Source organism: Thalassophryne amazonica, chromosome 8, assembly GCF_902500255.1.
Source record: "Thalassophryne amazonica chromosome 8, fThaAma1.1, whole genome shotgun sequence".
Lineage (NCBI taxonomy): Eukaryota > Metazoa > Chordata > Actinopteri > Batrachoidiformes > Batrachoididae > Thalassophryne > Thalassophryne amazonica.
Window position 1 is genome coordinate 59,630,751 of NC_047110.1, and position 144,179 is coordinate 59,774,929.

The 144,179-nt window shown below is 42.8% G+C and overlaps 1 protein-coding gene across 2 annotated transcripts; it reads right to left on the reverse strand.

The window, feature by feature from the left end:
* Window positions 1–46,928: 46,928 nt before the first annotated feature.
* On the reverse strand, window positions 46,929–101,685 carry smad6b (SMAD family member 6b). 2 transcript variants are annotated; one of them, XM_034176408.1, is made up of 5 exons: window positions 100,217–101,685; window positions 86,372–86,428; window positions 85,591–85,668; window positions 54,523–54,630; window positions 46,929–47,852 (listed from the first exon to the last, which is right to left on the reverse strand). In XM_034176408.1, the coding sequence occupies exons 1-5, from the start codon at window positions 101,016–101,018 to the stop codon at window positions 47,311–47,313; spliced, it is 1,587 nt and encodes a 528-aa protein (XP_034032299.1). In that variant the 5' UTR covers window positions 101,019–101,685; the 3' UTR covers window positions 46,929–47,310. The 2 variants fall into 2 exon arrangements, with proteins under 2 accessions (XP_034032299.1, XP_034032300.1); XM_034176409.1 differs by lacking the exon at window positions 54,523–54,630.
* Between the last annotated feature and the right edge of the window lie 42,494 nt (window positions 101,686–144,179).

A 144,179-nucleotide genomic window follows, 5' to 3' on the forward strand; every position in this document is an offset into this window, starting at 1 on the left:
TAAGTAGGTTTAACCTCATTACATCATACAACAGGAAAGATACTTTTTGTTGGATCATGTCATACAGCAGGAAGTTTGTTTTTCTCCATCATCTCTCAGGTAAAAAGATTAGGTTGTTCTTTACAGTGCCATAAGGCAAGGTAATTTGGTGTTTGTTTGAGAGCGTTTGCATTTCTTTATAAAACGGCTCAGTTGGTAGTGTGAGCCATCTTTTGACAGATGGGATGGCGGTTTGAATCCAGCTCCCATCAGTCATTCAAAATCTGCATATTGTCCTTGGGCAAACACTTAACTCACCTTGCCTGTGTATGAATGAGGTGGTGGTTCTGAGGGGCCGTAGGCACAGAATGGCAGCCACGCTTCCATCAGTTTTCCCCAGGTCAGCTGTGGCTACACTAGTAGGTTACCACCACCAATGTGAGTGAATGAATAATGGTAAAGGAACTGCATTTATATAGCACTTTCCATCTGCATCAGACACTCAGAGCACTTTACAATTATGCCTCACATTCACCCATTCACACACCGATGTCAGGCTGCTGCCATGCAAGGTTCACTCACTACACACCAGGGGCAATTGGGGATTAAGGACCTTGCCCAAGAGCCCTTCATGATTTTCCTGTCAGGCTAGGATTTGAACCGAGGATCCTCCGGTCTCAAGCTCAACACTTAAATACTAGACCATCACCTCCCCAATGCAAACCTAATAGAACTTGTAAAGCGCTTTGGGTGTCTTGAAAAGTGCTCTAGTTATTAAGTTGTTGTTATTATTAAAGAAAGAAAAAGATAAGGTCTGCTTTATGTCTCGATCCTGATCAGAAATTAATAGTTTCATTTTAAATAAATAAATAATTATTATAATTATAATAATAATCCTGGTAGCACAGTGGATTAGTGTTTATCACTGTTGTCTTACAGCGAGAAGATCTCAGGTTAACTTCTGACCTGGTCTTTTATTTTCTGTGTTTGTATGCAGTGGTGGGCACTGTTCAGATAATCCGATAACCAATAATTATCTAAGATAATGTTTTTGCTAGCGGATTAGCTTTTCAGATAACTTTTAAAACCACCATCGCACCAATTATCTTCTCATAAATTTTTCCGATAACTTTCAGTCCAATAACATTTCTTTTCTAGTAAGTGAGCAAAGTTTAATGGTCAAAAACGTTTGTAAACCATAAAATCAAACATTTTAATCCCTGTTGTGTAGATCAGTGGTTTTTGGCAGACTGGCCGTCACTTGCTGATGACATCATCATTAAGCGCAAAACGTGATTGGCCGGTCAATGCAGAGCATTGTGGGTAGTAGTTCCACTTCACTTTGGACGTTACAATGTTATCGCCTGCTCGACACAAAAACAAAACAGAGTAATATTAACATTATTTTATTTTATTTCTTTGTGGCACAGGATAATTTAATTACCAAGATTTGGTGGGAGAGAGGAGCTCTCACAGCACAGCTGTGTACAGGAACTTTTCTTCACTGTTTAGACACCGTTTGGATAAGCAGGATGCTTTAGATAGAATATTTATTCAGATGAATCCCACTAACAGGTAAGAATTTATATTTACTACATGTGTTTTTTACTCTGCCAATCAATGCATTAATGGACATATTTAGCGTGTGAAAAAAGCGGCAGCTTTTAGCTCGTAGATGACATTGTAATAATACCAAGATAAACTGTTACTTCTAATACTGTGTTTTACTGCTTTTGAAAGATGATGACAGTGTTTGGGGTTTTACTTTTATATTTATTCATTTTTCGTGCGTTCTTTGTGTTTGTGATCCTTGAATTTACCCAGCAGCCCCTGCAGCGCTTAAAATCAAACTGGTGTATCAGAAGCCAACAGTGTAATCTGATGTGGCCACATCTGAATCAGTACTAATAGTTATCGGTTATCTGTAATAAAGATAATGTTTTTTTTTTTGTTTTTTTTTTTTTTTACAGTTTATCGGTTTAGCGTCATAAAAGATAACTTTTCAGTTATCTGATTAATGGTTAGCAAAGCCAACTTTTTGGTTAGCTGTGCCCACCACTGTTTGTATGTTCTATTTTTGTTTGAGTGGGTTCACTCTGGGTGCTCCAGCTTCCTCCCACTTCCAAATAACTAGGTTAGGTGAGTTGTTGATGCCCTGTGATAGGCTGTCAGCCTGTCCAGGATCTATCCCGCCTTTCACCCAAAGACCACTGGGATAGAGTGTAGCCCCCCAGTAACCCTTTAACTGGAATAAGTAGTTTTAGAAAATGGAATAATAACTGTTTATCCAGATCTGCAATCTGCACTGGAATGTAAAGGGTTCCCCGAAAAGGTTTTCCTTTGTGACCTTTTTGATATGATTTGGAAAAAAATGTCTTGAATACGTGTACAGATCTGTAACGAAATTTAATGGGCTTATTTCATAAAGGCTCATAAATGTGTTTTGTGTGTTGTGTTTTCTTGTGTACTTGACATCATAAGGAAACAATTATTGGAAATTGCATGTGAATAAAATTTCCCGTATCTGCACTTGGATCCTGATCTGAATTTAATAGGTTCTTTTTTGGCCCATACCTAACCTCTCCATCCAGTTTTACTGATTGGCCCATTTGTTTTTGTGGTATCTTGCTAGCAAAGATACAGATAATCAAACAAGCAATAATCAAATCCATGAAACTTTAACAAGAAAGTAAGAAAGGAGAAATAGTGATGTAATTCGTCACACAAAAAAACAGTGAATGAGGGAGTATTGAGACCACAGAGATTAAATAGGAGTCATCAAAGATTTGAATGTGCAGCCTGCAGGAGTTGAGGCCCATGCACAGGCATAGAAACATAACATAACCAAAGCAAAGACGTGGACAACTCGGCTCTGGAGGAGTGGATGAAGAAATCCTGCATGGCTGAGTCAAACCGCCCCAGCAGCTCCAGCCGCCCAATCATCCCCAGTCCTCGGAACCACCAGCACTGCAGGCCAAACCTCAGACTGGAAGCTTGGAAGGCATAGCAGTGTGACTGCATTTCCTGAGTCCACCCCATTTAAACTCACAATATGGAACATATTAGGAGCACTGCAGAAAATAAAGGGGGGGGGGGGGGGCACGTTCCTAGGTCGTCTCTTTTACAGCCCCAACAGGAAGAAGAAAGAAGAAGAAGAAGAAAAAAACAGTCAAAGTAAAAGGGGTTCTGTGGAAAAACATTGTTGAGTTTTTGGCGAGATCAGTGAGCGTGACATACTTTAATATATAGGATTACCTTTCAAAACATCTGAGCCTCAGTGTTAAGTGAATATATTTTGTATTACTTAGCACAAAGTATAAAAATGATTCATGACTGGTTCTCTCAAAGAGTCAAATTTCCTGAAACCCACGGCCAGCGCCAAAGCCAGAATGTAGGTTTAAAAATATGCACACTGCATTCATGCACTCACGGTTTAGATGGAGGGATCCAGTGGGATTTTACGAAAGCCCATACAGCAATTCTAGGGTTTTTTTTTCTAGGGATTTTTTTTTCAGATATCCCAAACTGATCACGAGAAGACAAAATGGATTAAAAATGCCCCCCCCCCCCCACAAAAAAAAAAGAAACTTCACATTTCTGTGGTGAAGTTATTTTTTCCCTTCACTGCTTTAAAAGAACACAAATGTTTAGGAAGCTTGACAAAATGGAATGTTGAGCATGCTGATTCTTTTCGAAAAAGATTTTTTCATAATTACCAAAACACCGTGTGAATGCCACACTAAAGACCACTGTTGAGCCCATGAGGGGAGGTGGGGATAGGGCGGTTGATAAATGCTGTCAAAGTTAAGCCCAAGGGTGTGTGCATGTGCATGTGCATGTGCTCACATTGTGGCATTCTTTTAACCTCTGTGGAAACTCACTAAAATAAATCCTTTTTGTACGTCAGACGCCCCTGTGCACCCTGTAATTAGTGAGAGGAGGGTGGGATCTGCAGAAGAGCACCAGCACTGGGCTGCTTACAGCTTCTGAAAAACCACCTAAATGCAAAACTCAAGGGTCTGTTTCAAAGTCAGAGAGGCTGCAGGACAGCAACAGAATCATGGATGGCGTCACAGAGATACAAAAGAAAAATGTTAAAGATTTAGATGCACAGACACACAAATGTGAATGAAGTAGAACTGCAAACCAGATTCATTCTGCAGCCACACATACATATAGTTAGTACCAGTCAAAAGATTGGACACACTTTCCCATTGTGTATTTTAACCTATTTTTACTCACTTACTCCAATCAAGGGTCATGGGAGGCTGGAACTTATCCTAGCACTCACACGGGCGAGAGGCAGTGTACTACGTGGACAGTGGACAGGATGTCAATCGATTGAAGGGCCACATGTAGACAAACAAAAGAGAGGAGAACCTTCCAGAAGGACAACTGTCTCTTCAGCAATCCACCAATCAGGCCTGTATGGTAGAGTGGCCATGAGTCTCAAACCACGAGAAACAAAATTCTCTGCTCGAATGAGACAACGTTTGAACTCTTTGGTGTGAATGCCAGGCAGTCCCTACAGTGAAGCATGGTGGTGGCAGCATCATGCTGTGGGGATGTTTTTTAGCAGCAGGAACTGGGAGACTAGTCAGGATTGAGGGAAAGATGAATGCAGCAATGTACAGCAACATCCTGGATGAAAATCTGCTCTAGTGCACTCTTGACCTCCGACTGGGGATAATGACCCTAAGCACACAGCCAAGATATCAAAGGAGTGGCTTCAGCACAACTCTGTGAATGTCCTTGAGTGGTCCAGCCCAATCCAATTGAACATCTCTGGAGAGATCTGAAAATGGCTGTGCATCGACGCTCCCCATCCAACCTGATGGAGCTTGAGAGGTGGTGGAAAGAGGAAACTGCCCACAGATAGGTGCACCAAGCTTGTGGCATCATATTCAACAAAACTTGAGGCTATAATTGCTGCCAAAGGTGCATCAACAAAGTACTGCGCAAAGGGTGTGAATACTCATGTACATGTGATTTCTTTTTTTTTTTTTATCTTTAATAAATTTGCAAAAATTTAAAAAATAAATAAAAAAACTTTTTTCATGTTGTCATTATGGGGTGTTGTGAATAGAATTTTGAGGGGAAAATGAATTTGCTTCATTTTGGAATAAGGTTCTTGTTGGGAAGGTGTCGTAGCACGGACCCACAACAGGGGGCGCAAATGAACGGACAATGAGTAAGCCAAAAGGTAACAATTTAATGTTGTGATATTACACAACGAAACGTGTCTTAATTTCACAGTCAATAAACACCAGTGAAGTGTGGGCAGGCTCGAAGATAGAAGACGCCGACGAGAGAGAAGCCGCGTCCCACACGGCTTCCGCCACCAACGGCCTGAAGAACACCGGAGCCGCCAAGTCCCGAGTCCCCAGGTGGCCTCTGTCTTCGACTGTCGACCCTGGTACTGCTGGCAGAAAGCAGAAATATGATGTGTGAGTGTGAGTCCGCACACTCAGTAATCTATAGTCCAGATACCGTTAGGAGGGAGCACCTCCACCTCCAAATCACACACATCGTGCAGCTCCTGTTTGTCCCTCTTCTGGGTCTTCACAGGAATGCGACTGCACACAGAACAAAGTTAGACAGCGTATTAGTCAGCAGAGAAATTACCTTGGTTCTGGTAGTCGATTTCTCGGCGGGGAGGTGGAGTTGCAGTCCGGCTTTTATGGTAGTGATGATAACGAGTGACAGCTGGTGCAGAGGATGAGTGACAGCTGTCACTTCTTCTGGGTCTGGCGCCCTCTCGTGCTTGGAGCCCGCACTCCAAGCAGGGCGCCCTCTGGTGGTGGTGGGCCAGCAGTACCTCCTCTTCAGCGGCCCACACAACAGGACCCCCCCCTCAACGGGCGCCTCCTGGCGTCCGACCAGGCTTGTCCGGATGTCTTGTGTAGAATTCGGCCAGGAGGGCCGGGTCCAGGATGAAGCTCCTCTTCACCCAGGAGCGTTCTTCAGGTCCATACCCCTCCCAGTCCACCAGATATTGGAAACCCCGGCCCTTACGACGGACGTCCAGGAGCCTGCGGACTGTCCAGGCAGGCTCCCCGTCAATGAGCCGGGCAGGAGGCGGCGTAGGTCCCGGAGTACAGAGGGGCGAGGTGTGGTGTGGTTTGAGACGGGAAACATGAAAGACAGGGTGAATCCGCAGTGAAGCCGGGAGTTGAAGCTTCACTGCGGCCGGGTTGATGATCTTGAGGATACGAAAGGGTCCGATGAATCTGTCCTTTAGTTTTGGGGAGTCGACACACAAAGGGATGTCCTTGGTCGAGAGCCACACCTCCTGCCCGGGCTGGTATGTTGGGGCCGGGGAACGTCGGCGGTCCGCATGGGTCTTGGCCCTCGTCTGGGCTTTTAACAGGGCAGAGCGGGCGGTCCGCCACACCCGGCGGCACCTCCTGAGGTGGGCCTGGACCGAGGGCACACCGACCTCTCCCTCCACCACGAACAATGGGGCTGGAACCCCAAACATGCCTCAAAAGGGAGAGGCCGGTAGCAGACGAGACTCGGCTGTTATGGGCATACTTGATCCAGGCCAGATGGTGACTCCAGGCCGCCGGTGCGCGGAGGTGATGCAGCGAAGGGCCTGTTCCAACTCCTGGTTAGCCCGCTCTGCCTGGCCGTTGGTCTGGGGGTGGTACCCGGACGAGAGACTCACGGTGGCCCCCAGCTCCTTACAGAAACTCTTCCACACCTGCGAAGAGAACTGGGGACCACGATCTGATACATGTCCGATGGTATCCCATGCAGCCGCATGACGTGGTGGACCAGGAGGTCTGCCGTCTCCTGGGCTGTCGGGCGCTTCGGGAGGGCCACGAAGTGGGCCGCCTTGGAGAACCGGTCCCCTATCGTGAGAATAACGTGTTGCCCTGGGACGGCGGGAGGCCCGTGATGAAGTCCAGGCCGATGTGAGACCAGGGGCGATGAGGCACCGGCAGGGGCTGGAGGAGTCCCGTCGTCCTCCGATGGTCTGCCTTGCCCCTGGCGCAGATGGTACAGGCCTGGACGTAGTCCCGGACGTCGGTTTCCAGGGACGCCCCAGAAGCGCTGCTGGACTACTGCCACGGTCCTACACACTCCGGGATGACAGGAGAGCTTGGATCCGTGACAGAAGTCCAATACGGCAGCTCTTGCCTCTGGTGGGACATACAGTCTGTTCTTGGGGCCAGTCCCCGGGTCCGGGCTCCTTGTCAGGGCCTCCCGGACGGTCTTCTCCACGTCCCAGGTGAGGTGGCCACGACAGTGGACTCGGGGATGATGGTCTCGGTGGGGTTCGACAGCCCCGCTTTGGCTTCTTCTCGTGTACCCGGGACAATGCATCTGGTTTTTGGTTCTTGGTCCCGGGGCGATACGTGATCTGGAAGTCAAAGCGCCCGAAGAACAGAGACCAGCGGGCTTGCCTGGGGTTCAGCCGCTTGGCGGTCCGGATGTACTCCAGGTTCCGATGGTCAGTGAAAACCGTGAAGGGCAACGATGCCCCCTCCAGCAGGTGTCTCCACTCTTCAAGAGCCTCCTTCACCGCAAGAAGTTCCCGATTGCCGACGTCATAGTTCCGTTCAGCTGGGTCAACCTGCGGGAATAAAAGGCACAAGGATGGAGGACTTTATCAGCCTCCACACTCTGGGACAGCACGGCTCCTATCCCTGAGTCAGAGGCGTCCACCTCTACTATGTACTGGCGATCAGGATCAGGCTGCACCAGAACTGGTGCAGTCGAGAACCGGCGTTTCAACTCCTGGAACGCGGCTTCGCACCGATCCGACCATGCGAAGGGGACCTTGGTGGAGGTCAGGGCAGTCAGGGGGCTAACTACCTGACTGTAACCTTTAATGAACCTCCTGTAGAAATTTGCAAAGCCTAGGAACTGCTGTAGTTTCCTGCGGCTTGTTGGTTGGGGCCAATCTCTCACCGCCGCAACCTTAGCCGGATCAGGGGCGACGGAGTTGGAGGAGATGATGAACCCCAGGAAGGACAAAGAAGTGCGGTGGAACTCGCACTTCTGTGCATTCAAGGTTTAAATGCAGCAATCTCTGATTAAGACAAAATCACCACAGCTGTGAGTCCTGATGACCTGCACGTGATAACAAGCCTCAGGTGTTCAGGGTGAGGTCCTGATGCTCAGCCACCCAGTCCTGAATGCATACCACCTGGTGGGAGAAACAGAAAACAAAAACCAAACCAGCCAAACACCCCAGCCCACAACAGTTCGGTTCATGTTTGTGTTTAGATGTCACGGTTTGGTACGCGTCCAGTTTTTACAGGCAGTAGGTTTCACTGCCTGCTGTCAAGTGTGAGATAAAGTGTAAATTTTCTTTTCATTAATCATTTATGAATTGATTACATCTCTTGTCAGCATTTGGATAAATTTACTGTGCAGCTTGTTAAGTGCTTTGTTTTTTGCTATGTATCGAGCCAGACCACCTTCAATATTGTGTCCATTTTAAGTTTTTTTTATTTTTGCGCAAAGGGCGGCCTCTCATAAAACCTCACTCTGTACAGCTTAGAAATCATTGTAAGCAGTGTCACCATTTAGTGAAATTTGACACTGATTCATATAAAAAGTCAATGTTTTCATACATTGGTGGTGTTTTCTGTGTAAACTTGAATGCGGACTGACCTCATATGGGGATAGTAAATTAACACAAATACGGATACACTTTCGCTTTTAGGTTGGTATTTCAGAAGAAAAAGGTAAATGAACCAATTCCATTTATGCTTCCAAAATGTCTGATTGGAATAATCCGATTGCTCATTTTAACTGGCTGGTTTGTCGTTTCTCTCTGTCACCTCACCCACAGACAGCAGACCAGGCCTCCTACTGCACAGATAATGAAACTAGAGGGACAGTCTGTGGACATGAGATAAAATGTCACTGACTTGCAGAAACACATGCGCACGTGTGTATAGTCATACGGTGCAGAGTCATATATCTGCGTACAGTTCTGTGTGTTGAACCGTTGCATGTGTACCATACAGTTCAATACAAATACATATATTGTGACACCCCCAGTAAAGCGCCGGTCACAACCCATCGTGCATTTTTTTTTCGCCGTACGTTTTCTGCAGATGCCACGGCCACTATGTTTTTGTGAAAACGTACGGAGGCAGTAGCAATTGGAGGGAGGGAGTACGTTCAACGCACGTCTCTAGGAGTGTAACGATAAAGAGAGTTGACAATAAAGCAGTGTGTGTGTGTGTGTGTGTGTGGGTGGGTGGGGGGTCGGCTTTTCTTTTGATGTGTGTGTTATGAGCAGGACCGGAGCGGCAGGTGTTTTTCGGCGTCGGCGAAGGATGAGCATGTCCAGCCTATTAGTGAAAAGTCACACAAGGTGTGAAACACTGATAGAGGAATATATTCACTACACACTTGATTACCAGCTTTTTAAATTTCAACTTAATTCTAATTTATATATGTGTATCACAATCTTCAAGATCTGATACCTACCATTTAATTCCATAGTATGTGGTGAGTAGCCTACTGCCTCCGTACGGATTTGGTTAATTCATACTGCATTGAATCCGTACTGAGGCAGTACTCACAACATGCATCATCTGTACCGCTGGTGAATCCGCAGCATGACCGCAGCGAAAGTTCTGCATGCACTAAAACCTCTACGGCGTGTCTGTGTGCTCCTAAATTTGTACTGAGGCAGTACTTACGAAGTACGGATCTCCAAATTTAGCCCACGTTTTTGCAAGTAGACTGCACGCACTTGCAAGTACGGCGGGTTGTGACCACGGCTTAAGTGTTTTTCATTAAAAAAAATTATAACCCCCCCACCCCACCTCCAATAAACAAAAAATTAAGCACACTTTTGGAATCAGCGTATCAACACGGTGATTTAAGGCATAAATAACAGCCAGGACACAGACAGGCCAGTTCCTTTTCCACTCAGCTACCTGCACTACAGTTTCTCAATAGTGGTATGATATTTATTGTACATTTTGATTATTTCATTTTTCATTTTATTGTTTCACATTCTGTATTGTACACAGTAGGTGTTGGTATGTAGTTACACCTCTACAACTGATCTACAAACTGCTGATAACACAAGGAAGAAGCAGATTTTATGTGTTATTTTATGTTTTTATGTTTTTTTGCACTGTAGCTGATGATGTGACCAAGGTGAGTGCCTTAAAGCAGAGATTCCTGATAGATTTAATCATTCATGTGTCTTGAAAATGTCATCTTTTAGAAGTCGCTAGCAACACATAGCGTAATGCTAATGGCTAACCTTAGCATGGCCGAGTAGCTCTTTTGTGAGCATGTTATTACAAATATCTGTAATAATAGGCTTACTGTGCAGTTAATTGGCCTAACAGATCATCTAAAAAGCATGCGCTGCGGTTATTCCATCGAGTGAACTGGCAATTTATGTACACATAAGCCACTACGCTGAGCAGGGTTGCCAACTCTCTGAAAAATAATAAGGGACACCTCACCGCCAGGGCCGACCGACCATTGCCTTCACCCTTCCCAGCGTCTGTGTGAAATGATTTTTAACCATTTGACTGTTGACTTGACCCTGAATTTAAGTAGATGCATACATGCATTTGTTCTGATATGAACACGTGGAAAACAAATTATTATTTAGCAATTTATTTTTAGTGCAAAATAAATTTTCACTCACAATTTCAATATGAGCATTCTGTCCTGCTTCCAAGCATAAAATAAAAAATATTTAAAAATAAATCTCTCTGTAGTGCTAGTGCTTAACTTAAAATTGTATAAATTAACAAAAAACAATTGAAAATTTGCATCATCCAAATAACAGTGCAAACAATGTAACAGTGCAAAACAATGTAACAGTGCACATTTACACATTTAGTGTAATAAAAAGTGCAAAAAATAAAGTCTGAAAAAAACAATACTTACAATACTTAGCTGTTGTCGCGCACCTTTTCCACCCAGCCATTTTCCTTTTCTCATTCGCCCCTGTATTTTTGCATTCTTTTTTGTTTGTTTGTTTTTTTAGGAGGAGTACCGACGTTACAGACATTGCTGTCCGTAGGCATATCTGCAGAGCCAGTGTCGGTGTCTGCATCGATATCAGCCATGCTGCTTTGTTATTGTCGTCCAGCGACCGTCGTCGGCTCATGATGTCGGTATCGTCTTGCAAGCAGATGTCCCTCGACCAATGAGATAAGAGTGATTCTGTATTGTCAACTCGTGTCTGTCAGCTCATTGGTGAAAAGCAGGAGAGAGGCTGGGATCAAATTTACCGTAAGCTTCCATATAAAGCGCCAGTCAATTCCATTGACATTTTACAGACTTTTTGATTCTCACAGAAATATGGGACAAACTGCGTCCCGTTTCAGGTCAATACGGAACGCACACTTTTATTTCCAAATAAGGGACGATTCCGTTTTTCAAGGGACGGTTGGCAACCCTAACGCTGAGGGTGCTGAGGGCGCTGCCTTCACTGCGGACACACATACAGAGGCACAGAGCCACACATGTAAGGCGCTTTAAAATAGGAATACGTATATACGTATATCTTTTTTTTTTTAAAGTCTGAATATTGTTCCATTGTTCAACCAAACTCAGGTGTCCTTATAATGCAGGAGGAATGTATGGCAGCAGGAGAGACTAAGTCTGTACATTTTCCAAGCAGGAGTGACAAGCTGTAGCATGTCCACCATGCAGGAAGAATGTAGCAGCAAGTGTAATGAGGATTTTCTTTTTTCTTTGCTTGCAACACACATGCTATTATCCTGATTTTGAGTGGCCCTGAGGGCAGCTATTATCGCATTTATATTAATTCCCTTAGATTGCTTCATTTTGTTCATACAAGCCAGAAAAAGAGGGAGAAAATCAATTGCAATTAGAGGAATGCTAGAAGAGAAATGAAAAAAAAACAACCTCAAACTCGGTGATGATGCACAGATAAAGGTTCATATTGTGTATTGTCAGAGTGTAACGGCAAAAGCACAACCCAGGACTCCTTCACAGGGAAAAACACAGCCACGTGAAAATACTCTTCTTTAATTGAGAACCGCTCCAGTACAGTGGGTAATGCACACAGTATAACCCACGGCAAACAGACCTGTTGGAGATTAGGCACATGGGACAGTCCAGAAAACAGCTGGTATCCATAAACGCAGTGGAACAGTGACATACCAGTACAGGAGACCGACAATGAATACCGTACCCCACCCAAATGACCTTATCTATCCATTTGGTGGAGCACTGAGAGACTAAACACCATAATGAAGACTCCAGCTGCTGGTTGTACCACTCCGTCATAATGGTGGTGGTATTCTGAGGAGTGAGATGCCTGAGTGTCTTTTGCACTTAGCAGTTCTGTCGATCAACACTGCAAAACCGAGACAGTGACATGGATTATTTATTTCAACGAAGGCTCCAGGTGGGGGCTCTGTCGTGACCTGAATCAAATATTTGAGAAAGCACCACTTAAATAATGCAAGGATTTATTAACCGAAGCAGAAACACAAAATCAGCCGGGAAATGACGATTTACCCAGACTGACTTCAAATATGAGTGAATTAAGTATTTTTATTCATTTTTTGTGGTTTCATGTTGAGTTTTGCGTCCCTCATGGTATTGTGGCATTAGGCAGTATCTACTCGGCGCTAGGTTGCATCAACTTGGTGTCGGCATGACGCCGCATGAAGCAACTTGAAGCAGGCCCGTGTGAAAGGGGCTTTATAACATGAATGAGACACTGGAAAACAGCGAGTGCATTGGTTAGACCAAAAGGCATTACTAGATATTCGTAGTATCCCCTGGGAGTGTTGAAAGCGGTCTTGCACCTATACACCTCCTTTATCTTCACCAGGGTCTTATGTAGAACGACTTGTGTGGATTTCCTACTGAAACATGGCGTACAAACCCAGAAACTGCCATAAACACAAAAAATTGCTGATGTATCAAAGTGTGCATACGCATGGATCCAAGCACATTCCTTTTGTACATCCCACTGAACGTGGAATTGAGTGTACATGCAGAAATACCAAACTCCTCCCTGTCAAAGACCTTATTTAAATATGCAAATGCATTTAAATAGGCCGTGGGACCTGGAGATTCCCCTCTCTGTCCGGAACAATCACAGAAAGGAAAGGAATTTAACCAAGTGTGAGCTACAGATAAAGTGGAGTAAATGAAGTAAATGACGTAACTGAAGTGGAGATATGCAAGGATATTTTATTTGGTACCTTGTCAACTGGAATAAACGTGAAATGGAAGCAGCGCACACACATACTGAAGTTAAAAAGAATGATGCCATGGCTGACAGTGTGTGACATCACAACTGTACACATGCATTTATTGACAAATACTGAACACAGGAAGACAATCTGAGGCTTGTTAAGAAGCTCTAGTTTCATCATCAAGAAACAAAATAATAATAATAATAACAAAAAACATATTTGAATGTGCACATGCCCAAATGTGCCTACGCTGGTTTCATTGGGAACAATTATGTGAATAAACTATTTGCTCATTGCGCACTGTGCCAGACGGGAGCATGAAATGTGGTGTGACACAGAGGAGTCTGGGTGGGGGATATAGGGTTAGAAATAGTAAAATAAAAAAACAGCATCACAGAAATGTCACTCATTTCGTGATGGCAGCATTAAACAAAAGCGTGAGACTGGGCTGTCCAAACCATGCTGTTAGTCAGGATGAATGAGTCATGCGTTGAACCAGGCCAGCTAGCCACAATGTTAGTTAGATACAGTCAATAGCGCCGATTACATAAGGGAAACCGGCTCTTGCTGCAAATTGTGCTGTAATGTTGGAATGTGATGTACCTGGATGACATTCAGATGATTGCGTCCCACACAGCTGCCATGGCTCGGCTCAAGGTTGACTGGCACACTCCTGACTGATCAGCCAGATCCCACTGGAATGTCGTTGTTGCCTGGAAGCATGGCGTGGTCAGCACCTGTGTGGGCACATACAACCCCTGGCTCCTCGCCGTATCATGCTCTAGGCTGGTCACAGTTCTGCATGCAACGCCAGTAACAGTGGCCTTGGTAATCGAAATCATATTATGAGCTAACTGATTACAAATAATCTTTGCCTTCCCTGAATACACGCTCATGGCAGATTACACCATTTGCAAGGTTCTCTAACATGCTAACACAGCCATTGTTAAAACCATTTTACGCTTTTATGCAGACACATGCAATACAATTTTAATACCATTTATGCTTTTATGCAGACACATGCGGGTGAGTTAACTGCTCATCAGTGTGTCACTTATGTTCATATCACTCTGATAACTTCTTGTTTTCACACTATTAACAATGTCCTAACATCACCTTTACTTGTCGCCAGAAGAACAATAGATGTAGAAATGTACGTATGCCAGCCAGGATTTCCGTATGATGTCACCGCACATTTCCACAGTCATTTCACTTTGATACGTCTTAACGTTAGTGTGAAGATGGACCGTATGCCACATTTTGTGTGTACACAGGTGGTAGGTGTTGTGCTGTCCACTAGTGATGAAAAGGGTTGCGCCTTGTAGCTGTTCAAAAGCCAAGGACTGGAGGGGAAGAACATACTTGTTGTTATAGTCATAATGAGTGCAATAACCGATACAAGGTGTAACGATTTTGTCTTGTCCACAAAGAAGACTCTTGCTCGTGCAGGGGAAGAAGAAATGCGGAATGATCCCTGCTGTCAACCCCTCCTCAATATACTCATCCATAGCCTTGTGTTCTGGCCGTTCAACATGTCTGTTACATCCGAAGTTTGTCAAGAAGAATGGAACAGCTGCTTTGGAAAATGATTTACTGTTTAGAAATGCTTGTTAATTGTTAAGGAAGATTAATCACTGCTTTAAAATGCATATAGGTTTGAATCCATATAAGTTTGAATCCAACCTGATCCTTCCTGCGTGGAGTTTGAATGTTCCACCTGTGTTTGCATCTTTGGTTGGGTCACCTCTGGGCATCTGGCTTCCTCCCACCAGCAAAGACATACAGATTAGGTGAATTATAAGCACCAGATTTGAATGGGTTTGTTCATGTGTATATGCCAGGGTGCACCATCATTGCCCAGCGACTGACATAGGTTCCAGCCTCCTACAACCCCTGGCAAAAATTATGGAATCACCAGCCTCGGAGGATGTTCATTCAGTTGTTTAATTTTGTAGAAAATTTTTCTACAAAATTAAACAACTGAATGAACATCCTCCGAGGCTGGTGATTCCATAATTTTTGCCAGGGGTTGTACAACCATTATCTGGACTAAGCAAGTTTAGAAAATGAATGACTGAAAACACTTGAAACATTAAATAAGAAACTTCAGAAAATGATTGATTGTATTGAAATTCTTAATGAGCCAGTTGTTTCAGAAAAAGAAAATCATTGTTTCACAATTCTCAGATCACTATGATGTTGGCATTCTGTGAACAGTGGAGATTCCTTAGTTTAGAAAATGATTGTGATTTCTAATCGAGAAACATAAGAAATTATGTTATTTAGACACATTCTGATCATGTGCAACTGATGTACATATTTAAGTCATACTTCCTTTTTTCAGTGAAGGACCTTGTTTCAGAACATGAATCAATATATTGGACTGTACAGTGCATCCAGAGAGTATTCACAGCTCTTCACTTTTTCCACATTTTGTTATGTACATCCTTATTCCAAAATGGATGAAATTCATTTTTCCCCAACAATCTGCACACAATGCCTCATAATAACAATGTGAAAAAAAGTTTTGTTTTGTTTTTTTGGTTGAGATTTTTGCATATTTATTAAAAATAATAATAAAAAACACTAAGAAATTGCATGTACATAAGTATTCACAGCCTTTGCCATGAAGCTTAATTGATACATGAAATCAAAGATATCAAAGGAGTGGCTTCAGGACAACTCTGTGAATGTCCTTGAGTGGCCCAGCCAGAGCCCAGACCTGATCAGGTCTGTATGGTGAGTGGCCAGACGGAAGCCACTCCTTAGTAAAAGGCATATGGCAGCCCACCTGGAGTTTGTCAAAAGGCACCTGAAGGACTCTCAGACCATGAGAAACAAAACTCTCTGGTCTGATGAGACAGTGATTTTGTGTGAATGCCAGGCATTCTGTTTGGTGGAAACCAGGCACCATCCTTACTGGGAGACTAGTCAGGATTGAGGGAAAGATGAATGCAGTAATGTAGAAAGCCATCCTAGATGAAAACCTGCTCCAGAGCACTTTTGACTTCAGACTGGGGTAACGGTTCATCATTCAGCAGGACAATGACTTTAAACACACAGCCAAGATATCAAAGGAGTGGCTTCAGGACAACTCTGTGAATGTCCTTGAGTGGCCCAGCCAGAGCCCAGACCTGAATCTGATTAAAAATCTCCAGAGGGATCTGAAAATGGCTGTGGACTGATGTTCCTCATCCAACCTGATGGAGCTTGAGAGGTCCTGCAAAGAGGAAAAGGCAAAACTGCCCAAAGTTTGTTGCACCAAGCTTGTGGCATCATATTCAAGAACTCTTGAGGCTGTAATTGCTGCCAAAGGTGCATCAACAAAGTTGTGAGTAGAATTTTGAGGAGAAAAATGAATTTACTCCATTTTAGAAAAAAGCTGTAACATAACTAAATGTGGAAAAAAGTGAAGCGCTGTGAATACTTTCTGGGTGGACTGCACAAGACAGGATTAACCTATTGCTTCAGAAAAAGACTCCCTTTTTTGAAATGGTTGAAACACATAATGGAGACAAGGTTGACTAGCAGAGCAGGCTGGTCACAAATGCAAGACGCAGGTTCACAGCTCAGTAGAGTAAATGCGTTTACTGGGTTCTTATCTTGGAGTCGGTACACAGAAAGACCCTGAGACGAGTCTAGACTTGGTTTATTACCAAGTGAGTTATTTTATGAAAAATATGAAAACTGATTTGTTCATAATGATTATCAGGGATGGTCATATGAACAGATTGCATGCAAAGCACAATTTGGCCCAATTCGCGGCCATCCACCGCATGAACCACCAGGGGGCACGAAAGCCAGTACAATTTAAGGTGGAGGGACCAGGCGAGAGAGGAAAGCATAAGGTTAGAATCACCTCCAGAATCAATAAACACAGGACAGGTCAATAGTACGATCAGACGTAAGCTCAGCTGTGAGCAAATTTTGTGAGGAGGGAGCAATTGTGCTCTGACTCACCCGCACTACCAATTTTGGCACCCCTTACAGGACAGAGTGTGATAACATAACCAGATTGTTCAGAGTAAAAACAAAGTCCTTCAACACTGCACACTCTCTCGCCTCATTGGAGAGGTGTGTCCGTCCCACTTGCATGGGCTCCTCGGCAGCACTGGGGGGACGCATGGACCCCCACATGACTGGAGGTGGAAGATCGGTCGGTCGAGGAGATGACTCATAGAGATCGATGGTGGCTGTCCCGATGTGGATGGTTGGACAGGCAGCATTTGGTTCAGATTGCTAGTGCAATGAGGTCATCAAGGTCTTCAGGCAGATCTACAGCGATGAGCTGACTCTGGATGCTGTCATTCAGGTCCTGGAAAAACATCCCGGAGTGCTGCGGGGTTCCATTCACTCTTCGTGGGCAAAATACTAAAATCTATGGTGTAGTCGGCCACCCTGCGATTACCCTGCCTCAGCCTCATCAGCGAGCATGCTGCCTGGCGCCCAGGAAAGGTGTGCTAGAATACCTGCTGTAGGGGGTTGTTGAAGGCTGCAAGGGAGGAGCAAGATGGCGAATTGCGGCTCCACTCAGCTGTTGCCCATGCTACTGCCCGGCCGGTTAGATAAGTAATGATGAATGCTATCTTTGCCCTTTCGGACGGAAACATTGATGACATCAACTCTAAATGTAATTCACATTGCGTGATAAATGGTTTGACGTCCCCGGACTCTCCAGAAAAATGCTCAGGCAGAGACAGTTGGTTACAGCTGGGCTGGCTGATGACGGTTCCGGAAGTAGTGTGGCGGTGGGAACCGTGCTGGTCGTAGCCTAACGTTTCATGGTATTCAGAAGTTGCTCCATCTGAGAGCTCACGGAGGCCATGAAGGTGTCTTGCCATTTTGCTAGCTCACTGATTCCAGAGTTCAGGGCGGCAAGCTGGTCCTCCTGTTAAGCTAACTGCTAGCTGTAAGGCGCCTGCGTCTGCTGCATCCATCGTTGGCCAGATTAATCTATCAAGGTTGACTGGCAGAGCAGGCTGGACACAAATGCAAGATGCAGTTCTGTAGAGTTAAAGCGTTTACTAGGTTCGTATGCTGGAGTCGGTACACAGAAAGACAGTTGAAAAAAAGCAACAGTAACCAAAACATCAGGCTTAGTAGGCGTGGTCGAGGTACACAGGCAGGAAGTCAAAAAACACGATGAGGCTGCCAGAGCAATGCAAAAAAAATAAAAAATGAGGAACTGAGCTGGAAAGAGGCACAAGGCACATTGATCTGGCGAGGGACAAGAACAAACTGTGAGGCTTAAATAGCACCCAGGTGATTAGCTGCAAATCAAGAACAGGTGTGAGGTGAAACTTCCAGAACCAGGGTGTGGCCAGACAGAAAGAAACGCCCACCACCAAGAACCAAGAGAGAGACAAGAAAGAGCAGGACAGAGAAAACCCAAGCAGAAAAACAGAGAAAGAGACAAGACAGATCACAAAAGTAAACAAAAAAAAAACATAACCCAAAAAGTCCAAATCCTGACACAAATGGACATGGGAGATTCCTTAGTTCAAAAGATAGTTCAACTCATGAAGTACAAAAATAAATAAATCAATAAATTACATTAAATAAATGAGTTGCTTCAGAAAATGATTCCGTTTCAAAACACTTGAAAACCCAACACACCTCAACACAGCCCTTAGGGCCCCTTCACACATAACACGATTGAAGCCGACTAGCGCCCGAAGGAGGAATTGCATGTCATTCGTGAAAAATTTGAGCTGCCTCCAACGCCTCGTACACCTGTCGCTACAACTATTCGTGCACACCAGCGGTCGACACACACGAACATCCAACACCGCACACTGGACACGTGTGGCGATCCACACTGTCAGCACAAAAATAGTGAGCAGGCAATCGCTTTCGAGCTGGATGTGAAATTTGTCGAAGTGCAACACAAGTGTGGGTTACCAAGCAACACACATGTGGCATGCCAGAGTGTAGGCTCCCCCCCTCAACACAAGTGCTGTGCGTGTATTGCCCCCCCCCCCGCTCTCCCCTCCACAACACAGCACAGTGAGCTGCCTCCCAGCTGGCCTCTGACCAGAGACTCACTGGCAGCTGCAAATGACAGCTCAGTGCACATGACTTGTCACATTAAAAACACAGAGACCACAGCCAGGACAGGTATATCAATAAGTACTACATGACCTACATACACAATTACATAACAAAATGACAAAAAAAACTGATCACATAATTTTTCAGTTTCAATTTCTTTTCATTTATATAGCACCAAATCACAACAAAGTTGCCTCAAGGCACTTCACACAAGTAAGGTCTAACCTTACCAACCCCTAGAGCAAGCACACAGGCCACAGTGGTAAGGAAAAACTCCCTCTGATGATTTGAAGAAGAAACCTCAAGCAGACCAGACTCAAAGGGGTGACCCTCTGCTTGGGCCGTGCTAGCAACACAATTGACAAAACAGTTTACAAAATGAATATACAGGAAATTTTGCCAGTGTACAGGATGGGAGGGTTGCAGAAGTAGACACCACCAGAAGTAGACACCACACCCATCTCTGGATGGAACCGCACCTCAAAACACAGAAACACATAGCACGCAGAGAGTGACACGTTGGTGTGTGCGCTGAATGGACAGGGGGCGTGGCTGGCGACAGCAGCAGCTGTTGAGATCTCTGGTTCTGGACGTCATGGCTGGAGAACATGTACCGTGTTTTGATGGACATGGCCTTACACCTGTCCACTGTGACACACGTGTGTCTTCTTGCTGTCCTCACGTGGACATACATAAAAAAATATATATCGCTGTTGCGACAGGCTGCAGCGAGTGAGCGCACAGCACGTACATTGACAGGCTGTCCCAGGTGATACGTACCATCAGGTCATAACACGCAGCGGGCGTTCTGAATGTCATGTCACCCACATGCAACAATTGTATGTGTGTACAGTGGACAGTGTTTCAGAATAGGGCCACAATCTTTCTACGTAATTAATGTCTTTTTTCACACTGTGTCTTCTGCGACTGTATTGTGGACGTGAGTTAGTGCATAGTCACTTTTTGCATGTGCACATGCATGCACACTGCACAGCCATCACCCAGCAGTAGCACAAATATCTAAAAATCCTTCTTAACTCACCATCAAATGAAACTATAACCCAGATCAGTCTCAGCTGCATGTGAGCTTAGTTGCAGCATGTGAAATGTAACACGGCAACAGTCATGTGACTCTTTCCATGTGTTTGACTGCATTGCTATAGCAACTGATGTGGATGAGTAATAATGAGGATTCTACACAGAGCTGATCATTTGCTTTATAATGTGGACAGCCAATTAAATATACAATGTGCACTTTGAACAGGCCATCTGAACAAAGTCAACAACTCTCCCTGGACGGGACACCAGCCCAACACAGATTACTTCCCCAGATAAGGCCATTGCCCATTTAAAGCTGGGCGGACTGAGACCATGTAGATTAAGTATCCGATGACACAGCGAAGTCACATGAGCAGGGTTTGAACCAAGGCCTACATATTGGCAGGCCAGCACTTTATTCACTGAGCTACCTGCTCTGCACTTGATTCAGACAATGATTGACTGTGTTGAAACTCTTGAAACAGTCACTCTCTGAGCATACTGCTTCAGTGCTCGGGATCCCCCCCCTTCCCAAAGAAAAAGGATTGTGGCTCCCCCTCTTCATCTGGTACACAAGGCCTTTGTGACACTCTGCCCTGCTTTGTGTAGCTGGCGGCTCATTCCTAATAGGAATTGTTTGGGGTGTTAATGGCTGTAAGAACATTATGAGGCCCGTCAACGCTGTCAGGCTGCCGCCATTTATACCTGTTGCTGCCACAGGCAAGGGGATGGGTGTTCACATAAATCTGCTTTGGAATCTGTGAGAACCACACCATCATGCACGGCAACAAACTGACAAGAACACCAAAGATAACAGGGCGAGCACGCCTGGCTCCTTCTCCACACATCGCCTAAAGCCGGAAAGATGGTGGTGTAGAAAGGATGAATGGATGTCATACCCTTGGGTATTTGATGTATATGATAGATTACGCCAAAAGGAACATAAATATCCACGGTGTGGAGGAGGGGTGCGACCCAAACTCTGCACTGACTGATGAACTAGCATTAGCTTTCATTTCTAGGCTTAAAATTTTTACCTTAGACCTATGCTGCTTTTTTCGTACGAATGCGGCCACCCTCTTTCTGCTTTTTAAAAAACCTTTCATACCCTGCCTTTCTCATGTATGCTCCTCTCCACCGCTCCCCTGCTCTCTTACCGTGAGGTGCTGACAGAAGTTAGCATTCACAATCTTTCTGTTAAGGCTTTAACAGGAGCCAGATGAAATACGGCAGCAGATTAAGATGTTAAACAGCCTCATATGGGATGGCACGGGACAAGTGAGGTGGTTGGGGTTGGAGTGGAAATGGAGACAAGGCTCAGGAATGCCAGATGGAGATCAAGTTGCGTGGCGCTCACGGAGAAAGATGTGTTACTAATGCTGGCTGCTGTCATTAGATGGAGAAGCCCTCAGGGGGACGCTTGAGTTCTCAAGGGACACTGTGTCCCAATAAAAAGTTCTGAGGCAGGATCAGCACGCCCATCCTCAAACAGCCACTTCATGCTGTTATTCTAGTTTTAGGTGAGCTTGAACCTCAACATATGATAATTTAAGACTGTATTACAAAAATTTTAATGATTAAAAAAGAAGCAAATTATACAGTGGAATAGCACTCAATGGAGGTATTTTGCTATGTAAAAAGAAAAATGAAAGATTGAGGATAAAATGAAAGGATGTCTATTCCAGGACTGGTTTGACCTCTTCACCAAAACTCCCTTTTGCTTTAGTGTCCCATGTTTTTCTTTATTTAATTACTTAATTAATTATATTTATCTGTGATAGACTGGCGACTGGTGGCCTGTCCATAGTGTATTCCACTTGTCATCTAAAGACTGCTGTTATAGGCTCCAGCCCGCCATGACCATTAATTATAATTAAGTGGGTATAGAACATGATTGAATGAATGGATTTTATTAAAATTATTATGATTATTATTATTATTGCCCTCACTCATTAAAAAAATCCAACCCACCATGCAGTGTTATCTGTTCCAGGCCAGATAAAAACTATGGTACTTCACCAATTCATCTAAATTTGAGTTAGTAAAAATAAATAAATGGGGTGATCAGTAACCTCTCCACCATGGCCAAGTAGTGTGATGTTTATTTGTCCTTTACTATGTTAAAGGGTAGGTTGTGGGTGTTGTACAAATAATGTGGAAACCAATGGACAGTCTCTATCCTGCACTCTGCATGGTTTATCCAGTCACAGCCACAGGATTGTGGCTCCATCGGTGTTGTATGGGTTGTTTTGATGGCTTCACTTGTTGGTCTCCTTCTTGCACTGAGTTTTTGAGAACTCCCTGTAGAACCATACCGTTTGTATTTCTTGTGTGTGAGATCCAGGGCATGTTTGGTGATTTTGAAATGTTCTTGTGCTTATCACCTGATTTGTCTGTGGAGGTGTGACTGTGGAAGTGAGGATTTGTACTGAAGATACCACTTGTGGGGTCTGCAGGTGGAGGAACCATGTCTGCAGACGGCCATGATTCCTAAACGGTTGTTACAGTGAAGAGCCAGTCCTAACCTTTCTGGGACCAAAGCAAAATTCTGCTAAGGGACCCTCCTACCTGACTCATGAGCTACGTAATCTATTTGTCATTGGTGCACAAGCAGCAAATACCCCAGTGCTCCCACTGCAATGATACCGTGCATCCGGAAAGTATTCACAGCACTTCACTTTTTCCACATCTTGTTATGTTACAGCCTCATTCCAAAATGGAGTCAATTATTTTTTCCCTCAAAATTCTACTCTTAACACCCCATAATGACAACATAAAAAAGTTTTATTGACATTTTTATTATTTTATTATTTTTATTGACAAATGATTAAAAACTAGCGTGTTGCCCATGGGAATTCCATGGGCTCTATTTTGGGTAGTGTATGTAAAATAGGCAGCTGACGTTTTTCAACAGTGGTAATAAATTAAGCAATTGAGCTTGTATAATATGTTGAAATGACATGTGAGTCCAGAATGTTTTAAGGACCTTAGACCTCAACAGTTTTTAGAAGAAGAACTTAACCCTTTTATTTCCTGTTAATTACATAATTTTTAATGCTAATTTACTGTCTTAATGTATTTATAAATTGTTTAGGTTCTTGTTATCATATACACATAATTATTATTATTATTATTATTATTACGTCTATTTTGTCATTTTAAATGGACCACAATGGAAATAAGTGTTTTCACTTTCTTATGACATCCATGTATTTTTAAAGTATTTACAATTACGTTATGTACATACATTGAACTTACTAAATAAAATCATGCACTCACGCACGCATTCACACTTTTAATATAAAGATGATTTGAATGGCATGTTAGTCCAGAATGTCTGTAGTTTCTTCAAAAATATTAGCCCTCTCAATGTTCTGTTTTGGCACCGTTCATCCTTGACCCAAAATATATAAGCATACTAAACAGCAAATTTCAGCTGTCCCTAGTCGCACGCATGCAGAGCTTTTTTGTTTTTTCTGCATTTTGCTGCAAGCAGGTGCTTTTAATTTTTACACATGCACAAACAGAGACAGTGACGGAAGACAACAAAAGCAATACTCTTTTCACTCATGGTAACGACAACAGGCCACTTAACTAAACTGACTAAAGCAATTGAACTACAAAAACACAATAAATCAATAACACTAACAACACTGTTAAACAAACATGAACCACAATAACAGCATTTAATACCCACAAAACCCAAACTCCCATGCTGCATTGCAGCACAATGTCCACTGTTTACTGGTTAGTTAAAATTGCTAATTTTTCCAAACATATTAGTCCTATCAGCTTCACATTTTGGCGCTATTCATCCTTGACCCAAAAATATATAAGCACAGCAAACAGCAAATGTCAGGTCTTCCCGGTCTCTGCGTGATCAAAGCCATACTCACGCATGCACGCACATACGCAAGTACACAGAACCCACTTGGCTATTATAATGTAGATGAAAAACTATGAAATCACATGTACATAAGCATTCACACCCTTTGCTCAATACTTTTTTGTTGCACCTTTGGCAGCAATTACAGCCTCAAGTCTTCTTGAATATGATGCCACAAGCTTGGTGCACCTATCTTTGTCCAGTTTTGCCCATTCCTCTTTGCAGCACCTCTCAAGCTCCATCAGGTTGGATGGGGAGCGTCGGTGCACAGCCATTTTCAAATCTCTTCAGAGATGTTCAATGGGATTCAGGTCTGGGCTCTGGCTGGCCACTCAAGGACATTCACAGAGTTGTCCTGAAGCCACTCCTTTGATATCTTGGCTGTGTTCTTTGGTTCATTGTCCTGCTGAAAGATGAAACATCACCCCAGTCAGGTCAAGAGCACCCTGGAACAGTTTTTCATCCAGAATATCTCTGTATGTTGCTGCATTTGTCTTTCCCTCAATCCTGACTAGTCTCCCAGTTCCTGCTGCTTTAAAACACCCCCACAGCAAGATGCTGGCACCACCATGCTTCACTGTAGAGATGATGCCTGGTTTCCTCCAAACACGATGCCTGGCATTCGTGCCAAAGAGTTCAATCTTTGTCCCAGCAGACCAGAGAATTTTGTTTCTCGTGGTCTGAGAGTCCTTCAGGTGCTTATTTTGGCAAACTCCAGGTGGGCTGCCATGTGTCTTTTATGAAGGAGTGGCTTCCATTTGGCCACTTTACTATACAGGCCTGATTGGTGGATTGCTGCAGAAATTGTTGTCCTTCTGGAAGGTTCTCCTCTCTCCACAGAGGAATGATGGAGCTCTGACAGAGTGACCATCGGGTTCTTGGTCATCTCCATGATTAAGGCCCTTCTCCCCCAATCGCTCAGTTTCAATGGGCGGCCAGCTCTAGGAAGAGTTCTGGTGGATCTGAACTTCGTCCATTTATGGATGATGGAGCCCACTGTGCTCACTGGGACCCTCAAAGCAGCATAAATGTTTCTGTGCCCTTCCCCATATTTGTGCCACGAGATAGTCTTATCTCAGAGGTCTGCAGACAGTTCCTTTGACTTCATACTTAGTTTGTGTGCTGGCATGCACTGTCAGCGTGGGACCTTATATGTAGACAGGTGTGTGCCTTTCTAAATCATGTCCAGTCAACTTAATTTACCCCAGGTTGACTCCAATTAAGCTGTAGAAACATCTCAAGGATGATCAGTGGAAACAGGATGCACCTGAGCTCAATTTTGAGCTTCATGGCAAAGGCTGTGAATACTTATGTACATGTGATGTCTTTGTTTGTTTATTCATTTTTAATAAATTTGCAAAAATCTCAAAAACCTTTTTTCACAATGTCATTATGGGGTATGTAGAATTTTGAGGAAAAACTAATTTAATCCATTTTGGAATAAGGCTGTAACATAAAATGTGGAAAAAGTGAAGCAATGTGAATGCTTTCCAGATGCACTATAACTTTAAAACCTAACCCAATTGCAATAATTTCACAGTAAATATATTTTATGATAAACATTGTGTTGAAAAGTAAAAACCACATATGAGCAGTGAGTTAACCACTTACACTTTAACATTTGAGGGATAAATAATATTTCTGATATTGCGTGGCCCGCAGAAAACAATCAAAACTATCAACAATAAAAATGAAAAACAATCAAATTATACTGTTGTTACCAGTATATGTGGCCTCTGTGTGCATGCACGCACGCATACATGCACACAGAGGCCACTTGGACATTACAATATAAATGGAAAGTAATTTTAATAAAGAATTTGTTTACACTGGCTTAAATGGACTGAATTTTGTATACCACTTTTCCATCTGAATCAGAAGCTGTCATGCAAGCTGCTCAACTGCACACCGGGACCATCTTGGGCATTAAGGACCTTGACCAACTGCTTTTCGTGATTTTCCCAGTCTGGCGGGGGTTTGAACGGAGGATCCTCTTTTCATAAGCCCACCACTTAACCACTAGTCCATCACCTTCTTGTTGACCTCCTGCTCCTTGAGGTGAATGGTTGTTGCCCTGACACGATGTCAGTTTCACTTATTGGGTTCTTCTCTAACCTCCAATAGGAACAAACATATCATTTTAGGGATTACAAATGTTTTTTGTTGTTAAACTTTATTTGAAAAAATGCTAGCTAACTTAAAGTTACCTGAACTAAATTTAGAGGAAGGCAGTTGGTCCAATAATGGTTTTTAGAGTTAGCTGAAAAGCTAATCCATGAATGAAAATGTTAGCCTCCCTATTTAGCTGTTAGCTGATTAGCTGAACTATGCCCCTTAAAGCTAGAGTGCCAGGAAGCATATTGAGATGATTGTTAGAATTTTGATGGGGACCAAAGTAATTTTGTTCGTTAGTGTCAATATAAAGGATTCCCAAAATATTAGTCTGAACATGATTAAAATTAATCCGTATTGTAACAAATTCTGAATTATTGGCACGTGCCAAAAATTCGAAAGCCAGGACACCATCAGGGTGACGTCACAGGTCACCTGGGGGGTTTCACCGCTAGCAGCTACCTAGAAGACTGGCGATCGAACTCACGAGGATTCTACAGCGCTGCTTTTGGACAGGTGAGTTGCCTGGTGACTGGTGTCTGATGGTGTACAGTTATGGTTATTATCTGAGTCTGTTATTATCTGATTATCTGAGTTATTAAGTGCATCTGCGCACGCGCAGACGCACTTCCGGCTTGAATTCATCTGCAGGTTTTGACATTCGCTGGGGCGAAATACGCTATGGATTTCCCTCAAATTATGTATGTTCCCACAAATTAAAAATTCCCCCCAAATTTTAATGGGTTCTAAATATGATGTAGTTTATATATATTTAACTTCAGACTATATTTCATCTACTGAAGATTGCTGGTACTCTAGCTTTAATAAAGGCTAATTGTGAAATTATGAAAACCAATGTGTCTGGCTGTAAAACACAACAGAACACGTGAACAACTGCAACGACAACTCAGTTTGTTTGGGTTTTTTTTTTTTTTTTTTGAATCAGGTTTTAACATTAAAATATCAATGCTGCAGGTGAAAAAGGCACCGAAAATAGTTAAAAGCTTTCTCTGGATTCCTCAGTGATTCGTGGGCACCAGCTCTGCTCAGATGCGACTCCCGCCCACCCTCTGAGCTCTGAATGGCGTGCATGGAGTAATGAATACGTAATTTAGTTATCCAGCTCCTCTCAACATCAGTGTGGGTTTTTCCCTACATCCCATAGTACACTCCTTTGTTTTATGTTTACGTATGATGATGTGTAATAACAGAAGACGGTCATATTGATGCATTATGCTTCATGCTTTGAGGGCTTCGTCTTAAAGAGAAACACACTCCGCTGCCATAGTGCACCACGTGTGTGCATAGATACATAGAGATCCATGAGCTTGCACAATGCTTGGCCTCTGCTGGCACGCACACACACACACACACACACACACACACACACACACACACACACACACACACACACACACACACACACACACACACACACACACACACACACACACACACACACACACACACAGCAGGTATGTCAGTGCGGGGTTGGGGCTCAGTGTGTGTCCCTGGAATGTGAAACCTGACCTCTGGTCCAGAATTCGAGCCTCCTTACTCATATACTGAGATATGCTGCAGGAGCCCAGTCCAGAACAGCTAAATAGTCAGCATTCACAACTGATGGCTTGATTCATCTCAACCATCAGCTAAGTAAAGATCTGAACAACACAACACAGTAGAAGTTAGCTAGAAGAGCACTCAGAGAGCACATTCATCTGCCAACCAATCAAGAAGGATGGCCACACTTCTGATTCTTTCCCTTATCTAATGCAATTGCACAACATTACAGTGGGAATTAAAGGCTTTTGTGATGTAATAAGTAGGTTTAACCTCATTACATCATACAACAGGAAAGATACTTTTTGTTGGATCATGTCATACAGCAGGAAGTTTGTTTTTCTCCATCATCTCATCAGGTAAAAAGATTAGGTTGTTCTTTACAGTGCCATAAGGCAAGGTAATTTGGTGTTTGTTTGAGAGCGTTTGCATTTCTTTATAAAACGGCTCAGTTGGTAGTGTGAGCCATCTTTTGACAGATGGGATGGCGGTTTGAATCCAGCTCCCATCAGTCATTCAAAAATCTGCATATTGTCCTTGGGCAAAACACTTAACTCACCTTGCCTGTGTATGAATGAGGTGGTGGTTCTGAGGGGCCGTAGGCACAGAATGGCAGCCACGCTTCCATCAGTTTTCCCCAGGTCAGCTGTGGCTACACTAGTAGGTTACCACCACCAATGTGAGTGAATGAATAATGGTAAAGGAACTGCATTTATATAGCACTTTCCATCTGCATCAGACACTCAGAGCACTTTACAATTATGCCTCACATTCACCCATTCACACACCGATGTCAGGCTGCTGCCATGCAAGGTTCACTCACTACACACCAGGGGCAATTGGGGATTAAGGACCTTGCCCAAGAGCCCTTCATGATTTTCCTGTCAGGCTAGGATTTGAACCGAGGATCCTCCGGTCTCAAGCTCAACACTTAAATACTAGACCATCACCTCCCCAATGCAAACCTAATAGAACTTGTAAAGCGCTTTGGGTGTCTTGAAAAGTGCTCTAGTTATTAAGTTGTTGTTATTATTAAAGAAAAGAAAAAGATAAGGTCTGCTTTATGTCTCGATCCTGATCAGAAATTAATAGTTTCATTTTAAATAAATAAATAATTATTATAATTATAATAATAATCCTGGTAGCACAGTGGATTAGTGTTTATCACTGTTGTCTTACAGCGAGAAGATCTCAGGTTAACTTCTGACCTGGTCTTTTATTTTCTGTGTTTGTATGCAGTGGTGGGCACTGTTCAGATAATCCGATAACCAATAATTATCTAAGATAATGTTTTTGCTAGCGGATTAGCTTTTCAGATAACTTTTAAAACCACCATCGCACCAATTATCTTCTCATAAATTTAGTTCCGATAACTTTCAGTCCAATAACATTTCTTTTCTAGTAAAGTGAGCAAAGTTTAATGGTCAAAAACGTTTGTAAACCATAAAATCAAACATTTTAATCCCTGTTGTGTAGATCAGTGGTTTTTGGCAGACTGGCCGTCACTTGCTGATGACATCATCATTAAGCGCAAAACGTGATTGGCCGGTCAATGCAGAGCATTGTGGGTAGTGTAGTTCCACTTCACTTTGGACGTTACAATGTTATCGCCTGCTCGACACAAAAACAAAACAGAGTAATATTAACATTATTTTATTTTATTTCTTTGTGGCACAGGATAATTTAATTACCAAGATTTGGTGGGAGAGAGGAGCTCTCACAGCACAGCTGTGTACAGGAACTTTTCTTCACTGTTTAGACACCGTTTGGATAAGCAGGATGCTTTAGATAGAATATTTATTCAGATGAATCCCACTAACAGGTAAGAATTTATATTTACTACATGTGTTTTTTACTCTGCCAATCAATGCATTAATGGACATATTTAGCGTGTGAAAAAAGCGGCAGCTTTTAGCTCGTAGATGACATTGTAATAATACCAAGATAAACTGTTACTTCTAATACTGTGTTTTACTGCTTTTGAAAGATGATGACAGTGTTTGGGGTTTTACTTTTATATTTATTCATTTTTCGTGCGTTCTTTGTGTTTGTGATCCTTGAATTTACCCAGCAGCCCCTGCAGCGCTTAAAATCAAACTGGTGTATCAGAAGCCAACAGTGTAATCTGATGTGGCCACATCTGAATCAGTACTAATAGTTATCGGTTATCTGTAATAAAGATAATGTTTTTTTTTTTGTTTTTTTTTTTTTTTTACAGTTTATCGGTTTAGCGTCATAAAAGATAACTTTTCAGTTATCTGATTAATGGTTAGCAAAGCCAACTTTTTGGTTAGCTGTGCCCACCACTGTTTGTATGTTCTATTTTTGTTTGAGTGGGTTCACTCTGGGTGCTCCAGCTTCCTCCCACTTCCAAAAATAACTAGGTTAGGTGAGTTGTTGATGCCCTGTGATAGGCTGTCAGCCTGTCCAGGATCTATCCCGCCTTTCACCCAAAGACCACTGGGATAGAGTGTAGCCCCCCAGTAACCCTTTAACTGGAATAAGTAGTTTTAGAAAATGGAATAATAACTGTTTATCCAGATCTGCAATCTGCACTGGAATGTAAAGGGTTCCCCGAAAAGGTTTTCCTTTGTGACCTTTTTGATATGATTTGGAAAAAAATGTCTTGAATACGTGTACAGATCTGTAACGAAATTTAATGGGCTTATTTCATAAAGGCTCATAAATGTGTTTCTGTTGTGTTGTGTTTTCTTGTGTACTTGACATCATAAGGAAACAATTATTGGAAATTGCATGTGAATAAAATTTCCCGTATCTGCACTTGGATCCTGATCTGAATTTAATAGGTTCTTTTTTGGCCCATACCTAACCTCTCCATCCAGTTTTACTGATTGGCCCATTTGTTTTTGTGGTATCTTGCTAGCAAAGATACAGATAATCAAACAAGCAAATAATCAAATATCCATGAAACTTTAACAAGAAAGTAAGAAAGGAGAAATAGTGATGTAATTCGTCACACAAAAAAACAGTGAATGAGGGAGTATTGAGACCACAGAGATTAAATAGGAGTCATCAAAGATTTGAATGTGCAGCCTGCAGGAGTTGAGGCCCATGCACAGGCATAGAAACATAACATAACCAAAGCAAAGACGTGGACAACTCGGCTCTGGAGGAGTGGATGAAGAAATCCTGCATGGCTGAGTCAAACCGCCCCAGCAGCTCCAGCCGCCCAATCATCCCCAGTCCTCGGAACCACCAGCACTGCAGGCCAAACCTCAGACTGGAAGCTTGGAAGGCATAGCAGTGTGACTGCATTTCCTGAGTCCACCCCATTTAAACTCACAATATGGAACATATTAGGAGCACTGCAGAAAATAAAGGGGGGGGGGGGGGCACGTTCCTAGGTCGTCTCTTTTACAGCCCCAACAGGAAGAAGAAGAAGAAGAAGAAGAAGAAGAAAAAAACAGTCAAAGTAAAAGGGGTTCTGTGGAAAAACATTGTTGAGTTTTTGGCGAGATCAGTGAGCGTGACATACTTTAATATATAGGATTACCTTTCAAAACATCTGAGCCTCAGTGTTAAGTGAATATATTTTGTATTACTTAGCACAAAGTATAAAAATGATTCATGACTGGTTCTCTCAAAGAGTCAAATTTCCTGAAACCCACGGCCAGCGCCAAAGCCAGAATGTAGGTTTAAAAATATGCACACTGCATTCATGCACTCACGGTTTAGATGGAGGGATCCAGTGGGATTTTACGAAAGCCCATACAGCAATTCTAGGGTTTTTTTTTCTAGGGATTTTTTTTTCAGATATCCCAAACTGATCACGAGAAGACAAAATGGATTAAAAATGGACCCCCCCCCCCCCCCACAAAAAAAAAAGAAACTTCACATTTCTGTGGTGAAGTTATTTTTTCCCTTCACTGCTTTAAAAGAACACAAATGTTTAGGAAGCTTGACAAAATGGAATGTTGAGCATGCTGATTCTTTTCGAAAAAGATTTTTTCATAATTACCAAAACACCGTGTGAATGCCACACTAAAGACCACTGTTGAGCCCATGAGGGGAGGTGGGGATAGGGCGGTTGATAAATGCTGTCAAAGTTAAGCCCAAGGGTGTGTGCATGTGCATGTGCATGTGCTCACATTGTGGCATTCTTTTAACCTCTGTGGAAACTCACTAAAATAAATCCTTTTTGTACGTCAGACGCCCCTGTGCACCCTGTAATTAGTGAGAGGAGGGTGGGATCTGCAGAAGAGCACCAGCACTGGGCTGCTTACAGCTTCTGAAAAACCACCTAAATGCAAAACTCAAGGGTCTGTTTCAAAGTCAGAGAGGCTGCAGGACAGCAACAGAATCATGGATGGCGTCACAGAGATACAAAAGAAAAATGTTAAAGATTTAGATGCACAGACACACAAATGTGAATGAAGTAGAACTGCAAACCAGATTCATTCTGCAGCCACACATACATATAGTTAGTACCAGTCAAAAGATTGGACACACTTTCCCATTGTGTATTTTAACCTATTTTTACTCACTTACTCCAATCAAGGGTCATGGGAGGCTGGAACTTATCCTAGCACTCACACGGGCGAGAGGCAGTGTACTACGTGGACAGTGGACAGGATGTCAATCGATTGAAGGGCCACATGTAGACAAACAAAGAGAGAGGAGAACCTTCCAGAAGGACAACTGTCTCTTCAGCAATCCACCAATCAGGCCTGTATGGTAGAGTGGCCATGAGTCTCAAACCACGAGAAACAAAATTCTCTGCTCGAATGAGACAACGTTTGAACTCTTTGGTGTGAATGCCAGGCAGTCCCTACAGTGAAGCATGGTGGTGGCAGCATCATGCTGTGGGGATGTTTTTTAGCAGCAGGAACTGGGAGACTAGTCAGGATTGAGGGAAAGATGAATGCAGCAATGTACAGCAACATCCTGGATGAAAATCTGCTCTAGTGCACTCTTGACCTCCGACTGGGGATAATGACCCTAAGCACACAGCCAAGATATCAAAGGAGTGGCTTCAGCACAACTCTGTGAATGTCCTTGAGTGGTCCAGCCCAATCCAATTGAACATCTCTGGAGAGATCTGAAAATGGCTGTGCATCGACGCTCCCCATCCAACCTGATGGAGCTTGAGAGGTGGTGGAAAGAGGAAACTGCCCACAGATAGGTGCACCAAGCTTGTGGCATCATATTCAACAAAACTTGAGGCTATAATTGCTGCCAAAGGTGCATCAACAAAGTACTGCGCAAAGGGTGTGAATACTCATGTACATGTGATTTCTTTTTTTTTTTTTATCTTTAATAAATTTGCAAAAATTTAAAAAATAAATAAAAAAAACTTTTTTCATGTTGTCATTATGGGGTGTTGTGAATAGAATTTTGAGGGGAAAATGAATTTGCTTCATTTTGGAATAAGGTTCTTGTTGGGAAGGTGTCGTAGCACGGACCCACAACAGGGGGCGCAAATGAACGGACAATGAGTAAGCCAAAAGGTAACAATTTAATGTTGTGATATTACACAACGAAACGTGTCTTAATTTCACAGTCAATAAACACCAGGTGAAGTGTGGGCAGGCTCGAAGATAGAAGACGCCCGACGAGAGAGAAGCCGCGTCCCACACGGCTTCCGCCACCAACGGCCTGAAGAACACCGGAGCCGCCAAGTCCCGAGTCCCCAGGTGGCCTCTGTCTTCGACTGTCGACCCTGGTACTGCTGGCAGAAAGCAGAAATATGATGTGTGAGTGTGAGTCCGCACACTCAGTAATCTATAGTCCAGATACCGTTAGGAGGGAGCACCTCCACCTCCAAATCACACACACTCGTGCAGCTCCTGTTTGTCCCTCTTCTGGGTCTTCACAGGAATGCGACTGCACACAGAACAAAGTTAGACAGCGTATTAGTCAGCAGAGAAATTACCTTGGTTCTGGTAGTCGATTTCTCGGCGGGGAGGTGGAGTTGCAGTCCGGCTTTTATGGTAGTGATGATAACGAGTGACAGCTGGTGCAGAGGATGAGTGACAGCTGTCACTTCTTCTGGGTCTGGCGCCCTCTCGTGCTTGGAGCCCGCACTCCAAGCAGGGCGCCCTCTGGTGGTGGTGGGCCAGCAGTACCTCCTCTTCAGCGGCCCACACAACAGGACCCCCCCCTCAACGGGCGCCTCCTGGCGTCCGACCAGGCTTGTCCGGATGTCTTGTGTAGAACTCGGCCAGGAGGGCCGGGTCCAGGATGAAGCTCCTCTTCACCCAGGAGCGTTCTTCAGGTCCATACCCCTCCCAGTCCACCAGATATTGGAAACCCCGGCCCTTACGACGGACGTCCAGGAGCCTGCGGACTGTCCAGGCAGGCTCCCCGTCAATGAGCCGGGCAGGAGGCGGCGTAGGTCCCGGAGTACAGAGGGGCGAGGTGTGGTGTGGTTTGAGACGGGAAACATGAAAGACAGGGTGAATCCGCAGTGAAGCCGGGAGTTGAAGCTTCACTGCGGCCGGGTTGATGATCTTGAGGATACGAAAGGGTCCGATGAATCTGTCCTTTAGTTTTGGGGAGTCGACACACAAAGGGATGTCCTTGGTCGAGAGCCACACCTCCTGCCCGGGCTGGTATGTTGGGGCCGGGGAACGTCGGCGGTCCGCATGGGTCTTGGCCCTCGTCTGGGCTTTTAACAGGGCAGAGCGGGCGGTCCGCCACACCCGGCGGCACCTCCTGAGGTGGGCCTGGACCGAGGGCACACCGACCTCTCCCTCCACCAGCGGGAACAATGGGGGCTGGAACCCCAAACATGCCTCAAAAGGGGAGAGGCCGGTAGCAGACGAGACTCGGCTGTTATGGGCATACTTGATCCAGGCCAGATGGTGACTCCAGGCCGCCGGGTGCGCGGAGGTGATGCAGCGAAGGGCCTGTTCCAACTCCTGGTTAGCCCGCTCTGCCTGGCCGTTGGTCTGGGGGTGGTACCCGGACGAGAGACTCACGGTGGCCCCCAGCTCCTTACAGAAACTCTTCCACACCTGCGAAGAGAACTGGGGACCACGATCTGATACAATGTCCGATGGTATCCCATGCAGCCGCATGACGTGGTGGACCAGAAGGTCTGCCGTCTCCTGGGCTGTCGGGAGCTTCGGGAGGGCCACGAAGTGGGCCGCCTTGGAGAACCGGTCCACTATCGTGAGAATAACGGTGTTGCCCTGGGACGGCGGGAGGCCCGTGATGAAGTCCAGGCCGATGTGAGACCAGGGGCGATGAGGCACCGGCAGGGGCTGGAGGAGTCCCGTCGTCCTCCGATGGTCTGCCTTGCCCCTGGCGCAGATGGTACAGGCCTGGACGTAGTCCCGGACGTCGGTTTCCAGGGACGCCCACCAGAAGCGCTGCTGGACTACTGCCACGGTCCTACACACTCCGGGATGACAGGAGAGCTTGGATCCGTGACAGAAGTCCAATACGGCAGCTCTTGCCTCTGGTGGGACATACAGTCTGTTCTTGGGGCCAGTCCCCGGGTCCGGGCTCCTTGTCAGGGCCTCCCGGACGGTCTTCTCCACGTCCCAGGTGAGGGTGGCCACGACAGTGGACTCGGGGATGATGGTCTCGGTGGGGTTCGACAGCCCCGCTTTGGCTTCTTCTTCGTGTACCCGGGACAATGCATCTGGTTTTTGGTTCTAGGTCCCGGGGCGATACGTGATCTGGAAGTCAAAGCGCCCGAAGAACAGAGACCAGCGGGCTTGCCTGGGGTTCAGCCGCTTGGCGGTCCGGATGTACTCCAGGTTCCGATGGTCAGTGAAAACCGTGAAGGGCAACGATGCCCCCTCCAGCAGGTGTCTCCACTCTTCAAGAGCCTCCTTCACCGCAAGAAGTTCCCGATTGCCGACGTCATAGTTCCGTTCAGCTGGGGTCAACCTGCGGGAATAAAAGGCACAAGGATGGAGGACTTTATCAGCCTCCACGCTCTGGGACAGCACGGCTCCTATCCCTGAGTCAGAGGCGTCCACCTCTACTATGTACTGGCGATCAGGATCAGGCTGCACCAGAACTGGTGCAGTCGAGAACCGGCGTTTCAACTCCTGGAACGCGGCTTCGCACCGATCCGACCATGCGAAGGGGACCTTGGTGGAGGTCAGGGCAGTCAGGGGGCTAACTACCTGACTGTAACCTTTAATGAACCTCCTGTAGAAATTTGCAAAGCCTAGGAACTGCTGTAGTTTCCTGCGGCTTGTTGGTTGGGGCCAATCTCTCACCGCCGCAACCTTAGCCGGATCAGGGGCGACGGAGTTGGAGGAGATGATGAACCCCAGGAAGGACAAAGAAGTGCGGTGGAACTCGCACTTCTCGCCCTTCACAAACAGCCGGTTCTCCAACAACCGCTGTAGGACCTGACGTACATGCTGGACATGGGTCTCAGGGTCCGGGGAAAAGATGAGTATATCGTCCAGATATACGAAGACGAACCGATGCAGGAAGTCCCGCAAGACGTCATTTACCAAAGCTTGGAACGTCGCGGGGGCGTTAGTGAGGCAGAACGGCATGACCAGGTACTCAAAATGACCTAACAGGGTGTTGAATGCCGTCTTCCATTCGTCTCCCTTCCGGATCCGAACCAGGTGGTACGCGTTTCTAAGATCCAATTTTGTGAAAATTTGGGCTCCATGCAGGGGCGTGAACACTGAATCTAACAGAGGTAACGGGTATCGGTTGCGAACCGTGATCTCGTTCAGCCCTCTGTAATCAATGCATGGACGGAGTCCGCCGTCTTTCTTGCCCACAAAAAAGAAACCAGCACCCATCGGGGAGGTGGAGTTCCGGATCAGCCCGGCAGCTAAGGAGTCCCGGATGTAGGTCTCCATTGATTCGCGTTCCGGACGTGAGAGGTTGTACAGCCTGCTGGACGGGTACTCAGCGCCCGGGACCAAATCGATGGCACAATCATACGGTCGGTGCGGGGGAAGAGTGAGTGCCAGATCTTTGCTGAAAACGTCAGCAAGATCGTGGTACTCCTTTGGCACCGCCGATAGATTGGGGGGAACTTTGACCTCCTCATTAGCCGTAGTGCCGGGAGGAACCGAGGATCCTAAGCACTCCCGGTGGCAGGTTTCGCTCCACTGCGTCACAACCCCAGACGGCCAATCAATCCGGGGATTGTGCTTCACCATCCATGGAAAGCCCAAAATCACTCGGGAGGTAGAAGGTGTTACAAAAAACACTATCTCCTCCCTGTGATTCCCAGACACAACCAAAGTCACTGGTTGTGTCTGATGTGTGATTAATGGAAGCAGGGTGCCATCTAGTGCTCGCACCTGCAATGGTGCCGGCAGAGCCACCAGAGGGAGCCCTACTTCCTTTACCCATCTGCTGTCCAGCAGATTCCCTTCAGACCCTGTGTCTATCAGTGCTGGGGCATGAAGGGTTAAATCCCCACAAAGGATTGTTACTGGGATTCGTGCAGATTTGCGGGGTTTACCGCGTGCGTGTTATGACCCACCCTTAGCCCAGTTTCTAAGGACGGGCGTTGTAGTTTGACCGTTTTAGGGCAGTCCTTCTGCATGTGCTCGCAAGAGCCGCAGACAAAACACTCCCCGTGGGCCAGCCTCCTTTGTCTGATGTTTGACTTTAATTTGGCCCTACTCGTGTCCCTAGCCTCCTCAGCAGGGGGAGCTGTAGCCACATGGAGCTCTCTGGCAGTGAAGCGTGGGGACAACGTCACCTTGTCGGAACCGGAAGGGGGAGGGACGACTCGTGCCCGGTCATGCCTCCCGGCCTGCTCCCGACGATGCTCGCTTAAACGGTTGTCTAAACGTATAACCAAATCGATCAGCCCGTCAAATTCCCGCGGTTCCTCCTTGGCCAGTAGGTGCTCCTTGAGGACCGGGGACAGTCCATTTACAAAGGCGGCGCGGAGCGCAACGTTATTCCAGCCGGACCTCGCTGCCGCGATGCGGAAGCCGACTGCATACTCGGCTGCGCTACGGCGCCCCTGTCTCATCGACAGCAGCACGTTCGAAGCGGTCTCGCCTCTGTTGGGATGATCAAACACTTGTTTGAATTCCCGTACAAACCCAGTATAAGACGTTAGGAGCCGTGAATTCTGCTCCCAAAGCGCCGTAGCCCATGCGCGTGCCTCTCCTCGAAGCAAATTAATAACATAAGCCACCCGGCTAGCGTCTGATGCGTACATGACGGGGCGCTGTGAAAAGACGAGCGAACACTGCATGAGGAAGTCCGCGCACGTCTCGACACAGCCCCCGTACGGTTCCGGAGGGCTTATGTATGCTTCAGGGGACGGTGGGGGGGTTCGTTGAACGACCAGTGGAACGTCTAATACGGGCCCAGGACCAGCCAGAGGAGTGGCTGCAGCAGCGCCCTGATCGCGCGCTTCCACCCTGGCGGTGAGAGCCTCCACCCTCCGATTAAGGAGGACACTCTGCTCGGTCACAAATTCTAACCGGGCCTTGAAGGCGGTTAAGATCTGCTGCAGCTCACTCAACCCGCCTCCCGCTGACGCCTGCGCTCCTGGCTCTTCCATTGGCCATTCAAGCTGGAGTTGACGCCCCTCGGAGTCCATGACGATGGCCGAGAAATCCTGTTGGGAAGGTGTCATAGCACGGACCCACAACAGGGGGCGCAAATGAACGGACAATGAGTAAGCCAAAAGGTAACAATTTAATGTTGTGATATTACACAACGAAACGTGTCTTAATTTCACAGTCAATAAACACCAGGTGAAGTGTGGGCAGGCTCGAAGATAGAAGACGCCCGACGAGAGAGAAGCCGCGTCCCACACGGCTTCCACCACCAACGGCCTGAAGAACACCGGAGCCGCCAAGTCCCGAGTCCCCAGGTGGCCTCTGTCTTCGACTGTCGACCCTGGTACTGCTGGCAGAAAGCAGAAATATGATGTGTGAGTGTGAGTCCGCACACTCAGTAATCTATAGTCCAGATACCGTTAGGAGGGAGCACCTCCACCTCCAAATCACACACACTCGTGCAGCTCCTGTTTGTCCCTCTTCTGGGTCTTCACAGGAATGCGACTGCACACAGAACAAAGTTAGACAGCGTATTAGTCAGCAGAGAAATTACCTTGGTTCTGGTAGTCGATTTCTCGGCGGGGAGGTGGAGTTGCAGTCCGGCTTTTATGGTAGTGATGATAACGAGTGACAGCTGGTGCAGAGGATGAGTGACAGCTGTCACTTCTTCTGGGTCTGGCGCCCTCTCGTGCTTGGAGCCCGCACTCCAAGCAGGGCGCCCTCTGGTGGTGGTGGGCCAGCAGTACCTCCTCTTCAGCGGCCCACACAACAGTTCTAACATAACAAAATGTAGAAAAAAGTGAAGTGCTGTGACTACTTTCTGGACACACTGTATATTAGGAAGTTATAAAAAATTTTTTTTTACCTTTATCTGTTACATATCCAAATAAACACAGCCAAATATTTGATGTCTATATTACAGTATACTGTTGCATGATGATTCACACAGTGCACTGCTTACCTTTACTATATATTTACAGGGAAAAAGGCAAAAAAAAATCTTAAGACTGAATTTTATTTTTTTAACAACCAAATCATAAGCTGTTCACCATTTACCTTTTTATAGAGACCCTTTTGTGATCACATCCTAGAGTTTAAGGTAAGACAAGATCAGACAGCTCAGAAAACAGAAAATTGTTATCCTGCTGAACAAGATTATATTTCACTCAGAAACCATTGCTGCTGTTTTCTAATGCAGCCATCATGTCAGAAAGTGGCCAAACAGGATGCATCCAGCATGTGTGCACAGCCAGCCCACCGATAAAACTTTAGTTTCATTGGATGATGCCACTCCTCCGTGGCTGAACAGGATGCATCCAGTGTACGTGCACAGCCGGACTGTGCATACACTGCCTATCCATGCAGAAAAACATAATTTCATTAGATGGCGCAGCTCCACTGTGGCCTGACAGGACACCTTCGGAAGTGCTCTGATAAAATTCAATGTAATCCATTATGTAGGGTATCAGTTAAGGGCCCTGTCACACTTAGCAAGAATGAGCAGGAATTAAGCCAAATCAGCCGGAATGACTAAAAAAAAAAAAAAAAAAAAGCCAAACTTCAAGATGCGGTCTGGAGGGACAGATATTCCAAAAGCTGTGTACGAATGCAGGTTGGATATTTAGAATGTCGGTGGATCCCACCTCGACTGAGTTGTGCACAGTCCATGTGCATGCCCACGAATACAGTCCAAATGTAGTGTGAACACAGTACGAATACCTAGACTGCTGTCAGATTACAGTAAGAATAAGAAGAATGCACATCAACTGCCATACGGGTGCAGTTTGAGTGCCACCTGAGTTCTGTGTGGAAGGCAAGAAAAGGGGAGGGGCGTGGCAGATGGAGTGCTGTGGTCGGCTATCTTTTGAAGACCTGCCATGTCTCACTGCTGGAATTCAAATGACTATTGGACTATCATCACCATTGTGCACACCCACAGCCTTTATTACCGGTAATAGCCACCACTCCGCGGTGCATCGTAATACATGATCAGGGGATCCTAGCTTACATACACAACCCGGTCTCATGGCAAGTCGTGATTCAGCACCACGAAATATACATTAATCTATTGGTTTGTGATATTGTGACGAAAAGCGCCTCATTTTTGTCACGTCAGCATGAATTCATTCTAATTCATTCCATGATGGCTGCATGAAATTAAAAGTGAAGTGGGGGGGGGGGGGTGGTGGTGGTTATGGTTAGAATGAGGGGAAAGAGTAAGGTTATGGTTAAGGTTAGGGTCGGGGTAGGGTTAGGAATAGTGAGTTACAAAAAAACCCGTCACAAAAATTTGACTCATTTCGTCACGGAAGCATGAAAAAAAAAACGCGAGACTAGGCTGACATACATCAGTCCATATATTGGATAAAATACAAAATCCAGAGGAGAGGTAACACAGGTCCTGACATTAAAGCATTACACAATGGTTGCACCCCCATCACATGCATGCCCTTTCTGCCCATGTCTCTCTCTCTTACTCTCCAGGAAATCAGCTGTTGTGCAGACAGTGGGATGCTCCAATGTCCAGACGAGCTCACGCACAAGCAGCAAAGCAATCCGGTGACATGAGCTCATCCACACACAGCGGGGTGATCACATGATATGAGCTCACGCACAAGCAGCAAAGCAATCACATGATATGAGCTCATGTGCAGCGGGGTGATCACTTCATATAAGCTCACACCCGCACAGTGGGGTGATCATATGATATGCACTCACGGGCTGCGGAGCCAGCAAATGATTTGAACTCATGCACGCGCAGCAGAGCAATCATATAATATGAGCTCACACATGAGCTGTGTAGCCATCAGATGATATTGTCTCATGCCTTTCCCCTCTTGAGGATATTATTTCCATGAGATGACCACACTGTGGTTCACACATGTGTCCCGCCAATCAGTTGATGCTTCACATGACGTACTGTCTGGGCTTTGTGATCGAGTGTTACAGACCTGACACACAGCGGGGCGTCTTGCTTTCCAGCTGGGTGGTTCGCATTGTGCCGCCGGATGGCGCGTCATATGGGATATATATTTTGTGGTGGACAAGGCATGTGCCTGCAGCACTTGGCTGATGTAACCATCTCATGGTGCTTCCAGGATGACAGGGATTGTATCACAGGCTGCTGCCTGGCTGTTGTTCCCTATATGCTGTGAGATGCATCTTGAGCCATTCCAAAGGTGATTTTATTTTTTTGTTTATATTGTAATGGATTGGCTATACAGTTGGGACGTTATTCCTCCTAAAGGGTTCAATGGTATACACATCATAATATGTGCATTACAGCTGTGACACACCATCCAGCTGCGCTGTGCCATGCCGCACCGAGCCTCTGAAATGCATTGACTCACCATGGGGCAGCAGTGCTTGGGTGTTACAGCTACGATGATCATAATATTTCACATACATTATCTAACTCATGGGAGGGAATGACAATGTATCTGTAATATAAGGTTTATTATGGATATGACACCCCGTTCAGATGTACACGCTGCTCAGCAGCTCTGAGACATATTGACTCGCGGTGACAAACGGAGCTTTTGGATTGATTGTGCAATGTTCACATAGTTCACAAGATGAATGTGTGCCACAGACATTGCGCATAACAAAATTTCCTTTGTGCACACCGAACAGGATCCAGTGGAGGTGTCCGTACGTAATTTGCCTGACTGTTTGAGGTGCATACAGAATGCTGTCGGAGGTTTTCAATTGCACCTCGACTTTGCAAGAATGGAGTTGAATTTTCGGACGGCATTCAGGCTCATTCAGCCTCTAGTTTGATGGGGGTATAAAGTTCACAAACTCGAGACATAACACTCCTCTCAACAACTGTAAACAGAAGCAGATGATCAGTGAAGCTGGGGCGGTTTGACTCAGCCATGCAGGAAGCTGAAGATCATAACACACACACACACACACACACACACAAAATCCACTCCACTGTAAGCCGTCTGGATGCATGAAGAGCTGTTCAGGTGAAAAGCTGAAAAGCTGACGTGATTTTTGGCTCGACTGAGGATCTACATAAAGCCTTTTTTTTATGGAAGTCTGAAGTCAGTACACAACATCACTGGACTACACGTCACAATTTGGACTTCAGCAGCAGTGGAACACTAAAATGTAAGTCCCTTTTCTGTTGTTTATAATATCAAATGACAAGGATCTATTTTAGCTGTTATATAAAACAAATAATGAATATTTATGAGTTCAATGGTACGAATATTTCATGAGGTGAAAGCTGGAACATACCATTCAACGAGGAGAAGCCAGCTTTCACCTCATGAAATATTCATGCCATTGAATTCATAAACATTCATTATTTGTATAGTATTTCATTTGTTAATTCAATTAACAAATGATCATATTAAAATTTCAGCTCTTTCGGTCTGTTTTTCAGGGTTTTAGATACAAAATGCCAAGCCAAAGCTAAATTCATATGATAAAACTTAGTGATTAGCTGTAGCTTCAGCTAAATGTTTTTATGTTTCATCGGTTTAACGTTATCACAGTTAACTTTTCAGTTAGCGGGTTACTGGTTATCATGCTAACTCTTTGTTTAGCTTGAGGCTACAACTGGATTTCAACTTCTCTATTTCCAAAGAATCGTCTTCTTAACACCTTGCACACACATCCTTCACTTCACTTGAGTCATTATATTAAATTCAGCCTCTTAAGGTGGAAACACACCCAAAAAGACCCAGCTTTCCCTGCGTGCCGACCCATAATCCTCTCTGAGAGTGTGGATCCCCCGTGTGCTGGCATGTGTCAGCACGCCCAGTAAGTGGTGAGTATGGCAGCTGCAAGGGGCTGTAATTAACACCCTCACCCAAGGTGAGAAGACTACGATGGAACGATGTACATGAGAGAGCGAGCGAGCAGGAAGGGTTTCAGGCACTCTGTGTTCAAAGGTTCTATTACTTCACGGTGGGGCCAGATGTTTGGGACGGGGGTCATTGACTGCAAACTGTGGTAGTTCAACATCTGCCACGCTGGATCAGCCTGCCAACGCTTCAGCTTCATCTGGTGTCCTTGTTTTTAGTTTTGATGGCATCTCTGCCGATTTTGCATATATCGTCGTGGTTGTGCACAACTTCCGCTGAACAACGCAGGTCTGCTGTTACCGACTGTGCACAGAGAGCTGGTCCTCAGAAGATCCTTTCAGACAGACTCTACTGTCTGAGGAATGCACTGAGGCTTTGGCACAACTGAAGCTGTAATAGCAGGGTTTTGAAATGCAGAGCTTTAAAAAGCAGTTGTTCGCACACAGACTCACACAGACACAAATCCAGATATCGTACTCCTGTACGATCTTCATGTCTGAGCTCCTGCAAGAATGGTCCATTTGGGTTTTACTCTGCAGCTACAGCTCACTGTGGATTTGGGGGCATGGAGCGACAGACTTTTTCAGAATGATTGAGAGCTGAAACTTTGTGAATCAATACCATGTGTGATCTTGTGGCGTGCACAGGGTTGCTTACATGGCTTTTCCCTTCTTTTCTCCATCTCGCCTGGAGTTATATTCCTTCTTCCGTAACCTTTCCAACTGTGGCGCAAAGCAGACTTGCTTGATGCTTAGTGTCACTTGGACTCGACCCAGCCCCATCTAATTAGCCCCCTCTCCACCTCTTCTGTGGTGGTTTGTGTAATCGGCCCACTATGTGTCTTAACTCCTCACCACCCCGTATAATTGTCTGCCAGTTCCTCTACAGTGGTGATGTGGGCCCTTTTCCCTTAACAGAGACACAAAGGAGAAGGATAATGACCCCCAATTGTGGGGAAGAGAGTGGAAGCAGAAACGGAGGCGGAGTGGAGCCACTCCTCTCTGCTGTTTGAACTCTACACAGCGTTGGCACCAGACAGACAGGGAGCCTGGAGGAGGCTGTCTGCGACTTTCTGGAGGAGGAGGAGGACAGAAATGCCACACTCAGCAACACACTCAATTGGAAAATCATATCTTCAATGAGCAAAACTATGACAGGCCGTCATAAAGAGGTCCCGTCTTCGTTGCACGTGTTGTTCAGGCACTTCAAACGGCTCATCCGTTCCTCAGAGAAGCTATTTTAAAACGCCCTTGTAACTGCACAGTTCAGCACTCATTAAACCAGAATCTTTCTGAATGCCTCCATTGCTGAATGTTGGCACAGACTTGTGCACCCCCTACCCCCGCCCTCCACACTACCACCACCACCACCAATCTGACAACCCAACACCAGCAATTATGAAGGAAGCCAGCTAAACCACATCCACCTTGGCTGCAGTTTTTAAGATTCCAGTAGGCTTGTAAAACTTCTTGGTTTCTCTGCATACATTCCAGTATCACTGTGGCGGTTTCGGGGTGCCTCATCCCTGGTCAGTCATAACGACAGCCATTGTGAGCATGTGAGGAGGCGGCGGCTCTTGGGATGTGATCTATGACCACTGGCTAATGTTTTGCTGAAGCTTGGAGGCCATTGAAAGGAAGCACTAATTTCTGAGTCCGAATAGTTTTCTCAGTTGATCCTATACTGGTCCAGCTCCTAGTCCTTACCACCAGGGGCTCCTTAGGACCACAAGGAAATCTGGATCAGTCAAGATAGTGTAACTCGCATGATCTTTCTACTTACGAAATGCTACAACATAAATATCATCAGTTATCTACTACATTTGGCTGCTACAGTTTGTCATAGTAACGTAACTGATAATCATCTATTCTCAGACGGTTGAATGACCGAACACTTGGAGGTTCTCCACCCTCGTAAGAAATACCACAAAACAGCCATATACTGTGGTACAAAGGAAGCTGGTATACTGTGACGTGTTAATCACAAGTACAACTGGAGTTTATCTAAACTGAAAACAGACTGCAGCATAATTAGAAGGCAATTTTTTTCTGCCCCCACTGGACCAGGCCACCATAGTGTATCCACTGGATTCGCCCATTGGGTTTTAGCAAAATTTTTACACTGGACACCATTGCTAATGGAGTTCCAGTTACACATGGAGAAATGTGCACACTTTGTGGTGTTCCTCAGCAGCTTCCCCGTCACATACTCATCATTTTTCAACCTTGGCACAGTTTCTAGATGTTTGGGGGATCTCAGGACAAAAATGGTGTTCATCGGTGCATTATCAGTGGATAGCGCCAGCCACAGTCTATGGCGCTGTATAATTGGTCGTTTTAAAACATACACCTTTAGCACATTTTTGCACGTTTAGCTAGCTCCGAATTGAAATGATCTGTGCAACCATACACCCCTAATGACGTTTTTGCACGTTCAATGGTGACAAGAAAAGGTTTTATTGAGCAGTGCAGTCTTGTTTGAGGGTGTCCGCTAAAGGGTTAAAATATCCGCTAATAATTCTATATGCGGGGACAGCCCTCTCTGAGTTTTTGGGCAAATTACATGGCAAACAAAGGGAAAATACAAAGAAAAAGTGACGATGTGGTGGGAAAATGGACATGTGTTGCGTTTGTTTATGACCCAGTGTCACAGACCGAATGGTCCACCCCTAGAAATTGGTCCACCCTGTCTCCACTGTGCATGCGTCATTTTGGAGCTCAGCAGCTTGTCTGAGAGAGTCTCTCCACCGTTTCCTCCATCTTTTATGATGAAATAATGCTGAATTCATGTGGAAATGATTGATGTAGAAAAGAATCAAATATCTGTGGCTGAGATAGATGATGACTGGAGTGCAGTTTTAAGCTGAAAGGAGGTGATAAGCGGTTAACCGCGGCTAATAACGCATGCGCAGTGAAGGCAGAGCGGACCGATTTTTAGGGGGAACCGTTCGGTCTGCGACACCGGAACTCAAACATGTTGAGGTGGTTGTGCAAGCGAGAGAACGTAGTTACTCTGGTTAGCTGTGTAGGCTAACAGTTACCGACACGACCTCTCCGATTTGCCTCGTCTTCCCTTCTCTACTGGGAACAGAAAAAAAACTCCGCTTTTTGTGATTGTTTCAGTGATTGCAGCTGAAAACAAAACGGTACACCATTTATCCGTGTGACGTTATGCTGTCTTAGTATCGCGCAACAGGAGGCTGTCCCCAGAAGTGATCAAATCCCGCAATATCATGCAGTGTTCAAACGAGACTGCGCTGCTCTATTGCACTGCACAATGACATGAATTAGCCAGTCTGCTTCTGCATGCTGCCTCTGTGTTTGCTCTCAAAATAAATAATGTGAAGGTTACATTTTATTTTGTCCTGAGTGAAAAGATGACTCCCACAAACTCTAAAAATAGAGCCTAGGTTGTAATTTTCCAGAATTCTCTTTTAATTTCTGAGATTTAATGGGATCATCTGCGCAGAGTGGTGTGTCTCTAGGAGGTGAGGTATGGACCCCCCCTCCCCCCCGTGCCATATTTACATTTTGGGGCAATATTCTCAAATGTGATTTCACTGGCAGACAAAGTACCTAACCACTAAAAAGATAAAGAGGATACATTGCTGGAGGTTTTGTGTTTGGTTATTCATTTAGGAGCTGCGTTATGAAAATTTAGCAATTTTAAATAATAACGGCACAGGTCAAGGTCAAAGGCCAGCTCACCAGCGATAAAGAAGAATAATGCCGTCTGACCAATTTAGACACACAGTTTAACATATTATTAGAGACATATCAGATGCAATGCAAATAAGTGGATAATAATGCAAAACAAGCAATTGGAATTTATGCGAATACTTTATTATCAATGTGTGAATGGTGTTAGCTTTACGTCTGGATATTAATAGTATATGAAAACTATACATCAAATCCAGGCTTATCCTAATTTTGTTGTATAATTTCTCAAGTTGGTATTGAAAGATTCTTTATCTTTATATATATTTATATATATATATATATATATTTATATATATAATATATATAAGCCAAAGTGCATTTGAAGGTTTTCCTCTTGTCCGTATACACATTGCACCATACATAAATAATTACATTGTAAAAATGACTCCGTATTTACAAGTATAATATATATTTCATATAATATATAAAACTTTATATTAAATCTAGGTAGATGATATTTGGGAGTGTTTGTGGCGTCCATCTGTGTTATCTGTGGTTGTTGAGGAGGATTTCCAGCCAGCAGGGGCATGAGGTGATGAACTGTCTTGAGTAGCAGGGGCCCCAGCCTTTAGCAAAGCTGATGCGGACACTGTTGGGGTCGTAGGGTCCATCCAAGAGGTCAGGCTCTGTCGTATGCCTCAAGAGGCATGAACGTTCATAGTCAAACACCTTGATGGAGTAGCCTGGCATCACCTTGCGCACGACTAAAGTTCTGCTGTTGGGTACATCCAGGGTAGGGGAGTTGACAAAAATGGGATGGTCGCTGCGGTTATACGCCCAGACGCCGTCCGGCTCTTTGCTAAGTAGGATGCCGTAACCAATTTTGCCTCTCGTGCGTTGAACGGTGCTGCTCCGGTTTTCCAGGTTGAGCTGGCCCAGGCAGAAGCCCGTGCCCTGAGGTAGATCATAGAAGATGCTAACAGAGTGCTCGTACACTGTGTAGAGGCGGCCCACACGTGTGCGGTGCTCCCAGTACGCCACGTTACACCAGTAGCTCTGCTTAGGGGCATCAGGCGACATACTGGCATCTAGAAGAGAAAGAGAGAGAGAGAGAGAGAGAGAGAGAGAGTGAGAGACGGCCATTAAACAGAACATAAACAAAAGCAAACAGGGCTAGTCGAATGGAAGGCTTACGTTTTAAAGGATTAACTCTCACTTTTTATTGTTCACAGCAGATGGTTACACTATAAATACTGAAGGAGGCACTGTAGTGAAATCTAAGCCTTGTATAAATACCACTGCATTCACATCCTCCCCACACACACACACACACACACACACACACACACACACACACACACACACACACACACACACACACACACACACACACACACACACACACACACACAGGCTTCTATACATATCCCAGAGAGGTCACTCAAACCGTAGGCTTGCACTTCTCACCTCTGCCTCAAGAGGGCACTACAATGATTAAACAGAACTTCCCACTGCTGCTCACACATGCATTTTCTAAAGTTGTTCAATAAAATGAGTGTTGTAAATAGTCATATATTGATGTACTACACTGAATACAGATGTGATTTTTTTTCCCCTGAAAATTAGTCTTTTTTTGTATTAAAATTCCTATAAAAATGCTGCTTCAAAAAATAAATATAAAGTTGCAAAGTTGGTGTCTCATTGAAAAACACGTCTTTCCACTAAATCAGCTTGTTAGTTCCGTTTTCATGGCCGCAGTCTGTGAACTCTGCTGTGACAGGCCTCAACACTCCAAAGTGAGTTAATGCTCCCTCGGTGGACTTCTATCTTCACATGCGGAGCAGGCACACTGTGCCACCGAGCGCTTTCAGAGGACGCTTCGGGCCGCGTGGCTCATAACTGTCAGGTGTTTATATTGCACATAAAACCTGCGATGTGATGAGAGACGAGAAAAGTGGCTGGTGGGGATGAGGGCTTGTCAAAGGCCAAAAAAAAACAGCACCGACTTCCCTCTTTTGCTTCTTCCTTCATCATGATTGCATTCCAGAAGAACAGGGAGGGGGTGCAAGGAGAGCCCCCACCCACCCACCCATCCAGCTCTTCCCCCTGCTGCGGACCCAGGGACGGCATTCAGCTCCCTGACAACTTAGCACAAGCCCGTGACCCCCTGACCCCTCAGCCTTCATGCTATCAGCTCCCATTAACTCACACACAGAGTGATGCCATTATTTTGCTTCAGAGAGTCTATTGGCACAGAGGATTTAAAGCCCGGGCCTGTGGCCCCATTCCTTTCAGTCTCTCTGCTCTCAGGGCTTAATGACTGCCTGCCCCATTAACAAACGCCTTTAAGGTGGAGCATCACAGCTCCACGCTGCCAAAATAAAATGCTCGACTCACCTCCCACCCAACTAAACCTTTCTGCTGAGTGACCCGCACTAGTAAAGTTTATGCAAAGATGAGCAAAAATGTTGCAGAGACGACGTGCGCAGACAAAAAAAGCCTGCTGGTTGAAGGCTCCCTGTGTAGTGGAGGGGGAGGAGTGAGTGGGGGGGGGTCGCTGCAGACAGGCTCTCTCTGTGTTTGCGCACACACTGATAGCTGAAATGACCCCCCTCTCTTCGGGGGCCCCGACATGCATGTGTAGGGTTGCCAACTCTCTGAAAAATAAATAAGGGACACCTCACCGCCAGGGCCGACCGACCATTACCTTCACCCTTCCCAGCGTCTGTGTGAAATGATTTTTAACCATTTGACTGTTGACTTGACCCTGAATTTAAGTAGATGCACACATGCATTTGTTCTGATATGAACACGTGGAAATTATTATTTAGCTATTTATTTTTAGTGCAAAATAAATTTTCACTCACAATTTCAATGAGCATTCTGTCCTGCTTCAAAGCATAAAATAAAAAAAATCTTTAAAAAAAATCTTTCTCTGTAGTGCTTAACTTAAAATTGTATGAATTAACAAAAAAAAAACCAATAGAAAATTTGCATCATCCAAAACAATGTAACAGTGCACATTTACATATTTAGTGTAATAAAAAGTGCAAAAAATAAAGTCTGAAAAGTAAACAATATTTACAATACTTAGCTGTTGTCGCGCACCTTTTCCACCCAGCCTTTTTCCTTTTCTCATTCGCCCCTATATTTTTGCATTCTTTTTTGTTTGTTTGTTTTTTTAGGAGGAGTAACAACGTTACAGACATTGCTGTCCGTAGGCATATCTGCAGTGCCAGTGTCGGTGTCTGCATCGATTCGATATCTGCCATGCTGCTTTGTTATTGTCGTCCAGCGACCGTCGTCGGCTCATGACGTCGGTATCTTCTTGCGAGCAGATGTCCCTTGACCAATGAGATAAGAGTGATTCTGTATCGTCAACTCGTGTCTGTCAGCTCATTGGTGAAAAGCAGGAGAGAGGCTGGGATCAAATTTACCGTAAGTTTCCATATAAAGTGCCAGTCAACTCCATTGACATTTTACAGACTTTTTGATTCTCACAGAAATACGGGATAAACTGCGTCCCGTTTCAGGTCAATACGGAACGCACACGTTTATTTCCAAATAAGGGACGATTCCGTTTTTCAAGGGACGGTTGGCAACCCTATGCATGTGCCATTAGTGAATTCCACACACCAGCTCCTCCACTCACAGCTCAGCGTTTTACTGTAGCTTGGCTCCGCCGCACAAAGAAACGCACCTCCAACGTGTTTACGGCCCGCTATTGTCTCAAATCAAATGGAGCCCACACATCAAGATAAACTCACTTTGAAACTGTCTACACGAACAACAACAAAAAGACCAAATGGCAACATCTCCTGTTTTTGACATTAGGAGAGCAAAACAAAAACAACGGGGGTCTAACTTTCTCACGCAGCCTGGAATGAAGGTGAGCGGCAGCGCCGGCGGAGCGGGGACAGAAAGGAACTCGACAAAGCTGAGAAATGTAGCTAACGTGGAGTCTGAGGAAGACAATGAGCGCACCGTGAGCCAGGCCTTTTCCTGCCACTCTGTTGTGTTGAGGGTCTTTGCGTGCCTGCGTGCACGTGTCTGTGGGAGGAATATCAGCCAGCGTGTTTGTGTTTTTGTGCTGATCCTGTGTGTTTTGGCTGGGACAGCCGAGGCGGGGGCTCCGCGAGAAAACCTCACTGCAATCTCTTTAACAGAACACAACTACAGCTGACCTGCAGACTGTTTGAACAACTTCACCTCAACCGTGTTGAGGCCATTCCTCGAGGAACGCCAATAATTTGGGCAATAATAATCGTCAAGGCACATTTTCCGATGATTTATTTCATCTGTGGTGCTATAACAGCAGCACAGAGGATAGGCACTAACGCACCGAGAGGTGGCCCGCGCAGCCTGAAGCCTGGTTTCTATAACTGCATTGTTGCACGCCTGCCCTGTCTTGAGGGTTGTCTTGAGGGATACGCACGCCTACTCGCATTCACGGTTCCCTGCTGAGGTCAGTGTCACACAAAGTAAAGACTCACCCTCAGTCTGTTGACACGCATGCTTTTTTTTAAACTGTGACCATAAGAGGGCGCTGTGATCTACTGGAAATACTGCGCGACAAAAGCTGGTGACATTCAAGTTGTTTAGGTTTGAAACTGTGTAGCATTTAGCTCATGCCTCTGGATCCTCAGCCTTTGAGATTAGGAGACGACTGGGAAGATCTCAGGGAGTCATAAGGTCATTGGACACAGGTGTTTTAACAACGCTTATATCTTTTTTTTTTTTTTTTGATGGCCAAAATAATTTTATCCTCCCGTGATTGATTAGGGCCCAGTGAAAGACTGGCGTCCTGGCCAGGGTGTACCCTACCTCATGCCCTATGACCCCCTGTGACACTTGATTGCAGTAAAAGGTTACAGAAAATAAATGAATGAGTGAATTATTGATGAGCCATGACTGTGTGACAACTGGGCCTCAATGATGGAGGAACACCTGATGTTCAGTCAGTATGTCTCTTCTACTGCAATGTTCTATTCTGGTCCAGCATTAGGGGTCACTAATTGGTTCAAAATGCTGTTGCCAGAATTTTGACATGAAGCAGAAAGTTTGACCACATTACACCAATTACACCTCCCTTCATTGGCTTCCTGTCTCTGTGAGATCAGATTTTAAGGTTCTATTACTAACTTATAAAATTATACTTATAAAATTATGGTCTAGCGCCTCTCTACGTAGCTGACCTAATTACACCCTGCGTACCAGCCCATGCTCTGCATTCTCAGGGCTACTTTGTGTCCCTAATTTGGGACAACTGAAAATTGCAGTATATACAGAGTTTAATACAGTACTAGAATGCACAGCAAAGAAGAAGGCTACGGAATAACAACCGGTAAGCTTCGTTGGTCTCAGATGAAGCCCACACAGAAGAAAAAAATAGCAGTGCCTTGACTGGCCGCTTGACGCTGGTGCCAAATGCGAGCAGGTTCCCACTGAAGTCCATGTTAAAATGTCCAAATTTAGAACAGAAATAAACATGTTTACTGTCTGGTAGAAAAAAACAGTTTTGGTCTCTACACTGAAAACAGAACCAACTTAAAAATCTGTTTCAACTGGTAACACCTGAACGAATTAAGATGTTTGAACTTAATTAGAATTGATATTGTTAGAATTGATCTAACTTAACAAAGTTAGATCAATTTTAACTTCGTAACTTAAGTTCAAACAACCTAATTCATGTAGATGTTACCAACTGAAACAATTCAATTAAGTTGGTTCAACTATTATCTTTATTCAGTGTATGTGGTTTCCACTTCCATAACAATTGTACAGGGTTGATTCTTGTTCTAACTTCTTTAAGACATTTTAAGTCATAAAGTTATGCATAATTAGGGGAGTGGTCACATTGACTGACAGCTGCTGAGAAGAGCGCCTCAAACTTTCATTGTGTCGACCATTTAGAGCATTTTGTTACAAATAGCTGGAAGAATATTGCTTCTTGTGTGGTGAAACGTCATAATGGATCATTTAAAATGTCCCTGCTGCAATGTTCATTCTCAGTGAAAACGGCATTAGCACTTTTAGCAGCTATCAGTAGCTACATCCATTAGGTCCGATTAATGCAACCAAATAACCAAACTAAGGTTAGCCTGTTAGCTCAGCTGGTTTGGACTCAAAAAGAGGAGCACATTCAGGCTTCTTTCATCATATACTGAGCCGCCCGTGCTCCACCCTTTTCTCCATTTATGGGCTCCCCATCATTTAGGCTAAGTCGCTGCGATCAACGTTGCCAACATGGAGATGCCCGGATATTGTAGTATATATATACAGTCTATGAGAAGAAGCCAGGAATTTTTGCCTGTTAGCATAGCATCTTATTTCTGTGTAGATGAAATTCATCTGTAGGGTTTTTTTTTTATGTTTAACTTATCAAACTTCTGAATTTCACCATTAATTTATTGCGGCTCAAACTCACTGTGCAGCAGAGAAGACATGCAGTTAGTTAGAAGATAGCAGGGGTGCACATAAATGCATCCAAAAGCCTCTGAGGCCTTTGATTACCCATAAGTCTTTCTTCTATGTCGGCCCAGACTGAAGCTGACATGCGGCAGTGCAATAGCAAAAACAGACCTCAAGAAGTTTTCTTTGAATTTAAAAAGTACCTGAATTCCTCTAGAAATGCATTCATTTTCTTAACCAACTTATTCCAGTTAAGTGTTACGGTGGGGGCTGGAGCCCATCCCAGTGACCAGTCTGTTGCAGGGCTGACACATATAGACAGACAAACACATTCACACCTACAGGAAATTGTAGTTTCCAATTAACTTAACCAGCATGTCTTTGAAACTGGGAGGAACCCGGAACACCTGCAGGGAACAACGCAAACATAAACAGAACATGCAAACTCCACAAAGCAAGGGCCAGATCGGATTCAAACCAAGAACCTTCTCGCTTTGCAGCAACCGTGCTAACCACTAATCCACCATGGTGCTTGTCTGCAGAAACATCAGCAGAATATTCATATTTTTGCCAAAATACAGCCAAATATACAATATTCCCTCTCGTTGAAGAGCTAAATGGGGGAGTTTGAAACACCACATCTTCCATTTCTTTTCTGATGGTTTAATCAGAAGAAAAATAGGCAGAATATTCTTTATGACAGTATTTGATAGCTGTACCTCTGCAGCACAGTGAATACAGTCTTTTACACCAGATCCCAAACAGCATCAGCGTTTGAGTTTTTTTAATTTTATTTTTGTGTAAATAATACTTCCCCAATTGTGTTTTGCTGCTCTTTAAATGTAGCTGTTTTAGATAAAGGAGAATGAAGGCGAGCTAAGTCAATAATTCAAAGTTAATTAATAGCATGTGAACAGGGTGACACACAAGCCAAGACTCAAACCGAAGCCTTAACATCAGACCTGAGGCGATACGGCACGGGCGTGTGTCCCCCTCCGCTCTGACCACAGCACAGACACCCAGCTTTCTTCTACTCTGTGTTGGACTTTCAGAGGGTCTGCTCTGGGTGGAGCCAAGACGAGCTGGGAGCAATTACTGTGTTCTGCATCCATTTAACCCTGCCACCTTTTAAAAGCTCTGTTTACCCATTAGAATAGTAGCATGTGTTATTATTGTTATTTTATTCTCAAAACCCTCTGCTCTTAGTGTCAGTCTCAGAGTCGCAGGGCGCTGCCACATTATAATGGCGACACTTCTCTTAACGCAGTGAGAGAAGTCAACTTGATGGGGTTAATTAACTCAAACGTGTTACATATTCAGGCGTGCATCAGAAAAGTGTAAAGGTACCTTGACACTTGCATGCATTTTGGCTCCACTCTTCCGTGCAATTCATCGTGATGATGCCACCCACTGTGTTCCCAGCTGGATGTTGCGCTTGGGAGCTGGATGCTGCATCTATCAAATAATTATTTCGTAGCAGATTAGTAATTTTTTCTCAGAGTTTGACTGATGAAAACACCTCGAATTGCTTCCTGAATCACAGAGGACCGTTTCAGCAGCAACTTTTTTCTCTCTCTCGCATGCGCTTCATGAGGTGGAGAACACATCTGGAATAGTCTAAAAGGTAATTATTTGTAATATTTATATTGTAATGGCTTGGTAAAACAGTTGCATGTTCATTCCTTCTTATGAGTAGCTGTAAAATTATGTTTATGATAGATTTAGCATGTTGTGCAGATGCAATCACTCGCACTGACACTCAGTGTTTTTAATTGTTTTTTAAATGTTCACGTGAAGTTCATGTAATTAACACGTGACAGAGATTTTGAACATTTCAAAGTTTTCTTTGCGCACTTGCACGAAGCCGCGCACAGTTTACAATGGCTGACAATGAGTTTACAACACATTTACTCTTTGGAACAGTAGATTGTGTACCAGTACGTGGATCAAATTCATGCACGTGTCAAGGCACCTTTAAAGGCAGCCTTGGATAGCTGTACCTGCATATACAACAGTACAGGTTCAAGCACAAACACAATCACACAGGAAATGCGACTCCAGCAGGGGTCATTTGATGTGCAGTTTGTTTTCCATAACAGCCCCCAGCTCCATAGAAACCATGTGAACATGCTGGTTTTTCTGTTTCTCTGCAGCCTGCCTGACATCATGTCGCAAACACAGGACAACTGATCTGTCAACAAACAAACTGTTTTCTGGAACTCAAGAAGCAAACAATACATGTTTCTTTGTCTGCGGAAATAACGCAAATGTCAGAGGTAAGGAACTACGGCTAATTATTATGCACTGAAAGCACAGAGGTGTGTTTATATAAATAATGTGGTTGCTACCAGCAGAAAGCATGATAAATACTGATTGTGACTATGGAGGTGTAGAACAATAAGCAGAACAGGCCTGTAAACATGCATTTGAACACTTTAAATCAAATTGAATTGTACAATTTGTTAAATAACAAGAGTATATAAAACAAAAATTTACATTTGTTAGAATTCAGTTTATTTATTTAGCAGCAAATCACGTCACTTCAAAGTGTGAAGTGACGACTGGCCATTCCCAAACGTAAGAACACACTTTGGATTCTGAAAATATTCGGACTATGCAAAGCTTTAATTGCAGTTTTTATCAAATTTGTTATTTCCCTATATTTATAATTTGTTATGTTAGATTACATAAATGAAGAATAATACATCATTTAAATCTCACTGATTTGTTTCATTTTGTCTGATTATACTTTAAAAATCATCATGAATATTTTGTGCAATTTTAAGATTTATTACAACAGTCATAATTAACTATGTTTTAATTTTTTTAATGATCTCTCACAGAACACCTGCAGTACCGTCACAGCCAACTAGGTAGCTGCTGCCCACACTTTGGGAAGCATTGGTGAAGACTTTAGCCACCCCACGAGGAAGCACACTGACAACAGTGAACAGGAAAAAGTCCCTCAGGTGTTTTTTTTTTATTTTTTTAATATTATAGAAAGAAACCTCAAGCAGACCAGGCTCAGTGGGGTGACCATCTGCTATGGCCTTCGTAAGAAGTAACTTAGTAACAACTGCAAGACAACGAAAGAGCACAAATCTCAGCCAAGGTCACATACCACATAAAATCTGGATCCAAAATATGTTCCAGATCAAATTCAAAATAAAATTTTTTAAGACATTATCCATCTGCGCACCAAATGTCATAAATATAATCTCACAACATTTTCAATTAAATGTTGCTAAACATTTAACTCAAACATTTGTCTAGATCTCAGTTCCAAAATTTTATTACTTTTTTTCCTGGAACATTATCTGTCTGCTTACCAAATTTAATTGAAATCAGTTTATTAATTTTCAACTACCTCACAACGATGGGGTAGTTGAAAAGACAACAAAGTGATGATTCGACTCCAGATAAATTAAAAACAAAATATTTAGCAGTGGCTTTAGTTAGCATTGATAAACACAAAGAGAACAGTAAAGGGACTGCATTTCTATGGCACGTTTCCATCTGAAGCAGATGCTCAAAACACTACAAATGATGCCTCACAATTACATGTCAGCGTGCTGCCACGCAACGCTCACAACTGCACCATGGTAGCAATTTGGGGATTTAGAACATTGCCCAAGGGCCTTCAGCGATTTATCTGGTCTGATGAGGATTTGAACCGAGACTCCTCTGGTCTCAAGCTCACCACATTAACCATCACCTCCCCCCAAAAACAAGATATTTGTAGGTGTGCACAAAACTGGTGCTCATGGAGCTCATGCATCATGCTCATACAAATTAATGACGCAGAGGAGAAAACACTGAGAAAGTGCTTTTTGCTACAATCTGTTGTCATTGTTTTCCTGCTGAGAAACGATTCCCTCCATCTTCTGCAATGCATAATTTATATTTACACACGAGCACCATGAGCACCAGTTATGTCCACATGTGGATATGTGCTTGTTCTGCTGACATCTGCTATAAACCTGTAATCCAAACAAATGAAGTTAAACAAAACCTGAGTTCTGCGTGATGCAACCAATCATGGAATAATGTAATCGATTGTGGTTTAGACAGCTCAGAAACAGAAAAAGCTAGACTAAGTTCTGTATAAGGGCACAAAGAATGCTCTAAAATGTTTACTTAAAAAACTAACTCAATAAATACATATTCAACACAATTTTCCAAAGTTGGAGCCACAGGTTTTAATGCGGGGAAAAAGCAGACTGCTCTGCTATGAGCTCCTTGCACTTGAGTGTGAGTCTGGATAATTACTATTAAGTACACAGAAACAGGGCCTCAAAGGATTCAATGGCAATCTTTGATGATCATCGAGTAATGCGTTTAAAGACAGCATGAAAACGAGAACAAAAATGGGCAGCAGGAGAAGCAGAGAAGAGCTGCCCGGGGGTAAACACAGCTCCACAGCCTTTGAGTGAGATGAATGGGAGGCCGAATGTCAGGGACAGGCAGACAAACAACAGCTTCCCCTCCGTGCTAACATCTCCCCACCAAACTCCAGGGCCACCTCCATTATACTCCATCTCTCCTAATCCAGAGCCGGGTGCAGAGATTAACTCATTCCTCTACAACTTTTCTGTGCAGAACAAACTGTTGCCAGAGGAGAGCAGCAGCAGCCTCTTATCCTGTGCCAAGGATTAGATTCCCCTCTAGCTACTAGATTCTACCAATGAACCAAGAGGTTTGGAGGGGGGGCAACATGTGTATATTGGCATTTTTCCACCAGATGGTGCCAGCTCAACTTGACCTGGAACCAGGTGTTTCCTCTTCTACAACACATGACGTGGTAGTACCACTAACCTGTCTCATGCCTCATAACGTCATCTTCAAGAAGACACACCAAAGAAGAACACAACATATGCTAATCAGTGATTAGTTTAGCTTTGCCTTGTAGTACAGTGCAGACAGGGCTACAGTGGCAGGGTTGTTCAGAACAGATGCATCCACTTGTCCTTCCATCCAGAAATGGGATGTATGGGGTCTATGAGGGAACTGTTTGAGTTCCTCACCTCTTAGTTTTCTTCTGAGCCGTCAGTCATTGTGTTATGTGCTTGCTTAGTTGCAGTATTTCTGACAAATCCTTGTTGCACTTTTATTTATTTGTTCTTTATTTGGTATGGCCAAAGCAGATGGTCCCTGTGTCTAGTCTGCTTGAGGTTCCTTCCTATAAATGAGTTTTTGTCCTTCCACCGTTTCCATCATACTTGCTCTAGGGATGGGTCAGGTTCCCTGGATGTAGTATCTTGGGGCAACTTGTGCTGTGACTTAACACTATATATATATATATATATATATATATATATATATATATATATATATATATATATATATATATACACACACACACACACACATATACCCCGCCTCTCTCCCAAAGACCACTGGGATAAACTCCAGCTCCACCATGACCATTATCTTGAATAAGTGGGTGTAGAAATAAATAAATGAATGTCTTGTGACTCGCACATGATGCAGTAATAGTGACCATTTTTAAGACACTTTTTGGTACTGCCTCAGTATGCTTGGAAACCAAGGTAGAGGTTATACCAAAAATAGGGCCAGGTAGCAGGTACTAGGCACCAGGTTTGGGTTAGGCTTAGATTCCAGTCAAGTAAAGCAGCTACCATACAGGAAAAAAGCATTATAAGGTATACAGTACGTGTGGAGTTATGGAGGAGGGTGTAAGTTTTACATGTCGATGTTTTGATTGTGCTACATGATTGAACAAAATCCGCATTTCTAAAATTAACCTGTTCAGATGCCACCACCTCCTCCCCCTCTCAACATTTGTCTGAGTTGAAGCTCCTTGATAGCTAAAACAAAACAGAGCGAAACCAAAGGCTCTCCCCTCCTGTTCCAAGCATGGTATGGCTTTAATTCTGAAGACAGGGCTCCTGTAGGCTGGCTGCAACCCCCGAACAGGCCACATTTAGGCTGGCGTCTGAGCTATCACCGCCATCAAAGTCGGCTTTATCAGACAGACATGCTAACTGGAGCTGCTCCTATATGACTATGGATTTTTCTCCCCGAGGTCTGCTCTTTCTCTGCCGAACAGATAGAGTGAGACAGATAGAAAGAGAGAGGAAGAGATATGTGCTGGGAGAAAAAAAAAAAACTGCAGGGGCACAGTGCTGAGAAACTGAATCCAGTCACCCAGCCTCGCTGGTCACAATGGGAACTCTTTACATTGTCATCTACTTCCTCTCCACTTTCCCACTGCTGCTGTTTCGGGATGACCCCTCAAGGGAGGAAACGAGCTGTACCCTTGATAGCAGATAACTAACACAATCCATAAATTAAATCAATAAACAACACAGGGTGTAAAAAGCACAGGAGGCGAAGAAGGTTAATAAGGAGGAGCTGTCCAGGCGTGCAAGTATGAGACCGTGAGTTTGAGGGAGAAGCTTTGTTTGAATTAAATAATTCATTCTTTTTTCTTTTTTTTTCAGTGGAAGAAAATGCACTGCCCATTTTCTCCAAATATCCATGTTAGAGACTTCAAATACAAGTCTGTGATGGCTGGTACCACAGTGAGGCCTGTAGGAATCCTTCAGGTCTGAACTGTGGGAGATGTTTATGGATGTCATATGTGCAGCCGCTGTCAAAGGGCAGCGTCTGAGAGAGCGAGCGGTGCAACACTTAAAGCCAAACACTCAGTGAACACCCTGCTGGGTGGCTGTGCCCTTTCACCTCCTCATACAACCTATCTGTTTGTACGTGTGTGTGTGTGTGTGTGTGTGTGAGGGAGGTTCGAGCCAAGTCGGCTGGAGCATTTGAGAAGACGAAATCCTGTGCATTCCTGAACTCCCCCCTCCTCTCTTTATGCCTCCTACCTTCCTACTCGAGTGAGGAGGGAGGTGAACGTGTTCGTGTGTGGGGGGGGGGGGTCAGCAAGAAGGTTGGTTGCTCACATGGCACATAAAGGGGGGCAATGATGTTGCAAAAATCATAATACATCATCAAGTACACTGCTGTTTAGTTTTGTGATAAATAGAAGAAATGTCCCATTTAGACTGGACTCATAACACCTATGAAGAGACACAGTGGTAAGTAATGCCTGGTTCACACACCAAGATTTTAAAATTGTCGGTAGGTTTTTAATACCTGAGAGACCCCACACATGGCGATTAAAAAAAAAAAAAAATCAGATATAACAGTTTTGGTGGTACAGTGTGTGGTGTGCAGCCACACGGTAAAGACAACACACCACACACGAACGGATTTCACTCACGAACAGTCCCAGGTCAGACGGGAAATCTCGCAAAACCTCTCGAGATTAAACGTGACTTCGGAGTAAACAAAAGTGGACAAGGAAGAAGCAATTGCGATAGTTTAATTACTTCTAACTGAGAAAATACGATAGAAAAAGAAAAGCTGTTTGTAAAAGGAGTGGAGACAGCGCGAGCACCGGACTTTCTGGTGCGCCATGACAGCTGTTTTGATTTTGGATTCCCTGCGTGCATCCATCACCTCACTTTCTGATTGGCTACACGTCACATTCAACAGGCTGTGTGCTCGTTTGTGCTCGGGTCCACCCCACACGCTGGGCCAAGACAATACAACGTGTTGAATATTCTGAGTGGTGCCGACGTCCTTCTGAGCAGACTAGAGCACGATGACCACACACAGCAGGAATATCTGATACGATTATTTTTAGAGCCATCATGATAGTCGGGGCTTCCTAAAGTTTGTCGGAAGGGGAAGATCGGGTCAGAAATCGGCATAATTATCTTGCATTGTGAACCAGGCATCAGACCCTTCAGCTGCTGCGTTATTGGTTTAACTCGGGTTCACCATGGCAGATCCAAGGTGAATCTGCATGTTGATTTGGCACAAGTTGTACGCCGGATGACTTTCCTGACACAACTCCACATTACATGTGGAAATGTGGTAAGGGTGAACCCTGCCACATTTTGAACAGGGGTTTGAACCGGGAAATTCTGCACTGAAACCAAGCGCACCAACCACTTGGCCACCACCCCTGTGAAAGACGCACCTGTAATCAGCCTCAAATCAGGTCAGCCACAATGTATAAATGATATTTATTTATTTATTTCATGATAGAAAAAGAAAAGCATAAACTATTCTCAGTCAAAACCTACACGGCACAGAAAATTCCAAAATGAGATCTATGGTCAGACAGATGCTGACATGCAGCTATAAAAGAATGTTGACTGTCGCCAAGCCCCAACCTCTGGTGCTTAAAAATGAAGCCAACGGGGACATGCCAAATCTTGCAGTTCTGGAATGGCCACTTGAGGCTACTTCCTATAGATGTCATGCTCATATCTCCAACTTTACAGCAGAAGTTAACATGTTCACAGCGTGGCACCAAAGCAAGCAAACCAACAAAAAACAAAACACAAGAGGAAAATTTTTGTATTACTCATTAGTTTAAGGTCCGAGGGCATTTTTTGGACAGTTCATTCGCCTGGCATAAGTGTTTTATTATTGCTGTTAATTGCTCTTCCTGCATCCCAAAATCAAGTTTTATGTGCTTTCAGAATATATGTTTTTGTTGTGTTTTAGAAGTGTAATAAAGGTTTACAATCAAAAATAGGCAAGGAAAAAATAAAGCAAAAAACAATTTTCCACACACATTTATTAAAAACACACAGCAAACTATAATAAACAACTGTTTTGACACTTTATAAAGGTAATTTGAGGTCTTGTGTGAAAGACTGACCAACAAAAAGGTTCAAACAATAAACACAAATGCACATTTTGAACAATATATACAAAATGGTCTATGCATTTTGTTGTCCATTGATATGGTAAACAGTGTTTTACGCAGAGAAAGCAACAGAGTTATCCAGTAACATTCACATGCAAACTAATGGAGCAATCCTGATAGTTACACACTCTTTGTCTGAGCACGTGAGATTGTCATCAGAGGCTCTCCGTGTGCTCCTGCTTTCACTGATCGCTGTGCGTAATGGCGCAGGGCACACTGAGTATGTACTAATAGTATGTACTCATTGGAGCACCCAGGGGGCTATTCAAACAGGCCAACTAGTAACATATCACTCCTGAAAATGATCTTTGGCTTTTCACGTGAGGTATATCTGCCCTACGACTGGATTTTGGAAAACCATGTGACAGTGAAGCAATTCCGATTGGACACTCACATTGCGCACGTCATCACACAGCTTCAATGAGGAGTACAAAGATGGCTGATGGCTGGCTCGCAAGGCCGCGGAGTTAATTTTTCAGCAAAAAAAAAGTAAGTTTCTATCTCATATCATTAAAACGTTATTTAGAATTTAGTAAAGCTTGGTCTTAGCCATCGTATACGACGGCATTGGCCCCAGAGGGTTAAGCCATAATGTTACAAATAATTAGGGGTGCGTTTCTTTGAGTGACAGCGAGTTTTCCGGCAGCCCAGGGCCTCACTAGTAGATGCTGCTAGTTGCTCTGAACTCAACCATGTTAGTCCTTTCTGAGCATTTTATCACAAATATCTGATGTAATATGGCTTGCTATGTAGTTAATTGCACAACTGAACCATCTAAGACCATCTCCAGTGTTATTGTTGAGTGAAATTTTAGTATTATTTAATTTGCATGTTGTATTTTCCTTTGCTAAAGTACATCCATTCCTACATTTAACTGCCTGCAACACATTCCAAAAAAAGTTGTGACAAAGGCAATTTATTCTAGATTAAAGGATTAAATCATCACTTAGGTGATGGATACAAGAACATTTCTAAGTTACTGAATATGTCTTAGACCTCCGTTACATCAATAAATGAAGAGTTCAGATGCAAAACCCAGTAAGTATTTTTTTTTAATGGGGAAAAATGCAGTTGAAAATGGTGATTTAAAGGAAACCATATTCGGAAATGTAGACTCTCATCAATAAAATGAAAACAGTTTGTTCAAATTCTTTCATATTTTGCACACTGATGGTCCCCTTGACAGCCAAGTACATGTTGGCCTCAACTAAAAATTTATGGTTTTGGAGATACTGGGTTTTGCATTTGAACCCTTCAAATAAGAAATGGAAACAATATAGTACTGTATGGTAAAACTATGTTAAGCAGGCAGTTCTCAAAAATTGATTGACCATACTGGAAGGAGACCAGTGAGGGAAGCCACCATGACACCCCTGTCAGCTGTGAAAGAATAACAAGCTTCAGTGGATGTGAGTGGAGAAACTTGGATTGGTGCAACATTTTTTTTTTTATTTAAACAGGTTAGTCCCATTGAGGTCAAAATCTCCTGGACAATTATAAAGTTTTCAAATCACATGACGTGCATGTCTTTAAATGTGGGAGGGAAACCCTCACAAACACAAGGAGAACATGCAAACTCCACACAGAAAGGCCACGGGTGGGAATTGATCCCATGACCTTCTTGCTGTGAGGCAACAGTGCTAACCACTAAGCCACCGTGCTGCATTACATTTATCCTGTTGCTTTAATTAAACATTTTGAGTGTAGCTTCACATATGTGGAAGTTGTGACCAATCCAGTGTCTGGAGATCACCGCTCAGAGCGGCTACAGTCAGTGTATTCCTAAGAGTTTGTTGATAAGTGATTTTAAACATACCAAATGGCAAACAAGAGGTTTATGCTGTGTGACCAATTTAAAACGCCAATTAAAATGTTTCCTTGTGGTGGGACTCAACATGAAAGTTTCTTGTGAAAAAATTTTCAGCCCAGCACAAACCTTAAAAATTAACATTTTTTTCCAAGTTAATCTTTTAAACATTTCCTTCTTTTTCAGTCTGTGTTAAGAAAGCAACGTTCTGCACAGATGGAGGAAACACACTTTAGCAGGGTTAATGTCTCAAACTACGCCAAAAGCTTGATTTCAAATGAACAAAAACAAGAAACTCTGTTTTTTCAACTTATATTAGTCCGACTAATTTAAGGCGAAAGGTAGGTATTTGGTTACCACAGCGCTGGAAGGTGGAGCAGCTATGATGGACAGAGTTGCCGTTCAAACAATGGTTTCCTATTGATCGGCCCAGTGGATCAGAGTCTGAGAGGAGAATGTGTTCTGTCAGGATAATGTGGCACCAGAGTTTCTGTTTCAATCACAACACTTGCTGGGCTGTAACTCACACTGCTCCACCGCGGGCATCCAGACACCAGCTCCCCAAACAAAGACAACTGTTTCCCCCATCTCTGACAAGTCAGCCTGTTCACAACAAGCAAGACATTCATTAAAAATGCAGGAGTGAACATTTCCAATAATTCACAAAGTCCTTCCCTGTCAACATCTGCAAAAAATCTCGAAGCTAAAGGGAATGGCAGGATTTCATTAAGTAAATTATGTGCTGGCAGTCACTGAGAGGGGAAGAGGGGGAAGCTACAGCCAGACCTCTAATCTAAACCGTACCCTGAAATGCGACAGTCTGACTGCACACAATGATCCGCACGGCCAAGACTGTGTACATGCACACAAATAGAAGCATAATGAAAGCAAAAAAAAAAAAAAAAAAAAACCTAATAGTCTCTGAGGTACAGCTGCACGATATGCCATTTTAGCATCGTCACGGCGACATGCACATGCACGGTAATCACGTCGCAGGATGTGCGGATGTGCGATGACAACCATCTTCTTTGTTGCTTGATTTTTAAAAAAACGCAAAAACTGACTCACCAGATTGGATTTCCATGTAATAAATATATGTAGTCTCAACTAAATTAAATTAAATTTTCTTGCATGGATGTGCTTTATTTGAGTTGGGGCTACATATATTTATTAGATAGAAATCCTGCACATAATTTAATTGAGTTCATCCAATGAGCCATTTTTTTGAGTGCATCTTCCATAAGTAATGTAAAAGGTAAGTCTGTCTAATAGAATTTACTCTAATTTAAGAGTTCTTGCATAAACGGAGGTTTGTTTTTTGCTCGTGACATTCAGCTGCTGGATGTCAAGTTAATTGCAAGTTCTCACAAATGTCAGGTGCTTGTCTGTGTGTGTCAATGTTAAATTCTTGGGAAGGAGATTCTGGGATATACTGCTCAACAATCCCACAAAAGCTAATTCAAAAGTAAAAATGGCAGAACTGTGATGAAAATGAGTGAAATTGGGAAAACGCTGAAATAGCTGCAAAACAAAATCATTAATTGCATAGACAGTGTTGCCAACTTAGCAACTTTCTCGCTAAATGTAGTGACAATTCAGACCCCTCTAGTGACAACTTTTTTTTTTTTTTTTTTTCAAAAAAGCGACTAGCAAGAAATCTAGCGACTTTTCCTGGTGTTATTGGAGACTTTTGGAGACTTTGATGTGAAAACACATATTTCTCCTCAATGAGCAGCCGGTGTTGGCGTGGGACTGGGCCCCTCCCCCGTCCCAAAGCACTCACAGGAGACCGCCCCTCTCCTCCACTCGCACGGAAAAGGAGGCAGACAACCAGCCGTGAGTTACCCCATTTCACTGGCTGAGAGCTCCTTAGTGAGCACTTCTGATTGGCTCACACAGACGCAAAACAGACTGGTTCCCGCCTCCGTCTTTGCAACTGTGCATTTGTTTTGTTTTTTTGCCACATAAAATTACATTCATAAATCGTTTTTAGCCCAAGTACTGTGTTTTTTCACTGACACGCAAAGTGAAAACAAAACAGCAAAATAATAAATAAATGTCCCAATGTGTCATGTCAATTCCAGGCAGATTTTTTTCTTGGTCAAAAATAAATCACTGCACTAAATAACAGACTACGGAAGCCGACAGAGGCCCTTTTTGTAATACTTTTTTAATTCACCCTGTTATCCCAAGATAACGACATAATTAATTCAAGATCTCGAGAAAACAAAGCCTTTGTTTCGAGATCTCGAGAAAACACAACAATTATGCTGTGATCTCGAGAAAACAAAACAATTATTTCATGATCTCGAGTAAACAGCTGACAAATGGGTCATTCAGGTAGGCTATGCCAAGAGGCTTGTATGATGACTTCGGGGCTATATCTCATTTCCTCTGGGACCCCCCCCCCCAAGGCATCGAAGAAAGCCATTTCTGCTCTGACACAGGGGGGCGCAGGCAGCTCTGCTAGAAATCTCAGCTGTTTTCTCGAGATCATGAAATAATTGTTTTGTTTTTTCGAGATCACGTAATAATTATCTGTTTTCTCGAGATCACGGAATAAAAGTGTTGTTTTCTCGAGATCTCTAATTAATTATGTCGTTATCTCGGGATGACAAGGTGAATTAAAAAAGATTATATGAAGTCCTCTGTCGGCTTCTGTACCAGACTTAAGAAAACTAAAGTAAAATAAATAAATAACTCTGCTAGAGTGTCTTTGTGTCACTTTTGTCGGTTCCAAGACCAAGAAGTTCATTTGTAGTTCTAAACATATTTAAGATGTTTTCTGTTCTTTTTTTCCTACCCCGACGTTATTCCTCTCTCCTACAGCATCAATAACAATTACATGTACATGGCCAATTATGCAAATTAGGCGATGGCATAATTTAACGCCTTCTAGTGACTTTTAGAACAGCCAATAGCAGCTTTCCTTACTGAGGAGTTGGCAACAGTGTGCACGGAATCATTTTGGATGCCAAAACGATGATGTTGACCAAAAACAGGTAATTTGCTGCAAGGTCTTTACAAAGTGTACCAATTTATATGTTTTTTTTTCTTTGCAGATATATTCTGTACAAAATCTGCCCAATTATTGTAGAATTAGGCCCTATGTTCATATAGTTATTTCTTTCTGGGTGACAGCGTCTTTTTTTCCTTTGCTCAAAATGAGAATGGAGTGTATGCATCCGCGTGTAGGCACCTCCAGAAAAAAAAACAAAACGCTGCACCCACCGTCTTTTTTCAGAGCAGATCACTTTTTAGTGCTCCAGCTCCGAGCGCTTTAAGATGAAAATCCTTGAACTTTCTGAAAGACACCATGATGTTGTTGCAGTGCCTTTTCAGGCAAATAGGATGAGGTTTACCTTTGCTGATATGTCATTCAAAAGCTATCAAAAAGAGACAAACAACTCACACTTGGTCCTTTGCTGAGGGTGAGAACTTTTTATCACCATACATTATAAGATACTTGTTAACTCTTTGCTGTTTTCATAGAAACAAATCCCACAAGGAGTGATATTTTCCCCCCACTGTAACCGCTGAAAGTGGATGAAGCATTTGCAAGCGCTCTCTCAGTGCTTTTCCACCAGGAAAAAACAAAACTATAGTCTTCGTCATTCTTTCCAAATAGAGCAATTCAAGTTTTATGGTGTAAATTCCTGTGTTTTTTTTTTTTTTTTCAAATAATTGCAGGCTAAAATAGTGTTGCAATGTCAGTTTTTCTCCAATATCATGAAGCCAGTGAGATTTTTCATATTTAGTGCATTATGGCGGCACACATACTTGCCTAAGAAATAAAATACCTGCATGTGCACTGCTAGTCAGAACTGGCTACTACGCCATTGAACATAATAACAGAGGTGCGTCTTCGCCAAGGGAAAAAAAAAGATTTGTCAGATTTAAAAGGAAACAGCTTGCAAGAACAAGATCAAAAGCGCTGATTTATATCTGTTGTGTATGGACACATGTTACTACAAGGGAGTGAAATGAAGATACAACTTCAACAGATCAAAATGAAGATTCTTTAGCAAGAAAAGAGAGAAAATCAAGTAACTGTCTTTTTACATGTGCACAGCAGAGAAAATTAACCCCATACAAAGCTGTTCATCCATCCACAATGCATCCTATCCTTTCCCCGTGGCTGCAAAAGGCTTGTGTAGAGATGTCGAATGTCACTGGCCTCTACAGTTAATCCGCACTCGGCATTCTGGGGGCTCAAAGAATGCGCTGGCTATTCTGAGTTTTAAAAATACTGACAGCCATAGGTTCAGGCACAACTGTCAATGCTCCTCTGGGGAAGACGAGAGAGAGAGAGAGAGAGAGAGAGAGAGAGAGAGAGAGAGAGAGAGAGAGAGAGAGAGGAAAAAAATCCCAAATCTATTTTAGCCAGAAATATAACCACAAGCCTAAATCATAGCTAACCAAGTCCAAAGTCTGGATTTATAATTGTGGGTAAAATGGTAAAAAAATAAAAACAGCATCCACTACTGGCACCTCCTTTGCTAGCGCTTGCCAGCGTAGCACATTTACAGTGGCCAGCTCAAACGGAGTATTGTTCCCCCTCTCAGCCTTGAGAGAAGGCGCACTAAAACACGAAACTAACAGTTGGACATTCCATACATTTTTAATGGCACTGCACGCTCTTTATTTGTTACTGTAACCCCGTGCCCCGAGCTGAATGAATGGCGCTATTGGTGGAGGCCGGTGCTGAGCTGCGGTGTCGACAAGATGGCAACAGCAGCGGTCCCAGAGTACACTTTATTTGCCAAGGGAGAATATGGGGCAACAATTATAGTTTGAGCACACCTCCGGTTTCTATCTGTGTAGTGAGTCCTAAAATGAAACACTGTCCACCTTCTGTTTGTTGAGTATGGCGCGCCATGTGCACGCCAATCTGTGAGAGTAGACTTGTAGTCATGTATGATGGCAGAGAGTAATCTTTATCCGTGAACCCTTTAGAAGTTAGTCAAACACCCTGCGGCACTGGCACCACGCTGGCTTGCCAAGAGCAGACAGATAAATACTAAACTCAGCAGGCTAGTTTCTGTTGACATGTAAGGGGTTTCAGGCCTCTCCAAGGACTGTTTTAGATTAGCAAGGCCTCTCGCTCTGCACGTACAGGTCACATTACCTCATCACTTCATGGAGCTACGTCGCCATAGACAACTCAAAAAAAGCAACTCTTTAAGCTAAATTCATTGCAGAATAACGCATGCTTGTCTCAAAATTTTAACATATTACAGCGTTCTTACATCTAATTCCCTTTTTTGTGGCAGTAAACGGATACCACACGCCAAGCAGCGTGGCGATAACAGCTTCAAATTTCCACTTGAAGTTTCCAGGCATTTCAAAAATGCTGGAAAATAAACCAACCCTAAAAATCCTGAACTAATGAAACAGAAAACAAAACCGTAGCTGAGCGGAGCCAACTCACACACACGCACAGGCACACACACACACACACACACACACACACACATACACTTCTACGAGCCGCTTTTATTGTCAATTAATGCAATCATTTCTATAGCGCTTTTCCATCTGATGCAGATGCTCAAAGTGCTTTACAATGATTCCCCCCCTCCACACACACACACAAACTGATGTCAGGGTGCTGCCATGCAAAGTGCTTAACTGCACACAACATCAGCAACTTTAAGATTAAGGACCTTGCCCAAGGGACCTTAATGTTCATCTTTTCTAACCAAGGATCTTTTTTTTTTGCAGCGGTTCCCAAGGTGTGGGTCATGGCCAACTGGTGGAGTAAGGGGGATAGAAAATGGGGAGCTGAAGCCTGTCCCAGCGGTTACAGAGCGTGAGGCAGGATACACCCTGGACAGGACGCCAGGGGTTAGCAGGTCCACATATGGACAAACGCATTCACACCCACACGCCTATGTACATTCAATTTAAAGTTTCCAATTCACTTAATGTGCACATTTTTTGGATATGGGAGGGAGCCGGTGTTGCAGGCCGAACAGTCCCCCCCTAAAAATTGGTCCACCCTGCCTTCACTGCGCATATGTCATTTGTGACCACAGCAGCTTATCTGAGTCTCAACACCCAAAGCAATCAAAGGGAATAATGTGATTATTAACCATCAGATGACAAAGTAAAACCTGTAAATCATTGTAAAGTCAGTTTTAAGCAGAAATGAGGCAATAATTTATGAGTCGCTACTGAAGCTTTGGAATGACGGAGGCGCAGCTCCTCTGGCTGCTGCGCTCTGATCACTTCCTCCATCTTTTATTACAAAATAATGTGGAAATGATTGCTGTATCTGTCGCTGAGATAGGTGATAACTGGAGTGCAGTTTTAAGCAGAAACGAGGTGATACTCCATGAATTGATGCTGACGCTCAGAAATTACGCCCTTGACGCTCCGAAATGACGCGTGAGCAGTGAAGACAGGACAGACCGATTTTTAGGGGGGAACCATTTGGTCGGCAACACCGGAACACCCAGAAGAAACCCACAAAAACACAGGGAGCGCATGCAAACTCCACACAGAAGGTGAGGAACAGTGCTAACCACTAAGTCACTGTGCTGCCCTGGTGGGCCATGAAGGTACCAAATAAATAAATAAATAAAAACATCTTTGATTTCCAACTGTGCAATAAAGTTTGAAATTGCCCCCCCACCCCCCCAAATTATGATTATTTTAAAAATAAAGAATTATTAAAGATTATTTTAAAAATAAAGAAGTAATAAAACAAACATTTAAATAACATGTTGTTTTCTATACCCATCTATCGATTTTCTATACCTCCTTACTCCAGTCAAGGGTCATAGGATGTCAGTCTATCAATATTTTTATGGAAATATGTCATTGTCATAACATCAATCAAGGGTGGAATTAAAGGTTTGCAGCATTGTTAACTTTAGGAGCAACTCCTCCTGACCTCCATGTGCAGCTCATGTGTGCGATTAATCATCTAGGCTTGAAAGTATATGAAAATAATTAAAACTTGCTATTACAATTTTACACATTACATCCATGCCTTAAAATGAATTATTTTATCCAAACAGAGCTCTAAAAGCCAAAGGTATTTATTCAATTGCAAAATACAGCTGATGAGCTGGAACGAGGCAAAGTCTACTGAGACAACTACATCAAAGGTACTCATAGAGCACAGCAACGCCACAACCATACTTGAAAGTATTACTCTTGCAGAGGAAATGATTCAAGGACTTTTAAACAGTAAAGTTCATTCATTTTTATTCATTTATCCGTTTCCTGCTGCTTATCGAGGTCCAGGTCACTATGGCAGCAGACCAAGCAGCTCATCCCACAATTCCCTGTTGTTGTCCATTCAGCTGCTCCCACATTGTTCGGGGTTGCCACAGCGGATACAGCCAGAGCTGGCACAAATTTTACACCGAATGCCCTTCCTGATGCAACTCCAGTGTAACCTGGAGAAACACACACACACACACACACACACACACACACACACACACACACACACACACACACACACACACACACACACACACACACACACACACACACACACACACAGTGACTGGTGTTCCAAAGAGGTCTCCAATCCAAGTGCTAACCAGGTCCTGCACTGCTTAGCTTCTGAGATCCTACGGGATCAGGTTCACACAGAGCAGACCACCATCCCACAATTCTCTATTCTCTGTTAAATCCTCTAACTCTTCCTGGGGGATCCCTTCAGCGTATCCTGGGTCTTCCCCTGGGCCTCCTCCCAGTTGAACATGCCTACAAGACCTCCCTTGGGAGATGACCAGAGGACATCCTCACCAGATGCCCGAACCACCTCAGCTGGCTCCTTTCGATGAAGAAGCAGCAGCTCTACTTTGAATCAATTCTGGATGTTGGAGCTTCTCATCCTGTCCCTGAGTGTAAGCCCAGATACCTGACGGAGCATCCTCATTTCTGCTGCTTGTATCCAGGAGCTTGTAGTCAAGTTTAGTAATGATAAATTAATGAAAACATTTCCATAAAACTCAACATTTTCCGATATATTACCTCTTCAGCCAAGGCTGGCATCCATTTATGGGCCTCAGGACCTCGACAAGGATTTCTTCTTCTAGCATGGGGTCAGAAATTTGACCTCAACCTTTAGCCATTATCTGCCTGGGTGGTTGTCAACCAGGATCCAAGGGAGTTCCATGGTGTGGTGGATGTAGCAGCGCATGTCCCAGAATTGACTTGACTTGACTTCAACCTTGACAGTTGCATTACTGACTGATGTCAAATCAAAAATCAAATCAATTTTTCTGTCCATAGACCCAGTTTACCTCCCCAAATTACAAAATCTGTTTCTGTGCTTAGGTATCTTGCTAACACATACATAGTTACAACATGACAACAGGTGACCACAACAGTGTACACCTCTGGTGGTGTCACTAATTAACTCACACATGCACACATGCAAAAACACTGTATTTTCGTCAAACAACATGTGGTAATGGCTTGTGTGTGGGTCTGCTGGAGAGTGTCATGAGTCCTGATAGGAAAAGTGAAATGCAGATTTCTGATTCATCACGCTTTAACAATGCTGAGAAAGGGGAACTGAAAAATGCTCCTATCATACTTATCAATGGCTCTTTCTCTGTGTGAATGTGTTACGTAAGAGGAAACGGAAGTCAGCCTCCCAGGACAGGAACAGATACTTGAGATGAAGACTGTGGGTACAGGCCCCGCGCTACTATGGAGAAAACAGAACACAAGACCCTTCAGGATGTACTGCTACAACCTTCCACCCCGATCATAAAATGGACTCTGCAACATGCTTAGGACAAACAGGCGAGGAGAGCTCTCCTGAGATACTGGCCTTCTCTTTAACATTCCTCACTCTTCCCCCCACTGTCAAAGGGGTAATTCACCACCTTGCACTGCTACAAAACCCAGGCAGCTTTTTAAAACAGGATGTTTGTCTGAGGCCTCCTTCCCCTCAAATAAACAATCCACAAAACCTGATTTTGGGAGGCAGGGTGGAAGCATTCGAGTCACATTATTTCCACATCCCATATCCTGGAGCAATGGGGCTCCTGAGGGAGTGCGGGCGGTGAGGCGCTGGGAAGGCTCGGCGCTGCGGTGGAAACCTAAGTCTACGTGCCAGGCTGCAGGAGGAGATGAGCCCAGGTTGCATCACTTTGGGGTCTGAGCTTGAGGAGAGTATCGTGCCGAGCACAGGGGGACAGGGCCGACATGCTGATGAGGTTCTTACTATATCGTATAATAGCTCCGTCTAACCGCTGTGGAGCCAGAAGGTCTTGCGAGACCAAGACAAAGAGATGGACCAAACATGCAACATTAAAATAATGGTTATCAAATAATAACACACACACACACACACACATATATATGTATAACTTTTTTCTTCTCTCTATTTCTCTCTCTATCTGTCTCTCTCTCTCCCTGTGTGTGTGTGTGTGTGTGTGTGTGTGTGTGTGTGTGTGTGTGTGTGTGTGTGTGTGTGTGTGTGTGTGTGTGTGTGTGTGTGTGTGTGTGTGTGTGTGTGTGTGTGTGTGTGTGTGTGTGTGTGTATATATATGGTCCCACAACTGTTATAACATCAGGCTCTTCACATCTAGCTGTCTTGTTCTGCCTGAAAGAATCAGTCAAAGTCAGAGTGGAACTGATACACTGCCCGTTTGAAGGTGAGACCTCCAGTGAGACTGCACTGGTTTTTTCCTCCAGAGACAGACAGCAGAGAGTGTGATTTGAATACTGTGTGGGAAAACTTTAGTATATCCAACAGCTTTCTATCTTTCCACCCTTCCTGTGAAGAAAAGAAGAAAATAAAGAATAGACCCATTCAGGATTCTCTGAATATCACTTCAGCTGTTGGATCAGGTCTGGGAGCATGCACTGCATCCACAACACTACAAAATGCCTTTGGTCCTGGATGGTAACCACCCAGGCAGATAATTGGTCCATCACCATTTCTCAAACATAGCCATCACTGCACTATGATCAGGTGAAACATGGGTGTCCCATTAGACTTTTGCAGTTGCTGAGGTCCTCGGCACTCAGGCCCCTGTGTGTTGAATCACGCCCCCAGGGAAATGTACCACTTGGCTAGAATGTCAAAGCTGACATTCACTGACAATGTAAGTGACATGCCTCATCTAAGAGTCCCTAAAGCCATGTTCCAATATACACCATTTTGATCGTGACTGTCAATGAACAGTGACCATCAAGACAGCCTGTTCTGTCATAACCAGGTCTACCATCCAGTCTGGGAATCGACCAAGACATCACCTTAACACTCAAACACTCACACTGCCTCAATTCAGATGACAGACTGTTTCAAAGATTAGCGTACATAAACAATCAAATGTATATGTGCGGTTGTCTTAATTCTGATGTGTGCCATTATTACGTTCAACTAGTAATAATCGTGGATTAATTGCTGTATATTTGTCAGAGGTAATTGGATGTGAAATGAATTGCCCTTTTAGGCATCAATAAAGTTGTCTTAATCTGAATCTTCCTCACCAATGTGGGATTTCCACAACCAGCTTTGACTGCCACAACATTACACACACAATGAAGGCTCAAGGAAAGGTATGGGGAGCAGATACTATCAGTTTGTAAATGGACTGAATTTATATCATGCTTTTCCATCTGCATCAGAAGCTCAAAGTGCTGTACAATTATGCCTCACATTCACCCATTCACACAAACACACTCACACATCGATGTCAGAGTGCTGCCATGCAAAGCGGTCACTACACATTGGGAGCAACTGGTGATTAAGGACGTTTTCCCATCTGCACAATGAATTCCTTGTCAGCTATTGTCTGCCGAGTCTGTCAAAAAGTTTTGTGCGTACTCAAAACTTTTAGCAGCGATCAGGTGGGGGAGCTTTCTCGCTGCTTGCACGTTTAACGTTTTGTCTTCTACTTGTTTTTTTTTTTTTTTTTTTTTTTACAGTACTCATATTTATATCCTGTGGTATCTGATCCTTCAGACTGGGCATCTGATTAGCCAAAGCTCTGACGTGGTGTGTGAATTCTGCACAAACAGAGAGAAGACCTGACACCTTAACAACATGCAGCACGTCTGGTCCAGCTCTTCAAGAAAAATAGAACTCTGTCTCTTGCTGTCTTGGCGAGGAGGTGCTGTGGAGTTGCTTGATGTCCTCACTGTAAGGATAGTGCACGGACAGTGAGGAAATATGACATCATGCTTTCAGACCACAGCAAAATTTGCTCAAATCCAGCTTTTCACAGTGCGCATATACAGTATGTCTTTTAACTGGGAAAATCCTTCTGCTTAATGCAGAGTTCTGTGTTACCCATGGAAATGTGATATCTGTCCATCAGAGCTCCAGATCTATGGGAGACCAACAAATTTGCCAATGGATAAAATCTTTAAATACGTAACTAATCTTTTTGCTCTATCAGTCATGGTGTGCCAGCACCTTACAGCCCTGTATAGTCTTGCGGCATGACTTGTCTTGAAAAACCAAAAATGCTCAGGAGTTATTTCAAGATGGTTGGAAGACAAAGCAGGACTATGAGATGACAGCAAGAGAATTTGTAAAAGTTGCATGACAATTCATCAGAGTTTTAAGTGGCATCTTGTACCTCAGGACTTACCAAGAGTGTCCAATGCTCACTAAGACATCACCAACACTATCCTCAGTACCCACCATGATCTGGTAGTTGTGGTTATGTCTGTGTGAATTGAAGGTTGCCTTGGTCCTTCGTGTCAAGTGAAGGACCAAGGCAACCTTCAATTCACACAGACATAACCATAAGTGCAGTGTTACGTTGACAAGTTCTCATGAGATGACTGAGATAATAACCTCTGATAGGTGAAGATTGTGGAGAGACTGATGCCACAATCTTACTCTGGTTCAAACCAGGCACAGATAGAAGGCCTGAGCCTTTTCTCGTTGAACATACAGAATAGTATGACAGTTTGCAACAGAAATTTTGAAGAAGGAACATTTAAAAATCTTAGCATCCTGCCTCACATTCTGGAGCAACAGCAGGCCAGTGCAGCATGCACACATGACACAGCTACAAAAACCCCCAACATCAGACAATGTGACTGACATAATAAAGTGAATGTGTAGGGGCAAAACACCCCCTCAGCAGTCATACAGGAAGTAATGAGACCTGCTTCAAAGCACTCCAATCTGGTATCCACACAACTAGGCAGTGAGGAAACAGGTGTGCAGGCAGACTGGGTGTGCAGCACAGCCAAAGACACATTCCCTCACACACTCAGTAATAAGGTACAACGAGAACATACTCGAAAGCCAGGCTTGTTGATGTCATAAACAGGCATCACAAGGTGGTGCTGCTGTCTTTCAGTCTTTCTGCAACATAGCAAAACAACCATGTTCAAATAAACTCCTGGGTGCTCCAAATGTATACGGCCACATGCATGATTCAATATGTAATTACAACACTTAGATGTTCACTCAAAAAACTGAACATAAGCATTTTTCAACGATGCAAGAGTAAGAACTGTGTAATCCATTGGTGTGGTATAAATACAATGAATTGAACGAAACTGAATTAAGAAAGCATGGTATACGTTCCTCACTATCCACTGATTCACAATTTTTCACAGTTATTATGGATGACACACCACTCACAAGGGCAATCAACCCAAGTCCACCCACTACTGAAGAAACCTTGGATGTGATATTTGACATGATCTGGGTAGCTGACACCCATATTATAGTGGTAAGTGATATATGTGAAACACCAACTGAGAAACGCACCCAATCTAAGACTCCCCAAGAAGAAAGGATTTTCTAGAATCATAATCTCCAAAGACACTGTATTAAAGAAACTTTGGATCTTTTAGATAGATTTGTACAGCACATGTGGATGTGATTCTGTTTAAACCCTGGTGTTGAAAAAAACAGGAACGTACTAACTGAACCAATATGCAGTTCGTTTCAGAGATCAACTGATGAAGGATGCCTCCCGAGTCTGTGGAAGCAAGCCAATATATTCACCAAAATTTAAAGTGGATATGACACCTAAAAAATTAGGTAAAACCGATATAAATATCAATATATACATACAGTATAGTAAGTTGAAAGTGGTTTTAATTATTATCACTGAGAAATAAAGTTTGTACAGCTTCTCAAAAGTGTGTTTCTTGGAAAGCGCGCTGGCAGCGTTCCATCAGCGGTCACGTGATGCCGTGACATCACAACGTGTGGAGTCCTGTCTTTGATTGACAACAGGAACAGATGGACCTCAGCATGGACAGTGACGAGATCGAGAACTTTTCTAACTCCTCTTCAAGTGTGGATTATTTCTGACTCGGATCCTGAGGATGTCGCAGCAGTGATTAGACCCCACAGATTGGAGCCGTATCTTTCGGACGAACATTCAAACCAGGAGCATTCTGGCAGCGAAAATAATGCCGACGGTGTTTATGGCGGAGCCGAAGCAGAGGCAAGAGACGTGCCAATTCCGATGGATTTTGAAAGGCTGCAGAATATGGAATGTAAGGGAAGCTTTGATTTTTGTTGCTGCTGTTTATAACACTATAATTACAGTGGTCCCTCATTTATCGCGGGAGTTACGTTCTAAAAATAACCTGCGATAAGCGAAATCCGCAAAATAGTCAGCGCTATTTTTTGCAATTATTACAGATGTTTTAAGGCTGTAAAACCCCTCACTACACACTTTATATGCCAGATTTGGCGCAGCTCCGCACAGCAGACAGGAGGGTGGAGTGAGTGGCTCGCTGCTGCGTTTACCGAGCCCGCAGACTCAGTAAGTGCATCGGAGGCAGTGAGAGCAATCGCGGTGATACCAATGTGCTGTTAAAAAAAAAAGCATGCAAAATTGCACAAAAAAAAATCAGAGAAACTGCGAGGCCATGAAAGGTGAACTGCGGTATAGCGAGGGACCACTGTATAGCATTTTCAATTCTAGCATCTGTTTACTGCCTTTGTTATTGTTCCGGAGCTGCGACAGTGTAGCTATTACTTGCAGACCACCGTCATTACCTTCAGGTTTTTGCTGTTTTCGAGTGCCTGGCATTGCATTCATCTGTGTTTAGTTACGTTATTTTCACAAAACAATAGGAAATAAACAGTGAAAGTTTTGAGAAAGATCGCCGAAAACAACAGTGAACATGGCGCCACCGTGTTTACTACGTATTGCACTGATATTTTTACAAGTTCCTTGACCATTTCAAGATTATTGTGAACATATTATTTGGGGTTGACATTTTATGTGTTCCTGTGAGCGGTGTGAGAACATGGAGACGGTAGAGGAAAGTGTCTGCTGTTGGGAGTAAATGTGGGTGTGCGAGCAGAGTGAGCGGCAGCCTGACATTTCGTGCATCACACAACACCGCGGCTTTCAGTCAATCTGCCTGGACTTGAAAAGGCTAAAACCTTTCACCCTTGTGTTTGTGCAATATGCTGCGACACACTGGCATATCAGGCATATCGACAAACAAGTCCCTGAGATCTGTGTTTAATCAAAGTTTCTGCCGCTAAAAAAAGTGTAAGCAACGGCCGCCAGGCGCACAAGCCGATACGGTCTACATGCAGTGACGTATTTCAGGTTTGGTGCTCAGTGGGAAGCTGGTCACAGGGTGTGCACATTTTTCAGTGGCGGGACGTTCAAATGTTATATATAACGGAAGAACTGCATCCATTTTCCCAAAACGCTTAGGTTGACCGAATTATATAACCTTTGTTACATGTAATAAGACTATGTTGTCTTTAAGGGTCATATCCACTTTAAAGACACCTTGACACTTGCACAAACTTGATCCCCACACTGCCGCACAATTCACTGTGCCAATGTGTCCTGCTTTGACCCGTTAGATGCCGTGCTTTGTCCTGCTTGACACCACCGTATATAAAATAATAATTTCATAGCAGATGACACATTTGCTCTCAGAACTTTGCTGATGAAACCAATCTCTTATCACTCCCATAATCAGAGAAATTATCTACACCTGCAGGTTGTCTCGTACTCATCATGTGGTGGAGAACGCATTTGGAATCTTGTCTGAAAGGTAATTATTTATAATATATAGTAATTGGTAAAAGTTGCATTTTCATTCCTTTTTATGAGTTAGATAATGTATCTGTAAAGTTATGTATATTATAGATGTAACATTGTGTCATAATCGTTCAGATGTGCTGTGTGTAGTGGCACGCAGTGACACACAGTGTTCAAGACTACGTCGAGAAATTAATACATGCCAGACGTTTTGAGCATTTCAAAATTTTCTTTGCACACTAGCACGCAGCCACGCACAGTTTACAACAATTTACAACAAGTTTACTCACTGGCAAACCAGATTGTGCCAGTGCGGGGATCAAACTCACGCAAGTGTCAAGGCACCTTAAAAAAGGTGACAGATCTGAACCAGGCAACTATCGTCCTGATAGCTTAATCGCTGTTTCCTCTTAAACAGCATCATGCAGCCTGCAGCGACAACGTATTAGACACATGATGGGGAGGTGATGGTCTAGTGGTTAAGTGTTGGGCTTCAGACCAGAGGATCCTCGTGTCAAAACCCAGCCAGACTAGAAAATCACTAAGGGCCATTGGGCGAGGTCCTTAATCCCATAGTTGCTCCCGGTGTGTAGTGAACGCCTTGCATGACAGCACCCTGACATTGGTGTGTGTGTCTGTGTCTGTGTGAATGGGTGAATATGAGGCATAACTGTATAGTGCTTTGAGCTTCTAATGAAGATGGAAAAGTGCTATGAAGTCCATACATGGACCAAGGCCACAGACCCCTAGTTGTAGTGTATTTGGACTTCAAGTGTCTTTGATATAGTGCCATTTAATTGTTTGGTCTCAAAGGTTAGCAATGTGGATATACAGGGCCAAATACATAAATGGATAAGCAGTTTCTCAGCAACAATTTACAATCCGTGGGATTTCATCTCCCTGCAAGGTCACACTGAAAGCATTACCACAAGATAGCGTGTTTGGACCAGTACTGTTCCCAATCTTTATTAACAATATGCACAATAGTCAACAATATCATCCATCTTTTTTCCATGTCAGCTTGAGATTCAAAAGAGAAGAACAGTGTTTGAACTGCACTGCTGATTGGTCAGAAACCTGGTGACAGGTTTAATGTTGCTAAATGCAAGTCAGTGCATGTCAGAAAGCACAACTCCTGTCAAATCTACATGATGTCTCCACCAAGTTATAACAAAGAATGATCATGGTATAAATATCCACGACAACCTGTAATTCAATTTGAACATAGCAGAGAAGATTAGAATCACCACCAAAATAATGGACTGTTCAACAACTTTCATGTATCTCGACTGGGAAATGCTTGCAGTCCTACATAAATCCTTAGTGAGACATCATCTCGAACACATTTCATGCATTTGCACTCTTTACAAGAAGCAGGAATTAAGTCTCTTCAAGGGTGTTCAAAGGCATACCATCAGAACTTAGAAGGTTTTCTCAGATATCTGGATCACACAACTCAGTTTCAGTAATCCAGGTGAGGCTTTCACATCTACAATCTCATGACAGGAGTTTATGATAAACATTGCAAGCATTCACTTTTTTAACCAAACTGAATCCAACCTGAGGGGACACATGATGAAACTCTTTAAGCATAGAAATTGTCTACTACAGAGAAAAGACATTTTTATTCAATGTCAGTGGGTCTCCAACTTCCTGATGTGCAAGACACAGCAGGTGAGGCATCACATCCACCACACAGACAGTCAGCACTGGCGCCCCTCAGGGGTGTGTGCTCTCCCCACTGCTCTTCTCCCCCTATACAAACTACTGCATCCCAGGGAACCCCTCTGTTAAATTCCTGAAGTCTGTGGATGGCACCACCATTATTGGTCTCATCCAGGATGATGTTGTGGCTGCATACAGACAGGAGGTGGAACAGTTGGTCCTCTGGTGTGGTCAGAACAACTTGGAGCTGAACCCGAATAAGACTGTGGAGATGATCATAGACTTCAGGAGAAACCCACCATAACCCCCCCCCCCCCCCCCCCCCCCACCCCCAACAACACTGGGACACCACCATCTGGGACAACACCATCTACCAAGATCTGAAATGGACCTCCCACATACACTCCATCAGGAAAAAGGCACTGCAGAGGATGTACTTCCTCAGACAGCTCAGGAAGTTCAACCTGCCTGCTAACTGCTCATTTTTTACTCGTCCATCGTCTAGTCTGTCCTGTGCATCTCCATCTCTGTTTGGTTTCCCTCTGCCTCCAAACAAGACAGGCACAGACTTCAACAAACTGTCAGGTCTGCAGAAAAAAATCATCAGAGCCAGCCTGCCCTCCATCCAGGACTTATGCCCATCCAGGAATGTTCTCCACCCATTTCTATATGTGCACACATTATGAATTCTCTTCAAAGATGGGTCTTAAGACCCCTTTTAAGGTAAATTTCAAAAACATTTAAACATATAAAACCATTGTATGAATCTTAACCAAGTATTCTTTGAGAAATTATTTCTTATATTTAATTATTATGCATTGGAGCAATCTGAACATTTACTGATTGTGAGAGCCACATTTGATTATTGTTGAGATGTTGTTTGATAATTGGCTTTTCTTTGGAATCTAAAACCAAAAGAGCCTCCAGACACCACCCCCACATGCATGAAACATGACCTAACACAAACTGGCTACACAAATAAGCCCACAGCACAGAACCATCACCCTCTTCTTTCCCAAGTCCAAGTTGCCGAGTCTGTGACACTGACTGGAGTGTAATCTGGCCTGGCCTCTGCAAGCACCAACACAGTTGGACGAAACCAAAGCCTTGCAATCTAGATCCTCCCTTCTCACCACACTCTCTGAGGAATTGTGGTGCGCGCTCTGACAAGCCCCTCATTTGTTGACTCAGGGAGTGTCGCCGGGCCATGCTGAGGTGGTGACAGCATGTGTACTGGAGAGGAGGAGGGGGCCTTCACTGATTGAATACTTCACTGCCAGGTAACCATGTCAACTGCTCCGTGTCCAGGCCTCTGAGCCCTGGCAGACCCCTTAACACGAAATGCTGTTCCTACAAGCTCCAAAATAAGGGCTGTGACTGTGGCGTGGGGGGGCATGCTCAGTCCATGCCATGAGAAAGGAGTGTTTCATTTCAGATCAGAGGACACCACTGTTTCTACTCGCTTCCTTTGGTGTGGCTCCATTCACAGGAGCAACTCCATTTCCCTGAACGCACCCCTCCCTGCAGCCCACTTACAGCCAAGCCAGATAGAGCCGTACCAGTGTCTGTGCACATGCATGTCCACAAGTATGTGTGCTTGTGTGTGTTTCTCAGTGAGCTTGGATCTTATTACAGTTTGATCCCACTCAAATATTTCTGAAAGAAAAACAGAGGAGGGGAGGCTGGCTCTGTGGCGGGTGCACACGCCCCTCTGAACCTCTGCCCCGCTCACAATGAAACCTTTATCTTTAAAGCTGGGAGTGTTCGTAATGGCCCCTAATGAGAAGGAATAAAGCACAACATTAAAATGAAATTACCATGGAAAGTTTATCATCCACATAAACTCAGCAGCTCCAGCAGTAAACTGCTGTTAAAGGACATTCTCGCAAAATTATACCTTTCATTGTATTCCTTGCAAGAAGACCTGGTTTAACCCTTCGAAAGCCAAACAAACAGTGCGACACTGTCCTCAAGTGAGTCATGGGTGATTTGTAATATATTACCTCCAAATTCTACAGATCTGTGTTATCTCTGTGACTAACACGCGAGCTCAGGTAATAAAGTGCTTCATAGATCCTATTACTCCAATGCAAAGCCGTGTGCACATATGCTCACAATAAGACTTGCTCAAACAGACAAAGACGCAGTGAAACGCAAAACACGGACGTTACCAGCATCACAGATGCACATTTACCTACAGGCATGTGAATTTATTGCATCTTGCATGTGTTTATTTTCTCAAATTTGATCAAATTTTATAATGCACTGAAGACGCAATAAGTAAAAAAAAAAATTGCTCTTTACCTTATAAACAATTCTACCATTTAATTAGCTAATTATGCTTTGTGATTATCATTGATAGCGATAACATCTGTGAGTGATCACCTCACCTTAAATAACTGAAAGAAATCCTAAAGGAATTAGGCCACACTTGCAAATTAAAACACTAACAAATGCAGAAAAAGTTTACAAATCAAAAAACACCTTCATCCCTTCAACAACAGGTAGTTGTGTAAAATGTCATGTATGAGAAAAAAGTTTGTAACGAGAGGACACTGACAAATATAGGCAGCGACATGCGCAACAAGTTGATTTGATATTAGCGCCACTGCAAATTCAGACAAGGCAAACAAAATCATAGATAGTTGCAAATGTCCACAATATGTAGAGCAGATCACAACACAACAGAAGTGCTAACAACTCAAAAAGAGATTTCTGCCTGGAAGAGTTTTATTGACATTCGCATAGTTCCATTTTTCTATCACAAGATAAAATACTAAGTCATTATTAATGCATTCTACAACCTAGTTAGCTTAAAGTTGTCAGCTCTGGTGGCTAGCTATGTGCTACAGCCAGCAACGCACTCAAACATCCATTAATAAAAGTCCTCTGGGCAGAAATCTTTTTGTGTTGTTAGTACTTTCTTGTGTTGTGAAACACGCTTTGTGGTGTGGAAATTTTCAAAATGTCTATATTTTTGCGTGTACTCGGAACTATGTATTCTCTGTGTTTGCATGTTTTCTCAATTTGCAAGATGTTTTTTGATGCAACTTCCCGCTGCTGAATTGATGCAGGTGTTTTGTTTGTTTGTTTTTCGTACTTGTATTTTCTGCGTTTTCTAGTATTGTCTTAATTTGGATGTGGTGTGACTCCTATCAGCCACCATGCAGAGGACTTTATGAGAGACACAAACATCCACTGTATGCTCCAAATAGCGATGAAATAACACCAACAACCTACATGGTAACTACCCACGTGTTAATGATGTCTGAAAAAATATAGGCAGCTACATGTATTTTTCCTCATATATCACTTTTCATTACATGGCTATGACGCTACGTGCACTCTGATTGGCTGATTTCCAGTCTGATATTTTCCCGTATAGACCATTACCATGACATTCGGTCTGGATTGCGTATCACATTCATTACAAACCAGAAAGGTAAAAACACGATTAGAAAAACCAAGTCGGACATTAACATACTCCATAAATATCAAACAGCATCGGAAAAAACACTCTTCATGGAGGTGAAGTGAACAGGTCTCTGACTACGAGTCCAAAACCATCAGCAGCTTTCATATTTGGGCAATACCGTAAATTTGTGTGTGTGTGTGTGTGTATGTATATATATATATATATATATATATATATGAATAGCCATATAATAAACATATAAAAAACAAATTAATGACCTCCCACGCTCTGTTAATATTCCTTTAATATCACCCAGAACCACATTTAGAAGTTAGCTCTGGTCAGATTGTGTACTGCTGATGCAGCAAATGGAGCTTAACGTGTGATTTTGTTTTTAATGATCACATATTAACATACAGTATAGCAAATAACAGAATCAAAACCAAAACCAGGCAACACAAAAAACATAGGTACAACAATAAATATGTTCTGACCATCCCTGATAAACTAACTAAGGCAATAGTGACACTTTTTTTACTATTAGCTAAATAAGCTAATAGTAAAAGGGTTGCTGTTTTCCGTGTTTTACTGAACAATGAACAACAGTGGGTGATGCTGAATATTCACAATTCAGTGTGAGCATCATAAGTGGGAAAATACTTCTGATGTAATTTGAATAACATCACCCGCAATATACTGTATCTGCATGTCAGCGTGCCCCTATTTGTGAAGAAAGTTGGTTAAATGCCCACCATAAATTAAATTACTTTTTATTAAAGGTGATTAACCCCCCCCCCAAATTAAATAATTTCATGACCCCCAACAAATCATTAAAAGCAAAAAAAAAAAAAAGTTTTCACAGTGTTTGTCTCGTCTCTTCCGCATTTTACCTGTGACTAGTAGCAGAATCGAAGTTTATGTTGAAACGTGCTCTTATTTTGAAAGGCTCTTATGCAAGAAAACAGGAAGTGTTCCAGGACAATGGCTAGCTTTGTGAAGGTTAAGACAGAATTCTGCTGTGATGGTTTTTCTGCCACCTACATAAGAAAGCAGCTTAATGTCCACTGGACATCCACTGGCACGCTGTGAACAAGTACAGAACAAAACAAGTGCGCATCCAAAAAGTGTCTTCTGACATCCCCTCAAACTTCTGAGGCATGTACACAACTTTTCAACGGATTTGCCAGAATCAACTGACAAGGAACACATTTAATGAATGAGAAAAGGATTTGTACACAACAAAAGCAGACACAAACAGGTGAGTTATTTGTGATGAAATCAGACATTTTTTGAAATGGCCGTTCCGATGACTGTGATAATGGCCGTGTTCGTGCATCAGCCCAGCCTCTCTTCAGCTTGAATTTCCCACGTAACACCCTGAGCACTCTGATACGCGAATACGGTATGTTGTAAATAACTACAGAATGTAAGACCGCATAAATAAACTATGCAATTTTAAGGTTTGGAAAAACGTGATTTAAGTTCATGTAGCGCACTACTGCAGATATCCATGGATTTCTTTTTCAACAGTTTGTGGAAAAAGAGATTTCTCTCATATAGCACAACTGTCAAAGGTGAGTAGAGTAGTAAGTGGAAAATGAATATATCCTACATGGGATTAAATACAAAACCACCTCCACTGTGACAGAAAAGCCAACAACGTTCACACAAAAGAATAATGTAACATTATAAGCACACGTGTGACTTAAATCACTGCATACTTAACAGCTTGTGCCAGTAACTACTACTACATTCTAAAACAATTTCAAAATGAACTCTTGCTCAGAAATAAAAAACCCACCTGAGAATTCCCCTGGTGTGATATTTGGCGAACTGGCTGCCTCAGTTTCAGTGTAAGACAGTGTGGAGTCTGACAGATCTGTGAGGAATAAAACACAAGTTAGCTCCTAAATCTGGTGAAAATCAAATCCAGTAATCATCAGGCCAGTGAGACGGAACAGCGACATCTCTGTGCTGATGATTCAACACGAAAATAAACCTTTTTTCAAGATTACATATGAAATGATTATCATTCCAATCAATCACCATCATTTCAGAGGTGACAACATGACAATTTTCCGAATGGCTCTCATCACATGACAGCACCCCCCCCCCCCCCCCCCCCCCCCTCACGCCAGACACTTGTGGAAACCCCGGCTGGGGATGTTGCCCCATGCAGCCGCCGTTTTCCAGACTGCCAGCAGTCCTGATCCTTTGCGGCTGGGAAGGATCCAGCTGGAATGCCAGCACAACCTTAAATCTTAAATCAAAGCTACCACGCAGATTGCAATGTGCCTAAATACAGCTACTAAATTCTTCACATTGTGTTATTTCACTTTCTTTCTGTTTTTAGTGCTCTTAAATCAAACTGTAAATAAGAGGAGGGAAAAAAACCCCATTACAAAACACAAATACTTAAGCAGTTCCTGAATTTCTTCCTCATAACAACCTCGTTGTTACAAGACATAACACAGAAGATTTAATTTGGAGTCTAATAAAATTAGATTAGCATGAATCAGTGAGGGTGAAAGAGAATGGGTGCTCTGGATGCTTCAGAGGTCATCTGGGAGTTTGTCACTTACCCAGTGGCTTGTGCTCTTCATTAGGGGAAAGCCTCGAATATGGAGGTGGGGGTGATTCTGTAAGACAAGAACAGTCATGTCAACACAACCAAACACAGACAATAAAGGCTGCTTGAAAAAAAAAGAAGAAAGAAAGCATTAAGAATCAACTCCTGGTATGGATAACAAAATTGTAATTGTGTAATTACACCCAGAAATGATGTCACGATTTTGTCCATGAAAATTCATTAAGGTATATCTTCTGCTATACATTCCAATTATAAGGTGTCCACGCCTGTTGGATTGTTTGAAACCAGGATTATTCCAAAATCTACAATCTGATTTTCATGAAACTTTGGTGGAGGGGTGGGGCATGAGACAAGAGAAGAAAGACAGGATCAAGGAATTATTTCAATAACATAAGGCATTCGTAGATGTTTAATGTCTACAAAAGTATTATGTTTTGTACGGCATCTTCATAGTTAACCCTCTGGGGCCGACGCCGTCGTATACAACGGCTAAGACCAAGCTTTATTAAATTATAAATAACTTTTTAATGATATGAGATAGAAACTTGCTCTTTTTTTTGCTGAAAAGTTAACTCGGTGGACTTTGGAGCCAGCCATTGACCATCTTTGTACTCCTCATAGAAGCTGTGTGATGACGTGCGCAATGTGACTGTCCAATCGGAATTGGTTCACTGTCACATGGTTTTCCAAAATCCAATCGTAGGGCAGATTTACCTCACGTGAAAAGCCAAAGATCATTTTCAGGAGTGATGTGTTACTAGTTGGCCTGTTTGAATAGCCCCCTGGGTGCTCCAATGAGTACCTACTGTTAGTACATACTCAGTGCGCCCTGCACCATTACGCACAGCGATCAGTGAAAGCAGGAGCACACGGAGAGCCGCTGATGACAATCTCACGTGCTCAAACAAAGAGTGTGTAACTATCAGGATTGCTCCTCTAGTTTGCATGTGAATGTTACTGGATAACTCTGTTGCTTTCTCTGTGTAAAGCACTGTTTACCATATCAATGGACAACAAAACGCATAGACCATTTTGCATATATTGTTCAAAATGTGCATTTGTGTTTATTGTTTGAACCTTTTTGTTGTACAGCCTTTCACACAAGACCTCAAATTACCTTTATAAAGTGTCAAAACAGTTGTTTATTATAGTTTGCTGTGTGTTTTGAATAAATGTGTGTGGAAAATTATTTTTTGCTTTATTTTTTCCTTGCCTATTTTTGATTGTAAACCTTTATTACACTTATAAAACACAACAAAAACATATATATTCTGAAAGCACAGGATGTCCTGAAAAAAGAGACATAAAACTTGATTATGGGTTGCAGGAAGAGCTGTTAACAGCAATAATAAAACATTTATGCCAGGCGAGTGAACTGTCCAAAAAATGCCCTTGGACCCCAGAGGGTTAAAGGCACGTTGCTGTAGGTAGTTTAGAAATTTTGTGGTTGACAGGTTGGAATATGGGTCAACACTGTTTAGGCCTGTTGTGCCTTGGCAAAGGTATAGACTCTACTAGTTGCTGCACTAAATCCAATGTGCACTGAATTTGTTGGATTTTTTTTTTCATTTAAAGAATGTTCAAACATAATTTAATACAAAAGCCTAATTTTTGCAATTCTCTGTCCATTGCTCTACCTACTGATCTATCAATAGATTGATAGATCTGTAATCTCTCCATTTATCTTTCTATTGATCCATGGACCAATCTACCAACAGACTTAACTTATGAGTTATTGAAGATCTAGTTATTTTTGTACAGCTTTGAAAAGCACACTTCATTTCACCAACAGTAAAACATCAGCCACACTAAAGACATTTTCAGAATTTCAGAAAGATTTTATTAAAGCGAAATATGTGAAATTTCTATTTGCCAGGAGCCACATGCAGAACTTGAACCTAGATTTTATCTTTTTCCTTGAAACAAAGTCCTTCTCTGTTCAACTCCCTCATGAAGCTATACAGTATAACTGGTGATAGACAAACATTTCACTGTGTGCAGTCTCTCCAATCACAGCCTCAGAAGCCAGTAGAACAGTTCCTTCAGAATTGTCATGGGTGTCTTGGTGGCTTCCCTCACTAGTCTCCTTCTTGCAAAGTCACTGCCTCATCCAAACAGATTTTTCATCCAGTACCATACTGTGTGAAGTTCCTGTGATGGATGTAAATGAACTCCAAGACCTATTCAGTAACTTGCCAGTAACGTGATCATGTATCCATCACCTGACGTTTTTAAAGAAAACTGACTGTGACAGTAATGAATTCCTATAAAAGTCATATGTGTACCAATAACACGTGTCACACGGATTCCGTAGCATGAAGTGGATGAGAGTCTACAGCTTCCCTTGTATGGGAAGCTGGTCCATAGCAGGTCAGCTCCCCAGTCAAGTCCAGTACCCATTTACAGCTGGGTCAACTGAGACAATGCAGATGAAGCCAGATTCAGATTCTTTATTGTCATTCTAACAAGTACAACGAAAGGTAAGGTGCAAGCATTTCAGTGCAAATATAAACCTGAGTAAACCACATGTAGACTTAAAAGGTCTGTGGAAGAAAAAGAATAAACATAAAATTTAACAGAGTGAAAAAGGTGTGTTGAAAGTGCAAATTAAAATAAGAAAAAATTATAAGTTCATAGTAGCAAAAAAGAGATTGCATATAAAAAGAGAAATGTATGCACAAAACAGTGGATATTTCAGTGGCAGCGGATATTGCACATTAATAAATATTGCACTCATTTCAAGTGTGGCATGCGACATGGCTATTTGGTTCCAGTGGCATTCAAAGCTCTAACAGCAGTGTCCAAGGACACAGACAGATGGCATGACCATGAATTAAACCCAGGTCTACTGGTAGCCCATCTATTCACTGAGCTACCTGCTCTGCAATAGCACTGAACATTTTACTGAATATTCTGATGATAAATAATCGGTTAACTGATGTGACTGAAGTCCAAGCCATATTCAGTGAAATTTAATTTAATTTAATTTATTTCATTCATATAGTGCCAAATCACATCAAAGCTGTCTGAAGGCGCTTCACACAAATAAGGACTAACCTTACCAACCCCTAGAGCAAGCACACAGGTAATAATGGTAAGGAAAAACTCCCTCTGATCATTTTCAGGAAGAAACCTCAAGCAGTCCAGACTCAAAGGGGTGACCCACTGCTTAGGTCATACTAATAAAATTTTTTTAACAATACAGAGGAAGATCAAATTTTTCAGAATTATTAAGTCCAAGCAGATGTCCAGGAAAACACCAGTTGGAGTGTCTTGTAAATGTTCATGTAGCCATCTCTTGACATTACCAAAAGGCTGGAAAAGTGATGATATAGTTCTGTCAGGATAGAAATAGTTTAATTGAGTTTAACTATAGATGCATGATAGCTGCCTTGCCTATTCTGCATCCGTTGGTTGTGCATGTTCACAGAAATAAATGAGATGCATCTGCAAGATGCCATGCACACATGCACAGGAAATTTTGCTGAGTATATTTTACTCTGCTGGGACAGCATTTGATCCCAGTCTAATTAGAGTAAATTACACTCTATCATAGAGTGAATCAGCTCGACAGTTGTTGCAGACGGAACGGTCCTCCCCTTAAACATTGGTCTGCTCTGCCTCCACTGTGCATGTGTCATTCCGGAGCCCAGCCACCCGTGTGACACAGTCTCTCGACCCAAAGCGATCAAATGGATTAATGGGATTATTAATCGTCAGATGACAAGGTGAAACCTCTTAAATCATTCTAAAGTCAGTTTTAAAGCAGAAACGAGGCCATTTTAAGCAGAAACAAGGCTTTAAACGGTGACGCATTGAAATGACCAATGCGCAGTGAACGCATCAGCTAACAGCTTGTGTAGCCGTGCCGCTCTGATCGCTTCCTCTGTCTGTTATTATAGAATAATGCTGAATTTATGCGGACAGGATTGTTGTACAAAAGCTTCAGATATTTGTTGCTGAGATAGATGATGACTGGAGTTCAGGTTTAAGTAGAAACGAGATGATTATCAGTGTTCCAAGGCTGATGATGTAAGCGCAGCAAAGGCAGGGCTGACGGAGGACCGTTCGGTCTGTGACATCATTTGTTCAATGAAAGTGGTTTTACTCCAATAAGAGTAGTTTTTACACTGTTTTGAGGTGATTTAGTACTGTGATAGAGTATAATTCAGTCTATTTGGACTGGGATCAAATGCTATCCCAGTAGAGTAAATTTTACTCTGCAAAATTTCCTGTGTGCATGTTGGGTGTGGGGTTATGGTTAGAGTTATCATTGGGTTATAAATAGTATAAATAGTGACTGCATTATGAAAATGTGATGCATTTTGTGATGGCATCACAAAAAAAAAAAACCATGAGACTGGGCTGCTATTACCAACCCAGTCACACGGCATGTCGTGATTCAGCAGCATGAAATATACATTAATCTATTGGTTTGTCATATTGTCACGAGAAGTGCAAAATTTTTATCATGGGAGCACAAATTTATTCTGATTCATTCCCTGACGGGTGCACATAATTAAAAGTGTGGGGGGGTGGTTAAGGTTAGGGTTGGGGGAAGGAGTAGGGTTAGGTTATGGTTAAGGTTAGGGTTGGGGGTAGGAGTGGGGTTAGGTTATGGTTAAGGTTAGGGTTGGGGGTAGGAGTGGGGTTAGGTTATGGTTAAGGTTAGGGTTGGGGGAAGGAGTAGGGTTAGGTTATGTTAAGGTTAGGGTTGGGGGAAGGAGTAGGGTTAGGTTATGGTTAAGGTTAGGGTTGGGGGTAGGAGTAGGTTTAGTAATAGTGAGTTAAAAAAAAACCATGTCACGAAAATTTGTGACAGGGGTTCATCATTTTGTGATGGGAGGATGAAAAAAATGTGAGACTGGACTGCTATTACACACGTCTGTATGATGTTTCATTGGTTTTGCACTATGACAAATATGCTTCTAGAACAGCTGGTTAGAAATTAGTAAAATTTTAGAGCTTGATGTGAAAAGAGAAGATTTTTACGGTTTGAATACATGTACATAGGCAAGTATATGATCAATTCTCTCTTTGTATATAGGCAAAATCAACCCAGAATGCATTGTGTCATCAACACAGGTGATGGTCTAGTCAGTGGATAAGGCATTGGGCTTGAGACCAGAAGATCCTTGGTTCAAATCACTGGAACATCACTAAGGGCCCTTGGGCAAGGTCTTTAATCCTGCACTTGCTCCCGGTGTGTAGTGAGCGCCTTGTATGGCAGCAGCCTGACATCGGGGTGAATGTGAGGCATAATTTGTAAAGCGCTTTGAGCATCTGATGCACATGGAAAAGCGATATATAAATGCAGTCCATTTATTTACCATCTAACACCCGTTGTTATATTTATTTTTTGTCAAGACAGCTAAACATCCGGTCACTTACACACAGTGAATTGTTTCACTTTGCACCACCTGGCAACTATGTTTTGTTTTTGCATGTAATTTACAAGAACGCTGTGCAAGTTTATCTGAATTTGGAAGAGTGCGACCACTGAAGGGAGAGGAAGCGGTGGTGAGTTAGGGGACAGCTGCATGATGGAAACAGTTAGCAATGATTAAAGTTAGCAGTGTCAATGCTTACCTTACTTGCCTATTGACTGTGGTTGGACAAATGAAAGAATCAAGAATCATAAATGTGATGACGGCAATCGGATATTTAACAACCGTCATGTCAAACCTGTGGAACTTATCAAAGCTTACAAAGACGTGTGAAGCCCGAGGAGCATCAGATAGCAGCACAATATATTACATGGTTGCTGTGTGCTGCTTTAAGAGAAATAAAATCAATGATCTACAGTTGTGTTGTAAGGAATTTATTTAATATTTATTCCTTAGTTTGTCCAGTAGGGTTTACATGAAGACTTCATGGGTTATACATCCATCTAGCCATCCATCCATTTTCTATACCCGCTTACTCCAATTAACGGTCACAGGGAGGCTGGAGCCTATCCCAGTACTCATAGGGCGTGAGGCGAGGAACACCCTGGACAGGATGGCAGTCTGTCACAGGGCAGACAGAAATACAGCTTACCACAAATCTTGGCAAAATAAGGCATGAATATTAGTATGCTCCTTACGCCAAAACGAAAAGTTTATTTTTGGAGAAATTAGGGATATTAGCTAATAATAAGCTAGTAAATCATCTATATATTAAAAGCCAAGTGGCCTCTGTGTACAAGCGTGCGTGCGTGTGTATAACTTCGATCACGGACAAACTGGGGAGAGCTGACATTTGCCGTTTTGTGAACTTATGTATTTTGGATCAAGGATGAACACTGCTAAAACGCAATGTTGATAGGATTAATATTTTTGGAGAAACTACGGATATTAGCTAACAACACTGAACAATGGACATTGATAATTACATTCTGCACTCACACACCAATACCAGCAGGGGCAGTAAATCATTACTATATTAAAAGCTAAGCGGCACCTGTGTACGTGTATGTGTGCATGTATGATTTTATTTAGTAAGTTCAATGTAAGTACATAATTGTAAACACATTAAAATACATGGATAACACAAGAAAATGAAAGCACTTATTTCCACTGTGGTCCAATTAAAACTCAAATAACAAAATAGAAGTAATCGGTAAGTCCCTATGGCTGCTCCCTTACTTGGGGTTACCACAGCAGATCCAAGGTGGAGCTGCATGTTGATTTGGCACAGGTTTTACACCAGATGCTCTTCCTGACATAACTCCGTATTACATGGAGAAACATGGGAACACTGAAACCAAGTGCACTAACCACTTGGCCACCACCCTTGCATACAAAATAGAAGCAATAATAAAATAAAAGAATAATAATAATAACACTGATAATAACTAGTGTGTTGCCCATGGGGATCCAAGGGCTCTAGTTTGAATCGTGTTTATAAAATAAGTAGCTAACATTTTTTTAAGGTTGGCAATAAATTATGCAAAGTTTCTATAATGAATTGGAATGGAGAGTGAGTCCAGCATGTTTTTAGAAGCTTAAATCTCAACAGTTTTTAGAGGAAAAACTCAACCCATTTATTTCCTGTTAATTACAATTTTTATGTTAATTTACTATCTTAATGTTTTAAATTCTTAAGATTCTTGTTATCGTATACACACTATTATTATCATTATTATTACATCTGCCAAGGACATAATGAAATCATTGGCGTTTGTTTATTTATTTGTATGTCTGTTTGCGGGCGGCATGGTGGCTTAGTGGTTAGCACTGTTGCCTCACAGCAAGAAGGATGTGGGTTCAATTCCCGTGGCCTTTCTGTGTGGAGTTTGTATGTTCTCCCCATGTTTGCGTGGGTTTCCTCCAGCTGCTCCAATTTCCTCCCACATCCAAAGACATGCGGGTTAGGTGGATTGGAATCTTTAAATTGTCCTTAGGTGTGCATGTGGGTGTGTCTGTGTTTGTTTGTCTGTTTGTGGCCCTGCGGCAGACTGGCGTCCTGTCCTGGGTGTACCCCGCCTCACGCCCTATGACTGCTGGGATAGGCTCCAGCCCCCCGCGACCCTTAATTGGACTAAGCGGTAGTAGATGGATGGATGGATGTCTGTTTGCAGGATTATGTCAAAACTACTGCACGGATTTTGCCAAACTTTTCACCACAGGTAGATATCAGGGCATGAAAGACTGCTAAATTTTGGAGGTGATCTGGATCCGGATTGGTGGACATCCAAAATCTGGGATTGATCTGGTCAGTATTATTATTATTTTATGATTACTTATATTTTGTCATTTGATTTTTAAATGGACCACAATCAAAATAAGTGTTTTCACTTTCTTGTGTCATCCATGTATTGTTAACAAATTTACAATTATATTATGTACTTATGTTGAATTTACTTATTTATTTTAAATATCACGCACACAAGCATGCACACTTTTAATACATAGATGATTTACCACCCCCTGCTGAAATGGTGTGTGAGTCCAGAATGTAATTAGCAACGTCCATTGTTCAGTATTGTTAACAAATATCTGTAGTTTCTCCAAAAATATTAGTTCTATCAATGTAACGTTTTGGCGGCGTTCATCCTTGTCCCAAATTACCTAAGCATACCAAACAGCAAATGTCAGCTCTCCACAGTTTGTCCATGATCAAAGTTATACACACATACACGCCACTTCATTTTTACTATATTGTGATGAGCTGCGTGGACCAACAAAACTGAGCTTTTTGTCTTTTCTGCATTCTGCCACAAGTAGGTGCTTTTATTTTTACACACCCATAAACAGAGACGGTTGCGGAAGACATCACACACACTACACTTGTCACTTATGGTAATGGAAACATGACTCTTAACTAAACTGACTACACCAATTGAACTCCAAAACCACAATAAACCACAATAACATTAACAACACTATTAGACTATCATGAACCACAATAACAGCATTTAAAACCCCAAAACCCTGAACTCCCATGGTACATTGCAGCACAACATCCATTGTTCAGTGTTGTTAGATAATATCCGTAGCTTCTCAAAAAATATTAGTCCAATCAACTTTTCATTTTCACAGTATTTATCCTTGACCCAAAATACATAAGCATACCAAACGGCAAATGTCAACTCTTCCCATTTTCTCTATGAGCGAAGCCATACACACGCACGCACACACACAGAGGCCACTTGACTATTTTAATATAGATAATAATGATAATACTAGTGTGTGTATATGATAACAAGAACCTAAACAATTCATAAATACATGAAGACAGTAAATTAACTTTTTTTTTTTTTTTAATGATGTAATTAACGGGGTTGAGTTTTTCCTCTATAAACTGTTGCGGTCTAATGCCTAAGGTTCTAAAAACATTCTGGAGTCACACACAAATCAAAGTCATTATAGAAACTTTGCATAATTTATTACCACCCTTGAAAAAATGTCAGCTACCTATATTATAAACACTACCCAATCTACAGCCCATAGATCCCCACGGACAATGCGCTACTCTATATATTAGATGCGAAGAGGCCTCTATGTGTGCGTGTGTGTGTACGTTTGATCATGGAAAAACTGGGGAAAGCTAACATTTGCTGTTTGGTTTTCTTATGTATTTTGGGTCAAGGATGAATGTTGTGAAAATGGAAGGCTGCGAGGACAAATAATTTTGGAGAAATTAAGGATATGAGGTAACAACAGTGAACAATGAAAGTTGATATCACTATTAATCAGTCCCTGGTAACCAGACAAGCTCTGAGCAAAGGAAATATCTCAACATTGGCATTTGTAAAACATGACATCAACTAAATGTGCCAAATACAGTTACAGTAAAACTTGCATATAATGACTTCAGGTGGACCGGAGAATTTTGTCCATCGAAATCCATTATATGTATTAAACGGACAAAATCCTTTATATGTATACAATGGACAAAATCTATTAGATGTACAAAATGGACAAAATCCGTTATATGTGTGTAACTGGTTAGTTACTCTCAGGAGGTGCCAAACTATCTACATGGAATCCCCAGCACCAATTAGGCTTATGTATTTCCATGATTAAACACCTGACCATGACCTGCCTCATTTAATAACCGGGTCAAAACTTCGTCTGTCAAAAATAAACGCCTGCCTTAAATAAGTGCTGGGGTATTATGTGCACTAAAACGATTACATTTGGTTGAGTCACTCTTTTTTCTAAGTCCACTGTGGAGTGGTACCTTAAAATCCTAAAGCCTGATTTATTGTATGCTTCTCCAGCTCCGTAACTCTGTGCCAATGCATTGCAAAATGCATTGCGATGGAACAGGACGTTTTGTCTGATGTGAGTGAAAATCCGTTGTACAAAATCTGGTATATTTGGTGTTTATTACATGGAAAAACATACAAAACCATTGGGACTTTTGCTTTTGTCTGGTGAGTGCGAACATCTGGCTTATATGATGACGGTTTAGATGAGTTTTACTGTATTCACAAAACTTTCTCATTTTAATTTCCTGCACTTTCAATTAAAATCATTATAGAAACTTTGCATAATTTATTACCACCCTTGAAAAATGTCAGGTACCTATTTTATAAGCATTACCCAATCTAGAACCCGTGGATCCCCATAGGCAACATGCTAGTTTTTTATGCTTTCCATTCATTTGACTTTAATGTTTTTATTTAATTTATTCTGTACAACATTTATAGCTTTGATTTTGCTATTTAAGCAGTGTAATTTTAGAAAAATTTGAATTTCGAAGCCTGTTTGTTTTTTTTTTAATGTCGTAAAAGCCCAAGGGTGTGTAGCCTTTTCTATATCCGCAGTAATAACATTTCAAAAGGGTAAGTAAGACTATAATCTATAATAACTATAATATGTGACGTAGCCACAAGTCTTTGATTAATGTAATGAGAAACACTCGTATGAAGCAAAGCGCACGTCACATTAAATGTTTCAGTTACTTGATGTTCAGAGTGCACATTACGGACTGCAACTCAGCTCAATGCTTTGTGATGGCACCAAAACAAATACGTTTGTTTGTTTGTTTTGGGTTTTTTTCATTTGGCTGCAGTGGATCCGGTACATGTCAACATTGGGATGTGGCACAACTTTTATGCTGGATGTCCTTCGTATTGCAACTCCAATTCTACATGGAGAAACCAGCTCACAGCTCCTGCTTTTGCCAAATAGTCTCCCAGCCAAGTACAAATTAGGACCAACTCTGCTTCATTTCTGAGATCAGGCGTGCTCAGAGTGGCAAACACAGAAAAAATTACTTTTGATTTTCTTAAACAAATGACATGAATTACTTTGCTTAGTTCATATTTTGGCCTGCATATATCGCTGTATTCAGAAACGTTTGACCTTAACTGGGAAAGTGAGGTAAACTAAAAAGTAGCAAAAGAAGGAAAGCATAAAGGAAAGAAAAGTTTGGGAGAGTGCTGTGACTCCAGCCGTCTGCAGGGAGAAAGAGGAAGGAGAAAAGCATAAAAGCAGCGGGTCCTTTAAGAGTGGCAGCAGTAATTGCCAGGATCTGAACTCAGTCACTCAGATACACAGCGAGTCAGCCTGGCGCCAGTCGTATGCAAACTGTATATTATCACCACTCCTTCACCTAAATAGCATGAGGGGACCTCCTTAGGACAAAAGGGCTTTTAAAGCACAACCTGAAACTGATCTCACTGGAAAAGTATAATGCCTGTCTAAATAAAAGGAAAAAACTTTTTGTCCGCTTAAGTGGCACCCTTTTGCCACACACACACACACACACACACACACACACACACACACACACACACACACACACACACACACACACACACACACACACACACACACACACACACACACACACCCTTTAGCTCTTATAGTGAACCCTGGATGGTCAATTTTTATTGAATAATTTTTAAAACTACAAATAAAAATGCTTGTCTTTCAGGCATACTTTCAAATGTTTAATCAGCTGGCCGTAGTCTTTCTGAACACCAAAATCAACCATTCAGATCTACATTCAGCCCCCCCACTCCTCCCCCCCCCCCCCCTTTTTTTTAAAAGCATGAAAGAAAATACCTACTCCATCGGGCCCGCTTCAGCGCATGTGAGCTACGTCTACAACGAGCCTTATGTGGCCCCTCCCGCTGTTCCAACAATTTATCTCGCTAGATTTAGTGGAATGCGGCTCACACAGCTTAACCTCACATCCAGAAACAAAAACCTCGCTCCTTCGACTTTAGCACAAACCTTTCAAAATATGGCTACAGCTAATAATCATATTCATCATAGATTAGTCTGCTATTTATACAATTTTTTGTTTAATCTATAAAATGTCAAACAAGGTGAAACCTTACTGAGCATTGTCTGTGAAACAGTCTAAAACATACACATTCTCCGTTTAAAATTATAAAAAAAATCTCAATGTCAGCTTTGAGAAGGTGGAAATAGTGAAAATGTGTCATTTTTTTTATTTTCTCAATGTGTTAAACAGGTAATTTCCAAACAACAAGGCAGCTATTTTTGAAATATGAAATTCTTCTGCAAACCCCCCCAAAACCTTTTATCACAACGCTGATCCACACGAGACTACAGTGAAGTATTTTCATAAATATCATGTTTAACTAGGTTAGATAAATGATGACTAACCCCGTAATAAATCATGTATGTTTATTTTATTAATTCTGATTACATTGTAAAATAACCTTAAATATTTTGGGGTGAATTTAAACTTTATTACATTATTACAATACTGAAAAATAAAAGATGTTTTAAGTTATTTATTTTAATGCCCTGTCACAACCCACTTGCAGTTCCTTCATGAATCACCAGGGGACCCTGGCCCACACTTTGGGAATCACTGACTGAAACTAATCAAAATACTCAATATTTGTGATACTTTTTCTCTTGATGGACTAATTGTTACAGTTTTAGTTCAAATGATGAATGTGCAATACGTTCATAATCAATTAATCAAGAAAATAATCAACTGATTAGTTGTTAGGTCCATAAAATGTCAGAAAATTATAATAAAAAAAAGTTAATCAGCATTTTCCAGAACCCAAGATTATGCCTATAAATGTCTTGTTTTGTCCACAGCCCAAATATATTCAGTTTACTGGCAGAAAGATTTAAAGGAAGTCATAAAATCAACCAGAAAATATTTACACTTAACCAACTGAAATTAGATCATTTAGATTTTTTTTATTACTCGAAATGATGAATTGATTATCAAAACAGCTGTTGATTACTCTAAGTCTGCAGTAATCAACTAATCACTGTAGCTGCAATTACTAGCCATATTAAAATTTTGCATAATTGGTTCTGAACAACTTGAACAGCACATCATTTTACTACATTTGCACGTTATGAATTTTGATATTATTGGAGTTATGACTTAGAACAGCCTGTCACAAGCAGTTGGCTCTATTAAACTTGAATGTTATGGAAAATCCACCTCATGTGCCAGTGAGAAGACAGAAATACAGACGTTTGCATCTTTACACACGATACCAAGCGTTGTCATCAGGTCAGCGGGGTCGAGTAGCCTGGGGTTTGCCAAAACACAGGCCTGCACCTGCCAAAATCTAATCAGTTTAATATAGGTCAGGGGGGTTCTGCTATAGATAGCTCATTGATTTTGAAAATAAGTTTTAACCCTCAAGAACAACAACAACAAATGTGATCGATGTGCACCGGACCCAAAAGTCAGAGTCATTTCTGCCTACACACACACATACACACACACACACATACACGCTCGCACACACATACACATCAGGAATTTTCCTTCATAGTGAGGACCGGGTATCATGGACTAGTGTGAGCCATATTCTGGTGGAGTGTAAAAACAACTGTTTCCCTAAATGCCATAATGTTGGGAATAGCAACATTTTATCAAATATACTACACAGAAGCAATGCCACATTGAAATAATCGCAAACCTTTGGAGTAAATTGGATTTTACCTTCTTTAATCTATGTTGGCTCACGTCCTTGTAGGCCAAAGTCAGATTTTAAATGTTCACCTTGACATAAGGGTGACTTCAGCAATCATTAACTCTTTAATCAAAGGGCCACAGTGTTGTTGTTGTTGTTTTTTTTCTGTCTTTGTGGGTGAAAGTGAGTGAAACCACATCAGGCAAATGAAACAGGCTACCGGGATAGAGTTTTCGATCTTAAAAATAAATTATTTCTGCCATGTGGTTATTCAGTTTTAATAAGCATGTGCTGATGTTTGATTAAACCAAAGTGTTGAACTGTGGAAGCAGGAGTTTTTGCACATACTTTAATGGACAACTAAAACCAAGTTGGAGAAAACATATGGGTCTTGGGGTTTACTGTTCCGGTCTACAGTGAGTTTACCTTCCTCCCCTACCACCACCACCCCCCAGGCAGCAGTCCTGGATGTCTTACCTGGCCCACAGAGCCGGCTGTAGTGATAGGGGTTGCAGCACACTGCCGAGCTCTCAGGGGCCCCAAAGCTCTGACACTCACAGAGCGGTTTGAGCTGCGCGGAGTGCTGGAGGTCAGACCAGCGGTACAGTTTGCACACCAGCAGCTGTGGAGAGGCCACATGGGCCCCCAGCCTCAGCTCTGTCCGGGAAACCATAACACAGTCACTCGGCATCCCTCCTCTGGACTCCACTGCCTCCAGTAAGGTATCCAGAGCTTTCTCCTTGAGCCTTTTTAACAGACAGTACGTGGCCGATTTCAGTTCTTGCTCTAACAACATGTGAGGCATTGCCTTCTGAGCCTCTGGAGATCCGTCGTCTCGGGGTCCGAGATTCCTCAATGCGAAGTGACACGACCCTGGATCGCTGGTACCCTGAGGCGTCTCTGGGCCCCTGAGGTCTGAGTGGTCCCGGTCTTTAAACAAGCAGCAAGTCACCGTCCTGCACTCGGGGTCCTGCACGGAGCGGGGACTCCCCTGCTCCTGGACGCCCATGGCTCCCCCGTGTTGGTCCGACGCGATCCCCAATAACCCGCTGCTTCCCAAGGGGCCCTGGGCGCACATGGCTCCCACGTCCCCCACAAGAGACCCGCTGGGGGTCATCGGTCTGAGCTCCGTTTTGGGAATTTTCTCCGGGTTGTTGCCGAACAGATCGTCCCTACAGCCCTCACTAGTCTTACCATTTCCATCTCCCCCTTCTTTATCTGGGATCAAACGGCTTCTCCACAGTCGCCGCACAAGACCTGAGCGTTTCGTCCTGAACATACGACACCTTGAAAATCTAGATGGAGATTTTTTTTATTATTATTATTTATTTTTAGTCTCGTACGGATATCCGACTACTGCAAGTAGGTCTACGGTCGTTGCAAAACATTAATGTGTGTGGAGCGCCGTGCAACGCGTGCACAGCCAAGTGACGACCACCGGTGTCCAAAACGCACCATCAGAGAGCGAGAGAGAGACAGACAGAGAGAGAGAGAGAGAGAGAGAAGAGGGGGAGGAAAATAAAAAAGCTATTTTGTTGCATCTACAAAAAAGAAAATGCACGGCAGCATTTCAGTCCAAATGCACCCATTTAACATATCGGTGGGTGAACGCGGAATGGATCGTGTAGAAAAGTATAGAATATCATGTGAACATAAGAAGCACGGCGCACAAACCGGTAAGTGAACGCAGCACGGACTTCAAAAACGACACTTAAATGCACTTTCCGAACATGTGTACGTGGAGGCGATTTAATCCCAAGAAAAACGTGCTTTAAGTCCGGATTCTTGTCGTCTTCTCTCTCTCTCTCTCTCTGTATGTCTTTTTTGTTTTGTTTTTTTTAACAATGAATCCCAGCAAAATATCCACGCGAGCCGAAAAGTCCAAGAAGAGGATCGATCCCCGCGCGCTGCTGCTCCTCTCACCAAATCTGACCAAACTGCAGCTCGTTCTTTCTTCGTTTCTGTCTTTTCCTCCCCCCCCCCCCCTTCCTCACACACACACACACACACACACACACACACACACACACACACACACACACACACACACACACACACACACACACACACACACACACACGGGGCCCCCGAGGAGAGCGGTGGAGCCATTGGCTGACTACCATCATGTGCTAGTCTAGACACTTTGGCGGCTGTGAGCTGCACTGATTGTTGCGCAAACAAGGTTTCAAGTTTCTTAACTCTTAAAGGCGAAACAGCCACCTCTCTCTCCCTCTCTCTCTCTCTCTCTTAAGTTAAAGTTGCTATAACTTATTTACGCCTCACGCTGCTTCTGGGATAAAAGTTCTTTTGATCAGAAAGTGCAGCAGGCCAGGAAACTTCGTGGAAAACTGCTTGCGTGCGTCAAAGTAAATTATTATTATTATATTTTTTTTTTCCAAAAAAGTGTGCTTGATAATTTCATTGAACAACTTTTGCAAGGAGGATAAAAGACAATTCGCTGTGAACCAACCATGCTTTGCATTAAAATTTTCAAGGCAAATTTCAGTTAGTTTTAGTCACAACTTTATTTGAAAACTAAGAAACTCGGTTTCTGCTCTGATTCAATGCCACTTTGACTATGCTTGTTCTGTACGACGGAGTTTTAGGGCCACATTGAATTTCTTTTTTTTTTTTTTTTTTTGGACTTCGAGAATAAAGTCGTAATATTACGAGAAAAAAGTTGTAATATTACGAGAACAAAGTTGTAATATGAGAAAAAAAGTTGCAGTATTACGAGAATAAAGCCGTAATTTTACGAGAATAAAGTCATAAAATTACAAGAAAAAAGTCGAAATATTATGACTTTATTCTCGTAACATCACGACTTTATTCTCATAATATTACAACTTTTTTTCGACTTTATTCTCGTAATATTACAACTTTATTCTCATAATATTAGGACTTTATTCTTATAATATTATGACTTTATTCTCGAAGTCTAAAAAAAAAAATTCTATGTGGCCCTAAAATGCTGTCATAGTTCTGCTTGGTACAGTGGTTTGTTTAAGAAATTTAAATCCAGACTGCAAGTAGAGGTGGGCGGATCAGTCCGAATATCGATACCAACACTGGTATTGATATTGAACGATCCTCGTGTAAAAGGATTGATACTCAAGCTTTTTTCTGTCCCGCACGCACTGACTGCTGCGCACGCAGATTCATCAAAGTCTACTCTCTGTAAGAGCGGCGCTACTCTGTGTCACACAACACGGAGTAGTGCACCCTTATATTGTGGTTTGTCAGCCCTCTACCTCAGGAGATTTTGTTTTAAGTTGTGTTGAGTGATATTTTTTTAAACAAAAATGTTGGTTGTGATAATAAAGTATTTTGTTGTCATGTATAATGTTTGGTGAAATTCTATCCTAAGTCTTTTGGATCCTTTGCATCTACGAAGCTTAAATATGAAAAAGTATTGGTATCGGTATCGGCGATACTGGGCCTGTATTTACTTGGTATCGGATCAATACCAAAATTCCCGGTATCGCCCACCTCTAACTGCAAGTGGCTCATAATAAGGTTATTAGGTTTACGTTAAATCTACCCCCACGTAGTCACATAGGGGCTGAAGAATTTAAACATGTTGGTATGTTACCGATTGAGTATCGAGTAAGTCAGCTCAAGTTAAGTCATGTGTATAACATCTATAATGACAACGCTCCTGATTATATGAAATCTAATTTTCTTCTATCAACCATATCAGGAATTGTCAGGCATCTTTCATTGTTAATCATGTTGGTAGTTTCAGTAAGAATTCTTTTAATCATACTGGTGTTAAATTATGGAATGATCTCCCTGTTTCTGTTAAATTGTTAAGGACTAAATATGTCTGTAAGAAAAGTGTTAAGGAATTTTTTATGTCTAAACTTTTAGTTGATAGTCATCAGGATTTTGTTTACTATTCATTTTTTTTTGAGGATCACAATGGAAGTAAGTGTTTATGCTTTTTTGTGTTATCCTCTGCAATTTGATATCTTGTATGTAAGTATTTTATGTACTTGTATTTTATTGTCAAATAAATCAAAAAAATAAGTTGTGTTTGCCAAGAGAAGTTGTTGCCCTTCCGTCCATCCATGCATCCTAATACTCAATCGAAATTTTTATATATTAATACTGGGAGGTCAAAGCTCCGCTCTCCCCCCCCCCCCCCCCCCCCCACACACACACAAAAATAAATAAATAAATCAAGCATTTCTTACTCACTCACTCATCTTCAATTGCTTATCCGGTGTCACAGACCGAACGGTCCCCCTAAAAAATCAGTCCGCCTGCCTTCACTGTGCATGTGTCATTAGCCACGTTTCACAGATTATCACCTCGTTTCTGCTTCGAACTGCACTCCAGTCATCATCTATCTCAGTGACAGATATATGAAGCTTTTGTACAACAATCATTTCCACATAAATTCAGCATTATTTCATCATAAAAGATGGATGAAGCGATCAGAGCGCCACGGCTACACGAGCTGATGTGTTCAATGTGCGTCGCTCATTTCACATCACAAAGTGTCATCAAGTTTTGCTTGTTTCTGCTTAAAACAGCCTCATTTCTGCTTAAAATGATTTACATTTACAATGATTTAAGAGGTTTTACTTTGTCATCTGATGGTTAATAATCACATTATTCCCTTTGATCGCTTTGGGTGAAGAGAGTCAGAATCAGATGAGCTGCTGTGGTCCTAAATGACACGTGCAGTGAAGGCAGGCGGACTGATTTTTAGGGGGGGACCGTTCAGTCTGCGACACGGGATCGGGTCTGGGATCATGCATTTCTGACAGTTATAAATGCTGTTTTTGCTGAATTTTGGATTTCTAGTAAGAAATGTAACAGAAGCCCTGAAATGCTCACATTGCCCGCTAGATGGCGACAAAAGCTGTTCAAATATGTGGTAAGGTCTCAACTGTTTATTTTGAAAAGTTAACTTTTGGTGAAAATAAGCTGGGCTGACAGTTAAAAATTAACTTACAGTTGTGTGCTTTGCCCTCATCATAAATTTACTTGTAACGTATTTAATCTATTTATATTTATATTCTGTGTTGAGTTCAACAAATTTGACACAGTTTTGCTTTGATTCAACATATTCTTCTGACGCACTTAATATGTTAAAAAGTTAAGTCATATTTGCATTTGGAGTTCACATTTAGCGATCTTATTTGTCAATTAGTGTTCAAAAATGAACATGAGGCTTAGGGTTAGAATAGTAGTAACAATACCATTATGCAGTAGCATATTCGCATTGTGGACAACTACAAGTACCTGGGTGTCCACACATACAACAAACTGGACTGGACTGTAAACAAATCTTTCAGTGTCTGCAGAACTATGTTGCAAATGTTTTTATCACTCGGTGGTCTCCAGCGTCATCTTCCATGCTGTAGTGTGCTGAGGTAGCAGGCTGAAGGCAGCTGACAAACAGATTCAACAAGCTCATCGGGAGAGCTGGCTCTGTCCTGGGGGTTAAGCTGGAGTCTGTGGTGGAGGTGTCACAGAAGAGGATATTGAGGAAACTGCTCATCATCCTGGACAACACCTCCCACCCCATGCATGTCATCCCCTGCATTAACCATGCAACTTTAGACTCTACTTTGGCTGCTTTTCACCAGGTTGTGGACTGTCCAACAAGAAATGACAGGAAAATTGTCTTACTGTATGTTAATGTGAGGGATACTTACAGAGTCACACACCTCCATTCTCTAGGGAAGTCTGACCACAACCTGGTCCACCTACAGTCACAGTACATCCTCTGGTGTTGTAGCAGTCTGCGAATCTGGGAGGACATAGAGGGGCTGACACACTGTCTGACAGATTATCTTAACTTTTGTGCAGACGTGGTCTGCCAAACCAAGACTGTCCACTGTTACCCTAACAACAAACCATGGGTAATGTGGAAAGTCAAAGCTGTCCTCAACAGGAAGAAGGCTGTCTTCAGAAGCAGAGACATAGAGGTGATGAAGGCAGCACAGCGGGAAGTGAAACAATAGTTGAGTCACTTGGATCTTCAGCTACCTGTTTTTTATTTTTACTTTGGATACTCTGTGTGCTTCTTACCCTGTGTGCTGCTATACAATGCTACTGGAACCCCAATTTCCCCAAGGGAGTCTTTCCAAGGGATTAATAAAGTTCTGTGTAATCTAATCTAAGAGCAGCCACTACACAAACACCAGAATCGTCTGCAGTGGCAAACATTTCATGTAGTGTTTTCGTGTACAGTTCAACTTTGCTTAACCAGATTCGTGCTGATTTCCAGTCAAAGGTCATGAGGTTGCTGCTGACTTTTGTAGTGACATAAACAGTATTGAAAACACAGAAGGTCATGCTATGACAGAAAATTACTTATTGTAAGTTATTATTAGGGTTACCTTAGGGGTGGTGGCCAACTGGTTAGTGCGCTTGGTTTCAGTGTGGAAGGTTCCCGGTTCAAATCCCACCACTGCCACTTTTCTCCATGTAATGTGGAGTTGCATCAGGAAGGGCATCCGGTGTAAGACTTGTGCCAATTCAACATGCAGATCCACCTTGGATTTGCTGTGGCGACCCAGAGTGCAAACAAGGGAGCAGCCGAATGGTCTTACTTTTACTATTAGGGTTAGCTGATTTGTTACAAGGGCTGGATCACCAAGTCAGCTTGCTTAGGTAGCGTGTAGCTAGTTCTAAATTTAACATGTTGAGCTTCTTAACAAATAATATATTGCATGAAACTGTATGTGACTAAACATTGACAGTACAGTGCTATAGCACTCCTACCTTTGAGCCCCTGATTACATGCAAATGAAACTCACGTCACAAACTGTGAGTTGGACCCTACTTGAGCCAAAATGAGTTGTACTATATGCATTTCCATTGTTCCATCACAGCAGGACATATGCACGAGGACTCACGAGACTGTGGCCCTGCTTAAGACTAGAACCAGAAAATCATGGTTTCCATCTTCAGCCAAGCTTCCTACCTCACAATCTTAACTATCTTAAAGAAGTATCATCATACAAGACACTTTGTGTTATTACCAACCACTTCTTGTTTGTTGATAAAGTTTACTGTTGTTACTCGAAAATAAAAATGTACATAAAGACTGATGAATACCACGTAAGTGCTGAATGCTGCCCACAGTACCAATATGCACCAATCCCATTTTAACTCAACAACTCAAAACGAAAAAGTAATTGCTGAAATCGTAAGCAATGCCTTCAATTATGCCAGTTTAAGCTTCATCGAAAAACTTTAGAGCTCAGTTTTGGCTGTTGTGTTCCATCTCATGTGGTCCAGCCACATTGTAAGGGGTATAAATTAAATATGTCGGTTACTATTCAGACATGTTATGATGTGTATCTAGTAACATGGGCTAAACTACAGTTTTGATACTATTGGGCACCGCAGTCTTGTTTGAGGGCGGGCGCTAAAGGGATAAAATATGACACATATGATGTAATTTCTCTACTTCCTGGGACAGAAACACAGCATTTTCTCTGAGTTTTTGAGCAAATTACATGTAAACAAAGGGAAAATGCAAAGAAAAATTGATGATACGGCGGGAAAGTGGACATGTGTTGCGGCTTATTTATGATCCGGAGCACAAACATGTCGAGGCGGTTTTGCAGGCGAGAGATAAGTGTTAGAGATGCCGTGTCGATAAGTGTTAGCCTACACAGCTAACCAGAGTAGCTGTGTAGGCTAACACTTATCGACACGGCATCTCCCAATCATTTCGTCTTCCATTCTCCACTTGGAACTAGAGGTGGGCGGATCGATCCTAATATCGATACCAACACTGGTATTGATATTGAACGATCCTCGTGTAAAAAGATCGATACTCAAGCTTTTTTCTCTCCTGCACATACTGACTGTTGCGCACACCCTTGTATTGTGGTTTGTCAGCCCTCTACCTCAGGAGATTTTGTTTTAAGTTGTGTTGAGTGATATTTTTTTAAACAAAAATGTTGATTGTGATTATAAAGTATTTTGTTGTCACGTACAATGTTTGGCAAAATTCTATTCTAGGTCTTTTGGATCTTTTTGATCTATGAAGCTTAAATATGAAAAAGTATCGGTATCGATATTGGTGATACTGGGCCTGTATTTACTTGGTATCAGATCAATACCAAAATCCCGGTATCGCGCACCTCTACTCGGAACTGAAAAAAAAAAAACACTTTTCGCGACTACTTTGGTGATCGCAGCCAAAAACAAAACAGTACACCATTTTTTCATGTAACGTTACGCTGTGTATATATTGCACAACAGGAAGAGCTGTCCCTATAAATGGGCAAATCCCGCGATATCACACAGAGTTCAAATGAGACTGAGGTGTCCTATTCTTTGTTTAATGTTAACATTCATACTCCGTGATAATTGGAAGAAGCAAAATGTGGCATTGATTACGTAAAATTTCATATGAAAGACCAGGGACATTCTTTAGGTTGTTGTTAGTGTGTGGCGCACATTCGCGCTGTCTCTGCATGCTTTTGTTCACCACTGGGGGCACTACCATGTACAGCAGCAGAAAGTGCAGCATACAAGAGGTCCAGAGGAAGACGCCAGGTATGGTTAGCATAGCATAAATAGCATAGCATAACTTTCACATTCTGAACCGGTATGACAGTGTAGAAGGAGTTGCGATGATGTCACGCGCGGGGTGGGGCCACACCGGTAGGCAGAAAGTTCTTCTGCAGCCACTGACTGTGTGCACTCGGTGATCCATCACACGCTGAGAGATCAGCACTGTGCATAAAAAACACATCACATCCAGATGAATGACAATCCGTTTTAAATATTTTCACTTTGCAAGCATTTAGTCTCAAGGATCAGATGTGGTTTGGCTCAGAATTGTGTCCAGTACAGGTGGTAGATGGGATCACATGAGCTCACCCTGTGTTCGAACTCGTCACATTAAAAACAAACCTTCCTTCTGTATGTTTTTTTTCTTTTTTCTTTTGGTTTTCTTTGTGCAGCTCCACATTTAGGCTGTGACTGAAGTTATTATGACGGCTGCAAAGTAGCAATGATCTGATTTGGTTCATCCTTTTGAAATCAAACACAGTTTAACATGCGCAAAAGAGTGATTTTGCAGACAAACGGATGAACACAAAGTGTAAAGTTGTACTCACGGGTAGAGGTGGGCGATACCAGGAATTTTGGTATTATCCGATACCAAGTAAATACAGGCCCAGTATCACAGATTCGATACCGATAGATACTTTTTCATATTTAAGCTTCATAGATCCAAAGGATCCAAAAGACCTAGGACAGAATTTCGCCAAACACTGTACGTGACAACAAAATCTCCTGAGGTAGAGGGCTGACCACAATACAAGGTTGTGCTGCTCCATGTTGTGTGACACAGCGCAGCGCTACTCTTACAGAGAGTAGACTTTGATGAATCTGCATGCGCAGCAGTCACTGCGTACGGGAGAGAGTAAAAGCTTGAGTATCGATCTTTTTACACAAGGATCGTTCAATATCAATACCAGCGTCGGTATCGATATTATCAATATTAGGATCAATCCGCACACCTCTACTCATGAGCATCAAAATGATTGTAAGCCACAGAAGAAATAAAACCAGCCAGAAGAAACACAGAAGCGACTATCCAGGAACCCATGGTTCAGTTCAAGCTGGTCTGGTGGCTTTGTTATGGATGGGCTGATTTTGTGCTTGTGGATTTATTTTTATTTTTGGGAAGTTGTGTGATCCACACAGGTGTATGTAATCAATGTGCGGGTATGTATAATTAAAGCGCCCACCTTTGGCTCGTTGTTTTCCCTCCCATCATTTTTTCAGCCGTGCACTGGGCTCACACACACAGAACTGCTGCTTTTAATGTCTCTGTAACACAGGTGAACTGCAGCCTGATGACTGTGCAGGAGTGTCTTTTTTGGACCGCGTTTAAAAAGTTCCTCAGCTTCACAGCATGTCCTGCTGCTGCACTCAGCCCACAGAGAGGGAACCAGACAGTAGAAAGAGCTCAGACAGACATCAACCTCTGCAGCAGCAGGCTGATAACGGTGATCCCTGACGTGACCACTGATCAAATTATAATTGTACGCCTCCAAAAACCTGAAATCCTTCATGGTCGTCATTTCCAAGATTTAATTTCTCACAATATCACTTTCGATCTTCGGGATCAAGAGTTGACACGTAGTCTGAAGTAATCTTCCCGTGCGTTTTCTCACCACATCTGCTTGGAGTCGGGAGTTTTCCGCCTACTGACCTGTGTGCACATGCATGGGAAAGGTAGAAGTAATCAACAAGAGCAATCCCTTCTATTAGCAATGTAACGTTCAAGCAGGAACATTTATCTTTTATGTAGCCTAATGCTATTAGATGTATTGTTGTTACATAGCACAGTTAAATCTATCTGTGACCGATCTGATGAGATCCTCGTGCTGACCGTTGCTCTTTTACGAGAGTTTGAAGACATGAAAGTAGCAAAACAAGATTAACTTAAATAATTTATGACCTTAAATTTAATTGTTATACGGTCAATCTATATTATAATAGCCAAGTGGCCTCTGTGTGCGTGTGTGTGTGTATGGTTTCGATCATGGAGAAACTGGGGAAAACTGACTTTTGCTGTTTGGTATACTAATATATTTTGGGTCTAGGATGACAAATATTTTTGGAGAAATTAGTAATAATAGCTAACAACAGTGAAAAATGGACATTGTGTTGGAAAAGTTGTACTTCCGGGGATAGTGCATTATCATTATACACATTAAATCTCACTAAAACTTACCAACATAACCTCTCCCATTTGCCTTGTCTTCCCTTTTCCACTGGGAACCGCAAAAACTGCACTTTTTTACGACTGATTTGGTTATTGCAGCCGAAAACAAACAGTACACCATCTTTCTGTGTGAAGTGATGCTGTGTTATTGATTTATTGTGTTTTTGTAGTCAGTTTAGTTAAGTGTCATGTTGCTGTTGCCAAGAGTGAGTTAAGTGTCATGTTGCTTCTACCATGAGTGGGAAGTGTAGTGCATTTGATGCCTTCCACCATCGTCTCTGTTTGTGGGTGTGTAAAAATAAAAGCACCTGCTTGTGGCAGAATGCAGAAAAGACAAAAAGCTCTGCGTGTGTGTCTAACGTCGATCACGGGCAAACTGGGGAGAGCTGACATTTGTCGTTTGGTATGCTTATGTAATTTGGGTCAAGCGTTAGCTAACAACACTGAACAATGGATGTTGATAATTACATTCTGGACTCACATGCCATTCCAGCAGGGGGTGGTAAATCATCCATATATTAAAAGCATACCTGTGTGCGTGCATGCATGCATGCGTGTGGGATTTTACTTAGTAAGTTCAGTGTAAGTACATAATATAATTATTAATGCATTAAAAATACATAGATGACACAAGAAAGTGAAAAAAATCTATTTCCATTGTGATCCATTTAAAAATCAAATGACAATAATAATAATAATGATGATGATGATAATCATAGTGTGTATATGATAACACAAATCTTAACAATTTATAAATACATTAAGACAGTAATTTAACATGAAAAAATGTCATAGTTAACATAAAATAAAAGGGTTGAGTTCTATAAACTGTTGAACTGTTGCTGTCAGGTTCTAAAAACATTCTGGACTCACATGCCATTCCAACTCTTTATAGAAACTTTTCCAAATTTATTACCACCTTTGAAAAATGTCAGCTACCTATTTTATAAACACTGTCCCCTCTAGAGTCTGTGGATCCCCACTTGCAACACGCAAGTATATATATATATATATATATATATATATTTATTCTTACCAGTTAATGAACACTGTCAAAAGAATTTATTGCTAAATACAATATAAAATATTTTCACAGTAGGTATACATTTTCAATATTGTGTTGTTGGTTTGAGGAGAGTTTATTCATGTATAATTAGTACATTACACAAACTGTAATTTATGTTAAATCTGGCATGCTAGGAGTTAAAATGTCCTGGCTCTGAATTCAGCAAGACAAAACCACACCCCGAGATGTATTAACTTGATCCAAGTAGCAAAGGTTCAGGACTTGCGATTGGCTGGAGAGTTTGAAGGCTTGGCCCTCAGTATAAAAAATGGTTCTACATAGTCATGAATGAAAAACAGAAGCATTTAACTGTTGGCGACATGCCAAAAACAGATTTCGGCACAAACAAAACTACCATGCATGTGTCTCATAATGACTAGCATTAAGATTAGTCATTGTTTAAATGACACGACATCTAGAACAACTTAATTTTTCCATAAGCTTCAAAGGCACTTGCATAAAAATGTAGTTGAGATTAAATGAGCTTAATAGATAGACATTTAAAAAAACAATAAAGTTATTGTTCTCTGTTGTTTTGTGCTGATTACGGGCATTTATCTGCTGATTTCAAATGATGTGTATAAAGTCATACTGAAATACATGTACATTGTGGCTGCCTGTATGAAGCTCTCAGGTTTGCACCAGTGGAGAGAACAGTGTGCCAGCGTCTGAACTGGAATCAGGTTTCCCTGGCAGGCTTACGGCTTTAGGGCAGAGGGAGGTTACAGATGGTGGACATGGAAGCCCTCATGTCTGTGCTGTGTTACAGGCACCTGTTGCAAATGCATTCCCCTTTGTAACTCAATCACATGTCTGACAAGGAAAGGAAAACTGTTATTACAAAGTACCGCTTCATTTAAATCAGTGTCATGCAATTTTTAATTAAGTCAAATAAAAATCCAGCAGGTTCATAAGTCATTGTGTCATTGTGTGCTGCTTGCTGCATGTGCTACTAAAAACAGATTATAACGTGTAGGAGGTGTGGTGATTAATTAAAGTTTTTTTTTTTATCTTGTCACACTGGAAAAAAATTTGGAGTGATACTTACTTGAAAAAAACCTAGGCAAGTTTTTTCACTCAGAAATTCCAAGTAAATTTTACAAGGAGAATTCTTAAGTAAATTTTACTTGCATATATTAGTTTATCTAAAAGAATAACTCAAGTAACATTTACTAGCCATTATAGCCATTATCAATTGAATATTTTCATTGAATTTTACTCTGTCTTTATTCATAAAAACTAAAATTTGTCAGCTGTTCCCCTTGTTTTCACTGAAGGTTGCCACAGCTCCAATCCAATTTGGATCTGCATATTGATTTGGCATAAATTCTACACTGGATGGCCTTCCTGACGCACCTCCATTACATGGAGAAATGTGGCAAGGGTGGGGTTTGAACTGGGAACCATCTGCACTGAAACCAAGCGCACTAACTGCTTGTGGCAACCTTCAGTGAAAACAAGGGGAACTGTTGTGGGCTGGGGTGTTTGGCTGGTTTGGTTTTTGTTTTCTGTTTCTCCCACCAGGTGGTATGCATTCAGGACTGAGTGGCTGAGCATCAGGACCTCACCCTGAACACCTGAGGCTTGTTATCACGTGCAGGTCATCAGGACTCACAGCTGTGGTGTATTTTGTCTTAATCAGAGATTGCTGCATTTAAACCTTGAATGCACAGTGTGTGATTGCCAGAGACTTGACCTTGTGAGCAGACGTGTGAGATCGACGTCAGGAGAACAATCTCACCATCACGGACGCAGAGACCACTCCAGGTTTGACGCCACAGTCTGTGAAGGAGGATTTGGTGAGGTCTCACGCTCTTCAGCACACTTCCTGAGGTAATTTGGTTTTGGTGACTTTTATGAAGTAATGACAGTGGATTTGGTGTCCCTCACACCTTGTGTTATTGAGCTGTCACGTTATGCTAATTGTCTAATCAGCTTCTGCTGCAGAGGAGATTTGAACTGAGTTGTTCCGTGCCTGCAGGGTGAGAAGCTGATGTATAGATTTAAGCCAGGAAGTGTTTGCTGATTGCGTGCACCTTTGAGTTGTGTCTCTCTGTGTGGAGTTGGACTCACCTCCATGTTTTCTTTCTTCACAGACTTGGTTTGTCGTGGCCACCTGGGGGGTTTGCGCTGTTAAGAGCGCGCCGTGTTTCCACCTCACCAGACCGCAGACTTTTTAGTTGTTTAGCACTGCATCACACTGTTATGTTTATTAAATTCTGTTATCTTTTGAACCGTGCTCTGCTTATTTTATGCTGGGTCCTTTCAAACGCTGGGTCGGTGCTCCGACCGTGTCCGAAACATAACAGGGAACAGCTGAAAAGTTTTACTTTTTATGAATAAAGACAGAGTAAAATTCAATTAAAATATTCAATTGATAATGGTTAGTAAATGTTACTTGAATTATTCTTTTTAGATAAACTAATATATGCAAGTAAAACTTACTTAAGAATTCTCCTTGTAAAATTTACTTGGAATTGCTGAGTGAAAAAACTTGCCTAGGTTTTTTTCAAGTAAATATCACTCCAAATTGTTTTCAGTGCACTGACAGAGAAAGATGAAGATAAAATAATCACAATACTGCACATATTGCTTTTCTAACTTGGTTGTAGTCTCTACATTGCACAAATTACACATCTTGCGGTTGCAGTTTTGCTTTATAGCGTTCACTGTAATGCAAAAACAAGCAACAGTGGCGACAATAATGCAGTATTCATGAAATGTCACAAAGTTAATAATTACAAGCTCCAACTCAGAAAAAAAAAAGCCCAGATTTAAACGTATGGTCGCGTTGGATTTTTTTGCTTGGAAACTCAGGTGGAAATTCAGTGCTCCAATTTATCCAACTTAATGTAATAAGAACTACAGTCGTGGTATACTCTGGTATGACTGTTGAAATAATGATATTACAAATTCCGTTTAATTTGTTATCACAAATCATTTGCTTTTCTTTAAGATATGTTTCCAGTCTTTGCCAGCATTATAGTTTTTGCAAAGACCTCTGCAATAATTGATGTCACTGAGTGCAGACTACAAATGGAACTACACTTATTTGGACCACTTTTCTGTTGGGGGACGAAGTCTTGTGCTTTATACAAGATGGCAATAAAATTTGACATTTTAGATTTAACATAACTTATGTGTTTTCCAACTTAGATTATCATTGATACTTGCTTGTAACATACATCAACTAGATAAAGATCCCTAGAAATTTAGTTTCAGTTATGAGTTCAATTTCAACATTGTGCTACATAAGGTCCTGGGCTTATTACCAAATATGATATACTTTGTTTTACCAAAGTGAAGTGACAGTTTGTTGGAATCAAACTACAGAAGTTCCTTGAACTTCTGTAGTTCCTTCTCCAACATGTCCAGGACCTGTCCCAATCCCCACTACAAAACACAGACGTGTCATCAGCAAATAAAATACAATGCACAAACTTGGAAACTAAACATATGTCATTGACATAAAAAAGAAACAGCAAAGGCCTAAGGACTGAGCCCTGGGGAACCCCGCAAGTGCACTTCAAAAACCCAGAGTTTATCCCACTCAAGTGAACATATTGATGTCTGTTGTACAAATAACTAGCTATCCAGTCACATGCTACTCCCCTGATGCCGTACTTCCATAATTTATCCAATAACATGGTATGATCTATAGTATTAAATGCTTTCTGTAGGTAAAAAAAAAAAAAAAAACCCATACGGTGTGGTGTGTGTGTTTGTGTGTGTGTGTGTGTATATATATACACACACACACGCACACACACACACATACACACACTTTGCACTGGGATACCAATTAAGCAACTGCAAATTATAAAGAAGACAATGCCCATATGGCCGAGGGTATTTTAGGATTGCATTATATTCCATCTTGGTCACCTATAGCAAACAGCTGTATTAACTTATTTATGTGTTCCTTGTAAGGACAACAATGTTTGAAAATGCTACTTTCTGCATTCAAATTGTTTTCCAAGTTCATCAAGGGAACGCGTGGTTTTCGGAACTCTGACGTTTTCAACTTGGGTTTTCTGACTTTAGCATCATCATGAATGTAGCTTTAAGCTACATTTATAACCATGGGAAGCTCAGTAATTTATGCCCCGCACGGCGCTTGCGCGGCGATGCGGGGCATATAGCATCCGAGTTGTCTGTCCTTCCATCTGTCCATATGTCTGTCCGTCCGTCCATCTGTCCGGCCGCAATTCGTTCAACACAATGTAGCTCGGCACCTATTGCTCGCAAAAACGTCATATTTGGTGGGTACATGCCTTGGAGGAGTACTTCGCATGGGTTCGAAGGCCGGTGACCTTGACCTACTTTTCAAGGTCACCAGTGGTCACAACTGTCAAATCCTTTGCCTCAACGTAGCTTCGCACCTATTGCGCACAGAAACTTCATATTTGGTGGGTATTTGCCTTGGAGGAGTACTTCGCATGGGTTTGAAGACCGGGGACCTTGACCTACTTTTCAAGGTCACCAATGGTCACAACTGTCAAATCCTTCACCACAACATTGCTCGGCACCCATTGCTCGCAGAAACTATATTTGATGGGTACATGCTTTGGAGGAGTACTTCACATGGGTTTGAAGGCTGGGGACCTTGACCTACTTTCCAAGGTCACCAATGGTCACAACTGCCAAATCCTTTGCCGCAACGTAACTCAGCACCTATTGCTCACAGAAACTTCATATTTGATGGGTACATACCTTGGAGGAGTACTTCGCATGGGTTCGAAGGCCGGTGACCTTGACCTACTTTTCAAGGTCACCAGTGGTCACAACTGTCAAATCCTTTGCCTCAACGTAGCTTCGCACCTATTGCGCACAGAAACTTCATATTTGGTGGGTATATGCCTTGGAGGAGTACTTGACATGGGTTTGAAGGCCAGTGACCTTGGCCCTACTTTTGAAGGTCATCAATGGTCACAACTGTCATATCCTTTGCCGCAACGTAGCTCGGCACCTTTTGCTCACAGAAACTTCATATTTGGTGGGTATTTGCCTTGGAGGAGTACTTCGCATGGGTTTGAAGACCGGGGACCTTGACCTACTTTTCAAGGTCACCAATGGTCACAACTGTCAAATCCTTCACCACAACATTGCTCGGCACCCATTGCTCGCAGAAACTATATTTGGTGGGTACATGCTTTGGAGGAGTACTTCACATGGGTTTGAAGGCTGGGGACCTTGACCTACTTTCCAAGGTCACCAATGGTCACAACTGCCAAATCCTTTGCCGCAACGTAACTCAGCACCTATTGCTCACAGAAACTTCATATTTGATGGGTACATACCTTGGAGGAGTACTTCACATGGGTTCAAAGGTTGGTAGCCTTGACCTACTTTTCAAGGTCTCCAATGGTCACAAATATCAAATCCTTCGCCTGAAATGTGTTCGCCGCAATGTACCTCGACACCTATTGCTTACAAAAACTTCATACTTGGTGGGTACATGCCTTGGAGGAGTACTTCGCATGGGTTCGAAGGCCGGTGACCTTGACCTACTTTTAAATAAAAAATTACCAATAGTTGCATTTGTTCAAAGGCTACCAGCTTTTTATGGTCACCGTTGGCCACATCCTCTAAATAAATATAATGTCAATCTCCAATTTTTCCACTGTGTATCCCAGTTTACATCAAACACATGAGGGTTCAACCAGATACCTACCCCACACATGTACATATTACTGCACTTTACGTGGAAAATAGTAGTGCGTGTGGGGCTTTTCATGACGAATGTTCAACCTGGGATCTATTTTTAAATGTTTTGGGGTTAATGTTTTCACTCAGGACAGAAACAAATGTAAATGGTGCAGTAAATTCAAAAATTCAAATTTATTAATTTATATAGTGCCAATTCACGACAAAATCATCTTAAGGCGCTTCACAACATAAAAAACAATTAAAAATTTAAAACACAATAAAAACAACCATAAAAGAAAGACAGCAGTAAAAGAATACAAGATTAAAAACACATCATAACACTAATGATAAAACAGGGAAAATAAATGAGTCTTTAAACGTGATTTAAAGGGCTCCACAGTGTCCGACTGTCGAATGTGTGCCGGCAGATCGTTCCACAGAGCTGGGGCACTATAGGAAAAAGCTCTGTGACCGGCAGACTTTTTATTCACCCTGGGAACACACAGAAGTCCTGCACCCTGAGAACGCAGGGCCCGAGCTGGTACATAGGGGCTTATCAAGTCAGCCGTAGCAGTCAGCAGTATTGAGTTGTGTCCCAGCCAAGATCACCACACTCTTTAACCAACTGTACCACAGCTCCAAGAGTTGCGTGTGTGTGAACAGCAGAGACTCAGAGTAGTTCCCAGTGGCGTAGGGCAGGGCTGTGTTGCTGCTGCTGAACTCTTTAACTGTGTCATAGACCATCTAATGACAAGAATCAGTGAACAGGTTTGTGGCGTGTCACTTGGTGACTACATCCTAACCAACCTTGAATATGCTGATGACACCACCCTGTTCAGCGAGTCTGATGACCAGCTTCTGGAAGCTTTCAGTGTGTTTGACGCGGAAGCCAAAAACCTCAGCCTAAAGATCAGATGGGCTAAGCTGGAGCTTAGAGACAGTACCGACCCACCACCCTTTCTGTTTGATGGTACACGAGTCCACTTTGTACCAACATTTAGATATCTAGGCTCCATAGTGTCTAACACTGAGGATCTCAAACCAAAGGTTGACTGATGCTGAGCCCTGGCAGCAACCATCATGCAGTCCCTGTGGAGGCATCTGTAGCAGCACCAGCACATCTCTTAGGGCACCAATGCCTCTGTTCTCTCCATTCTCCTGTATGGCTCAGAAGCCTTGCCATTAAACAGCACTCCCGTGGCCAGACTTGATGACTTTGACACCAGAGTGAGAAAGCAGACCCAACAGTTCCTGGCATCCTGCCATGCAGCAATACGGCACGTGCGATGGTATGGCCATATAATCCGCCTGCCCACAGAACATCTAATACAGCCATTCTGGACTTTGACCCCCAGCAAGCCAGCTGGAGCAACCTAGAGCCTCCCCTTGCACCCACTGGCTAGAAGTAATAGTCTGGGACCTCAGAGCCTGTACTGTGACCCTGACCCAAGTACAGCATATTGCCCATGACAGACCCAGATGGAGATGCCTGGTTTCCATGGTTGGCTCTATGTGGCCTGAGTGCAAGAGGATTAACTAATTAATTAACCAACTAACTAGTATTGAGTTAGAGTTCAAACACCATTATGGGCTAACCGGTTTGTTAATGTTGATGGACAGGACAGTCTAGAAACGCATAGTAAACCATGTCATGAGAAGTGTCTGGTAGCATGCAGAGTTGCACTATGGAGGCAAATGTGTGCATGTTTACCTCACTAAATGTAAAGAATCTTTTTAAAACAACTGATTACACATTTAGTTTCTTACCTCAGCCTCCTAGCCACTGCCTGCTGTCCACTGAGTCATTACACATCAACACTCTCATTCGAAGATACTAGGGGCACTGCGGTAGGTTGTGTGTGCACGTGCAATTTTTGCGATACTCGGATGTAAAATTGAAACCCAGGCAGGTTTTGGCTATCCAGAGCTTGAAAGTCTGGGTCACTGCTATGGGACATTGCTGCCGCAGAAATTGCAGATTACACTTAAATTTGATAACTCTTTCTAAAGAATTAAATTGTAGACATGCCTGGGTGTAACTGCTGGACATCTGGAATAGCTGATGATGCAGGTAGTACAACTGATGTCCCATTGTGGACAACAGTTCTACGTTATTGGTATTCCTGTTCCTGATCATTGCCTTCTCTTGCCAGCAGGCCAATCTCACTCTCTCTGCCAAATCTAACAGCTCCTGCTTTCTGTAACCCATGGTCAAAACATTCCTATCTTTTAAATACTCTCTGATGCTTTTAATCATCCGTTTCTCAGCCATGGCATTACTTAGACTACCTAAACATATACTCAAAATGGCATTGTGGCTTGTTTTGCCCAGCTAGGCACATCGCTATGTTGGTGGTGCATGCGCACAGGTGACTTACAGCAGTGCCACTAGTATCTTCAAATGCGAGTACTTGCTGATGAGGAGCTTGGTCTTGCAAAATGAGCACCTCATCAGCAATTGATGAGGCTTAAAGACAATTAAATCCTTTTAGCACAAGTAAAAGACTGCACTTTAGACCAGGTTTTTGCTAGTCTAAGGCACACATGCTTTCTGGTCACTCTAATATGAATGCTCCAGCTCTGTGCCTAATCACACCTCAATTTTAGACCCACATGAGCCCATGTGCCCACATGAGCACAAGTTAAAGTCATACAGACCCTGACATCCATTGGTGCCAGTGCTTATCCCTGGATACTCCAGTGTAAAGCTGATAAGCATTTTAGGAATCCCCCTGGATGGGACACCAGTTCAGCAAAGGATACTTCCCCAGTCAATACTGGTACCCGTTTACAGCTGGGTGGACTGAGACAATGAAGATAAAGTGACTTGTCCCCGGGTAGAGCAACTGGGACGGAAATCCAGGCATATTTGTAGGCCAACTCCTATCCCACTGAACCACCTGTATGTGCAACATAAGGAATAAAGAAAAGAACAAGATAAATTTGAAGACCGATGCAAGGTTGATATAAAGCAAAATATTAGGAAAAAAAACACAAACTGGCCACATTTCTTCAGAGATTGTATCGCTAATGTGTCAGTGACTATTATAGTACTGGATTTATTTAGATGCTGTTTTGAGTGTATGGTCCTATGTTTAGCTTCATTCAAAAACTAACTTTCCAGAAAGGGTTAATCCCAAACAAAGCAATCATCAAAGTTGAGTCAATCAGAAGTTTGATTGCTAATAACATTTTAGTATGACTAGGGTCATTAAAAAAAGTTGCATTTATCATTTAACACAGAACTTTCAAGACCATTATTGCCTAAAATATGACTGAGGCAATCATTAAGAGATTTTGGTGTGGCTGTTAAGTGCAAATCTACAGTCTTACCACATGATAGTCATGTGCTCCAATGTTCCAATTCTATGAAAACCGCTATGGCTTGTATACAAAGACTATTTTATGGTGTGACAAAGAATTTTATGGATTTAAATTGTATGATTAATACCTGAAAGGATTCACAAGTGGTGCCTTCAACCAAATTATAAGGTTGGCCACATACTGTATTAATGACTGCATCAGGATCCATTTAAAAAAAACCTTTGAAAGTTCAACTTTTCAAAAGTGTAAATTTTAAAAAGGCTCCAAAACATCTGGCATTTTATAAAAAAAAAATAGGAATATAAAATAGAAATTAGTATTTTGACATTTGAATTTTGATCATGCACTCGTATTGGAGCACTACTCTACTAATGTGTGCATGTGTGAAATCAACTGGTGCCGAAATCCAGAATTGTGACACCCTCAGGCATTTTTAGGACAAAGTTGGCAACCAGTTTTACTTTGTCAATTTGGGTGTGCTGAATTCAGATATGCAATATGGCAAGCTCTACCTGACCTCTGTCGACCTCTAGAGGTCATTGAACTTTGTGACCCTAAGCGCCCCATTGGAACCTAGTTTCTCAGCTTCATAAGCAATCAAATGGAATTAAGTGATAAATAAACTGAATTTACCGATCAATCTACGTTCCGATCCTCACCTATGGTCATGAGATTTGGCTCATGACCGAAAGAACGAGATCGCGAGTACAAACGGCCGAGATGAGTTTCCTCCGCAGGGTGGCTGGGTGCTCCCTTAGAGATAGGGTGAGGAGCTCGGTCACTCGGGAGGAGCTCGGAGTCGAGCCGCTGCTCCTCCACATCGAAAGGAGTCAGTTGAGGTGGCTCGGGCATCTTTTCCGGATGCCCCCTGGACACCTCGCTGGAGAGGTGTTCTGGGCACATCCCATTGGGAGGAGGCCCCAGGGAAGACCCAGGACACGCTGGAGGACTACATCTCTCAGCTGGCTTGGGAACGCCTTGGGGTTCCCCCGGAGGAGCTGGGGGAGGTCTGGGCGGCTTTGCTTGAGCTGCTGCCCCCGCGACCCGACTCCGAATAAAGCGGAAGAAAATGGATGGATGGATAAACTGAACAAATTGTAGAAGAATTTTTAGGTCCTTATTTGAACTATGATGAACTATCAAGTGTCCTGATCCGAACTGTATGTCCTCTGGTTGAACTAGCAGGTGTTCAACCCAAAAAAAGGGCTCTATTAGTCATTCAGTCTGTCAGGGGCTTTCCAAGGCCTTTTAGGTGCTTTCCCGCAGGCCACGTGCAGGGGCCTCAGGCCAGCTGCACCTGTGGCTGAGGCCACGTGCGGGGGGCCTCAGGCCAGCTGCACCTATGGCTGAAGGTCTTTTAAAAAAATCAGTTGTAAATCCTTCACGTTTTAATGGGAGCGTTTGTCACATTGAAATAATGGCCTAACACCTGCTTAGGGTTCACTAGAGGACGCTTCCAATAGAAAACCATGTCTTGGGAATGAAATAAATAAAAAAGTCGAAGGAGGAGCGATGCCCGCGGGTCTCCAATAAATAGATGAGCGCGGTTGTCACTTATTCAGTCTCTCTAGAGGACTCAGTTTGTCTAAGCTCTGTGTCAAAGGCTTAAATAAACTTAAAAACTCTGTGCATTTTATCTTGCTTAAGGCTGAATTATTCTAAAGTGTTGTGTCCTTTTCTAGCATATCACTTGCAATTAGTTTGTGTTATCTAAAAGAAGACATCCCGAGAAGACTAAAGACGAGCCACGTCAGAACTTGGCGAGCCAGCTTCAGGAGGGTCCAGGGGCATTCCGGCAGCCTGGGGCAGTCCAGCTCATCCCTCCAGACCGTAAATAACAGTGATCACGACTAAAAGGTAAGCAGAAACCTTTTATAACTTCTGCACGATCTGGAGGAGTGAGTCGGGATTTCCGCCCAAGTTGACAGGTGATATTTTTAATTGCCTCTTACCCAAAAGAACCTGGACTAAGAAAATTGATAAGAGACTAAAAAAAGATAAGATTGAAAATTATCAGGCCTTGTAGATAAAATGCTCAGAAGGTGTGTGTGTTCCCGGGAAAAAGAATGTCTGTGTGAGTGAAAGGTCAGGAATGTTCATGAACTCTGGTGCGGAAAAGAGTGCGTGGAGAACTAACCTGGATGCTTGGGGAATAACTGGTGTTGAAATTCGTTACTAACGTGCCGGCTGATAGCATGCGCTGTAGGGGTTAATTTAGGGGAGTATACTGACAAATAGATACAAGGTAATACAAGGTTATTTAAAGAGTTTAACAGAGACTGAAGTGAAATAAGTGAGAAAAAGAGTTTAACAGAGAATACGTGCAGAGGAAGCACAAGATAAGCGCCTGAGGGGGCGCAGTAGAAATACCGTACGTGATAAAAAGAGAAAAGTGCAAAGTAGCACAGCTGACAGTAAGTAAAAGAGCTCAATAAAGGACGTAATTTTTTATGAAAAGAGAAAAACTATAAAAAAAATAAAATAAAATAAATAGAGAGTTAGTGCAGAATACATGAGAATTAATGAAGCAGAAAATAGTGCAGTAAGGCACCAAATACACGCTTGTGGGGCGTGGGAGAAGAATAAGTAATTAAGTACACAGTAATATGTGTTTTTTATAAGAAAAGAAAAAGAGAGTATTTTCAGTGCAAAGGCACATTAAGCTCACGAGGAGCTCAGTAAGTGAAGAAAAAAAAGTAGAAGAAAGTGCAGAAAGGCACAGGATACGCACGCGAGGCGCGGTAAGGTGTAGAAATAAATGAAATATTGTATGCTCAGAAAGGAGCTGGTGAAAAATAATATATTAAGCACAGGATACGCACGCGAGGCGCGGTAAGGCGTAGAAGTAAATGAAATATTGTACGCTCAAAGAGGGCTTGTAAAAAAAAAATAATATATGAAGTTGCTGGCAGCGCCGGAGAAGCTGTCTAACGTGAAGAAGAGATACATGCTTAAACAGAACACATTGGTGTTAAGTGAATAAAAAGGTTGTTTAAAGCTGCGGAGTGAAAAGTGGCAGAAGTCTAGATAGAGATATATAGAAAGTTGTTTTTAATAATTTTTGTGTATAAAGCTTTTGAAGATTGGTGTGTGGGAGAGCGGGGAGTTGCAGGCAAAGCTGTGAGGGCTTGCAGGCTGGCTGACATACAAGATTAATGTGAAAGAGTACGAGGAGGAGGTGTTTAGACCCAACAGAAGGACTTGGGAGGTGCATGACAGGCAGAGAGGAAAGTGTGAAACAGAGACAGTGAAGAAAAAGACAGGAGAAAAGACTGCTATGTAAATACAGAGAAGGTAGATATTATTTCAAAGAAAGAAAACTAATAAACAAACATAGCAGAAAAAGACAAGAAGCAGAAAGTTAAAAAATTAGAAGGAAAATAGAAAGTCGGGAGCAAAGACATTAGGAAGTGTTAGGGTTGTAAGAGGATTAAATAAATAAAATTGGTTATAAATCAAAAGAGATAAAGCTTAGATTATAGTGAAAAAGCTGACAGACTGATCAATGCTTGGGACAGTCATTGATGGGAGACTTAAGTGATGATGAAATAATACTCCCAGAACATTACTTGACTGACGGAGACATCGAAACCCAGGGAATCAGGACACATTTTTGGCTGGAAAGGACCTATTTTGACAGGGTAGGAGCAGAACATTGGCAGGACGAACAAGAGATCAATCAGAAATTATGGCAGATTACTAAGGTAATCAATCTGAAGCAAAAGAAAGAACAATTCCCTCTAATTAATTGGGAGCTGCTGATAAGACGTCTGTGGCATCAGGGTTTAACCCCGTGGCTGGAGCTGCTTTGTGCTGATCCTAATAAAGAAATTAGCATACCATTAAATAATTTAATAACACTGCCAACCGATCCAGGTGAAGAACTGTTTCCTAGGTTGACTCTGACTGTGGTCCCAAGGAAGGTTCGGTGGGAAACAGGTAAATTTTCATATTTAGTTAAAGAAAAAGAAGACGGGCATAACAGTTGGAAATTTAATCCTTTTAAGGGTTTAAAATACAAAACAGGTGTTACAGCCGGCAAGTTATTGGTCTGGATCAGGACAGCCCCTGAGGGACTACCAGAACACCATAGAAACACCTCACATAGCGTTTGTCAGGGTTACATGGGTAACTCTCAAGGTCAAGGTCGGGAAAGTACCCCGCTAGACTTAATACTAAGAAAATATCCAGGAAAACGCACTAAGGCCAACCAATGTATAAGAAAGTGGCACAAAAGGTCACATGGGGGCAGGCAATGGCCTTTGGAGGGATCATTTGATCCGGTGATGTGTGAAGCAGTTGCGGTAGAAATACAGAAAAAAGAAATTAAAGATCAGCAGAAGAACGTAAATAACAACAAAAAACGCACTGAAGAAAAAGAAGTTTTGGCCTTGTTCAAGCAGGAAGCACAGAGGCTACAGCAGAAAAGAGAAAAAATGACAGAGGAAAGATCCAAAGACACTAAAGCCAGTGCACCAAGCTGGGAAGCAGAGCCACCCCCATATAAACGTCATGATATGGGAAAGACAGCTGGACAATTTGTATTAGGAACTCGTGAAGAGGACCAAGGCATGGATGTGGAGGGCAAATTCACACTGACACTAAAAGCTCGAGAGCCACAAGGAGACAGGTCCTCAGTCTGTCAAATGGATCATACAAGGTCTCCAAGTCCGAAAGTAAGTAGTCGCTCACCACGACCAGCAGGGGGGGCCACAAATAACAGTGACACGGAGGCAGACGAGGATAAAGAGAGAGACCTGAAGGCTCCGCCTGTACATCGAGGTCCACTGAAAACCGTCCCCTCCCACCATAAGTCAGCCAACTGGACGTTCACAGGCTATAGAGGCTCCGAAGAGTGGCACAAGAGCTTCTGTGACACACTGGATCTGGCCAGAAGAGATAATGAAGAACTAGCTGAGCAGCTTCGGCTAGCGAAGGAAAGAATACAAAGACATAGGGACGCCGAGGAAAGAAGAATATTACAACAATCGACGCCCAATCAAGGGAATCACATTATAGAGCCACCCACCCGAAAAATTTCTGGTGAGATCGTCATTGAGAGTGCAAAAGAGGCCCGACTCAGGCAAAGACAACAATGTGTAGCCAAAGACATAGCGGCTTTAGAACAGAATATAACCAACTGGATAGACTGCCTGGAACCAGTCAGTCGCACTCGATCTGGAAGACAGTATGGAGCCCCCACAGAAGAAGAGGAGGACGAAGACCTCATATGCCCATTGGTGGTCAGAAATGGTCATCATGTGTATACCCCATGGAGCTGGACAGACATGGTGGGGCTGGCCAACAGGCTGCCAGACATCACCCAAGGAGCTGGGAGATGGATAACTGCCTTAGAAGAAGGCACTGCAGGGGTAACCTTGTCTTTAGGTGACATAAAAGCCTTGCTAATGCATGTCATGGGAAAACATGACACTGAAGAATTAGCAGGAAAGGTTGGACTAACACAAATGATGGGCACTAATCAACATGATGAAGTCCCCTTTAATCGCTATAGAAACTCCATGTGGGAAGGACTGAGAAGAAAGTACCCTGAGGTCTTGGATCCCTCTAAATTGGATGATGAGGAGTGGACACCTGAAGAGTGCCCAAAGAAGTTCCTGCACCGATTCCAGAAGAGATGGGCGGAGGAAACAGGAAATGCATGGAACCATTCTCCAGCAACTGAAATCCTGTTTAAAATAACTGTAAAAAAGGCTCTACCAGATGAGCTTCAGAAAGCCCTAGATGGAGTCGTGGGACTATCAAAAATGAATTGGGCTTTATACTCTGAGCATATTTGTCACCATCTTGAAATCTACAAGAAAGAAAAACAAAAAGAAGAAGATGCAGCAAAATCCCTGATGAAAAAATTGGTGCAGATGCAGTTGGGAGAGCTAGTCAAGAAAGAAAAAACAAAGACCCAGGCACCAATGATGACCCCTGTTCCTTCTGAGTCGGCAAGCACAGGCCCTACGGCGAACACTGCTGCCACCATACAGGCACCTGTGGTAACAGCCACACAGAGCCCCCAAGGAGCAGCAGGAAGCACTCCTACAGGAGAAGTCTCAGCACCAGTGGAGCATCACTATCACTACCATAGCACTGGCACACCCAGAAATGGACCCACCTACAGTCATGGGTGGAGAGGAGAGTCACGGAACTTTCAAGGTCAAAGAGGAGGGTGGCGAAGAGGATCTCGCCAACCTTCATTTGGAAGCAGATTCCAAAACTCAGCTCCCAGGGACAGTCAAGCGGGACCGCCTATGGGATCAACACCCCCAATAGGGGATCAACCCTCTAATGAGTGTTGGAGCTGTGGACAACCTGGACATCGAATGAGAAATTGTCCGGCCCGACCTTGGGTTGGACCCTCTGTCTATTGGCAATAGGGGGGCCTAGAGAAGACAGAGGGGGAAACGGTGGCATTGGCTATTTCGATGATACCTAAGGAAGAGCCAACCGTCACCGTTAATATACAAAACAGAGAATTCCCTTTCATGGTGGATACAGGGGCAACATACTCTTGCATAGGGAAAATGGGCGCTCATCTCCCCCTCTCTGGGTCTGTAATTAAGACCATCGGCTTCTCTGGGAAAACTCAAATAATACCTTTTACACGCCCACTTCCCGTAACGATTGCAGGAAAAACAATTGAAGCACCCCTGTTATACTCACAAAATACACCTGTGAATTTGCTGGGAAGAGACATTTTATGTAAGCTACAAACCCAGATAGTGTGTACCCATCAAGGACTGCAAATACACTTTCCTGACGAAGCACTCACCAACATTATGGTGCTTATGGACATGGAAAACAAGGTCCGAACTGTGCAACCCATGGTATACTGGCTGAAGTTACAACCAGAAAATTCAAATCTCCAACTGGAATGGGAAAAATGGAAGCCCTGGGCAGAACAACACTATGAAGCAGTATATACACCTAGTTTACCTTTACATGTCACTCTGATGTTCGATGCCAAACAAGAACAGGCTGACTATGCATGCTGCTGGGATGCATTGAAAGTCCACAAGTACATCTGTCAAAAGACCAGCAGTTTGTACGAATTAACTTAAAAGTAAATGATGAGGCTATAGCTCAAAACGTGGAGCTCAATCCTAGACCAGAGGGACAGATGGTGTTATCGGCCCAACAAGAGAAATTGTTAGAGCAAATACCACCAGTGGTGTGGTCCAAAAGCAAAACAGATGTAGGACTAGTAAAAACAGCCTTACCAGTAAAAATAAAAGTAAAACCGGGAGCAAAACTGCCTCACCAAAGGCAGTATCCATTAAAACCTCAGGCTATTGAAGGCATAAAACCAGTAATTAAGGGACTAATGGCAGCTGGAGTTTTAATAAAAACTGCAAGCCCATGCAATACTCCTATCTATCCTATCCCTAAAAACAATACCAAAGAGTATCGGGTGGTACATGATCTGCGTCCTATCAATGCAATAATAGAAATGGATGCACCTATAGTACCTGATCCGCATACTATACTATCAAGCATCCCTGCTGGAGCAAAATGGTACACAGTAATCGATCTGTGTTCAGCCTATTTAAGTGTGCCTGTGCACCCAGACTCACAACATTTGTTTGCATTCACATTTCTGGGACAACAGCTAACGTATACACGGCTACCTCAGGGACTGAACCTGTCCCCAGCTATTTTTAACAAAGTGCTGGCTGAAGATTTACAACACCTTGACATACCCAGTACATTGGTGCAATATATGGATGATCTCCTTATTGCATCAGAGACTCAAGAACAGTGTGAAAAAGATTCATTAATTGTATTGCATGCATTGGCAGATGGAGGTCATAAAGTAAGTAAGGACAAATTGCAGTTCTGCAAACAACAAGTAGAATACTTGGGAAGACAGTTGTGTGGGACCACGCGATGTATAGCCCCAAGCCAAGTGGAGGCTATAATCAAGGCTCCCAAACCCCAAACAGTGGGACAGATGCTTTCATTCCTTGGGATGGCAGGGTACAGTCGGCCGTGGATTTGTGATTATGCTATAAAAACTGCACCTTTGCGTGCCATGATTAGAGCAGTGGGGCAAACAAGCAATGCAGCTCTCCTCGTCTGGACAGATGAGGCAACGGGAGCTTTTGAGGCCCAAAAACAGACATGCAATCTGCTCCCGTGTTAGGTAACCCAGATTATGGGAAACCTTTCCATTTGTATGTTACTGAAAAAGCTGGATATGCATGTGCTGTACTAATGCAGGAAACAAATGAAGGAAAACAACCATTGGCCTATTATAGTACCAAGCTTGACAACATTGAAACAGGATTGCCACCATGCTATCAGGGTCTAGCAGCAGCTGCCTTTGCATTTCAAAAATCATCATCCATAATCATGGGACATGCAGTAACGTTGTACACGTCGCATCAGTTACATGCCCTGCTAACCAGTCAACGTTTTGTCTTAACACAAGCTAGACGCACTGGATATGAAGTTGTGTTGTCCGCCCCAGAAATAACAATACAACGTTGTCACACGGTGAATCCTGCCACCAAATTGACCACACCGTTAGATGGTACTCCACATAACTGTGTGGCAGAGACAGAGAAATTTTTGAGAGCCAGAGAACATTTGTATAATCACGCCATAGATGCAGATCTAACCCTGTTCGTGGACGGCTCATGCTTTCGGGATGCCGCGGGATTGCATGCGGGTATGGGGATTGTTAAACTAAACACGGATGGCGAAACCTTTGAATTACTGGAGTCCCAAGGAATTGATCAGCCTTGTTCAGCCCAACTGGCAGAAATCAAAGCCTTAACTATGGCTTGCCAGATAGCTAAAGATCAACGTGTTAATATCTACACAGACTCAGCCTACGCTTATGGCGTATGTCATGTACATGCAAACATTTGGAAACAAAGGGGATTCCTGAGAGCAGATGGCACCCCTGTCACTCATGGAGAAGCGATTTCCCAACTGTTACAAGCTCTCCAATTACCGTCTGAGGTAGCCATCATTAAATGTGCAGGTCATCAAAAGAATAATAACATCATAGCTCAAGGTAACAACCTAGCAGATGACGCAGCTCGCAAAGGAGCACAAGGAGAAAATATGTTTCCCCTGCTAGCCATCCAAGATTGTGCCCCACTGGTTTCACTTGACGCACTGATAGTGGCTCAAAGTAGGGCCAGTGGAGAAGAAAAACGAATGTGGGTTAAACGAGGCGCTATTGAGACACGCAGTCAGGGGCCAGCGGACAAGCTGTGGCGCAGTAGTCATGGACATTTTGTGTTATCCACCAATTTATTACGACATGCAATCATTTGGGCCCACGGACCCGATCATTGTTCGTGAGTCCAAATTATGAACAAACTAAAAGCTGTCTGGTGGTCACCATATATGGCAGCTACAGTGGACCGTTTGTTGAATGAGTGTGAGGTATGTGCACAGTACAATGTCCGGAAATCATTCACAGCCCCTTTAGCCCACATTCCGGTCCCTGATGGGCCATTCAGACATCTTATGATGGATTTCATAGACATGGGAGCTGAAAACCGAGTTAAACGAATGAGATATGTTTTGGTAGTGATATGCAGATTCAGCCGATGGATTGAGGCAGTAGCCTCTGCAAATCAAGACCATAAAACGGTAGCCAAATTTCTGTGCCGAGACGTCTTTCCAAGATTTGGCATTCCAGATACTATCTCATCTGACAACGGTAGGGCTTTTGTAGCCAAGGTTACACAAGAAACATTCAAACAATTGGGTATCAAACAGAAGTTTGGGTGTGTTTATCACCCTCAATCAAATGGGGCGGTGGAACGGGCTAATGGCATTTTAAAGAACAAACTAGCAAAAATCATAGCAGACAGCAATGGCAAACTAACCTGGCTGGATGCATTGCCGCTTGCTTTATTGTCAATGCGCTCACAAACTAACCGACTAACCCATTTGACACCATTTGAAGCTCTTACAGGTCGGCCGATGCCTATTCCATACCTGAGAGGACCCTACGAAGGACCATCGCTGGAGCAGCTACAAGACGAATGGCATAATTATCTGAGACAGTTAACCCAAATACACAAAACTATCTTTTTGCAGGTCAAAGGTGCTACAGAAGACAGAGAAGCAGAGATTCCACTTGAAAATCAGAGCATCCAGCCTGGTGATCTGGTTTACGTCAAAGTGTTCAAAAAGAAGTGGGACAGGCCCCGCCGAGAAGGTCCTTTTAAAGTTATTCTTGCCTCACGTACAGCAGTCAAAGTAGACGGTAAGGACACTTGGTTTCATTTAAACCACTGCTGTAGGGTTGGTGGCCCAGCGCCCCTGCGGCCTCGGCAAGCTCGTCTTGGCAGAGCCGCCGGGCCAAGGGGGGAAGCAAGAGAAGCCAGAGACCCTACAGCAGCACAGAGGGACGGCCACGCCTCCCTGCAGCCAGAAGAAGCACCGAGGGAAGGCCACGCCTCCCTGCAGCCAGGCGAACACCGGCCAAGGCGCTCACAGAGACTGATTGAACAAAGACGACGCACAGCTTCAGAGAGTAGTGGATCCCTGCCAGATAGAGCAGCGACAGACTCAGATGCAGACTCAGAAACAACTGGAGACGCAGGCCAACAGACAGACAGAAATACAGACCGACAGATAGACAGGCCACAGGAGACATCAGACTCGGACAGCAACTTAGATTTACCGACAGAAGAACCACAGGAAGTACAACCCAGACAAAGCACAGATACACCACACATCCCTAGTGACAGCTCATCTAGTGACGGCTCACTCAGTAGCACATCTAGTAGCACATCTCAACAGTCACCAGAACAATGATTAAGGAATTATTCAAGGGATTGACAATACTACTGGTGGTCAGTATGGGAGAAAATAGACATCCAAAACATACAACGAACTGTGCCGTGGCCATGGCCGCAATAGCAGCTAAACAAGGTATTCTAAACACAGGAAAAACATATAATTTGGTATACATTAAATCAAAAGCGTACAAGAACATAGGAATACAGGGAAAGCTGGGGGATTCGGGGTTACTCCAAAAATCCGTTCTAGGTTCCAGGAGGTGCAGTGGATTAATTACTTGTGGTATAACCAGCAAAGATACCTGAACTGGACATTGGCAGCAGTAGGAGCCTTAACCGAACAACTGCACGCCACCTCGCTAATGACAATGCAAAATAGATTAGCTATCGAGATGATGATGGCTGATGAACAAGGAGTTTGTATTATGATCAAAGCCACCGAATGTTGCACAGCTATTCCCATGCGTACAGGGGAAGACGGAAATTTGACAGAGCTCTTAATCACACTTGAAGAGATGCAACAGGAACTGTTAAGTAACTCCATAGGAGGGAGAAATGAAACTGACGATTCTGGATACATTGTAGGGAATGGAATGAATATTGGCCCACTATTTTCACTGTTTGGGACTCTAAGGAGAGGGTGGATATCATGGAAAGACTGGTTATACCAGATAGGTGTAGTCTTGGCACTAACAGGGGTGGCGGTCTTGCTGGTAATATGTTGTGGTATTCCCTTGATAAAATTTCTGGTCAATAAATTGATTTCATCCACAGTAGGACAGCTCCCACTGTTAGCCATCCAAGCCCTAGAAGAAAGCACAAACGAAACAGACAGAGAACCAGAATATATGGAAATGGATGAAATACCAATTATCCTCCCCGACAGCCCCCAGCTCCCTAATATTGTGGCGTATACCCCAGATAGGGAGGACTGGGATGGACCGTGCTTGGTGATATTGTAGACGAGGAAGAAGACATGCACGCACATTTACATTCACACACATGTACCCACAAAAATGAGGGATAGGATAGACAATATCTGAAAGAATGACATGGAGCTGTAATAATGAACGTATATGTATATTACTAGGACACAGGAGTATGGCTGAGAGACCAGACTCCCCTGATCAGGGACCTATGCCTGATCTGCCTCTATCAAGTCTGATTGGACTCTCAGAACTGTTTGGAAAAGAGGATATACAGGAGGGATGGTCGAGACATGATTGGTCACCACAGCCGCCTTCCATCCAGCAGCTAAACCAGTTGGCAACAGAAGGATCTTCATCGTTCCAGCACCTGGCGATGACGGCTTCACAGAATCTGCCTGCAGCAAGAGTCGGCCCGAGGACTCCACCATCACCTGAAGGACCCTTTGGACTCAGGAACACACCCCTTCCGCAGATGCCATGGAGACAGTCACATGTGCCAGTGGCAACGATACCCTCCAGGGGAGGCAGCCAAGGTCGGCCATATGCAGCAACCGCCTGAGTGCATTCTAGACCCAATTCACTGCTAGGACCTGTCCCCAGCTTTCCACCCCCAAGGCAGGAGAGATATTCTGATCAGCCCAGTACCTCTGGAGGAGGATCAGCAGGGGTGGACCTTAGTCGAACTCACCCACCAGGACAGAGGGGAGCTTTGTACAGGCTGCTAAATGCCCAGAGTGTCCCAACCACTTGCCTGTGCGACATCAACAATACTCCCCCCACACACGAAATGCCTTCCCCCTTGTACTTCCTGTCCCCTGGACTGCACAACCTTAATCTGGTCATGGTCACCCCACAGGACATGGCAATCTTGGTTCGAGAGCTTCGTCTTCCACAAGAGTCTGTTCCAAAAACCTTGGAGCAGCTCCTGCCCCTCACAAATCACATTCCCCATGAGCTATTTGAGGAAATCATGCCACAACTAAGTCAGACAGCTGCATACCTATTCAGGATACACCGTGACAATGCCAACATCTCTTGTGCTCAGGAGGGCCTCCATACTCAACTGTGTGGTCTTCAGTCTAGTATGGACATGCTAGCCAGTATGATGGAGCATATGGAGAGGGAACAGCTAGGGCTGGCCACCACCACCCTGAATGTGGGCAAGAATTCTCTGGGGGCCCTGTACAACCTGGCCAAGCAGCACAAGGAGCTGGAAAGATCCATCAGAGAACTGCACGACTGTCTGAAAGCCAGAATTCCTGATCTTTCCCCCACTACCCCTGAAAGGCCAACCTCCCCATATTCCCCAACTTCTCCCAAAACTTCAGACGCTGAGTAAATGCTGAGGAGCACGGACTGACGTAATGGCACTGAAAACGGACTATGATCTTGGTTCTTGAGTTTGAATTGCGGACTGGTTTCAGAAATCTGAGTGTAAATAAAAACAAAGAAGGATATATGTTAGTAACGAAGGTTGGGTAAATGTCTGTCCTTACCATCATCTGCGTAACACAGATAAAGCTAAATGCGTACACATAGATATCACATTGCAAAGTTATAAAAAGGGGACCCTTACACGGCGTGTTTGTAGATTTAGTAGTAAAGATGCACCATAGGGACCCCTTTTTCTTAAATTATAGCATGCCTCAAGAGACATGCATCGCCTAAATTTGGCGTCTGGCCAAAAAAGGGCATTAGAAAACAAGCTGAAAAAGAAGAAAAACAAAGTGAAGAATGTTGAGAAATGGCCTATAATGAAAACCATTATATGATTGACTAAGGCAAATGACTTAAGGACGGACATGAAGGGAAACCATTTATTGTGTTTATCATTTAACTAGATATAGCTGCGCTAACCTTAGAATAGTTTCTTGATTGGTTGACTAAATAGTGGTAACGTAGGGGTTATTTGATGCATTTAAATAATAAATGTGTGACGCTTTAACAAAATAATATGTAGAACCAAGTATAATGGGTTGGAGCCTCTGGTTGAGTGAGTCAATAGATGCCAGAAGATGATTGGTTGCACTGATGTCAATGTAAAGCCTTTACTTTGCCATGATTAAGAAGTTGCTGTAACTTGTTTTATGTGGCCATTTTAAGTGCCTTGAATTACACCAAAACTCAATGTTTGAATGTCACCTTGCGTTGATATAATCCAGCTAATTGCTCACCTTGTGCCTTAGTATGTAGGTTCACCTGCACTTCAATATATTTACCGTGTGAAGTATCACTGATATTCATATCCGCACCAGAGTTATCAGTAAGTCGAGTGATGTGTTTTTCTTTTTTATTGCAATGCACAAATGAGGATGTCTTGTCAGTAAACAACCCAAGAGTATAATTGATGTAATGGGACTCTTTCGAGTCCCAGAGGAGGGACTGTAGAAGAATTTTTAGGTCCTTATTTGAACTATGATGAACTATCAAGTGTCCTGATCCGAACTGTATGTCCTCTGGTTGAACTAGCAGGTGTTCAACCCAAAAAAAGGGCTCTATTAGTCATTCAGTCTGTCAGGGGCTTTCCAAGGCCTTTTAGGTGCTTTCCCGCAGGCCACGTGCAGGGGCCTCAGGCCAGCTGCACCTGTGGCTGAGGCCACGTGCGGGGGGCCTCAGGCCAGCTGCACCTGTGGCTGAAGGTCTTTTAAAAAAATCAGTTGTAAATCCTTCACGTTTTAATGGGAGCGTTTGTCACATTGAAATAATGGCCTAACACCTGCTTAGGGTTCACTAGAGGACGCTTCCAATAGAAAACCATGTCTTGGGAATGAAATAAATAAAAAAGTCGAAGGAGGAGCGATGCCCGCGGGTCTCCAATAAATAGATGAGCGCGGTTGTCACTTATTCAGTCTCTCTAGAGGACTCAGTTTGTCTAAGCTCTGTGTCGAAGGCTTAAATAAACTTAAAAACTCTGTGCATTTTATCTTGCTTAAGGCTGAATTATTCTAAAGTGTTGTGTCCTTTTCTAGCATATCACTTGCAATTAGTTTGTGTTATCTAAAAGAAGACATCCCGAGAAGACTAAAGACGAGCCACGTCAAAATGGCCATTTTATATCAATTGTTTGGTGCTGAATTAATTTTTTTCATTTTCAGAATTCTATATGACCTCTAGTGACCTCTGGGGGTCATTGACCTTTATGACAAAGAACAGCAACCTGAAAACAGATTCTTGACTTCATAAATCAATTAGCTGCAGTAATATGATGTATGAAATAGGAAATTGGTCTTATTTTGTCAATCTGGATATACTTAATTCAAGTTTTCTATGTGGCAAAAAGACATGCATATGTGCAATGGTCTACGTACTTGTGCTTTCATACTGAAACATGAATGAATGCTACATCAATCCTACTTCAGTTTTAGAATCTATATTTCTTAAGTTCTTTTGCAGAATCTTGACAACCATAATTTGACATCAGTGTACAACCATATTTACTCTACTATGTTTCTGCAAACATTGCCAGAAGTGTGGTAATGACAGTACACTGGAGTTTGTTTCTTGCAGATGCAGTTCTTCCTTTGACACTGATTGTTGACTACAGTTATATAAATTATGTTCCCACAATTAGAAATTACACAGTTCACAAATTAGACATTTCACATTTCATTGCACCCTTATAAACAGTTTCTATCTTGCACTTTTCAATTCTCTGTTGCACTTATCACAAGGTTAGATTGTTCACCTTTAACTCTGATTAATATGACTTGAGCAAAAGGCTCAAATGAGGCAAAAATTTAGGAAAAAGAAAAGAACTAAATAAAACACACAACAAACACTGCAACCGAGCCACAAACAATAGCAGCATGCGAAGCAAATAAACCAATAAAATAGGAAAAACAAAACATGCAGCAAAAAGGCAAACGGCAACAAAACAAACATAAAATTAGGGTAAGCGGAACTCACCCAAAGGGAGTAGAACCCTTACTCAGACATACAGTGGTATGTAAAAGTTTGGGCACCCCTGATGATTTCCATGATTTTCCTTTATAAATAATTGGTTGTTTGGATCAGCAGTTTCAGTTAAATATATCATATAGTAGAGGAACACACTGATATTTGAGAAATGAAATGAAGTTTCTAGTATTTACAGAAAGTGTGTAATAATTGTTAAACAAAATTAGGCAGGTGCATAAATTTGGGCACCCAAAAAAAAAACAACAAAAAAAAACATCAATATTTAGTAGATCTTCTCTTTGCAGAAATAACAGCACCTAAATGCTTCCTATAGCTTCCAATGAGAGTCTGGATTCTGGATGAAGGTATTTTGGACCATTCTTCTTTGCAAAACATCTCCAGTCAGGTTTGTTGGTTTCCGAGCATGGACAGCCCGCTTAAAATCACACCACAGATTTTCAATAATATTCAGGTCTGGGGACTGAGAAGGCCATTCCAGAACATTGTACTTGTTCCTCTGCATGAATGCCTTTGTAGATTTTGAGCGGTATTTAGGGCCGTTGTCTTGTTGAAAGATCCAGCCCTGGCGCAACTTCAACTTTGTCACTAATTCATGAACATTGTTCTCAAGAATCTGCTGATGTTGACTGGAATCCATGTGACCCTCAACTTTAACAAGATTCCCAGTAACCGCACTGGCCACACAGCCCCACAGCATGATGGAACAACCTCCAAATTTTACTGTAGGTAGCAAGTGTTGTCTTGGAATGCTGTGTTCTTTTTCCGCCCCTTGTTATGTCCAAATAACTCAGTTTTAGTTTCATCGGTCCACAGCACCTTATTTCAAAATTAAGCTGGCTTTCCAAATGTGCTTTAGCATACCTCAAGCGACTCTGTTTTTGGTATGTACGTAGAAAAGGCTTCCTCTGCATTACTCTCCCATACAGCATGTCCCTGTGCAAAGTGCACTATATAGTTGAAAGATGCACAGAGACTATCTGCAGCAAGATCATGTTGTAGGTCTTTGGAGCAGGTCTGTGGGTTGACTATGACTGTTCTCACCATCCTTCGCTTCAGCTTATCTGAGATTTTTCTTGGCCTGCCACTTCAGGCCTTAACTGGTACTATGCCTGTGGGCTTCCATTTCCTCACTATGTTCCTCACATTGGAAACTGGCAGCTGAAATCTCTGAGATAGCTTTTTGTACCCTTCCCCTAAACCATGATATTGAACAATCTTTGTTTCCATGTTGCCACTAATTACAAGAGATGCAAAGAGGAGAAACACTTGCAAATGGCCACCTTAAATACCCTTTCTCATGATTGGATTAACCTGTGTAAGGAGGTCAAGGGTCAATGAGCTTACCAAATCAATTTTGTGTTCCAATAATTAGTGGTAAATGTATTCAAATCAGTAAAATGAAAAGGGTGCCCAAATGTATGCACCTGCCTGTTTAGATAATTATTGCAGACTTTCTGTAAATACTAATAACTTCATTTCACTTCTCATATATTACTGTGTTTGTCTGCTATATGATATATTTAACTGAAATTTCTGATCCAAACAACCAATGATTTATAAAGGAAAATCATGGAAATCATTAGGGGTGCCCAAACTTTTACATACCACTGTATTAATTAGGTAATGTGAATCCAGCCCCATGCGTGTGCAATAACCGCACTATTAGAGGGCACAACGCTTCTGAGAAGCAATGCGCACACAGCTATTGGAAGTCAGACAAACCAATGTGGAGAAAACAACGGCCCCCTTAATAGGAGGTGGTGACTCAAATGTGCGTTGCGCGCACCGTGGTTCCTCGTTCCTAAACGAGAAACATGAGTATGAATAAAAAAAATCACTACTGCATTAACCCTGCCTGTGTGGTTAGCATCTTACCTGTGAAGGCGCACGCACCCACAGACAGCAGGAGGAGGGGGAGAACCGCGGAGGAATTTACGGCGAGGTCCCGTAACAACCCAGGCTGGGAGAAAGGCCCGATCCCACGGCACGTGACCGTCAGCATGCACACCCAACAAATAGGAGGGAAACACACACACAGGCCAGACCGCTGCCCTAGAAGAAATGACTGAAACACATTGCTTTATGAAGCTGAGAAACTAGGTTCCGATGGAGCGCTTAGAGTCACAAAGTTCAATGAGGGCAACAGAGGTCAGATAGAGCTTGGCATATTGCAGATTTGAATTCAGCACACCCAAATTGACAAAGTAAGACTGGTTGCCAACTTTTTCCCAAAAATGCCTGAACCTTTCTAAATATCCACATTTTCTATTACGGCACCAGTCTAAATGTTTGTAAGGAAAGACTTCTTCAAAGCGTAAGAGGTAACTGAGTCCGAGGGTCTAAAACAGGGCACAGCTGTTCACATAGCCTTGTCCCCTGGCCTGGCCCTCTCTCTCTGAAGGCCCAGGCCCAAGCACCCCTGGAGATCTCTGGGTAATAATGCAGTGGTCACACCAGCCCAGCTCCTGACTGACATTTCAGGCAACCTGGGGGAGCCTCTTAAATGAAATTCAACAGAGAGACAACAAACATAAACTGTCACAAACTCTGACAAACCAGCCTTGTGTCATAGTTTATTTGTACTTTTATTTAGTTCATTATTGCAAAATCAAAAGAAAGCCTGGGCTTTACAGCCTTTATAACACAGGACACCCCGGCTATATCTTCCACTAGGCACAAAGGTGCAGTGCAATGGTCATATGGAAGTGTGCAGGTGACCCAGACTCTTTCAATCACAAATCTACTTATGCTCATGTGTGCACTCATGGGACTGTTGGTCTCAAAATGAGGTTTGATCAGGTGTAGTGCCTTTGTAGTGATGTCATGTGGCAGAAGAAAGCAATTGCACCATATATTTGCAAAAACTTCGTCTAAAGTGCAGCACACTCAAGATTTTTTTGTTTGTTATTTACAAGGTGTCATATTCAGATACAGTGAGGAAAATGATTATTCGAACACCCAGCGGTTTTGCAAGTTCTACCACTTAGAAATCATGGAGGGGTGTGAAATTTTCATCTTAGGTGCATGTGCACTGTGAGAGACATAATCTAAAAAAAAAAAAAAAAAAAAAAAATCTGGAAATCACAATGTATGATTTTTTTTATAATTTATTTGTATGTTACTGCTGCAAATAAGTATTTGAACACCTACCAACCAGCAAGAATTCTGGCTCACACAGACCTGTTAATTTTTCTTTAAGAAGCCCTCTTATTCTGCACTCTTTACCTGTATTAAATGCACCTGTTTGAACTTGTTACCTGTATAAAAGACACATGTTCACACACTCAATCAATCACATTCCAACCTGTCCACCATAGCCAAGACCAAAGAGCTGTCTAAGGACACCAGGGACAAAACTGTAGACCTGCACAAGGCTGGGATGGACTACAGGACAACAGGCAAGCAGCTTGGTAGAAGACAACAACTGTTATGATTATTTATTAGAACGTGGAAGAAACACAAGATGACTGTCAGTCTCCCTCAGTCTGGGATTCCATGCAAGATCTCACTTTGTGTTGTAAGGATGATTCTGAGAAAGCTCAGACCTACACAGGAGGACCTGGTCAATGACATGAAGAGAGCTGGGACCACAGTCACAAAGATTACATTAGTAACACATGATGCTGTCATGGTTTAAAATCCTGCAGGGCAGCAAGGTCCCCCTGGTCAAACCAGCACATGTCCAGGCCCGTTTGATGTTCACCAGTGACCATCTGGATGATCCAGAGGAGGCATGGGAGAAGATCATGTGGTCAGATGAGACCAGAATAGAGCTTTTTGGAATCAACTCCACTTACCATGTTTAGAGGATGAGAACAACCCCAAGAAAACCAACCCAACCGTGAAGCATGGGGGTGGAAACATCATACTCTGGGGGTGCTCTTCTGCAAAGGGGACATGACGTCTGCACCGTATTGAAGGGAGGATGGATGGGGTCATGTATTGAGAGATTTTGGAAAACAACCTCCTTCCCTCAGTAAGAGCATTGAAGATGGGTCATGGCTGGGTCTTCCAGCATGACAGTGACCCCAAACACACAGCCAGGGCAACTAAGGAGGGGCTCCGTAAGAAGCATTTCAAGGTCCTGGAGTGGCCTGGCTAGTCTCCAGACCTGAACTCAATAGAAAATCTTTGGAGGGAGCTGAAACTCCAAACCTGAAAGATCTAGAGAAGATCTGTATGGAGGAGTAGACCAAAATGCCTGCTGCAGTGTGTGAAAACCTGGTCAAAAACTACAGGAAACATTTGACCTCTGTAATTGCAAACAAAGGGTACTGTACCAAATATTAACATTGATTTTCACAGGTGTTCAAATACTTATGTGCAGCGGTAACATACAAATAAATTACTAAAAAAAAATCATACACTGTGATTTCATTTTTTTTTTTTTTTTTTGATTATGTCTCGCACAGTGGACATGCACCTAAGATGAAAATTTCAGACCATGATTTCTAAGTGGGAGAACTTGCAAAACTGCAGGGTGTTCAAATAATTATTTTCCTTACTGTAGCTTCACATAGGTGGGTTTATGATATACTTACATTCTGACTGAGCACAGGGATGCACAGTTGCTTATCATGTGAACCGAAAGTGCCTCAAGATGGGGCACGCCACAATATACAAATAATGAATGTTTATGAGTTCAATGGTCTGAAGCTTTCACCCAATTAAATATTCATTCCATTGAAAGAATGTAAGAACATTCATTATTTGTTTTATATAATGCCTGAAATAGATCCTTGTCATTTGATATTTTATTAATTTATAAACAACAGAAAAGGGACTTACATTTTGGTGTTCCACTGCTACTAAAGTCCAAATTGTGACGTGTAGTCCAGTGATGCTGTGCACTGACTTCAGACTTCCATTAAAAAAAGAAAAAAAAGACTTTGTGTAGTTCCTCAGTCCAGCCAAAATTCACGTCAGCGTTTCATGTGAACAATTCTTCATGCATCCAGACGGCTTATAGCAGAGTGGATTTTGTGTGTGTGTGTGTGTGTGTGTGTGTGTTACAAGAATTAGCAGTGTCAGTTAGCTCAATCAAATCATCATGTCGTCCCCCGCACGCACGCACACACAGGTAACCGAGTTGGTTGACTGTGTACGTCCTCAGTCCAGCGAAAAAATATCACGTCAGAAATGAGTCCAGCTTTTCAGGCTTTCTTCCTGCTAACAGCCTCCAGACAGCACAGTGGATTTGTTGTGTGTGTGTGTGTGTGTGTGTGTGTGTGTGTGTGTGTGTCTTACAAGAATTAGCAGCATCAGTTAGCTCAATCAAATTATGTCTCGGGAGAGTCGTCGTCCCCCCCGTGTGCGTGCACAGACACAACCTGGTCGGCGCTTCTGCGTGCATGTACTACCAAAAAAAGACTGTGTACTTCCTCAGTGCAGGGAAAAAAAATCACATCAGAAATTAGTCCAGTTTTTCATTCCAATTTCCTGCCAACAGCCTCCAGACAGCACAGTGGATTTGTTTTGTGTGTGCGTGCACGCCCACGCGCATATGTGGGCGCGCGTGCATGTGCGTGCATGTGCATGCATGAGCGTGTGTGGCTGCGCGTACATGCACGAGCACACATGCACGTGTGTGCGCGCGCGTGTGTGTGCAGAGTGCAATGGTACCAAACGCATGGAACCAAATTTGCACTCTAAATGGAACCAAGCTGCACTCTAAATGCAATGCAACACAAATGGGATGAATTAATCCATGTCATGTGACATACAAAGTACCAATCAAATGACAAGGATCCACTCAGCCGTTATATAATAGGGATTATCTGAAAATCAGAAGCATAGACAACACCCCATTATGACAACATAAAAAAGTTTTGTTTTTTTTTTAATTTTGCAAATTTATAAAAAAACTAAGAAATCACATGTACATAGGTATTCATACCCACAAGCTTGGTGCACCTATCTTTGGACAGTTTTGTCCATTCCTCTTAGCAGCACCTTTCAACCTCCATCAGGTTGGATCGGGTGTGTCAGTGCACAGCCATTTTCAGATCTCTCCAGAGATGTTCAGTCAGATTCAGGTCTGAGCTCTGGATGGACCCCTCAAGGACATTCACAGAGTTGTCCTGAAGCCACTCCTTTGATATCTTGGCTGTGTGCTTAGGGTCATTGTCCTGCTGAAAGACGAGTCGTCGCCCCAGTCTGAGGTCAAGAGTGCTCTGGGGCAGATTTTCATCCAGGATGTCCCTGTACATTGCTGCATTCATCCCCACTGCATGATGCTGCTGGGGAGGTGTTGGTCTAGTGCAGGGCTCTTCAACGTATTCCAGAAAGGGCTGAGAGGGTGCAGATTTTATTTGCAATCATACATTCCACCAGGTGATTTCACTGATTAACTGATTCCATCTGGTCAAAGTGATCAGTTAATCAGTGAAATCACCTGGTGGAATGTATGATTGCAAATAAAATCTGCACCCTCTCAGCCCTTTCTGGAATAAGTTGAAGAGCCCTGGTCTAGTGGTTAAGCATTGGACTTCAGACCAGAGGATCCTCGGCTCAAAACCCAGCCAGACCAGAAAATCATTAGGGCCGTGGGCGAGGTCCTTAATCTCCTAGTTGCTCCTGGATGTGTAGTGAGCACCTTGCATAGCAGCACCCTGACATCGGTGTGTGTCTAGGTGAATGTGAGGCATAATTGTAAAGTACTTTGAGCTTCTGATGCAGATGGAAAAGCAATATATAAATGCAGTCCATTTACCAATTTTGCTGCAACCACCATGCTTCACTGTAGGGATGGTGCCTGGTTTCCTAAAAACATGATACCTGGTATTCATGCCAAAGAGTTCATTCTTTGTCTCATCAGACCAGAGAATTTTGTTTCTCATGGTCTGAGAGTCCCTCAGGTGCCTTTTAGCAAACTCCAGGTGGGCTGCCAAGTGCCTTTTACTCAGGAGTGGCTTCCATCTGGCCACTCTACCATACAGGCCTGATTGGTGGATTGCTGCAGAGATGGTGGTCCTTCTGGAAGGTTCCTCCTTCTCCACAGAGGAATGCTGGAGCTCCGACAGAGTGACCACTGGGTTCTTGGTCACCTCTCTGACTAAGGCCCTTCTCCCCCAATCACTCAGTTTAGACGGGCGGCCAGTCTAGGAAAAGTCCTGGTGGATCCAAATTTCTTCCATTTATGGAAGATGGAGGACATTGTGCTCATTGGGACCTTCAAAGCAGCAGAAATGTTTCTGTACCATTCCCAGATTTGTGCCTCGAGACAAACCTGTATTGAAGGTCTACAGCCAGTTCCTTTGACTTCATGCTTGGTTTGTGCTCTGACATGCACTGTCAAGTGTGGGACCTTATATGTAGACAGGTGTGTGCCTTTCCAAATCATGTCCAATCAACTGAATTCATGGCAAAAGCTGTGAATACGTATGTACATGTGATTTATTTATTTATTTTTATTTTTAATAAATTTGTAAAAATCTAAAAAAAAATAATGTTGTCATTATGGGGTACTGTGTGTAGAATTTTGTGGAAAAAAGGAATTTCATGCATTTTGGAATAATGCTGTAACATAAAATGTGGAACAAGTGAAGCGCTGTGAATACTTTCCCGATGCACTGTAATTCTAATCATCAGATACACTTTGCAGTGCAGTGGAACCCAGAGTAGTACTCTTTCAATTTCATAGCCAAGAAACCTTCTTTTTTGAAGTGTTAAACCTGGATTGATTTCATGTGGACTGAGAGTGTGTCAATGTCATGTCAGTGTCAAAGTTGAATTCCAGTGTAATATCCTGAATGTTGATAAAAATGACTATGAATATGTCCTGCATTTCATGCACTCTGGCTTGTGTTATTTGAATTAGCTTTATCAGGACCCGCACAAATTAAAGACTTGGAAGAAATGATTTATAATCTGGTGTAGAATTTTTTTAATATTGTTGAAAGATATTCCCTTTAACATTTGGTTTGCAATTGCTGGTTTACAATGCAGTCCCTTTTGATTTGTTTTTACCACATAAGTTGTAAAAGGATTTTATAAACATGGGCGGTGCCAAGGGTGCACGAGGGGGTGCTAGAGCTCCCCCTGGATTTGTTATAGC

Excerpts from the sequence above, each read along its gene's own strand:
- smad6b (XM_034176408.1), bottom strand. The coding sequence starts at position 101,018 with ATGTTCAGGACGAAACGCTCAGGTCTTGTGCGGCGACTGTGGAGAAGC. Across the intron at positions 85,669-86,371 it reads TGAAGAGCACAAGCCACTGG|ATCTGTCAGACTCCACACTG; the intron begins GTAAGTGACAAA and ends TATTCCTCACAG. Across the intron at positions 47,853-54,522 it reads AAATGCATGCAAGTGTCAAG|ATGCCAGTATGTCGCCTGAT; the intron begins GTACCTTTACAC and ends TTTCTCTTCTAG.